The sequence below is a fragment of the Phragmites australis genome, chromosome 24 (genome assembly GCF_958298935.1).
Source record: "Phragmites australis chromosome 24, lpPhrAust1.1, whole genome shotgun sequence".
Lineage (NCBI taxonomy): Eukaryota > Viridiplantae > Streptophyta > Magnoliopsida > Poales > Poaceae > Phragmites > Phragmites australis.
This window is the reverse complement of record NC_084944.1, coordinates 4,351,958-4,494,570: the sequence shown is the minus strand read 5'-3', so window position 1 is coordinate 4,494,570 and position 142,613 is coordinate 4,351,958. Positions and strand designations below refer to the sequence as shown.

At 42.7% G+C, this 142,613-nt stretch overlaps 9 protein-coding genes and 1 pseudogene across 12 annotated transcripts; 3 read left to right on the top strand and 7 right to left on the bottom strand.

The window, feature by feature from the left end:
* Positions 1-28,443: 28,443 nt before the first annotated feature.
* LOC133908101 (ABC transporter G family member 11-like) lies at positions 28,444-33,594 on the top strand. The gene is made up of 10 exons (XM_062350228.1): positions 28,444-29,196; positions 30,637-30,926; positions 31,081-31,252; positions 31,344-31,466; positions 31,560-31,688; positions 31,786-31,980; positions 32,110-32,196; positions 32,280-32,552; positions 32,751-32,858; positions 32,988-33,594. Exons 1-10 carry the CDS (start codon positions 28,768-28,770, stop codon positions 33,330-33,332), a joined length of 2,151 nt encoding a protein of 716 aa, XP_062206212.1. The 5' UTR covers positions 28,444-28,767; the 3' UTR covers positions 33,333-33,594.
* A 7,683-nt stretch (positions 33,595-41,277) lies between these two features.
* LOC133907798 (E3 ubiquitin-protein ligase HAKAI homolog) lies at positions 41,278-44,373 on the top strand. Its single transcript, XM_062349889.1, has 3 exons — positions 41,278-41,619; positions 42,475-42,533; positions 43,093-44,373. Exons 1-3 carry the CDS (start codon positions 41,317-41,319, stop codon positions 44,213-44,215), a joined length of 1,485 nt encoding a protein of 494 aa, XP_062205873.1. The 5' UTR covers positions 41,278-41,316; the 3' UTR covers positions 44,216-44,373.
* A 24,998-nt stretch (positions 44,374-69,371) lies between these two features.
* LOC133907128 (katanin p80 WD40 repeat-containing subunit B1 homolog KTN80.4-like) lies at positions 69,372-80,002 on the bottom strand. Of its 3 annotated transcripts, none has more exons than XM_062349165.1 (18): positions 79,777-80,002; positions 75,439-75,569; positions 75,222-75,339; positions 74,890-75,116; positions 74,593-74,695; positions 74,313-74,383; positions 73,214-73,237; positions 73,001-73,075; positions 72,763-72,906; positions 72,559-72,682; positions 71,526-72,443; positions 71,391-71,446; positions 71,180-71,305; positions 71,001-71,075; positions 70,793-70,905; positions 70,037-70,153; positions 69,877-69,945; positions 69,372-69,771 (listed from the first exon to the last, which is right to left on the bottom strand). In XM_062349165.1, exons 1-18 carry the CDS (start codon positions 79,802-79,804, stop codon positions 69,693-69,695), a joined length of 2,598 nt encoding a protein of 865 aa, XP_062205149.1. In that variant the 5' UTR covers positions 79,805-80,002; the 3' UTR covers positions 69,372-69,692. The 3 variants fall into 3 exon arrangements, with proteins under 3 accessions (XP_062205149.1, XP_062205148.1, XP_062205150.1); XM_062349164.1 differs by lacking the exon at positions 79,777-80,002 and adding an exon at positions 76,764-76,976; XM_062349166.1 differs by lacking the exons at positions 69,372-69,771; positions 69,877-69,945; positions 70,037-70,153; positions 79,777-80,002 and adding an exon at positions 76,764-76,977 and having other exon boundaries at positions 70,990-71,075.
* An 866-nt stretch (positions 80,003-80,868) lies between these two features.
* On the top strand, positions 80,869-88,212 carry LOC133907105 (KH domain-containing protein HEN4-like). Of its 2 annotated transcripts, XM_062349130.1 has the most exons (8): positions 80,869-80,997; positions 83,266-83,890; positions 85,461-85,883; positions 85,982-86,227; positions 86,337-86,972; positions 87,366-87,427; positions 87,513-87,606; positions 87,711-88,212. In XM_062349130.1, exons 2-8 carry the CDS (start codon positions 83,282-83,284, stop codon positions 87,900-87,902), a joined length of 2,262 nt encoding a protein of 753 aa, XP_062205114.1. In that variant the 5' UTR covers positions 80,869-80,997; positions 83,266-83,281; the 3' UTR covers positions 87,903-88,212. The 2 variants fall into 2 exon arrangements, with proteins under 2 accessions (XP_062205114.1, XP_062205115.1); XM_062349131.1 differs by lacking the exon at positions 86,337-86,972.
* Positions 88,213-91,040: 2,828 nt separating this feature from the next.
* On the bottom strand, positions 91,041-92,860 carry LOC133908031 (protein Rf1, mitochondrial-like). The gene is made up of 3 exons (XM_062350165.1): positions 92,759-92,860; positions 92,432-92,463; positions 91,041-91,753 (listed from the first exon to the last, which is right to left on the bottom strand). Exons 1-3 carry the CDS (start codon positions 92,858-92,860, stop codon positions 91,108-91,110), a joined length of 780 nt encoding a protein of 259 aa, XP_062206149.1. The 3' UTR covers positions 91,041-91,107.
* Positions 92,861-93,404: 544 nt separating this feature from the next.
* LOC133907316 (vacuolar-sorting protein BRO1-like) lies at positions 93,405-100,504 on the bottom strand. The gene is made up of 8 exons (XM_062349333.1): positions 99,743-100,504; positions 98,178-99,128; positions 97,938-98,027; positions 97,778-97,846; positions 97,208-97,348; positions 96,865-96,913; positions 94,304-94,407; positions 93,405-94,196 (listed from the first exon to the last, which is right to left on the bottom strand). The coding sequence occupies exons 1-8, from the start codon at positions 100,421-100,423 to the stop codon at positions 93,675-93,677; spliced, it is 2,607 nt and encodes an 868-aa protein (XP_062205317.1). The 5' UTR covers positions 100,424-100,504; the 3' UTR covers positions 93,405-93,674.
* Positions 100,505-106,241: 5,737 nt separating this feature from the next.
* Positions 106,242-109,128, bottom strand: LOC133908029 (F-box protein At5g39450-like; annotated as a pseudogene).
* Positions 109,129-111,954: 2,826 nt separating this feature from the next.
* Positions 111,955-115,943, bottom strand: LOC133907748 (uncharacterized). Its single transcript, XM_062349831.1, has 2 exons — positions 115,297-115,943; positions 111,955-112,943 (listed from the first exon to the last, which is right to left on the bottom strand). Exons 1-2 carry the CDS (start codon positions 115,780-115,782, stop codon positions 112,077-112,079), a joined length of 1,353 nt encoding a protein of 450 aa, XP_062205815.1. The 5' UTR covers positions 115,783-115,943; the 3' UTR covers positions 111,955-112,076.
* A 5,920-nt stretch (positions 115,944-121,863) lies between these two features.
* On the bottom strand, positions 121,864-126,391 carry LOC133907433 (nucleolar complex protein 2 homolog). Its single transcript, XM_062349478.1, has 12 exons — positions 126,281-126,391; positions 126,003-126,154; positions 125,220-125,291; positions 124,606-125,127; positions 124,183-124,497; positions 124,031-124,087; positions 123,445-123,774; positions 123,160-123,366; positions 122,986-123,072; positions 122,795-122,889; positions 122,444-122,578; positions 121,864-122,363 (listed from the first exon to the last, which is right to left on the bottom strand). Exons 1-12 carry the CDS (start codon positions 126,300-126,302, stop codon positions 122,057-122,059), a joined length of 2,301 nt encoding a protein of 766 aa, XP_062205462.1. The 5' UTR covers positions 126,303-126,391; the 3' UTR covers positions 121,864-122,056.
* Positions 126,392-127,786: 1,395 nt separating this feature from the next.
* Positions 127,787-142,200, bottom strand: LOC133907049 (DNA-directed RNA polymerase I subunit 2). Its single transcript, XM_062349044.1, has 27 exons — positions 141,884-142,200; positions 141,294-141,367; positions 140,988-141,107; positions 139,788-139,864; positions 138,921-138,984; positions 138,777-138,847; positions 137,834-137,911; positions 137,701-137,746; positions 136,964-137,144; positions 136,824-136,876; positions 136,663-136,736; positions 136,456-136,573; positions 135,646-135,730; positions 134,111-134,223; positions 133,721-133,848; positions 133,565-133,644; positions 133,080-133,321; positions 132,812-132,976; positions 132,568-132,732; positions 132,388-132,462; positions 131,421-131,524; positions 131,274-131,349; positions 130,369-130,491; positions 130,113-130,256; positions 129,660-129,872; positions 128,791-129,042; positions 127,787-128,460 (listed from the first exon to the last, which is right to left on the bottom strand). Exons 1-27 carry the CDS (start codon positions 142,068-142,070, stop codon positions 128,023-128,025), a joined length of 3,546 nt encoding a protein of 1,181 aa, XP_062205028.1. The 5' UTR covers positions 142,071-142,200; the 3' UTR covers positions 127,787-128,022.
* Between the last annotated feature and the right edge of the window lie 413 nt (positions 142,201-142,613).

The following is a 142,613-nucleotide window of genomic DNA, read 5'->3' as shown; positions in this document are numbered from 1 at the left end:
TATTAAATATCACAAAGTCACACATGTCATACAAAGTCATACACATAAACAGAAGTAAAATATCAATATTACAAAGCTTCACAACATTTGCAAAGCATTCTTCATTTTTGAAAACCCTATCTAACAATATATAAACCAACAAATTAGCTTTAGCGCACTGAATTAGAGGGAAGTAATGAGTTCATTTGCTTCATTTTCTATATCATTAGTCATAAAGTTAGAATACATCAATAGACTGCAAGATACAAATATTTTCAATATATTGAACTAAATAACTTCTGTTACGATTACAAACCTTGGCTCCTAAAGTTGTCGCGATCATGAAATTCGCCGCTCTCCTTTATGATCTCCGCATATATGAAATAGATGAGCCATTTTTTAATATACATGAGATTTTCCTTCTCGAGAGTATTTATAGGAAATTTATATGTCTGTAGAAGAAAATTAATAGTTATGCACAACGATGAAAACTGTATTTTAATATACTATAATTACACTAACCGATATATATACTGGTGGACTAGAGCCAACGATTTGCATCATATACTGGGTAACATAGCAGCCACAGAGGTTGGTGCCCTGCGGCTGACTGTGACACTGCAGATATTTGTGTACGGTAAATTTAGTTCTATGGAATGTATATTATATCGGTAAATTGATGTGCAACGGAGGAATTATTACCGGGGACTTATGTTGGTAGCTCGCCGAGGGTTTATCTCTCCGTACAAGCCGGCCCATCGAAACATACTTCGCTAACGCCCTTGTCGGCAAGTCTGTCAGATCTGGATACCTCTTTGTATCGTAGTTCCTGGGGTCTACGTATATTCAGTGTTGATTATGTGTATAGATACAAACTAGCATCCAATTATCTTTGTAGTTATACGGTAGAAGAATAAGGCCCTTCATTCCACAGAGAGCGAGCATGGCCTCCGCGACATATGTCTCGACCTCCCCCAGAGACCAAGTGATTGTTAACCCACATATGACATGTAGGTCGAGGAATCCAATTCTCATATTCTCTCTCGTGTCTTCTTGAATCATATATCTACACATAATAGTAATATAGATGAATGAGCATATCAATAAGTTAGGTGGTTCATTAAGCATAGATCCTAATTAATAACACTTACATTATCCAACATCTTATTAGGCCGACGTCTAGCATGTCATGACGGTAGAGGAGGAATAAATCCTCGAAGATCATAAGAAAGGTTCTAGTTGATTTCAGGAATTATTGTCGCTGGTACTTGGTGCTGAAACCATGAGGAGAAAGATATTTCTCCTCTTGGATCCTCTTCATGTATAGCTCGTGCAGAATCATACTTGCCCAGCCATAAATCTCTCTCCCTCGTTCTATCAAATTATTCATTCATGTTGCAGTATGGGTGATACCTGTTAAGGAATCTACGGTGGCACATGAACACCATTTTGCACGAGTGGGGTAGCGACATACTCATGGTACCATCTAAGAAATGAGGGTACACCGTGTCTACTTATTTACTCTGGCCCGAAAGGTTACGTAGTGCAAGCAAATCATAGATCATGCAGAACAACAAGACGTGTAGTGTAAAATTCTCTCTTTTGTATACTTATGCCTCTTCGCTCCATAATATTTTTAGATCTTACACCAATGGTCTTAGGTATACATCAATATTTTTCCCAGGTTATTTCGGGTCTTGGATAAGCAGCGACATCATTAAGTACTTTCGCTTCATACACAGCCAAGGAGGCAGGTTGTAAATATTGAGAACTGCTAGCCAAGTATTGTGCCTGCTGCTCATGTTCCCAAAAGGATTCATCCTATCTATGGCAAACCTTATATTCCTTGATTCTGCACCAAAGTCATCGAAGATCATATCGATATTTCTCCACTGGGGAGAATCGGTAGGATGTCTTAGCTTTCCATCTTGCTTGCGGCCCTCTGAATGCCAGCGCAATAAGTTGGTATCTTTTCAATTCGCAAACAAACGCTTAAGACGCAGAATTATAGGCAGATACCACACCACCTTAGCGGGAATTCCTTTCTTCACCTCGTTATTGTCTAATTGATACTTACGCTTGTATCGAGATGCTTTGCACACTAGGCATGAATGCAAGTTTGATAGATCTTTATGATACAATATACAATCGTTCGAACATGCATGTATCCTTTCTGCATCCATCCCCAATGGATAAAGAACTTGCTTTGCTTTGTATGTACTTTTGGCAGCTCGTTTCCATCTAGAAGCATGTACAATAAGAGTTCTAATAATACCATGAAACTCTTGTCCGACCAACCATCGCTTGATTTTAATTTAAGCAGTTCAAACACGGATGACAGCTTTGTGTATTTCAGTTTGCATCTAGGGAATAATGGTTTCTCCGAGTCCTCAATCAAGCACATGAATTTGTTAAAGTCTCTCTGAGTACTCAAGTTCACGTCTGCATCGTACAACATCTGATCTAACCTATCATCGTCATCTGCACCACCACAATCATCATCATCTACAACAAATTTCTTGTCATCTTCTCTTCTTATGTTAACTTTGGGTTCTTCGACGATACCAACATATTCATGTAACACATTCTGCTCTTCACCATGTTTGGTCTAACACGTGTAGTTCGGTTTGAAGCCCATGATAATCAAGTACGGTTGGATCTATAGGGCTATATTCTGTCTAAGAAAGAATCTTTTGTTTCTGCAATCACAACAAGTATAATATATAAATTCAACACCCTTCTCCAAACAATCCTCCTAGGCAGCTGACAGAAAAGCCGTCACACTATCAAAGTACCCTTGGTTCTTACGAAAATCGTATATCCAGCCATGATCTATCTACAATATATAAAGTAAATTAATATCAAATCAACCTAATAAAAGAGACCAACCAAGCTTTTTTTTTGAAAAAATGGAGCTACCATGCATGCATGCATGAATGAACCATACAAATGACAATTAATTCAAAAATAATTATGATTACCATTATATTATATACATGAATACTAAAAATAAGGACAAACATTAATTCAAAACTTATCATTAAATGTTATATAGTTATTGAAGGTAGGAGATGGTGTAATGTTCCAATGTTTTAGATGGCTTCGTATTTAGAGCCATCTGTACTAAAGTATCCCACCTCCCCCAGCCATTTTCTCAGATAGCTCGTGTTTAGAGCCATCTGCACTAATTTACGGACGGGTCCTGTTCTGCATCATCTATGAAATTTGTTTTATTACAGACAGTTCCAAATATGAGCTGTCTGTACTAATGTTATGGACGGTTCCTATTTTGAGCCGTCTGTGATATTCATTTTATTACAGATGATTTCAAATACGAGCCGTCTGTACTAAAAGTGTCCTACCATTTCTGGTCACATCTCATTATTATCACAGATTATTCTTATTTAGAGCCGTCTGTGTTAATCTCTGCACAGACAGCTCACAGTAACCATTTGTACAGGGACGTCCTGCTAAATCATTTCTGTAGTAGTGGCATGTGATGACTTAGTCAATCTCTGAGCTCTGCATCCCTGGTCTTTAGTAGTCGTTGCGTGAGTGCGTATGTGGTGGTGTGCGTGTGTTTACGTGTTGTATTAGGATTTCTAAAAACACATCTAAAAATTGCACGTGCATACTTTAGACTTATAGCATATACGCCTATTTTTAGTAAAAATATGTAAGCATGAGATTTTTATTCTATTTTTTGACTTTTTTTTTACATATTGACTTGCAACACTATCTGTTACTAACTTCAATGTGTGTCAAAAAACACAGAAAATATTTGATAAAAATTTATTTGTTTACCTGCCTCTTAAATGTAGTTATATATATAATTTTATAAAAAATTGTAAGTAAATTAGAATAGATCCATAAGCAATTTAAGAAACAAGTTAACATATTTAGATCAAGTGTTCAATAAATTTTACAAACAAATTAGAACCATTAAAAGGTAATATTAGATCTAGCTACTACATATTTTCAATAAAAAATAGAATAACTTGTGAACTGCTACAAGCAAATTTTAGAAAAACAAATTGGTTCAAACTCGCAAGCAATTTTATATATTTTTAGAGGCAAAATAGATGTGCATATCATAAGACTAAAGCATGCGTGAGTAGTTTTTATATTTTACCAAGGAGGAATTAGGGTGCGCCTAAACAAGCCATAAATAACCTATAGCGATGTTGTTCAATTTCTTTTTTTTCTTTTCTTTATAAAAAGAACCGCCACATGAATTATACAATTCGTGAAAGAAGGAAAAATGAACGTCCGAGCCAGTTATGGAACTCACCGAGCTTACACACAGCTATGTTATGCGAGTTGGTCCATGTAGATGTTTCTATCCCACCAAAGGTCCGGACAAAACTAGTAGCTGTCCTCACCACAAGTTTGATGGAATTTTTCGGCTGGATGGTTAGTTTTGGCCTGAGACCTTAGTTGGCAAACTGGCCCATCTAGGTGCCGCTTCTTAGCTGTAACTTGAATCTAGTCCCAAATAAAGCCAAAAAAGAAGAAAGGAGTATCGTCTTTGACTCTTGAGTGAAGCTGTGAAGGGAGAGAGGCTTAGGTAGAGGTGGTTGTATTCTCTACTCATGAGGTTGTATGTCTTATTAAGATTAATATTTTTTAAGTGGTAGATAATGTATATATCGACAGCGAGATGTTAATTATGTTTTTGTCAATTTTCAAACTTCGTATCTTCGATCTTCAATAGATATATGTGAGTGCGTGTATATAATAATAGAGTGTGTGCATGCTTATGTTATATTGGGTTTTTATGGGAAGGGAGTGGAAGTCTTTTTTGCGTGGAAGTCTTGTTTGCGTGGAAGTCAAGAGGAACCTGGCCCACCATTTGATCCTTCGAAGTGTGGTATCTTCACTGTGGTTCACTGGTTTCATTTCAGCTCTCGAAGGGAGCAGCATTTGATCATGAAAACAATTCTTCCCCCTCCTCCTCCTAGCCTCTACTACATTGGGAATGATGCTGTCCACAATAATCTTAGTGTGGTGGTAGCAGCCAGCAGCATCTTTATTCGCATGCCGTCCCTGTTTGTGCTCTCCATGGCTCCATGTCTGGCATTGGCAAGTCCTTTTTCTGTGAAAACTTGCTTGGAGGAATTCATGGGTTAATCGTGTCGGCCATTAGTCCAAAATCAACTGTGTAAGACCTAATACAGGTTAGATGAGCTACCGATGCGCCATCTTGAAAATACACGCATGCAGGCTAAGCAGGCAGTGTATATAGTGCAGGCTAAGATCGGAGCGTACAAATTTCACATGAAACAGTCTAGTTCTTTAGCAACAAAAAAATGAAAAAATAATCAACCTTCCAAACGTGGTGTCAACATAGATGAATCTTAAATTTCGAAGATACATATGCATGAGAACAAAATTCCGAACGTGTTTTGACCGTTTTTTCTTTTTTTTCTTTTTTGAGTCGAGTGCATCCGAGATATGCCGAATCTGATAGTAAACTCTTATACATTTGCATTATCTTGATATAACATCAAAAGTTAATAAAAAAATTTATGGAAAAATGAGTACAAAATTCCATGTGTCATTATTCACCTTAGGCTTTCTGCCTAACTTATGTGTCTATCTAGATCGTTATCCAGTGCCACCCCCAAAATATTGACTTCTTGTTTTGGTCACCCTGGAATTCCGTGCACATTGACAGCAAGCATTCGATGCCCTCTTATCAAGGATATGAATTCTGCTCGCCTTTGACAAATTGACCTACACGGCTGCGTGGTTAGGCAGCTCAGCAGGAGCAGTCTCAAGCCCAATCGATGCCAAATAAGATGAAAGTGACACGTTGGAGTGACGTGGCACGGATAATCCAAGTCCTAATCAGGAGGTTTATATGTGAAAAATGGACTGCCAATTCTGTCCCTGTCAGCACAGCTGTGTCCTTGACAGGTCACTAATCACATGTTTTGTGGGCTTGATTTTTGTCAATTATGCTACAGGGGTTTAATTGTGGGACATCTTAAGGTTCTCCCTTTGTGAGCAATCTGACACGCCAACTTTAATTTCGGAGAATTTTGGGCGCTTTTTGTCGTAAAGTTATGTAGCAGGATATTAGTGGGCAGCAGTGATGGTATCCATCCGGTGCGAGAGTGGATCTAATGATTGTGTTTTATGAATCGAAGATCTTGGGACGAATTTTTGTAGTCGGCAATGGATCAAGATGACCAAGTGGGGATTACGAGAGGAATTCCACTCGATTTTGTGGCTTCATGAAAAATGGACCGTCAAGAACTTCACCTTCGCTCTGGCTCATATATATCGACTGATGTTGTACTGAAATCTTGTAATAATATAAATATTCTACACGAGTAACACGGACCACAGCTTGCAAATATTGTTGATATACATTAATTTTTCAACGATAGATCTCCCTCCACGAATCATATACAATTTCGCGCCTATCTACATCTTGTGTCGAATTATCCAACGCGAACCATGGATGGACCCACCATGATGCATGGGTATTTAGTTGAATACCCAATTTTTTTTAAAAAAATTGATCATATAGTAGCTATACTACGTATATATACCTCTAGTTAGGCCAACTTATTTGTTTGCTGCTTCAATCTATCAGATCACTCAGCAAATCGTGAACCCAAGCTACTATCCATCCTCCACTCGGTCTATTAACTAGAAAGAGCCCACCTTCTCATACCACAGCAACAAGCATCAGGAGTTCATGATCTTCATGTTGTGACTGCCCAGTTCGGCAGTCAGCAGTTGAGCGTGAATTTTTTGTGCAAGTTAAGGATAGTGACATCATTTAACGCTTCCAAGCCATGAAGGAACACAAAGTTAAATTATAATTTTCTTTTAAGTATTTTATAATTTCTCTTAATTAGTTGAAACTTCTCCACTATGAACAATTTATACTTTAAAATTTACGCTACTATAAATTTCTCGTATTTTGAATTAAATATTTTTTTAATATTAAATACCCAATCGCTAAATCCTGAGTCCGTCACTGACGCGAACCTAGCCAAATTGGTGACCCAAGTCGACACGGTTCGAACCCGTTTAGCCACAACCCATTTAGGCATGTTAGTCAAATAGGTTATGTTGTATCGGCCCACGTGTTGAGTCTTCGGCCAGGCAAGACCCACTTGGTTAGGTCATGCCGTGTCGACCCGTGGCACAGTAGGCACAACGGCAACTGGGTGGTGTGGCAAGGTAGGGGCGAAGTGGCACAGGGTGACAATGAGGTGGGGTGAGATGGCATGGGGCGACTGGCGATGGGGAGGGGTGGCATAGCCAGGTCGGGTCGGGCCGGCACGGCATACTGTGGTCACGGTCTCAGCCCAGACATGATACGATACGCGCGAGGTATGGCATGTTATGTCTAAATCGTGCCTACAATAACGGGTCTTATGCCGGCTCAATTGACTTGTTTTAATCTAATTATATCATGAAATCAGATGACATATAGTGTACATTTCCGCAAGCAACGCGAAGGGTAGCTTACGCAACGTTGCTCATGTCAGCCTAGGAAATGTTACTCATGTTAGCTACTTAGTGATTGTTGTGGAGATAGATATTTTTTTGTTGGATTCAAAGCAAAGGAAGAAAGGGACAGTTGGGTGTTGAAGTGGTTTTCGCTATCTGATTCGGAAGCACAAAAAGATGAAGCAGGGCAAACAAGGCTGGTGGGTTCAGAAGTGCCCACTCCACAACATGCCCATTCAGTTCCTAATAATGAGGTTTGTAATGCTGTGAAAGCACTCGGATACGGCATGTAGATTGATATAGGTGGGTTTTATAGGGTTAGTTACAATCATTTACACAGTCCAACGAAGTATCTCAACTGTTCTTACATTCTTTTGTTTAGTGTCGTATGCGTCCGAGAGAAGAATAGATTGAGCGAAGTCGTATTTATTAAAAAGAAAAAGTGTTTGATTGATTATATCTGTTTAAATAAATTAAGTAAAGTTTCTGTATGGTTGGTTGAATCTAAAACTACACGAGTAGTTAGATGTGCTAAGATTATGATAGATTGTCTGAATAAAACTGTATGATTAGTAATCAAATCTGTCTAACTTGTAAGTTTACCTACACACGGATGCGATGCAATTGCATACGTTAGCTCTAGCTTAGGAGTACAGCTTAATCTCTCTATCACTCCAAATCCAAAATAAAAATATATATTTGTACCTATCAAAACAGAGCGATATTATTAAAAAAAAACAACCAAGCTAACATCTCAACATGAATATATGCTTGCATCCGGCCAAGAGCCCAAGCTAGTATTCATCGAGACAAGCAATCCACTCCCTTTACTACTCCACACAAGCATTATGTCTCCTAATTCTAAATCCGTGGCCTCCGCCGCCGCTGCACGACCAATGGTGCTAGCACTACCTAGCTGTACAGCACCACATGCGTAACAAGCCTCGTAAACATTTGATAGGACAACGACGCGAGAGTAAACAAAATCGCTCCGAATTTGACTGGCTTGACACCCAATTTCAAAATGGCATCCACTCCAGTCCAATGCCGTGTGCATATGTAGTCCATGCATGCATGCATGTACAGTGTACGTCCGGCCGGTGGCATTACGTGGTGGTCAGAACTACTCTGACAACGCAAACCCGTACAGCACGTACAGCAACATGCATGATACTGCCAGGACGAGGACTTTATTTTTTTTTTCCCGACGAGTTGGCCCTGCCTTCTGAATGCACGCTGACTGGCTAGATCGATCGGCATGCGGATGGTTGTCAAACGGCGCGTACGTGCGAGCCCATGTGATCCTTAACTCTCTGCACTGACATTTGTTAATCGATCGGTTTGACTTTGTTCGTGCCATGTGATTGTCTCTCTGCCGTTCCTTTCCCCTGCCGCCGCGGGGAGGAGTGGGTCTCGCTCCGGTGGAATCGGATCGCCGCCGGCGGGGGGAGCGGTCGGATGGGCGGAATCAGATATGGCGAGAATTACGGGATGGGATAAGGCAGGAGGATAAAACCCGAGCTGAGCAACCGGACGATTTGGGTGGAGGGCCTGAGCCTAGCCGGGTGGGTAGGACGCTTGTGGTTGGGATTGCCTATAGAATAGGCTAGCCTCTCTATAGAAAATCTAGACTGTTATATAAATATAACAGACTAGGTTAATCTAACTAACTTGAGCCTCTCTAGTCTACACGCACCACACCCCTGTCAGCTTAACACAGTCTAACCAATCCATGCACGCCACGCTGTCCCTGCACCACCTGTGCCCGTCACGTCTCGCCCCGCCCCGACGCCCACCATGTGTTGCCCCACGCCCGCACGCCTCCACCATGTCCCGTCTCGGCTGCCTTGGCTCGGGCCGTCGTGCTGCCCCCAGTCGTAGCACCCTCAGCCCCGGCCGCTTTGGCCCCGACAGTCGCACCCTCAGCCCTCCTCTGTCCGAATTAGCTACTGAAAAACTACTTAAATTACTAAATAACTTGTAACTACTAACAACTACTAACAAAAACTACTTATATTATTGATAAAACTACTTATATTACTGGCACAACTGACAACTACTGACACTACTAACATATATTGCTGAATAATTTTAACAACTACTAACACTACTAATCAAAAACTATTGACACTACTGAAAAAATATTGATAACTACTAATACTACTGAACAACTACTATGAATTGGAACTACTGACACAACTGAATAGCGACGACGATCGACACTACTGAATAATTTTTCAATGACTTAAAACGACTGTCATATTGAAAAACTTCTGAACACTACTTAGCGAGTACTTTAAAAAAACTTCTCACATACTAAATCATCTGAATCATAGAAATTACTGAAGATTTTCTAAACGACAACTACTACTAAAAAACTAATGAACACTACTGAGTAGGACTATTGAACAAAACTACTGACATACTGAAGCATCCAAATCATAAAAATTGCTAAAAAGATTTACTGAACGATAGCTGCTGGAAAACTATTGAACACTACTAAGCATTGTAGCACAGGACGAGCGACACGTGCCGAGCACACTGGTGCATGTGATTGGGCAGCCACGTGGTTCTCGGGCGAGCAAGCGGGGCGAGACATGTGACGGTGATTCGGTGTAGGTATGGGTGTTGGAGGGGATTGAGCTAGGCTGTATTGGGCCAGGATGTAGAATAGTATTCTACACCCTATATGTAAAATAATATATATACATGGTGAGTTTATTCTGCGTCTAGATGCAATTGTAGTGTATATATACACTCAACTATACAACGAGTCTATTATGCGTCTAGACGCAATTGCAATCACCTTTACGGCACCTAAATTACGACTAAAAAAATAGTCAGTTACGACAGAACAAATAGTTGAGTTACGATCACATGATAAAAAAAATATAATGATAACTAGATTAGGTACCGAGTTACAACTATATATATTTGTAATAACTGATATATCTTGTGGATCATAAATATACTGCTTTTAATATCATAATTGATGGTGTGCGCAAAAATAAACAAGTTCCGATCACATAACAAAAAATATGTAATTACGACCAGAGAAAGTATCAAATTACGACTATATATATTTATAATAATTGACCTATCTTACCGATCATAACTATACTGTTTTTATGATCGTAACTTATGATGTGCGCAGAGATAAATTATGTAACACTTACATACATAATACATATATAGTATATCGAAGAAAGGTTTACCGGTAGTACTGAGCTTAACGGTTGAAATTCAGAACTGTTCAAAAGATCGATCGGTGTAGCCGTTACGCGTAGAGCGTGTCAAATGTGAAATGTTTTCGTGTATAATTTGTAGTAAACAAGGTTTATATTGGTTGCTGCGTGTTAATCCCAATAACTCAAGCTGGCAATCGTTGAAGGGATCAATTGCGAGGGGTGAAGTAAACGGTACTTTCCCCTTTTTGATATTCATGTTAGGAAATCTAGGGTTCCACAATTAAATATGGGTCTGTCTCGATTTCTTTAAAGATTCGATTATATCTTTTAGAATATTTTGATACTATATATACGAAGCAGAAGTTCTCATTGTAAATACAGATGAATGCAAAATAAGTATTTTTCCCTTATATTATGTCTACTTTTCAATTATTCTCTCGAGGGATCGCTGGACTACACCCGGTAGCAGCGGTTTTTCAACACGTTATCAGCATGAAGCTCTATCGGGGAACGGATATGCACTGCATCGAGTGGGCAGGTTATGGCCTAGACTATATGCCATACGCGGCATGAATCGCTCGCAAGGATTAAAAGGTACGATCGATTCGGTACGTATGCTCGCTGCTACTGTTTATTTTGTGTCATAATAGACCGGAATCGCATGAACAATAGCATTCTTGTATGAACATTAGCGAGTATTGTATGAACTCCATCTCTGTATCGCATCTTGTATGAACAGTATCACATTTACTTGAATAAAAGTGCAATGAACAATAGCATGACGAGAGAATCTATACGGAAATAGTAACGTCGGCGTGAACACAGCATGTGGGGCCCACAACCACCACCGTGCACCGCTGACCGGCAAACCGGTGACCACCCCTGCACAGATCAGAGAAAAAGAATGAAAAAGGGGGTGCACGACACCTCACTGGCATGAAGCCAATAGCCTCCTCATTAGTACTCACCGCACCTCCACCTTGCCTCCAACCGGAAGCTGGCGGCCGTCCCTTTACACGGTGGCTCGATAGCCACTGCCACCAATTGAAAGAAGGAACGAAAAAAGGGAGAAAGGGATGGAAGGAGGAGGATGCCCGAAGCGACTACCACCATGCTGTCGTGCCCTGCCGCCCGCTCCGGTCAGCACTCCACCTTGTCGTCCCGTCGCACCTCCGTGAATCGCCGCCTGAAGCGGCCCCACCGTCCACACGTGTGGCCACCCAAGGCACACGCCGCACCTCTGGCCGCCACATTGTGCCACTCCCTTGAAGCTGTCGCGCCGCCGCTTGCCTGCCGAACCGCCGACACCACCCTAAAGCAACCACCACCGACGCCACCCTACGCCTGCAACCACCCGGCTAGAAGCCACTGCCATGCGCTCGCCTCCCATGCCCCACCACCCTATGCCGCCTGCATGCGGTCGGACCGCGCGCCACGCCCCGCGCCAGGATGCCGAGCGCTGGCCGTCGACGTTTCGAGTGGCGGCTAGGGTCTGGAAACCCTAGCCACCCCATTCTAGAAGAGGCAGGCAGGCCATTTTGGGCTGAGCCAGTCCAGATGTAAGCAAGTCGACCCGATAGAGGGTAAAAACTAGAAAAAATAATAAAAAGAAAAGAAAATCTGATTTTTGCATTTAGCCCCTGAGTTTTCAAGTATTTGAGCGCAATCCTTGAAATTTTGTGTTTAGGCCCCTGGTTGTTCTGAAAATTATCCAGATACCCTATTTTTTTGCAAATTAGACCTTATGGTTTATGGAAATTATGCAAATCCTAGAATTTTACGTATAAAACCATGGACTTTGCAGAAAACCCTGAGAATACATTTTCTTAAAAAAAATACCTCTAGAATTTGAATTTTACATCTTTTTTTTAGTAATTATGCAATATTTATTCCTATGTTAATTTTACTGTTTAAATTGCATGTTTTGCATTTAAATTCAATAAAATTCGAATAATAGCATATAAAATATCAGAATTTTTTTATTAATCCAATTTTTGCAACATGATGTAACTTTATTAGTAGTAATATTTGCGTCATTTAGATATGAAGATGGCTGGCATCATGAACAAGGAGTTCACTGAGCTGAGTGCTGATGGTCACAACTATCTCACTTGGGCGTCGGAAGTCCAGATTGTAATTAGAGCGAAAAGCTCCACGCTGCCATTGGTCTTGGAACAAGTAGTGCAATGCTTCCCATGAAAGATGAGAATGATCAAGCACTTTATTTTCTCCGCCACCATCTCTCTCCTAATTTGAAAGATGGGTATATGGCAAAGACCAACACTAAGGCACTATACGCATTGCAGGATGAGTCCGACTCCATTTTCTGTGACTACAAGCATATCAGAGAAAATTGCACAATTCTGTGTCTATGTGGGAAAGAGATCACAGGATAGGAGAAAATTAAGAAGACTCTCTCCATTTTCCACAGGAATGTGGCAGAATCCGCACGCAATCACCATCAATCAAAATACAAGAAGTATTCTGAACTGATTGACGTGTTGCAGCTTCATGAAGTTTATGACGAAGTCATAAATAAGAACTTGTTATCCTAGCCGCAAGGGAAGGGCAGTGGCCTAGAAGTCAATCACAGCTTTTTCAAAGCACGCAAGAATCGCAATAAAAAGCGGGGGAAGGGAGGAAGGAAAGTGGTTGCAGACAAGGTCAAACCTGGTGATGATAATGGCAAGACAATGAAAGAAGTCAAGCCATATGGTGAGCAGAACCAAAATCTACAAAGCACAAAAGCATGTTGTTGAAGCATACCAGAAGAAAAAGAAGGAGCAGCCAGAAACACACCTCATCATTGTAGTGGGGATGGAAGTGGAAATGGTAGCTGCAATAGAAAAGGAAGCATCTCACATGGAAGTTGATAATGCTCTCACACTGACAATAAAAGACATCCAAATGAATGATGCAGAGACCCCTACTTTGCTCTCCTCCACTGCCATAGAAGATGCCATGAAGGATGAAGCAGAAAAGAAAGCCATGAAAGAAGAAGTGGCAAAATATTTCGCAGACTCTATCTAGAATTAGAGTAATTAGCCATTTATCTAGTTGTTGAATTTAGAAGGATTGAATAAATGAATGAAAGCTCAAGAAGAGCAAGCTTAGCTGTAAACAATATTTTTTGGAATAGAATATATGTGGGGCCCGCATGGAGGAAGTGTGTTTTGTGGGAACCACAAACACCATCTTAAGAGAAAAGGTGTATTTTCAGTTTATCAGAAATAGCTCTGGAAAGGTGATGACTGTCGCTAATAGAGATAAATGCATAATAGGTTCTAGAAGAACCGTGGTCATGCTACCTATTAGAACTACTTTACACATCGAAGAAGCATTATTGTACCATGATACTACAAGAAATCTCTTAAGTTTTATATATATTCGCGCTAACGTTTTCCAGTAGAAACTGGTGAAGAAGATGGCAGGTAGCACCTACTCATCACTAAGCATAATAGTGAAGTGAGAATATTAGAAAAACTTTTCTTCATGAGCAGTGACTTGTACTACACTCACATTAAAGCACCTGAAGTTTTCACTCGTAGTGCAAAATCATTCTCATTATGGCATGATAGATTAGGTCACCCTAGTATTAGGATGATGAGAAACAAGATCATGACATGAATATGAAGAATTTTCCGAATCATAAAGATTTTGTATGTCTTACATGTGCTACTGAGAAATTAATTATAAGACCATCTACCTTGAAGGTATAAGATGAAATCACTGCATTCCTGTATAGAATCCAAGGGGATATTTGTGGTCCTATTTAGCCACTTTCTTGCTCATTTTGGTACTTTATAGTATTAATAGACGCATCCTCGAAGTGGTCGCATGTATGTCTATTATCTACCTGCAACCACGCCTTTGCAAAGTTGATCTTGCAGATCATACAAAGCAGGAATAATTTTTGGATCATCATGTGAAATCCATTAGAATAGGCAACGCTCGAGAATTTATTTCTAAGGCGTTCAATGAATATTGCACTGGTATGGGAAATTAAAGTTGAACATTCTGTACCGCATGTCCACACTTGGAATGGACTAGCCGAAACGCTGATTAAAAGAATAAAATTTATTGCTAGACCTTTGTTGCAGCCCTGTAATTTTCCTGCTACATGTTGGGAACATATAGTCTAACATGCGGCAACTCTCATTTATTATAAATTATCCTCCTATAACATCCATTTAACTATGCAACTAGTGCAAGGGGTAATTCCGAAAATTTTCCATTTACTCAAACCTAGATGTATGGTTTATGTGCCAATATCATCGCCACAACGAACCGCTATAGGACCTTGCATACGGCCTGCTTCGCTGACTGCATATTTGATGAAAATTACCCTTCGATGAAGAATTTTGGGAAATTATTTGGCAAGTTGAAAGAATTACGGCACATAATACTCGCACTAGTGAAGCAAATGATGAAGTATAGAAAATTATCATTTTGTATAAATTAGCAAACGATATATATGATCATTTTGTGATTTTAAGAGCGTGACTAAGTCGCATGTGACTATACGCAATGCACCGGAGAGGGTGAAAGTACCAAAGGAATGTACCAAATAAAGGACAAAAAATTCAGTTCCTTAAGTCCCAAATAGCCGGAGACGTCTAGCGAAAATGGGAAATGAGAGCTTACTACAGCCGATCATAGAAATGCCCCAAAGAAAAAAAGAAGGGGAGCCAATTGAGACCTGGTGATGGTATGGAACCTCAGGAAGTAGGCATACTGGATTTGAATCTTTCCACACAGGAAAAACCAGCGAAAATAATACAGGAAGTAGGTCACCTATCAGTGTTAATTTCTATTTCAACGCTGGTACCAAATAAAGGAAGGTACCATACATAATTTCTTTCAGGTGCACTTCCAAATGTTTCTTCATTATTTCTTACTATTGGATGTTGTGACCGCATGAGAGTCTTGATTCGAACATTTATATGAAGGTACGTGAAGGAGTACCATTGCCGAATCAAGATAGAAGAAATAGACACATTTATAGCGTATAATTAAAGGAGTCGCTATATGGTTGAAACAATCAGATCTCATGATAGACTTTTACATATGTAGATGATCTGAATATCATCAGTATATAAGAAGAAATAGAAGAAGCATGCTTGTACTTCAAGTATGAATTTGAAATGAAAGATTTAGGCATGCAGCTAGAGCATGTGACAGATGGAATTTTAGTACATCAGTTAAACTACACTCAGAAGGTGTTAGAGCGGTTTGATTTTGAAAATAAAATTATTTCCCGCTAAAACCCCTATGGTTGGAAGGTCATTGCAAGCAGATCAAGATCCCTATAGACCTAGACAAGAGGGGAAGAAAGTATTAGAACCCGAATTCTCTTACTTAAGTGCAATAGGTGCGCTGATGTATCTGGCTAATTGTAATAGGTCAGACATAACGTTTGCAGTAAACCTACTTATACGATATAGTGTATAGCCCACTAAAAGGCATTAGAAAGGCTTGAAGGATGTTCTGTGCTACTTGCAAGGTAGCAAAGATCTGAGTCTGTTCTACAAAATCAGGACCTAAATCTGGTTGAATTCGTAGATATTGGGTATCTGTCAGACCAACATATAGCGAAATCACATACCGATTACGTTTTTCTATGTGGTGGAATTGCAATTTCCTGAAAATCATCAACGCAAAGTCTTATATCTACTTCGACGAACCACTTGAAAATAATAGCTTTATATGAAGCCATATGAGAATACGCATGGATTAGAAGAGTGATCAATCATATCCAGCAGTCATGTGGTTTGAACACCACTAACACCTCCACCATTATCCATGAAGATAATGTTACATGTGTTACATAAGTGCAATCGGGATATATGAAAAATAACTTACCGAAGCATATCAACTTCAAGTTCTTTTATGCTCATGAATTATATAAAATGAATGAAATACAAGTAATGCATACCAAGTCATGTGAAAATCTTACATAATTATTCACTAAGTCTCTCCCTGCATCTAGTATTGAAAGGTGTATTCGTGGTATTGGGATGATAAGGCTTAGAGAGTTGCACATTTCAAGAGGGGATTTTTTACATAATACCGATACGATGAATTAAATCTTAGTCAAGAAGATTAAATGCCCAAAGATAATCATGAAGATTATATGAAGTATTTTGGGTGTGATCATATCGCGAGCTATGTACTCTTTTTTCCTTAAATAAGTTTTCCTGAAATTTCTCATATTAAGGTTTTTAACGAGGCAATTGGGTGTGATCATGTCGTGAGCTATGTACTCTTTCTCTCAATTTTCCCCCCTGAGTTTTTGGGGAGTTTTGATAAGACATATGTATTTCGCGAGAAGTTTTCAAAGGAGAGTGTTAGGAAACCTAGAGTTTTACAACTGAATGTGGGCCCGTCTCGATCTCCTGAAAGATTTGATTATATCTCTTATGGATTTTGGCACTATATATACGGGACCGAAGCTCTTATTATAAATACAGATAAATAAAGAATAAACAGTTTTTCTCATACATTATATCTCATTTGCAATTACTCTCTCAAAAAATCGCTAAACTACATCCGATAGCAGCGGTTTCCCAACATCCAGTCCAGACAATTGCCACTACATACTTTTCTTTTCTTTTCTTACAAGGACTAAGTTTGGTTGGAAAATGCAACAGGATGTCCACGGGACTGGGACCCACTTGTCACCCTTACATTGGACCACATTTTGAAACTACAAATTTTCCTCCTATTTTGAATCAGATAATATGGGTATTGTCGAAGGTGACAATGGACCCCCAAAAGGTTCAAAATGTCCATTGGGCTGTTGTTGTTGTTTATAAACTCTAACCTTTTAAACCAAACGGGCTTCAGCTTCTTCGGCCCTATTTGTGTTCAGCTCCGGGCTCCCGCTCAGTCCCACACTTCCGATTGCGCTGCACAGCAACTGCGACTAACCATCCCACTTCGGCGTTGATGGCGTACGAGGCTCAACAGTGCACGCTCTACAGTTCAGAACTTTTTATTTTTTATTTTTTAAATAAAAAATTGAAGACATATGGATTTGTATTGAAAACTTTCAAATCTAGACTCGTGTCACCCATTGGAAGGGTGACAAGTTTAAAAATCAAAATAATACTGTGTAAAATACTCTCGAAATTCAAAATACTATCGAAAAAGTCATAAAAAGTTATGTAGTGTAGAGGATTACTATCTAGCTCTCAAAACATTTTAACTCAAATAATTACTTATGCAATGAGAAATAAAAAAGACAAATTTTAGGATAAGAAATAAAAAGACAAATTTTAGAATCTCTAAATTTTGTTTGTTTGTTTCTTATTATACAAATTATATTTTTATCTAAATTTTTTGAAAGCTAGATGGTAGCAACCTCTACACCATATTTTTTAGAATTATTTATAATTATTTCGATAGTGTTTTGAATCTTAATAGCGTTACAACAAAATATATTTTTTATTTTTAAGTATGTCATCTTTTCAACGGGCAACCTGAGTATATATTTATAATTTTTCAAAACGGGCTGATATATTTGCAATTTTTATTTAAAAAATAAAAAATTCCTTCGGTTCAACGTGGCAGCGTGGCCACAGTAACAAAGAAATAGGTAATTTCAGTTCATTCTAAGAGCAACAAGAACGCTAGTATCTTCTTGTCCTTCAGAACCAATCGATCTTGCAAGATGAAGGGTCGGTTTCTCGTGTAAATGGCAGATAATCCACACATATCTAAACGGATCTAGTATGAGCTGAAACCGAAGCAGCGGACACGGTTCTCCTTAGCGGAATACTGTGCATTGAAAGTTCTCAAAAAGTCGGTGGACACAGTTGATAGGGAGGGATCATGGCGCCTCTCTGTGCACGAATTTAAACTCAAATAGTCTCACATTAAGTTTTGAAGTGGATTAGAGTTTGTTCGGTAGAATTTTCTCTGATTCAATTTTTTTGAAATGATTTAATTTTTTTAAGAAAAATGACTCTCTAAAAAATGATTATATTATTAAAAGTGATTATCTAAGGTAATCTGTATAAAGCAAGTGATTCCATCGGAAAAATGAATCAAGTAAAATTAGTTGTTTTTCATCTTTCAGCATCTAAAAGTATATAGGAGAGTTTTCACTGATTTTACTCTCGATGATCTGTAAGCTATGACAAAAAGACCCTTGGTGCGGGCAGGTACAAACATTAACGTTGGTTCTGCCAAAGCCTCCACTGTTTGGGATCCTGACAGGGAACAAATTGAAGCGTCCAGAATAATTCCGATAAGAACGAACGGCACGAGAGAAGAGATGACGGGACATGCATGATACCGGTAATGTGTCGTTCCTGCTCGGCAGGCCTCTTTTGCAAGACGGGCGGGCATCTGGATTTGAAAGCAACGCTCTGATGGCCTGCTCTTTCGGCTTCAATCCTTCCTTTTCCCCTCTCGCTGAGCCTATCCGTTACAGACATGGGGAGATCCAGGGGGAGTTGAGTGGCTCAAGCCCTTCTACTAGCTGGAACATCATTAAAAAGAAGGCTCTTTTACGGTACATCTCTTACCCCTGGAGAGGTAAGAGGAGTAATGAATTCTAGCCATTGATTAATCAAGATCATTTTAGAGAAAATAAAGGTTAGTTTGCTATATGTGGTCAAAGAAAAAAATGGAATATCCTAAATCAGTGCAACAGTATTAATCAATAATCAATTATATATGAAGATTCCTATTTAAGGTACCATAAGTATGTACAGATATATCACTGTATTCAATATATGGAGTTTTATAAGACAAAGTCTAGATGGGCATACGTGTAGGTATAAATTCAAAATAACTTGGTGTTTAAATAAGACATGTAAGGTTTCACTATAGATTAAATAAAAAAATCAGATGTATTTCCTTTGTAGTATCAGTATTGCGATTTCAAATTTGAATTCGAAATTTTATTAGAAGAATGTAATAGTTTATTGTACTATTAAATTTGAAATACTCATTATTGAGCACGAAGATATGTATGACAGTAAAATGTAGAAATTATTTAAAAAATAGATGAGTACGGTGTATAATACTGTAGCAAGTGGTCTTATTGTTGTCACTGACTACCATATTAAGAGCCATGCTATTAATAACATATGCAGAATTTTTTTTTTCCTTATTTACTGTATGGTAATTGACATTAATAGTCTTTGCATGATACCACATGGCTTATTATCTTATATGGATAAGAGAAATATCAACCATTAGATCAACTAAAATGGACTGTTTATATCAATTTAGGTGTATCTTAAAAGAAAGAGCAGGAGGAGAAATGAGAAAGAAGAATAAAAATAGAAGGTAGAGAAGAAGGAAGAAGAGGAGGAGAGTCTCTACACTTTGCACATTCGTCCGTCACTGAGGAGATCGATCAGATCACTTCCAAAAAGTGGTACGTACAAGCATTGAAGCTTGAAACTTATCCATGCATGCATGCGTACTCTGGAAAACCCAAAATAAAAACTAGGTCTTATTTGTAATTTGAGGAAATTAAATTCACTCCAACGAGCGATCATAAGAACAGGTTCAAGGTAGATCTGAATCCTGGTACGCCGGGGGAAAAATAAGAAGAATTTGGGGCGTGTTTGGTTTGATGCTGGCCAATAAAAACCTTATCAAATCTTGGCGTGCCCACGGGATTTTTGTGCGTCCAGGAAAATTTGACGTTGCCATTGCACATATAAGGGCCCGTGTGTCCCTTGATTTTCCGATAATTTTCTGATGGTTCGTCAGCCAGCCCACCGAGAGCGCCCCACCCAGCGCTTGCCTGCTCGCTGCTGCCGGCGGCCGTCGAGGCTTGCGCTTGCCGTTGGCTCGTCGATCTCCTAGAGATCCCCTGGTCTAGTAGCCTCCTGTGATCCATGCGGACATGCTCGCGACCTTGCCGTTGATCTATCGACGCGTCACCGGTTAACCTACGTACTGATCCCTCTACGCCTAGCTAACACACACAACGGATCCATGAGCTGAGATTGATGAAATTAGGTGATACTATTTTCCATATATATTTGAAAATAGCATCCATTTTAGGTAACACTTATCGGATTTTCCCATTTCGGTATCAACCCATCCAACAGTTCTCTGCCGCCTACGTTCGATGACACCCCTACGGCTCCACCCTCACGCCTACCTCCTTCTCCGAGCCAACCTCCCTGCCTAGAAGCTCTTCTAAATCCAGCGACCAAGTAGCCCCCGCCCAAATCAACCCCTCCCCGTAACCTCTGCCAGCAACAAACATCGATCATTAGAAGGCATGAGAAATTAACAACAGGTAGGACCAACAGGCTTACAACAACAGCGAGCGTAACTGCAATGGCATACGCATGCATGCGGCCTGCGGGTTGCCGAAATAACTCCCGCGTCTGTGCTTGGCCTGCAACTGCAAGCAAGCGCTGTTACCCTCTCTTCAGTCATAGCGACTCGCGTCTGCAGGAGCAACAATGCCGCGACTTCACTCCGCCACGTAGAGCTATCTCGTGCAAATGTCGGAGAAGCACGACGCGACGGTGAGACACCCACATGATAACAGCAGTGGTAGATTCGGAGCCATCAGACTTTCATTTTTTTTCCCTTCTTCTTCCTCTCCATACTCAAAACTTCATACCCAAAAATTGAAGGAGACTTTCTCTCTTCTTGGTAGATTCGAAGCCACCAGACTTTCTCTCATCTTTTTATCTTTTTCTCCCTCTTCATACCCAAAAATTAAAGGAGATTCCGGCCTAGGTAGAAGGGCTTGAGCCCCTACGCCCTACGGTGGATCCACCCTTGGATACCCGTTACGGTATCTAACGTTACACGTTTTTATTCAGGCTGGCATAAATATCCCTTGTTCATCTCTGGAGCATCATATCGATCGATCCATCCATGGATGATGGATATGCCGGAAAAGGGCCGGGGTACATGGCTACATGGGTTCGTTCGATGCGTACGTACGGCCGGGTCATGGTAAATGCGGTTCGCGACCATGCACACTATTGTTTTTTTTTTCCACCAACATGCGTGCCCCTCGCTGTAATTTGCATGGATTATTTTGTCGGATTGTACAAGGTTGAATCGATACAGAACCGGCATGTTCAGTAGTCAACCAACAGGACTGCAAGTGGTGATAAACAGTGGTGTGACAAAAGAGAAACACGGAGGAGACATAGTGGTAAAGCTATCCAAATAAATCGTGACTAATCTAGACACATCAGTCTAGTTAGATCGGGCTAGGTCCAACGCCTCAGCACGGCATGCTGGCACAGCCAGATCTGGCCACCCCACTCCCACCCTGCCCCCGTGCCGCCTCCATGCCTCACCACCCGATCGACCCATCCCTACCGCCTCGCTATCACTCCGCCACACCCATCGCGCCTTGCAGTCCGACACAGCACGGCATGCCATGCCCAAGCCAACCTAGCACAACACGGTCTCTCGTGGATCATGCCATGAATCGAGCCTCTAACATACGAACCGGCACGACACAACCCGATTAGTTAGATCGTGTCCTAATCGGATCATGCCTAGTCATGCCCATATTAGGCCCGTCACGCCCAATTAACTAGGTCTGCACAGCGGTATAATTTGAAGCCTACGACCACAGCCATCACAGCATGACACTTGATCAGCTGTCCCATGTCACCGCACATTCCTCGCTAGGTTCTCCGATCGTGCCAGGCATGAGGCATGATCCCATGCATGAGCGGCCCCATCGACGAGATGCAGTAGTATTTCATGCTTCTCTCCGATCCTGCAGCCAGCACCAATATTGGGCTGAAAGAACCGGCAGCAGAACAGCAGGGCAGCAGCAGTCCTGATTCAGTGATCGGCTGATCTTCTGCAGCAGTGTATGAGTGTATCGATCGAGTCCATATCATTTCCGAGGATTCCTAAATCGCTCAAATACAGAATAATATAATCCCCAAATCTTCTATTATATATCTTAATATTTGAGAGAAAATGAACACTCTCTCAAAATTACAACGTTAATAAAAAAGAAAATAATCTAAATTATTTATTGTTATGAACATCTAAAGCTCTAGATTAAACAAATAGTTCATATCAAATATAATTAATAAATAGCTAAACACGGAATTAAAAATTAAGAAAAATTAGCACTTACATTTTAATACGGTTTGAAAAACAAAAAATCTAACAAATAAAATAAAATAAATAATAATAAAAATTGAGGTTAGAATAGAAAAAAAGAGTACTTCAGTACTCAAGTCAGTCACTCGTTCACCCGGCAAAAGTACTTCAGCAGGAGGACTTCAGTATTCACGCAGCGCCGCACTGAATGCGTGCCTGCCCACCAACACCACCGCCCCCCCCCCCCCCCCTGCTGCATCAATGCGGTTGAGGGCCTGCATCTCATCTGCATCGCGCGTTCGTTTCATGTTCGTCTGCATCGCGTGGGAGGCCGATACGATCCCGAATCCGTGCACCGGATGCGCCTCCTACTGGTGGAGGAACCAACTCGGTCGCCAATGGCGACGCGCCTCTCCCACCGGTGGAGGAGTGGTAGCGCAGGGGTAGATGGCAATCCCTACCTGCTCGATTTTATTCGGCTCACGTTGAAAACCACGGCCCCCACGGGAAGGGAGCTGGACTGGTTCGTGCCCATGGAGATGGAGGATGGAGCTATGGAGGCATGGCCATCGCGGAGCGGTGCCCCCGTCAAACCGACAGATGGACCTTTAAGGGCCCGCTAGGGACGTTATATGAATTAGCAAGAACTATGTCTGGATTATTTTAACAATAATTTTAGTATACTGAATGATGGATGTGTTAATCTATATTTTATATATGTGTACCAGTTTAGACTAAAAAAATACTAAGATTTATTCAGGTTTAGACCTCAAGTTAGATAATAGTTATATATCCGAAACTTGTCCGGCCAACGTACCTCTCGTAGTCGAGCAGAGGAAGCATTGCACGCCGTCCCGTAATGGGGAGCCGCTCATCGCTGAGCAGCACATGGTCGGGAAGAGAGTCGATGGTCTCACAGCCCTAGTTAGGAGACGGAGGAGTTTGACACCTCCCGTCGAAGGGAAGGTGAGTTGCAGGGTTACTTGCCTATTTCTTCTTCTCACCATGCACGCTCTTCCTGTTTCCTGGTGACCCTTTGGCCTCGGATTACATGACGGAGGACGCCGTGGCGGAGCGAGTCGCGTAGGTCAGTAGGCGGACTGCCCTAGTGTGGTAGGGTCACCTCTTACTCCCCGCCACCGAGGCACCGCGGGTTTCCTCCTGCCGCGGAGCCCACCGTGACCCCAACCGACCACCATCCCGATCGTTACTTACGGAGGACTATGCGGACTGTGATAGCCCAAAATTCTTAAACATGTCATTAAGTATTTATAAGAATCACTAGTATCGTCATTAAGGTTTTGAGCAAGAAATTGAGTGCATGTAAATTTAAACAAGAATTGTTAAATTTAATTTTAAGCAATGTATTGTGAAGGAACTTACAAATATGCTATCAACATAGGGTTTAAAATAATTTTAGAGATTAGTCCATAGCAAGTAAAGAATATTAGTGAATTTTTTCAAACTTTTAGGATTTAAATTGAGACTTAAAAATTGAAACTAGTTTAAAAAGTTGCAAAATTGATGAATTTTTATTTAATTTTGGCTCGGGCTTTTTGGCCCAAACCACTTAAATTGGGTTGCTTATGATTTATAGCATCATACAAAAGTTGTCCTAGAATGTTTTGAGCTTTGGAAGATCTCCCAATGGCTCAGAACAGAGGAGATCTTACCATGTTGGTTACTGTTTATACAGGACCCACTCATCATCCCCTTCGCCCCTCGCCCTCTCTTCCTTGGACAGCCGTCTCTGCACTCAGCCGCCATCCTTGTTGACCGGTGAAGTCAGCCAACGCACCACGCCACTGAGCCATCCACCAAGCTGCTTCTAGGAGCTTCGACTGACACCCTTATCTCTCCCCCTCTGTAGCTCTCACACTCTCTCCCTCTACTCATTCTTTCTCTCTGCCGCCCACAAGCACAGAGTAGCCGAGCACAGCACACCGCCACCGCCACCGGCAAAATATTGTGCCTCTGAGCCAAATCCGCGCAAGCCGAGTTGCGAGAAGAGAGTAGAGAGGTCCTCGAGTCCATCTCCTCCGTTTCCCGCGCAAACCCTATCCCCTCCTGGCTGAATTTGGGCACGCCGACCTTCTTCCCCAATTTTGACCACCTCGGTCTTGTCGTTGATTCCACTACTGTGAAGCTCTCCCCTGCCAATCCAGTGCTCGATGAGCTCCCTCGTACCCTCATAAAGCTTTTACGTGTGCTCTTTTTGTTTTCCCCATCACCGGCGCGCTTGTCTAAGTGAGCCACCCGTTGCCGTTGCTCTTGCACTCGTCGCCGACCGTGCTCCGGCCTGGGGCTTGCCACCGGTTCCCGCGACAATAGCATCGTTGTTGCCCCCTGCTCCATAGGCCGCCATGCGAACCTCCCGCTCGGGCTCGAAGTCCTCAGACTCCGATTCGGTATCCCATGTTTGGAGCATACCGAGCTCATTTGGGTCGTATCCCATGATAAAGACCTCACGATGGTCGGGATCCTCGAAATGGGACTCCGCAGCAGTCGAGGATCCAGTCATGGGTAGCCCAACCATAGTATCAACACATGCAAAAACACAAAAAAACACACTCCTACATGGCATGCCAACTGTCGAGGGATGATCCCTGATAATAATCCTGGGTATACCAGACGACGGGCACGTTGATCAGCGTTTCCTATATGCGTGTATTAACCTAGACTCAAAAACATAAAGGTTTATCCAGATTCAGGTCTTCTATGAAATAATAGCTCTACATCCTATGTATTATCTTATGAATTAGGTGAACTTGTTATAGAATATCCTCTCTACCTCTACAAATAAGGTCTCGACCCTTTTATATACCAGGAGTAAAGATGCACAAATAAATGAACCATGCCAAAACCCTATGGCAGACCTACCCATGACAGAGTCAACTACCCCTAACCCATCATGACATCGGATAGACATGTCTGCCCTGCTCTGGTTGTCTTGCGCATCATGTATCATCACCGAACGTCGTCACGCTCACATGTCGGACCATCCCGCGACATTAAATGCTATGCGACGGGTCACTGCAACTCCACATAGCCCCATGACCATGCCACGCCGAAAGCAAGTGACTAGGGAAGGAAAAAACACTCGAGTAGGCAGCATTAAATGAGATTTGACCGAGTAGATGAGTACCTGCTCTGCGACCAGCGAGAGCTGGTCACAGGACCTTGCTGCGCGATCAGGGGGCTGGTCGTGCGAGCTTTGCCTTGGTCACGCTGTGTAGCTGTGGTCTTGACAATACCTGGTGCATGCTGATACTTGGCGGTGCGGGACCCGCCATGTGGGGCACCCCTATATCAACTCGTGCGCCTACACTGGCTAAAAATATTTTTAGAGAATACATGGGTAATATAACTTCATGAAATGATTATAATTTAGGATTTAGAAGTGACTGGTGTACGTATAGTGACCATATTTCTTTACTATATTTGTTTAGTATATCAGAGTCTTGCGTAAAGTTTTTTTTCTTAATCATGTTAATGATATTCGTTAATATGTATGGTCATTTATGGTAAAATATTTTATTTCTTTTTTAATTTATCTTCGGACTCCACGAAATATTTGAGAGAGACACCTAAATTAATGTTTAGACGAAAAACGTATGGAACGTTGTAAGGCAGCAACACTTTGGATTAATTTCGTTATGATGGTAGATGTTGATAATTTAGAAGCAGATATTTAGTTTTTTTGGTTAGTTTTCTCATAATTGCAAAGGTGGGTTATTTAGAAGCAGGTATTAGGGATATTTTGGGTTATTTTTTCATAATGGTGGACTTAGGTTATTTAGAAGCATATATTGAGGTACTTCGAGTTAATTTTTCATAATAACAGAGATGAATTATTTAGAAGTATATATTAGGGTATTTTGTGTTAATTTTTTCATAATGGCAAAGGTAAGTTATTTAGAAGTATATATTGGAGGTACTTTGGTTAATTTTTTTTATAATGACTAAGGTTGGTAGCTTAAAAAATGTTAGATTCAATGTCTATTGTTGTCAATGATGATTAGAATCCACAAAATTTATGGTCAGATGGTTTGCTTTCTTGTGAGAATTATTAGAATTTTATCTATTTCTAACTTATTTCATCTGAGGATTAACCTGAAGTTTCTAAAAGAACCTCCAATTAGTAATAGTGAGATAAGATTTCACATAAATCAGTTCTATAGAACTCCTTCCCGACATAAAAACATGCTACATGCTTAACTTACCACGTATAACCCCGATAAAAAAACAGTGATAGGTCGTGAGTAGTTGTGATTTATTGAGTGAATTAATTTCAAGAAGAATGCCGTCCCGCTTTTGATCCCTTTCGATGAAAGGTGCCCAATTCGCACTGCCTCCTGATCGACGCGTAAGAAATGACAATCGGTTAAAATATCCTGGTACTTTGTACAGTACAATAATAAGTCTAGTAACCAACGAATCGAGATCCTCTGACGTTGTGCAGTGGTTACTGATGCGTGGGACCCATACGCCTGGGCCTACACGCAGTGAGAGGAATTGCTTCCGTAACCAACCCTTGGGTTCTTCACTTGTTTGGGCACGATTCATCTCCTCGCGAAGCTCTGGAGATGGCATGGCAGCTCCCAGATTACGTCGTGAACCATGCGAAGAGAGAGCTTAACTACATTTGCTCACAAACTCGATCGCACAGCTTGCAAAGTGGTTGAAACACACGATAGTGTAGAGTTTTGTTTCCAATTTTCTGCCTCGGAAAGCTAGCTCCGTAGAAGCCGAATGTCTTGATTTTCAATATAACACTTTGATTAATAAAGTAATAATATCAATAATAAGTATATTATTTTAAATAGAAAGAATTCTATATTATGAAAGTATTTTTCATGATGAATATAGTTACATCAATCATATGTTATCTGTCTATAGATCTTTTTAATTATTGATAGTCAAGCCTAAAAGGATTTGACTTAGGATAAACCTAAATAGATTTATATTTAGAATCACCCTTTGATTTAGCCATTTGGAGCCACCGTCCAAGTGATTTTAGCAATTTGATCTCCTGATTGTAAAAGGGATACAAATGAGTTATACATATAGTGGTGCTCAAAACTAACTAGTGCTACAAATAAGTGTTGTTTATAGAAGACGGAAGGCTTTTTGTGATGGTGTCTGTCCGTGCATTGTGTTGTGAAGGCCATGTCATCAGTACTGATACAACAATGTATTCTAGGAAGAAATTCTCATAACTTTATACTACTATGTTTAGAAATAGTATTCATATTTTTTTAGACTTGGTATTCGAAGTTGGATTTTAACTAAGATTTTCTCACAAAATATATCATTTATAGTTATAAAAACTATATAGTGTGAAATCATTTTGAATTGTGAATCTAATTATATAATTTTTATATATCAAATATTCTTATAATTTGATTAAATATTAGTTAAAATACATAATTAACTTTTTAAAAAAATACACTTACTATTTTTAAACTAGCAATACTATGTTTAATATATATATAGAGAGAGTCTGGTAGCTTACTCATATGGTCCATGCACGCGTGCCTGCAGCAGGAATGCACCGAGACGTGTATGCCATGCACGCACGCATGCGGTTTGCACCGCGGCTGCATGCGTTGCATGGCCTCGCACACACCAAACGGAATGCCTTCACCTGGATCGCATTCTACCACCCTGCTTGACCCGAGGTCAAACCCTGCGCTCTTCTTAACTTCCTCTCCCCTCCCTCTCTCTCTCTCTCTCTCTAACCACCCGCTGCCCCATTTACTCCGTCGTATCCACCCCTGGTTCCCGCTCATAAAACTAGCCACCCCGGAGCAAAGCAAGCACGGACAGACGCCACACCTCGGCACCTACTAGTTGCAGGGCGGGCACGCCAGGCAACCCAGCCAAGAACCGCCACTCCTCTCGCGTGAAGCTGCGTGCGAGGAGGAGAGGAGAGGAGAGGAGAGGAGAGGAGAGGAGAGCCGTTCTTGTGGACAAGAAACACGAAGTCTCCGGCTGCCTGCCTTGCTTGCTTGCTCAGAGTTCGCTGCTCTGCTCGACTGCTCGGAGAGGAGCGGGGGTGATGATGAGGAAGGGGGGACCGGGTGTGGGGATGGGGAGGGAGGCGGCGGTGGCGGCGGAGCTGGAGGACGAGGGCGGGAAGGCGGCGGGGGCCGGGGTCGCGCCGACCGCGCCGACGCTGAGCCCGCTGAGCGAGACGCTGTGGCGGGAGAAGGCGGCGGCGGGCGGGTTCCTCGGGGACGTGTCGGCGTGGCTGGCGTGGCAGGACCTCACGGTCACCGTCGCGCTGGGGAGCGGCGACACGCAGGGCGTGCTGCAGGGGCTCACGGGCCACGCCGAGCCGGGAACCATCACGGCGCTCATGGGGCCCTCTGGCTCTGGCAAGTCCACGCTACTCGACGCGCTCGCCGGCCGCCTCGCCGCCAACGCCTTCCTCTCCGGGACCATCCTCCTCAACGGCCGCAAGGCCAACCTCTCCTTCGGCGCCGCGGTACGTGACTGACACGCCTTCCTATGCGCTCCTGCGCCGCGTCGCCGTCGTTGCCACCGTCAGGCTCGTCACTACTGGCCTTTTTCTCGACCTTGGCGCCTTTATTATTTTCGAACTGGAGCACATCCATTCCATCAACTCTGCCTTTTATTAGATCAAGAGTTATCACCGTCATATTTCTCGCTCGATTTCCTTTTTTGCTTATTTCAGGTTTGCGTCCATCGGATTTGCTTTGAAATTTGTTAGTTTCCCCTCAATCTTTAGCTCACAAAACGACCCTGGATGCCACACCTTTAAATCGTATAAAATGGCATTCCCTTTTTTAAGCATCTTGGCAAGAGAGAACTAGCTCTAGTTAATCATGCCGATGAAAATTGTAAAATAAATTGTGAAACAAGTAATATTCTCCCTTTTAGAAGGAACGTTTTCTAGCTGTGTGGAAAATGTAACTGACCATGTGTCACCCATGAATTTTGTAGAGGATTTGGACAGGTAGGAAAAAGTACAACGAGCTAACTAACTGATGTACACTTCTCACTTTTCCTGATTTTGTCTTTCTCCACAATTATCGTGAATTCTCTTTGGATCTTGCCACATCACCTCACCTGAACACCAACACTCATAAGGAGAAACAAATTGAAGGAGTCCTTCACATGACAGGTTTTGTAACCTTGCCGCCTTTCGGCATCTTCTCGCCTAGTCAGTCAGACCTGCCCATTTAGGCAGATGCCATGCCGAATCGGAGCCTCTCGGCTCAACTCTATTAAACCCTTCCCGTTGCAGCTAGATCAGTAACCATCTCCGGTCAAGATTGGGCGATCTGCCTTCACTGGCGCCTGTATGTTTTCGGATGGGATCAACCTGTTTCTGGGTGTGTGTTGGTGATGGAGTTAAACACTTACTAGTTTTTTCAGCACTGTGGTCACCCTGAACTTATGATCTGTTAAGAAAAAACCATTGTTTTTATCGAGTATTGTTATATTTAATCGAAAAGTTACCGTGCACTCTCTTAAAAAAAGACTTGGGTGTTATTAAATATGTTTAGCTTGTTTCCATGTTATCCCAAGGCAACTACTCCTATTTACTTGCACCTCTTTTATTTGGGGTACTGGCATGGAAGTATATTTATATGTTTTCAGTTCAGAAAAAAGAGCTTCTAATGTTTTCATTGTTTTAATGAACTGTTGTTAATGTTTTCATGACCTTTGTTTCGTTGGTTTCTGTCTTATGTGTAGATTAGCTTCTGTACTAACCACTAGCTAGTTAGTAATAAGAAATTGTGTAAATAATTCACAGTTATAAAAAATAAAAGATGATCCCGGATTTGAAAATGTGGCGTTTATTTGACTATTCGACCAATATCATATAAGCTCCTGATCACAATTCACACACTGAGTTCTCATCTTGATACTGAAAGTTACAGTCGATTTGCAATTTCAGGCCTATGTGACGCAAGATGACAACTTGATCGGCACACTGACGGTGAGGGAGACGATCTCATACTCAGCACGCCTTCGCCTCCCTGACAAGATGCCCAGGGAGGAGAAGCAGGCCCTGGTCGAGGGCACCATCGTCGAGATGGGGCTGCAGGACTGCGCCGACACGGTCGTCGGAAATTGGCACCTGAGAGGGATCAGTGGCGGTGAGAAGAGGAGAGTTAGCATTGCCCTGGAGATACTGATGAGGCCCAGGCTGCTATTCCTGGATGAGCCCACCAGTGGTCTTGATAGGTATGTACTACTATTTTTCATTTATCATGTCTCTTCTCAACATTTCAGGATTATCGTCTGGTTGTGTTCAATTCATTTCTTGCATCACTATGTACCAATGTGTAGTGAAAAGTTCAGTATCTGTCATAAACTGAATTACCACAAAATTGTGCAGTGCTTCAGCATTCTTCGTGACACAGACGCTGCGCGGGCTGTCGAGGGATGGTCGGACCGTCATCGCTTCGGTCCATCAGCCGAGCAGTGAGGTTTTCGAGCTTTTCGATAGTCTGTATCTTCTTTCAGGGGGGAAAACAGTCTACTTTGGGAAGGCTTCTGAGGCTTGTGAGGTAGTGTATCTGAGATTGCTCATATCCTAGTCTATGTTTCTGCAATGCCAAGGGGATCCCTGATACATGTGGTCTGTTGTGCATTCTACAGTTTTTCGCGCAAGCCGGCTTCCCTTGCCCACCAATGCGAAATCCATCAGATCATTTCCTTAGGTGCGTCAACTCCGATTTCGACAAGGTGAAGGCCACTCTGAAAGGATCGATGAAAAACAGAGTAAGTTTCAGAATTCAGTCAGCTCCCTAGTATTTGATGTACCATGTTGGTGTATGCCTTGACTGAATTTTTGCTCTCCTTTTACATACATAGTTCGAAAGATCTGATGATCCACTTGAGCGAATCATGACTTCGGAGGCGATGAGAAGGCTGATCAGCTACTACCAGCACTCGCAGTACTACATCAATGCACAACAGAAAGTAGATGAGATGGCCCGGGTTGTAAGTACTTGATTTCCTTCAGCAATTTCTGACAATTTGAATTCGGCTAGACCATTGCCATAGAAGCTAAGAGGATTCATGTGGTTTGCCACTGCAGAAAGGCACGGTGCTGGATTTAGGAGGGAGCCGAGCTAGCTTTGGAATGCAGGCGTACACGCTCACAAAACGATCGTTCATTAACATGTCAAGGGACTTTGGATATTACTGGTTGAGGCTTATTATCTACATTGTGGTGACAGTCTGCATTGGGACTATCTACCTCAATGTTGGCACTGGATACAACTCCATTCTGGTAAAAGTTCTTTTTTATGTTGATACTTACATTTTTCTTCAGTTACATCTTAGGCACCGAAAGTATCTTCCTGAACTGAATATCTGATGCTAATTTTGGTGATCTGATCAAACTAATGAAAACAATTAGGCTCGGGGCGCGTGTGCTTCCTTCATCTTTGGCTTCGTCACATTCATGTCGATCGGAGGGTTTCCATCGTTTGTCGAGGATATGAAGGTTTGTGGAACCACTGAAGCATCAACGACAATTAGACAAGTTTCTCATATTCTAACCTTGCTTACTGAGTTTTCATTTTTCAGGTCTTTCAAAGGGAGCGGCTCAACGGTCACTACGGTGTGCTGGCATTCGTCATCAGCAACACGCTCTCGGCGATGCCATTCTTGATCCTGATCACCTTCGTGTCGGGCACGCTGTGCTACTTCATGGTGCGCCTCCACCCGGGCGTCATGCACTACCTCTTCTTCGTCCTGTGCCTGTACGCCAGTGTCACAGTCGTCGAGAGCCTGATGATGGCCATTGCCAGCGTGATCCCCAACTTCCTCATGGGCATCATTATCGGTGCAGGGATTCAGGTAAAACTGAACATCCCAACAGCTTGATACCAACCATAATCTGTCAGAATCTGTTTGGAAAAAGCAATGCATCCAAACCGAAACTGGAATTAATCCTGACACTATACATGGAATCACACATCATAATGCTGATGCTTATACTCTCTTCTGATGATAACAAGGCACATTTAATGGTAAACAATCGTTTGAAATGGACAGGGGATATTCATGCTGGTATCAGGGTACTTCAGGCTTCCACATGACATCCCAAAGCCTTTCTGGAGGTACCCTATGTCATACATCAGCTTCCACTACTGGGCTTTGCAGGTAAAAAAAAAACTCTTTTTTTAACAGAATTAAGGAGAAGCTATCAATTACCTCAATTCAAATAAAATACTGATCTACAAGAAACAACCAAATGTCGCGACGCATCGACCGTGTTCTTGATCTCTGCAGGGGCAGTACCAGAACGACCTGAAGGGGCTGGTGTTCGACAACCAGGACGACGAGCTGCCCAAGATCCCCGGGGAGTACATCCTGGAGAACGTGTTCCAGATCGACGTGACCCGGTCCAAGTGGTTGGACCTGGCCGTGCTCTTCAGCATGATCATCATCTACCGCCTGCTCTTCTTCATCATGATCAAGGTCAGCGAGGACGTGACGCCGTGGGTGCGCGGCTACGTCGCACGGCGGCGAGTGCAGAACAGGCGGCAGAACAAGGCGGAGCTCGCGGCGGTCCGGTCGCCGTCGCTCCGCGGGTACGTGGTGGACGCGGCCAGCCTGCCGGCCGACCACCCGTGAAGCAAATGCAATGCGTGCAGGAGACCTGAAGAATGTTGGTGGACGGGACACAGCGGCTAAAGCTAAAACTAAACTAAATAGTACTCTGATACACTCGTAAGGTGTATATCAGCAGCTGAATGCAAGGGTTGATCTCTTCTGTTTCAACCACCAAATGATGTGTGCCTCTCGGGAAAATGCAGCTTCGAGCACGTATGATGCATCTCGACCGTTCATCCTTCTCATATGATACTCATCCATCAATTCATTCTCTCATCTGTCTTATGATTGTTTCACCTATCCCTCCAATACAAATTTTAACGCAAGCAAATAAACAGATCTGATAAGTCATGCGTCCGCATGTCCATTTTCATGTTGTGCATCTCGTGACGCAGATGCCAGAATGTTATTCCGTTACTCGAAAACTACTGTTCTTTACGAGCGACAAGTTTTACCATCCTTGCCGTGTAGTTGCTCGCCTTCTGGGTGAAAAATCTCATGGCGCCAAGAGAGGTAGGCATTGGGCTATTACTAGCATCTTGTACCAGTGGGGGTGCGAAACATTGCTATAAATGGCGGCAATGCATCGACAGCTAGTGTACTGGAGATTTCGCCGATGGATCTCGTCAGGGCAGCAAGAACACCGTGAAATTTACGATAAGAACAGCAGAGGAAAGGACACAGGATGTTTATGGCCATTAAAGATCGAACTGTTTGCCACCATGGCTCATTAGTAATCTGAACCTGACACTTGGCCTGTCACTGAGCACTCGAGCAGTGGTCATCTGTTCTTTCAGGTCTGTGAAACTAGAGCAAGTGAGTTAAAGGGAGAGCTTTATGGGCTCATCGGTCATCCTTATCTCTCAACATGCAGGGACGGATCGATACTTGCTGTAGACCACATGAAGAAGTTAATGCAGTGGGCAGTGCATGAAGTAACTTGATGCGATCATCCTTCTGATCTTATCCAGCTGCTGCAGCCATGTTGCAGTACAGCGAAAACTGCAGGTGACGCGTGAATTCAGTCAGTTTTCGGTGAAGAAATGCAGAATCATAGATATATTTGCAAGCAGATGCAGGAAATATCTTGCCATGGCTAAAGTGCAGGGCCAAAGATTAGGTGCTAGAGCTTGGCTGCGTTAACAAGCAAGGGAGACAGGTGATGAGCTCCCTGCTCCCCTCCTCAGCACGGCATTCCGGAATTCAATCTGCAGCCCGTGCCTTTTGCCCCTGCGCGCGGCATAGCATGTGGAATCGTGGATCTGTCGACACAAGGCAGCTAAAGTTGGTGTGCAATTACTGGTAGAGTAATTACAGTAAATCATGTCGCCTTAGTCAACTAAAGTACGAATGGTAATACCTAGTATAGTTTTAGGCTGTCTGCAATTTCCTTGATTTTGCACTATCTATTTGTTCATGAAGGTCTGCTAACCAATTTTCCTGTACAACATCTAAAAAAAAAGGCTTACTATTGTACAGAACTTACTTGCATGAGTTTTGCCAAAAATCAGATCAGAAACCGGTGTCCAGACAGTAGATGACGACGCTATCATCCTTCGATGAAAGTTCAGGTCGACAATGCGCCTACCGTAATGTTCCTCGAGAAAGGATGGAAGCCATGTTCTTCTACAGTGAGAGGACGATTGGAAGCTGAAGGATGAACAGGCATCAACTAATTCCGACTGCACAAGAAAAGACGTACGCAGACGTAAGCCGGCCAGCTTGCATGATTAAGTGAGCACAGCAAAAGGTTTCAGAGAAACGGAATTCCGTTTTGATCGAGACAAGAAACATTCTCAGAATGGACAGGGAGTCAGGTCGCGTACGTTCAGCGCGAGCTGAAGCTGATTGATTTGAGGCGCAACGAAACGATCGACAAGGATGATGAGGATATGGACGACAGCCGGTTTCAACATGGGCGGATCCCGAGAGGACTGCTTCGGAGTCAATAGAAGCCTTGAACCTCCCTTACATTTTGACAGCCGGTTTCAACATGGGTGGATCCCGAGGGGACTACTTCGCAGTCCATAGAAACCTTGAACCCTCTTATATTTTTTTTAGGAAGAAAATAAGAGAGTAAAAGAAGAAGAGAAGTTAGAAAAAGAGGAGAGAGAGAGAGAGTTGGATAAGCCACATACCTGACTTCTTTTTGCATCCGTATTTCAATGGAGTCGGTTGCAGTGGTTGAGGATTAGAGAGATGGGTCACTGAGCTCCGTTGCTATGCAGCAGACGAGCAAACAACAGTGTTCAGTCGGGCAAATGACTCTTGTTAGTACTTCGACAGGAGTACGTGACAGGAGATAATTCAAATTGGGAATTTGGTGGTGGTTTCACACGATACCATCTATTTTTTTATGTATTTTTTATTTGACTATTTTTTAAACACTAGCATAACTATTAGACACACGCACACATTGATACCACCATACGTACATACTCATACAATGTCTATTGAAAACCAGAGATATAGAGCTTAGAGATTGACGAAGTCACAACAGACGTCTCGCTGTCGAGAGGTACGTCGTTTATCACTGAAAGAAAATTCCACTATACGATGACATTCTGTCACAAATACGCATAATATGCGCTTATATATATATATATATATAAAGATATATATATATATATATAAAGATAAAAGAAAGAAAGGGAAAGGAAAAGGAAAAGGAAAAAGAAGAAGAATAAAGGAGGAATTCTCTCTTGGGCCCCGCAGGCGGAATCCATCTTCCCTCCCCTCTCTTTCTTCTAACTGAGCTGGGCTGTCAGCCCGTGTTCTTTTCTTGCTGGGCTGCTGTGGCCTGAGGCCTGCGCCGCTCCCCTTCTCTTTGCACCTCGCGAGCCCAGCCTCAGCCCGAGCCGCTCTCCTTGTTCTTCTTCTCCCCGAGCTCATCTGCCGCCTCCTTCTCTTCTCTGGGCCCGCGTCGAACCCCTCGGATCAGACTGTCGTCTCCCTCTTCCGTCTCTATCCCCAACCGAATCCTCTCGTATCTCAACCGGATATGTCTCCCTTCGTTTCCAATCGGGAGAAGATTGTCCGGGTTTCGCGGGATCCGAGCGAACTCAGGCCCTATCTCCAACCCTAGTCACCGCCTGTATAAAGGGGGGAGGTGCTAGCGAGAAAGGGGAGGAGGAAGATTTTTGGAGGAGCGACGAAGCCCTGATGCGCCCGAGCTCGGAGTTCTTGCCGCTGACAAAAGCTCCGCCGCCGCCGCCGCCCGAAGCCCGTCGCCGTCGTCGAGTTATCCCTCTGTTGTGCCTCGTCACCGTTGTGCCCTCCCTGCTGTTAGTTGGATGTGGCCGCGTTTTCCCTGGCAGGTGTGTAAGTCTCTCTGGTGTGCTGCCATGGATGTTGATCATCACCTGGTGCTGTGGATTGCTGCTATGTCGCCCGAGTGCTTATGGTGATGTGTTGGTATGAAGAGCTGATGTGCTGTTGCCGGCCCTTGTCGTCGTTTTAACAGTTGGTGGCTATTGCGGTTTGCCGACATGGTGATGCTTGCCGGCTATGTGGTGATCATGGCTGCCCCTCTTCTGTCGTTGGTCTGGTCCTATTGCTGCTGGGTGAGGTGGTGCCCTACTGATGCTGATGATGGCTAGTTGCCTTTGTGGCTCTCTGTTGATTGCCCTATCTCCTCTGTTCCCGGCTGCTACTGTTGCTCGTAGCCTTTGTGGCTCTCTGATGTCGGTTGCTGCTGTTGTTCATAGCATGTGTGGCTCTCTGTTGACCAGCTGTTACTGCTGCTCATTGCCTGTCTCCTTCGGAGATGACCGATGAGGTTTATACCGAGGTCCGAGGGGTTAGCTAAGCACAACGTTGGGCTCTCGATCATAGCCCAGCTGCTACACCGGTTGAAGCTACGTGTGGCACCGTGCTCTTAGCCCACCTCTGCTGCTTATACTATGCTGAGCGATCGATGATGCAATGTTGAGACCGTCCTTTACTTTATTCTTAATGCTCTCACTTTGTTTGTCTGTGTGTCTTTGTTTACAGCATAATTAAGCGGAGAGCTTCGTGAAGCCTTGGAAACCAAGAAGATGCAGTCTCCGAAAGATCATAGTCAGATTGCGTGTGTACATGTGTAATGAATAAAGATCGATGTTTTTATTACAACATTCTCCTTTACTTTGCATACCTCATGTATATTGGTCCGCCGCAAATTGTTCTTTTTGAGTTATACACTTCGATGTAGTTTCTCGTTTGCGAAACATCTGCCTTGGTTTGACATATATAGAACAAATCTGGGGTTTCATGTCTAGTGGAGTACCTTTTTGGTTATCTTCAAATGGGAAAACAAAAGGAAGGCACGCAAAAAAAAAAAAAACAGCTACTATTAGCCTAGCGGGCTAAAGCTGCAAGTCTATTTCCAGGGCCAATACGCCACACCTAAAGTCTATAGGAAAAATTGCCTCTATAGCACTCCCCACATAAGGTTTTGCAAACATACAACTCTTTGAGCCCGGATTACTAATTTAGCACTAGTTAGTTCCCTATTTTTTCTCCGTCTACCACTGTCAAAACCTCACCTCCGTTAACACATCATCATCTCCCGTACCATCTTTCACCTCTCTGATGCCCTCTTAGCTTCTCTCCCTTCCTCTTCGGTGAATCGAATCGGCCCTTTCTCTGGTGAGCAAGCAAGCTCTGAGATCAAGAGCCTCCTCCATGGCCGGTAGCAAGCAGGTAGGATCGTCAAGCAGCCCAAAACCCATACAGATCGAGTTGCCAGTGGATTCACACTGCAACCGCTCATTCACGCTACCACCGCATCTCGATTTGTGCCGTTGCCGCCGCTCGATTTGTGTCGCCATGGCAGCTCGATGCTCGCCACTGCCATCGCAGCTCGATTCACGCCGCAAATGGAGCACACCTTCTTTGTTGGGATCTGGCATGGCGAGTCCAAGATCGAAGCAGCCATCTTCCACTGGATCCTCTTGGTACTCCTCGCCTTGGCCCTCTAATTCTTTTACTAATGAGAAGAGGATGGCATCCCTTGCATGGATGGATTACTCATTTCCTTTTTGCTGAAATTTCTCCTTTCTTTGTCTAGATCCAATTGTTCTTCCTTGGTGCGCTAGATGGTATGGAAGGTGGCAAGTGGCCACAAATGGCATGCTCAGAAAGTGAGCTCGATGCTGCACATGGGTTCTCAGGTTTGGTGTGGACGGCGGCGAGCTTGACTAGCTGCGATGGAAAATGGCAGCAGCCTGCTCGCGGGCGCATCGGGGGAGTGTCGAGGATGGCGCAAAAGAAAGACAATGAGGAGGGAAATTTGTGGATGAAGGGCGGCGCTAGCATACGGGCAGGAGCTCGAGATCAGGAGTCGTGGCGCAGAAGGATTCCAGGCGGCCGGTGATGGTGGGTAGGAGCGCCAGAGTTTAGGAGGATGGAGCGCTTAGTGCACACCGGACGAGAGACTTGCCAACTAACTGGGAGAGAAGTCCATATCTGATCTGGGCTGATCAAAGTGGTGCGGAGCTAGACGGAGTAAAGCAAGGTAACTAAGTAGTGCTAAAATAGAAATCCAAACTAAAGGAGTTGTATGTTTGCAAAGCTCTTTAGAAATAGTGGTATATGGGCAATTTTCTTAAGTCTATATTGGCTCCTTTAACTATTGCTCGAGGCTGTTTATCCCCCAATTACAAAACTAGATATCCACCTCCTCTAACTATTCAAATCAATGCAATTTAACTCCTTAACTAATTTTAATGGTAGTTTTGTCCTATATGGCGACAACTCAGCATGCCCTGTTGGCAACGTTTCGCTGACATGGCATCAAAAAGTTCAATTTTTTTTATAAAAATCACAAAAAATTCTAAAAATACTAGAGACAATTCTAAGACCTTCTGTGATTTTGTTTTTTTAAAATACCATTTGCATCATATTTCATGGAGATGAAGCTTGGAAGAAAAAAAAGCATACAACTCATTTATTAACTCACGTCAAGAAAAATATTAACATGCAAACACATATTGGTGTACCTTAAGAGAATATATAAAATTAGTTTCACTTCATTTAGATTTTTATTAATTTATCCATAATTTTTACAAAGTTAACAAGCATAAAATAAACATGTTAAGAAAAGTCACTGCAATTAATTTTGTCATGTCTACCATTATTTAACTACACAAAGCATTGTTTAATTAAACTAGTAAAAGTGATTTCACTAATTTTGGGCTGTGATGGATTAGTTATAAATTAATCTAGTTGCAACATATTTACTTAATCTTGCATGTTACAATAACTATTTCATGATTTCATGTATTTTTAGAAGACAGAGGATCATGTATTAAGACTAAAAAATTAGTTTCATAATTTTTGGATTAGCAAACGATTAACAATGTATTTAACTAGGTTTAGTAAATAAATTTTCTCACAGAAAATATACAACTTTTTCATGAGTATAAATATTTTTATCATGTACATCATGTTAAAAGAAAACCAATAAAATTTATTTCACTTGATTTGAGGCTCAGATGAATTAACTATTTATTTCACAAGGAAACCAACAAAAACCAACATATTCACTTTATGCTGGTGAAGTTCATAAAAATTATGAGAAAATTAATAAAATTTAAAATAAAGTGAAACTAATTTTGTAGATCCTCTTAAGGTACATGCTACACTAAAAAAATATGTGTTTGTATGTTAATATTTTCTTTAACGTGAGTTAATAAATGAGTTGCATGCTTTTTAAAGCATGTTTTTTCAATTTTTATAATTTTTTATATTTTTTGATATTTTGAATTTTTTATACCACGTTGGCGAAATACGATTAATAGGACAGACTGAGTTATCACCACGTAGGATGTAACCATCATTAAAACTAGTTAAGAAGGTAAATTGCACTAATTTAAATAGTTAGAAGAGGTAGAATATCTAGGTCTGGCAATGGGGTAGGTTGGGGCTGGGTGCAACAAGAACGCAGCTGACCCAAAACATGAATCGGGAAACCCGCCCCGCCCCGAAACCTTTAACGGGTGGAAAATCGCCTTAACCCGGTGGGGGACCCGAAACCCGACGAGGACCCCGTGGGTGGGATTTGAGGGTCGACGTTGGTGGCCTAAGGCGGGCGTGGGTAACGGCTCAGCGGCGCTATGGACAGGCTTGGGCAACAGCTCGATAGCGTGACTGGAGCGAAGGTGAGCGTGAGCAGCGGTGGGAGGGCAAGAGCAGAGAGCGGCAGCGCGACAACGTTACGGGAGCCACATGTAGTGGCGTTATGGGCATGCGCGGGAGGCGGCTCGATGACGTTGTGGGCTGGCTTGGGTGACGAGTGATCGCGTGGTGAGAGCGGAGGTGGGCGCAAGTGGCGACGAGCGGGTGGGCGCAAGCGGAGGGCGGCAGCGTGACGGGAGCGAGGACGATGGCGGTAGTGAGGAGGGGAGGGCGGTGGTGGGCGGGCGACGACGCGGCGGGAGCGGTGGCACAGACAACGAGGTGGGAGTAGGTGAGCGGCTAGGTTAGGAGGCGGGTGGGCTAACTGGGCCGGCCTAGACGGTTGGGATGGAGGCTGAGCCATTGTTATCGAGCGCCCATCTACGTCCATAAGCGAAAAGCTACACCTACTTTCGACCCGAACAATAATTAGATCCCCGATCCGTAACCCTGGTGTGACTAATTTTGAACCCACTCTCACTGGGTCTAAAAACCGTGGGGATGCCAACCCTAAGGGTCTATTTGTTCTAGGCCGCTTCTGGCTTCTGTTTATATCAGAAGATCAAAAGACAGAAGCACAAATAAACGAGTTTGCTGAAAAGTAAGTTCTGGAGAAGTCAGAAGCCTGTTTTTAAGGAAATAAACTTAAACTGATAAGTTAGTTGAGAGTAATTTTTTTTAAAGTAGTGTACTGAGAAGTAAAAAATTATTATAAAATTTAATAGCTAAAATTCAAAGCACAATGTTTAAAAAAAATCTAAAAACACAGCTTTTTAAGAAGACAAAAGAATACCAAACAAATAAGCTTCTAAAACCCGAGCTGGTGGGGGAAAAAATAAACCTAGCGATGCTGCAGATCCGCCTGAACAAGATCGGCTCGTCGGACTCCGGCGCGGCGGCCGCGGGCGGCGGCCCCGCGAAGTCCGCAGCGGCGGCGGCGGCTCTGGGCGGCGTCCCGGAGTCGGTGACCGTGGCGTGCCCCGACCACCTGGTGATCGCGGACCTCCCCGTCGCGAAGAGCCTCGGCGCCGTCACGACCTCCGCCGCCGCCATCACGCGCACCATCGGCCGCCGCTCACGCCGGCCCCTCGGCGAGCGTGTCCACATCTGCTCCCGCTGCGAGTTCCCCATCGCCATCTACGGCCGCCTCGTATGGGTTCCTAAACCCTAGCTTCTTCTCGTGTTCATGCGCGCTCTCAATCCGACCGCTCCTGAGTAAAATTAGAGGTTTAGTTAACTGCGTGGTGATGCTATTGTCATTCACCCTTTAGTGACACTGAGATCGCCAATTTGTCTGTTTAAGCCATTGACACTGAGACGCCAATAGTTCTAATCATCCTCTGTCGCTAATAGAATTGGAAAATGAAGCGGAATACGTATGGCGTCTTTGTGCTATGCTTTTTAGTTACTCGGGTTTTAGGTTTGGACCAAAAATATCATATACTTGTAGCTTGTGGTAGCTCTCTGGGAATGGATATCTGCTTGCTATGCTAGTGATGCGTTTGCAATGAGAACCAATATTATCTCCTGTTTGTGGCAAACAAAGGAGTCTTACATTCTACTGGCCTCGTTTAAAGCCGTGTAGATGAAGGCAATATTGTTGCTCTGTTAATATGTTAGTGTGTTTAGTCGCTTAAGGGATTGCACACAGCTTACTTGTAGGATGGATATTAACCTGATCTTTTTAGTGCTAAATGGACTATTCAGACATTTTCATCATGAGATAAGCTTTTGGTATCAGTTGGCAGTGTGTTTTTTATTCTTGAAGTATATCGAGTTTGTTTTTATTTGTAGTACCGCCTAAGTGAACAGACTTGCTGTGTTTAAAATAGGTCACAATTATCTGGCTTGCTGTGATTTCATGTTTTATGTTCCTGTGAAACCTGTTGCCTTAATAAGCTGCCTATATGCGGCCATTCACTTCGTAGTTCCTTTTCTAATGTATGCAGTTGGGCCCTACTATAGTGTTATGACTTCTTCCTTTTTATTATTATTTTGGCTTCAGGTTCCTTGTGAACATGCTTTCTGTTTAACCTGTGCGAGAAGTGATTCCAGCTGCTATCTGTAAGCATTCTAAAACTTTCCTAACTTGCTTTTGTCTCATTTTCTTCTTCGTGGTATATTGTCTTGCTTAGTAGTTCATGCTAGGGTAACATTCAGCAACTCAGTGGGTTATCAGAACATGATAGAGCTTGCTCAAGTGAATTGATTTACTATCTGAACTCTGAGCCTCAACTGATTGCTATGTGTTGCTTTTCTTAAGATATTCTAATCAATGTTCATATGTTTACATTGGTGTGGTACTGTTAGTAACCTTTGCAGTTTGCATATTTGAAACGTTCTCTATCCAGGTGTATTGTCATTTTTCATGTACATTTATGAGGTGTTCTGTCATTTCAGCTGGTAGTTATGAATATTGGTTAAAATCGACATGTTCTGTACCTGTACTTTGCATGATGCTGATGTACCCCTTGAACACATAGTCAAATGTTGTACAAGAAATTTTATGCGTTTTTCCCTTGGGAATATTTTAGTTATTCATATTGATAGCTGTTATGTTTCTCTTATAGAGTTTAGCTTGGTCTAAGACTTTGTCATTTTGAAACTTCTGTTACTTCTGCAGTTGTGATGAGCGCATTCAGAAGATACAGAGTGTGAAAATGATGGAAGGGATTTTCATCTGTGCTGCACCGATGTGTCTCAAGTCTTTCCTTAAGAAAGCAGATTTTGAGTCACATGTGCCTGAAGTCCATGTCAGCCTCCTCCAAGCTAATGTAGAGAAGGAAGAACGTAACGAGTCAGATGCTCCTAACATCTCCCGTGCTTCTGCAGGGGATACTCAAAGACAGTCTCAAATGCCTGAAATGTCTACTGGACGTGCTCCTCCAAGGTCAGGTGTTTCACCTACTTCAACTTCTCACATGCAAGATCATGAAGAACGCTCCCGCTACCACCAGTCCAGGGAGCAAACCCCACTGAGGCCTCCAATGCTTGCAAAACCGCCATCATTCCATGGTCACCACTCATACCCACCAGGGGATACTCAGGCCGAGAACAACCCACCTCAAGGATTTGACTGGCCCTACAACTGGGCTTCTCAGTCACACAAGGAGAGCCCAGGTGCAGCTACTCCTCTTCGCCAGGAATCTGACCACAGTACTCAGGACAAGCAACAACTGATGGCTAATGCACCGTTTATGTTCCCGCCAATTCCTTCTCATCAGCCAAACTTTATGATGCCCATGAATATGAATCAGCCTATGAATATGAATCAGCCTTTGATACCTGGTGCGTCATTCAATTACCCTCCTCTCCAGCAAGATGGAAACCCTCAGTATTTTGGTGCACCTTTCCAGATGCAACTACCAGATACTGGATCGGATCAAGGTTCCTTGTCAGGGGTCCAGCCTCCACCTGGTCATTTGAGCTTCCCTGAGGGGCTTCAGCGCCCATGTGCCATGGGATTGACGGGAAATCCATTTCAGTCTATGCCCTTTGGGCAGGGCATGGCTGATGGTGCAGGTGATCCTCAGGGTGTTGGTGGTATGGCCTTCATGCAGGCTGGTTTTGGAGGCATTCCTGATGGTTCTATGAATCCAGGCATGTCAGGTCAAGCTGATCGAGGTGATGGAAGGGGTATTCTAGCACAGATGCCTATGCCGATGCAAATGCAGATGTCACTCCCCCCACCCCCACCGCCTACACAACCTCCATCAGGCGCACAGCAATCCTTTAACAGGACTTGATTATTTTTGTGTACCAATTGATGGTTCCTGCCAAAATTGCATTTTAGTTCATAGAGAAAATTGTAATTTTGTCGTTGTGGCATGTAACTTGCGAGAAGTCGTTGTCTCAGTTCTATCCCCTGGGTTTTCCCTGCTATTGGCGGATAGGGCAATGTATTATGATTGGTTCTGTTTGAATGAAATGTTTTCAATTTCTGAAATGTTTGTTATGTGTTGGCTTCGCCCAGGAACTCACTCACACTCACGAACACAGAGCGCCGGCGAGGGAGACGATGAACAGAAGATTTTTTCGGCGACGAACGCCGTGGAGCCAATCGCTCCTGTATCTTGGCACTGTTATTCACTGCACTTCGCAAAGAACACCGAGGAGCACAGGGCTACATATAGGCCGGGGACACCACGAAGCTAACCTCCACGCCCGGCCTTCGCGCCATGATCCGCAGGACCCGCTCGACGTCGCCATGAGCCACACGCTCGCCCGGACGACGCGGCTTCCTCCAAAAAATCATGCGCCACGCACACCACTCCTCTAACAGACTCCGACCGCGCGCTCTGCAGCACCCCTGCGCTCGCGATCATCAACTCGAACGACCTGAACGACCTGACAGGACGCACACAACGCACTGACTCTACACACCATGAACACACCATGGCGAGTTTATTTCCAACAATCTCCCCCTAAACACGACATGGCGCACTTCGTCATCACAGCAGCGTCGGCTCCTCGTCGACGTCGCAGAGCAGCGCCTGTTCCTTCTTCTTCCGCGGATAGTTCCTCGCCATGTGTCCGCGCTCCCCGCAGTCGAAACACTTTCCTCGGTAGCGGCTCTTACCGCACCCCGAGCTTGTGCTGCTGCCGCCGTCGTCGTCGTCGTCGCCACGGTCTCCACCATGGCCGCCGCCCTTCTCACCACCGCCGCGGCGCGCACCACCGCTGCACGCCTGCTCCTTGCCGCCTCGCTGATGCCGCCGCGCCTCCCACTGCTCCTCAGTGAGGTACAGTTGCTCGGCGTGGTCCGTCGCGGGTTCTTCAGCGTCAGCCTCCTCCGCCACTTGCAGCCGCCCGACGAGCTCCTCAACGGACATGGCGTTGATGTCCGCGAGCATCTCGATCGCCACCGCGACTTGCTTCATCTTCTTCGGGACCACGCGCAAGATCTTCTTCACCACGCGGCTGTCCTCCATCGCCTCGCCAAGCTCGCGCAGGCTGGCGACAAGCCCGTTGATGCGCATCGCGAAGTCGCCGACAGTCTCCCCGTCGCGGAACGCCACGTTCTCGAACTCCTTCATGAGACGTTGCACGCTTGCGGACTTCATGCGGTCATCACCGACCCGCATCGCCTTCACCGCCTCCCACGCTTCTTTCGCCGACTTCTTCACGGCGAGCCCGGCCTTCATCTCCGGCGGCACCGCGCGCAAGATGGCGGCCAGCGCCCGCCGATCCTTGGCGCGCTCCTTGGTGACTGCCTCCACCGCGTCCCACAACTCCATCGCCTCCAAGCTCACCTGCATAACCAAGGACCACTCATGGTAGTTGGTCCGAGTTAGCAGCGGGAGCTCCATGGCGCCGGAGTTGGCGACGACGCGCTCCACGGCGGCACCAGCCCTCGAGCTCTCCGAGCTTTCCCTGATCTGCGGTGGTCACGCTCTGCAGCACCCCTGCGCTCGCGATCATCAACTCGAACGACCTGAACGACCTGACAGGACGCACACAACGCACTGACTCTACACACCATGAACACACCATGGCGAGTTTATTTCCAACAATATGGACGGTTGATTGTGCCACTGTCCAATTGGCAAAATACTTGTGCTAAAAATATTGATGCAGTGATATATCATATATGGGTTCCCCACATGTGTATTTGAAGTTGGACTGCTCATTATTTGAGGTATTTTTTTTTGGTTTAGCTGCATATGTAAGCTATGATTATTATTGTAGTGTAGATGGTAATGGAGAGATCATAGAGTAGCAAATAAACTCTTGTATTGATTTAGAGTGTTTACATATTTATACAAGTTGAATGAACATAATAAAAGAACATGTGTATTGAGAAGACAACTTTTCTCAATAGATATGAATATTGGTAATTGATCACATGGTGTTTACTCTCAACACTCTCACTTGATCTATTATTTCAGTTGTAAATTTCTTGTTAAAAACTCCTCTAAAATCCTGTGGGAAAATATGAGGAGAATATAATTATATTGATATGCCATTAAAACTTCTTTAAAAACCAATAGAAAAATGTAAGGAGGAAATGATATGTCACATATTGGTTATTGGCTCGTTGTAAGCTCATATGAGAAATCTAAATAGTAAAAACTCATTGGTGAGTTTAGAGAACAACAATTATGATATATGGATCATATTAAAACCTCCGAAAACTTCTTGAAAAAAATAGGAGGAATACTAGTGATATACTGTTAAAACTCTTTTAAAATCTAGTGAGAAAATAATGGGAAAATCTTTAACAACATATATTAATTATTGCCTCTGTGTAAACTCATATGAGAAAATCTTTAAATGGAAAAACCCATAAACGAGTTTAGAGAACAATAGATATGTCTTTGATATCTCTTTTAAAAACCCCGTATTGTCTCATTAAAAACCTTATATGAGAAACCGTATAGGAAAAACTCATAAAGAAAAGAGTGCAATATAATTATGAATAGATTATTATTTAGGGATAAACTCCTCCTGAACCTTACAAATCTCGTAGTCATCGCATACCAATTACGTGAATGCATTTTGGAATGCAGAAGTTGGTAAGGACTTAGTGAATAGATATACGAGATTATCACATAATTTAGTTTGCAAGATTTCTATCCCCCTATTATGAGGATAGAATATTTTATGAGCAATATATTTGGTTATGCTGCTCTCTATATAACCTGTTTGCATTTGAGCAAATGCGTGCAGAATTATCTTCATAGATAATTATTGATGATTTAATAGAATCAATACCGCATGATAGTTGTATGTGGTTTATCATTCTGCAAGGTTATACACATGTATGTAATATTTTAGAATGATAGGTGGAAGTAGCCCCTGGAATCTATTTCGATGACTCCAATGAGAAGGCTATATCACCATAAAATCAGTCTATGATCTGGCGTTATGGGGATCTGTTATATAGCTAGTGTTTGGATATCCACTATAGTCATATCTTGATTTTCTGATAGAAAAATCTAGATCTTTGGTTTCATAAAGATATCTTTGGATATCATCTTTGACTCCCACCTAATGGTGTTGTTGGAGTTGTGCTATTTAAGCTAGCAAGTTATCTGCAAAATCAATATCAGGCCTATTGCAATTTGCAAGATACATGAGCACGTTGATGTCACTAAGATATAGAACTTTAGATTCAATATCTTTTCATCGTCAACCTAATGTATGAACGGATCTTAATTCATATTTAGGGATTGAATGATCCTAAGTATTTTGATGGATATGATTGTCCAATATCATTTGGATATTGGTGGACTGATGGATAAATATTCCTGAAGTAGTATGCTCAAGTTGTATACTTAAGCAAAATTTGGTTTTAATCAAATCATTCATCTCAATTTCCGTCATAAGATGATTACATACTTTGTCGTGTGTGGTTTGAAGATGACACAAAATCTAATTGAGGTTTCATTATGAACACACATATGCAATCGTTAGAGTAAACCTTATGTGGAAGGAACTCATTTAGTCAGTTGTACCATAATCAACTTAAATGCTTGAAGTCATAGAGTGACTTAAGCTATACACAATATATATTGCGATTTGTATTTAGATTCAGAATACGAAGTCCATTAGGGACTTATATGTCCGAATCTATTCAATTCATTTGATCTGCCAATAATATTAAATATGAGAACATAATTTCCACACATACCATGGGGTATGTAGCATCATAATTGATTTGATCGGTCAGGTAAATGATTTCATTCTCTTGATAAGAAATTCAGTTAGACCATTTTAAATATGCACATATGGTACTTAATGCAGTAGTGCCCAAAACCAAACAATAATTGAATGCACGTTAAGAAACGGCATTATCTATGTGAATGGATTTGATCCTGCGTTCAGGATTATGTGCTCTAGTTTTGATAATTTGAGCAATGAGTTTGGCGTAAGTGTGGTGCCTTATGTATAAGGGACACATTCGGGACTATTTTGTAGATGTATCAATCAGTATTATAGACTACCTAGATGGTCCATAAAATTGCTAAATAGAGCCATATGTATGTTCTTGAATGCGTTCAAGAAAATTGGGTGGCGCATTATGAATTTTAAGGTAAGAGAGCCTTAAAATTAAATTTTCTGTGACACATGCGGTGCATACAAATATGAAAATATTAGGAATTGTTATTGTGACCAATATAATTGTTAATAATTTTTCTCATCATCTCTAAGGTAGAGTGACCAAGGCAATAATGCCAAGTCTTGATTTGATCAAGATAGAAAAATTATTTTGTACGCAATATATGGTACGTGTTTGATATATGTATAGTACAATTCAGATATTATATAGTGAAGCTTGCCATATCCGTTGATTTAGAGGAGAAATTCCTCATAGGTTTCTATCTGGAAACCATTTTGACTGATATTTCTATAACTTAGTAAGGTACGGGTTGAATCGAGATACTTTAGAGCATCATCGATTACATCGCGTACAGGGAGAGTAATTATGGCACGACTAGAGCTAACAATCAAAATATTTCCTTGTCTCTTAGTAAGAGTTTGAAAATATTTTGGTTTCTCTAAGTATAGAATTTGTGGTGTAACTATCCACAAGGCATATTTCCTACATCGGATTGACTCCCGTAGAATTCTCTATATATAGAATTGAAGAATTTAATATAAAATTTCATATGAAATTCTTATCATATATATAGAATATATACATATTTTATTGTAGTATCATAGTGCTGATGCAATATTGTATTACAACATTTAGTAGGACGTAGATAACATGGTATCTAAGGAATTAGGAGACTAGATAGGGTCTCCAAACATGTTGTGCGAAATAAATTTGACAAACATGTGTTCCGTGCTCATGGGATCTTCTGGTTGCAGAAGAGTTTAGTTGTTACTTGTTATGAACAACTAGCATCCTTAGTGGAGTAATTTTGAAGATTGAAGTGTGTTTCAAATCTTTTCCCTTGAGCAGGTCGGGTCGGTTATGTCCCACGAATTGTAAATACAGATCAACTAAATGTCTTGAGGTGTGACATTTCTTAGTGGAATGCTTATAGCATCCATATTTGCGACAAACATTAGATTTGTCAAGTTGGGAAATGCGTTGACCTTGATCCGGTGCACAGGGCTTCTGCTTGTTGTTGCTTTTGCGTTTACCATTGAAGTTCTTTGGATGGCATCTAAAAGAGCCATCGAACTTGTTGTTATTCTGAACATTAGCATATACTTCAGGTAAATGAGTAGAGCAAATTGGACGCTAATGATGATTCCTTAGAAGGAGTTCATCATACTTTTCAGTCTGAAGTAATACATGGATTAAGTCAGAATAAATTTGGTATTCTCGCATAGTATTATTGCTGTAAGATCCTATCAGCGAGAAGCATAGTAGATAAAGTTTTATCTAGCTTTTCCTTATTTGTAGGTTCTTTTTCGCAAAATGCAATTTTGAGCAGATTTTATGAACAACATGATTGTAATTTCCGACAGACATAAAATCTTGATATCGGAGATGTGTCTATTCATGACTTGCATCATGCTGAATGACTGTCTTTTGTTGTTTATATCTACTTTGAGAGCTAGCCACAAAGTGCTCAGATTTTCTTCCATCAGATACTTAGATTTGAGATCCGGATAGATATGGTGCCTTATTATGTATAAAGCTCCATAATTAGCTTGATCTGTGTAACACCCTGAGTTGAGCATGTTAATTAGTTACAACTGTGTAACACCCTGAGTTGAGCATGTTAATTAGTTACAAGATTCACTCCAAATTAAAACTTTTTTAAGATTAATTGGGCTAACTGTGGGTTAAGAGAATAGGTAAGTGGATGTATATATACCAGTATATATGTACATTCATGTCTATAACTTGCTTAGGTAATTCGAAGTGCACTAGAATCAAATTTAAAATAGTCTCTGCATTAAGTTGGTTCATATGCATTAGTTTGAGATTTCTTGATTCTTATGTGGAGGTTTGAAATTAAATGTCTCTCAATTTCAAACCTACTCTTAGATTCTTTTCGGCTCCAATCCAAATTGAATTCAAATCCTTCCCCCAAAGATCTTATTCCAAATTCAAATCAAAGTTCAAATATTCCAAATTGAGTTGATCTTAATACCAAGTCAACTTCAACTTCAAAATATTCCATTTTGAATTATTTCCCAAAATCCCTTCCTCTCTCTTTTCTTTTTTCTCTTTTCCTTTTCTCCTTCTCTTTTTCACCCCGGGCCGAATTTCCTCCCCCTCCTTCTTTTCCAGCCCACGGATTCGGCCCACTTCTCCCCCCTCTTCTCTCGTGCCTTCAGCCCATTCACGCGCGCGCCAGCAAAATCAGCCCACGCCATCGCGCTGCCAGCCCAGCCGCGCCTTCACGCGCGCGCTGGCGCCCCGCCATCGCTGGCCGTCCACGCGTCGCCAATCCAGCGGCTCATTTCTCCCCCCTCCTTCCTTCTCCCTTCCAACGCGACGACGACTTCGCCGCCGTCGTTCCTCCGGGAAATATCCCGCGCGCGCGCCGACCAGCCTCCGCTTCCTCGCTCTCTCTCCTTCGCGCCCTCTCTCCTCTCATGCCTTGCACGCACGACTTTTGCAATCCGCCCATGCTTGGCCGGCGCAGTCAGCCCACGCCCCGGAGAAAAAGGTGGGCGCCGGCTGCCACCTTGCCGCCGACATCCTCGTGACGCCAGCCCGCATGCACCGCCTCCGTGCTCTCCCTCCCTCTCTATAAATAGCGGCCCCGCATATATATATATATATATATATATATATATATATATATATATATATATATATATCTCTTCTTCTTCTCTTTCCGCCCCGCCACAGCACAGCCGCTGTCGGAGGGTCAACTCCTGTCGCAGGGATCCTGAGGGACCCTTTTTTAGAGATTCGGCAGGGGGATGATCCTGAATATGTTCGCCGGAGGAATAAATGGGTATGAATGCGATGGCCGGTGGGGTGGAATGATCTAATGCGGAACGGAGTAAATGCGCTGGTGTTTAGACAGGTTTAGGCCGCACGGAGGCGTAACACCCTACTCCTGTATGGATACTATAAATGCCTTGAGAATGTCCCTCAAGGATGTTGCTGGTTACAAGAATGTCTATCTATCTTAGAGCCTGGGGCTCCTTGTTCTTCGGTCTGCGTGTCTCTGCTGGCTTTGGGTGCTCTCGATCTTCTCTTCGCTACCTCGAGGACTTCTTCAGAAAAAAGACCTCTCCTTCCTCTTGTTCGTGCTGCCGGCGGCTTTAAATACCCACCGGCAGTAGCGTGCTCCGAGCGGGAGGAGGGCACGAGTTTCAAGATACCATAAATGAAAAGGGCGTCATCATAGCCTCTGTGCGAAATGACCGGGGGTGGAAAATGCGTCCCACACCCGGTCATCCGTCACCATAAATGCACTGGCAACGGGCGCCGTGGAGAGGGCCCACCGGGCAGCCGCGGAGCGGCCCGGCGTGCCCACCCTGTCTTGTTCTTCTGCCACAGCAGCGCGGTAGACGGAACGCCTCGGCCCTTACGACGTTATCCCGAGACGGGCCGGATGGCACGGGATGGGACCCGTGCATTCAATGATCCCACACCCTTCTGCCAGAATATGGCAGGAACTGACACTGAGCGTGGCGGGAGCAGTTGGAGGTGACAGGCCACGCGCGCTCTTTAAATGCGGCCTCGGGCCTTTGACTGGCTGACACCTCATCAGTGGGCCCCTCGGGTGCCACTGTCAGGGGGCTCTCTGAGTCGTCGGGGAACCGAGTGCTCGGGGGTCACTGTTCACCTCCCCGAGCACTCCATCCCGAGAGTGCCCTTTCTTGGTCCTCGGGGAACCGAGTGCTCGGGGGTACTGTTCACCTCCCTGAGCACTCCCTCCCGGGCACGCTTGTACGGATCCTCGGGGGATCGAGTGCTCGGGGGCTGCTGCACGCAGCCCCGAGCACTCTCTCCCGGAACTTCCTTCAGTGGGTCCTCAGGATACTTGGGTGCCCAGGGGGCCACCGCTCGCGGCCCCGGGCACGTTTCTCCCGGTAATTAGCTTTCCTGACCGTCGGGGGACTCGGGTGCTCGGGGGCCACCGTATGCTTCCCCGAGCACTTTTTTCCCGGTACTTAGGCTTCGCAGATCATCGGGGAACTTGGGTACTCAAGGACCACCAACTGTGGCCCCGAGCGCCCTCTCCCGGGACTTAATCTTTTTTACCTCGCGGAGGAGACTCCGCGGGATGGCGCCATGTGGCGGATTGCTGGCCTGGCCTCGGGATTCGAGGACCTCCGGTTCCTGATTCACCGACAGCCGCCATCGCCATTGTGACTGCCGCACCCCTTTCGTCGCCCGTTTGTCGACGATGTGCTGCCAGAGAATACCAGTGAGCCACCACCGACCTCGTGCTGCCGTCCAATTGCCGGGAGCCTGACGGGAAACCGTTCGCGCCGATCCGCCACCTCACCGCTGCCGCCTCTTCGATGCGTCACCGACCGCCGACCCGCTTCTCCACGTTCTTGAGCTCGGTGAGCTTCCTGGTTCCCCTAACAACCCCCCTAGATAGCATGTAGGTGACTCACGAGCTCCTTTCTTGCTTATCGTCGTGCGCCACTGCCCGATTGCCGCGTGTCGCTGTGCAAACATCACCGTCGACGTGCTTGTGCACTCTGTGTGGTCACCGACCGTCGTGCCATGTGCTCTAGAGGTGTTAGGCCTCTTTCTTGTGCCGGATTGGCCCCTCCCCGTGTGGGGGAGGTGCTGTCCAGTCGCGTTGCGCCGTTGTATCCTCTTCAGCGATGAGCTGGCATCATCTTCACCGCCGGCTGACGACGAGATGCCCCTATTGAGTCCACTGTATCACGCAGAAGGCCGGCGTCTGCTCATCATCATGAAAGTCCGACGAAAATCCAACCCTGACGACCTTTCCAACAATGCCCGCCAAGATTTCTCGCCGCCGGCCGAATCTTTCCCCTCTTCTCCGCCACTCGCTCGCGTGCACGCAAAACCAGGCTGGCTCAGCCCAGCCACCGGTCTCGCCGACCCAGTTGCCAGACGGGCCACTTGGTAGGCCGACCTGCCTCCGCGGCCCGTTAACCACGCAGCCCAAAACCCAAACGGCCTGCACAGTGCGGGCCCAGCATTGTGCAGCCCAGCCCGTCCAAACCCGAACCCAGCCATCTAGGCCCAAACTCGGCCCATTCTGGCCCGATAGACTACTGTTCACATGGGCTCGAGTTACTGTTCGCGTGGGCCCCACCTATGAACAGTACCATTTCTTAATTTCTCGATTTAAATTCTGATTAAATTTTCCGGGAGCCATAACTCCTCCGTTCTGACTCCGATTTTGGTGATTCTTTCACCGAAATTCATCTAAAATCGATATCTAATCATCTGTCACGTTTTGGTGTCCATTAGGACTCATTTGGCTTTCCATTTGGATTTTAATTGATTCTTCTTTAATACCGCCGTTATTGATCGTAGTCGCGATTTCAGGGCAACCCGAGTTCTGCGAGTGCTGCGCCGGAAGTATCCGGAGTGAGGAGGATCCCGATTACAATCAAGATTTCGAAGAAAATTCCGGAGAAGGCAAGTCCTATTTCCTTGATCATATTGAACCTATATTTTCAAATAATATACATGATCAACTAAAACCGGACTTATTATCGCATGTGCTATATATTGCGTTTTCTTTCAAACTACTTGTAGTAGTTAATCCTATCAACACTGTCATGCCTTACATGTCATTATCCAGAATACATATCACCCTAGGAATACCTATTGTAAAATATATTAACAATAGACGACGCCTTGATGTCTAGCATGCTTAGGATGGAATACGTCTCCTCGGAGACGTCGTTTTTGAAAACACTCCTCTTCGGAGGCAAGAGTTACAGTTATCAATGACAACTCATATACCATGCCTCCTTGATGGTTGTGAATTCTATAATAGTCATGAAATCCTTGATGCCGTGTGGGACATAGAAGGTGATGTGTAAAAATGGGTGAAAACTGTTTTGGCGTGGGCATGTAGAGTGGTCCTCCAGGGAGGATACTCTTGGGGGCTTGAGTTACATGATGGTATTCATTGCCCATGAAGATGTCTGGCCCGACCGCTTAAGGACCGAGTTATTTTGCCGCCATGCCCTTAGCGCCCCGTGCAACCATGCGTCCTGTATGGGCAGGACTTGACTTTTCCTTCACCGGACTGAGTTGGGTATTGTACCAGGAGGCTGAGAGCAACGAGCAGCCAAGGGTCTATCTGTCCTGTTGTTTGGAGATTTTAGGGACCGGCTTAGGCTTAAAAGGGATGCTGGCCTTCAGAACATGCAACTCTGGGACTTGACGTGTCTCGTGGAAAAGCCCGGCAAGAAAGGTGTTTGGAGAGTTTCGGTATGATTCGCTCCTCCGCTAGCTACGGTTGGAGGCTGAGCATATCGTGTGGGTAAAGCTGTACAACCTCTGCAGAGAGTAAATCTATTCGGATAGCCGTGTCCATGGTCATGGACATGCGAAGGCATAATCTTTTTGACTAGACTCCAGGTGCGTGAGTTTTTGATGAGTGAGTGTGTGGACTAGATGTACGTATGATGTAGTTCCTGGCTCACACCGCCAGAAGCTATGTGGTACTAGAGGTACACCACAGAGCGAGGTGTAGCCCCTCCGAGGACCGAGAAACCCCAGATATAGCCCATCACTGGTTTTTGAATTATTTAAAATATCTAGAAGTCGATCATAGTTGATACAAAATATAATATGCATAAACTTCTTTACGCTTAAATCTAAACCATAAAGTCTATTCTTGAATAAACCCCTTTTTACATCTATCAACACTTGAAGTAGTATAGGGCTTGCTAAGTATCTTTCGTACCCACTCTTGCTATCATCCAGATGAAGAACCCAATGTTGACTCTGCCGGAGGTGAAGCCAGAGATGAGGATTAGTCTCTAAGGCCGCGTTCGCCCCCTCGCTGCTTGTGGCTTGGTTTTTTGCTTCCGTTGTGTGTTTTGTTGGCCGCTAGACTAGATTTGTAATATTCAATATAGTTTGTAAACCTTTTGTGTCCCGAACCTTACTATTTACATACGAAGTTGACTGCAATATTACAACTGTTATACTGTGCGTATCAGCTACGTAATCCAAGGACTGATACAGGAGGCACATGAGATCCTGGTAATTAGGGGTCTAACAAGAGTGGTATCAGAGCCATGCTTGGCTGTAGGGTGTGACCTTAGAATAGACTAACTCATGTCTGTCTATTTTATTAATATATATATAATAAAATAAAATAATAATTCTGTACTTACCTCCCGTCTTGTTACCCTTGAAAGCTGGATATACTAGGTACTAAGCTATTCCCTTTTCCCGGCAGATGGAAGATGGGGATTGGAACACAATACGATGTCTATAGGTGAAGGGTTTTCTCAAGCTGTTGTGGGAAGCTTGTTGTCGTCTGGGGTACACTGAAAGTGCATCTAGGCCCCCTAAGTGGGTTTGGCTTATTGATGACAAAACGATTAAAGAACTAACATGCTTTGTGAGTATTGAACAGGTATGAGCATTAGTTGTGAAGGTAAATGACGTTTGACGCCCGTCGAAACAATTGAAGAATCAACGAAGGATATAAGATAGGTGTTAAATTCTTTTTACTTTTGAAATTGAGTCTAGGATAGATTTTTTCTTAGATGGATGAATTCATTTGCTTGATTAGTGTCTCAATGCTCAAGAGATCCTTTAGAATCACCCAATTGAGAGACACATTCACTCACGGACACGAAACTCTTTCTGAAAATCTTCTGAGTCCGGAGTCTCCGGTGTTCACCGGATACTCCGGTACTCAGCGTTCAGCCGGAGTCTCCGAGCTAGCCTTCGGCAGAGAGTCTCGGTTACGGGTTAATCTTTTCAAGAAAAAGACCGGAGTCTCCGGTGTTCACCGGATACTCCGGTAAAATGTTTTGTGTGCAGTCGGAGTCTCCGAGGTAGACTCCGGCAGAGGCTCTCGGTTAGCTTTTAATCTTTTTGATAAAAAATAGTAAAGACCGGAGTCTCCGGTGTTCACCGGATACTCCGGTACCTGGAGATGCCGGAGGATCCGGCTAGTCTCCGGACTTAGTCTGTTTTGGAAAATCTGTCAGGACCGGAGACTCCGGTGTTCACCGGAGACTCCGGTAATGAAACAGAACTGTAACGGCTAGTTCTGACACGTTCGTGACCGTTCTGACGCCGTTTTTGGAATTAGGACCGGAGACTCCGGTGTTCACCGGATACTCCGGTAAGCTCTGACAAAAACAGTAACGGCTAGTCTGTGAGAGAGGGCTATAAATGCCTCCTCTCTCCATATCATTTAGAGCTTGCTGTGGTTGGTTTCCTTGAGAACTCTTGAGCACTTAAAGAGCATTCAAAGCCCCTCCAATCATCTCTAGAGCAAAACTTGCACAAATTTGAGAGTGTGTGTTTGGAGAGGGTTCAAGCCACTTGAGCATTGATTTCTTCATCGAGCATTTACTGCGATCATCTCCTTTGAAGCTTTGGGTTTCTAGAAGGAAAGGAGTCGCCCGAAGAGCACCCAAAACTTGTGGTGTGCCTCGGGAAGTTTGTAAGCATCTTCATATTGAGTAAGAATTTCTAGCTTGATCTTTGTGGTTGCTAGAAGAGGATAGGGTTGGAGAAGACCCGGCTCTTTGTGAGCTCCTCAACGGAGACGTAGGCACTTCTTTGTGAGGTGGCCGAACTCCGGGATATATTCTCATGTTCTTACTTGTTAAACTTACTTGATCGTGTGCATTTGGTAATTTATCATTTAATTTGCTATAGTATCAATCTTGCTAGTTTTAACTGTTATTCTAGCTTAGTAATATCTACTTGACCTAGTGCACTTCTTAGAATCTAGCTGTAGCCTTTAGTTCAAATTTATTCTGAAATTTCCTGTCAGGCCGGATACTCCGGACTAGACCGGATACTCCGGACCATACCGGAGTATCCGGACTTCACCGGAATATCCGGCAGTTTAATCCGTTGTTTTTAGTTTTAAATTTCAGAAAAGCCTATTCACCCCCCCTCTAGGCACTTTCAATTGGTATCAGAGTCTAACCTCCTACAAGGCTTCACCGCTTGGAGGGAATCATTATGTCGACATCCGGAAGTCCGAGGGGTCCGAAAGATGATCCATCAAGAAGTGATGATGGTAATGGTAAAGGAAAGGGAAGTGAGATTCCTTTCAATTATGATCGTTTGAATTCTTCTAGCAATTACATTTCCGTGCCTTCCGGACGTGCACCATTCTTCGATGGTACACATTATGCCGCTTGGAGGCACAAAATGAAAATGCACTTAATTTCTCTTCATCCAAGTATTTGGAAGATTGTTTGCACAGGTTTTGAGCTGCCGGAGGAAGACCAAGAGCTCACCTCAAGTGAAGAACAAAATATGCATCGCAATGCTCAAGCTACAAGTGTGTTGCTTAGTGCCTTGAGTCCGGAGGAATTCAACAAAGTAGATGGACTTAAGGAAGCTAAGTAAATTTGGGACACACTTCAAGTTGCTCATGAAGGGACTACAAGTGTGAGAGAATCCAAAATAGAATTACTTGAGGGAAAGCTAGGAAGATTTGTGATGGAGGATCATGAAACTCCTCAAGCAATGTATGATCGGATGATGGTGCTTGTGAACAAGCTAAGAGGACTTGGAAGCGAGGACATTGATGATCACAAAGTGGTCAAGAGACTACTTAGGGCATTTGCTCCTAGAAATCCCACTTTGGTGACGCTCCTCCGTGAGAGAAGAGATTACAAGAGGCTCACACCAAGTGATGTGCTTGGAAGGATTCTTGCTCATGAGCTCATGGAAGAAGAAGCTAATGAAGTGAAGATTCATGCTAAACAAAGCTCAACCTCAAGGCATAAAGAAATTGCACTCAAGGCAAGCAAAAGCAAGCAAGTTCAAGAATCAAGCACAAGTGATGATGAAAGCTCCGAAGATGAAGAAATGGCGTTCTTTGTGAAAAGGTTCAAGAAATTCATGAGAAAAGGAGGCTATTCAAAGTACAAGAGAGATATGCCCAAGAAGAGAACATCAAGAAGGGCATGCTATGAATGTGGCGAAATTGGTCACTTTATAGCCGATTGTCCAAACAAGAAGAAGGGAAAGGACAAAGAAGACAATAAAGTCAAGTCATACAAGAAAGATAAGAACAAGATGTACAAGAAGAAATATTCGGGTCAAGTACATATTGGAGAAGAGTGGGATTCCAACTCCGACTCGGACTCCGATGATGAAGGAGTCGCCACCATTGCTATTCATGAGCTTACACCAAGAAAATCACTCTTAATGAGTGATGATGATGATGATGATGATGGAGACTCCCCAAAATGCTTCATGGCCAAGAACCGCAAGGTAAAATCTCAATCCAAGCTCTTAGATAGTGATAGTGAGTATGATAGTGATTGTGATAATTTGTTCAGAGGTTTGAATAAAAATGTTATGGCTAAAATAAAGGAGCTAATGGATACAATAGATAGTCATGAAGAGACCCTTGAGAGACAAGAAGACTTGCTCATCCTTGAAAAGGAGAGAAACCTTGAACTCGAGGAGCTCTTTGCTAAAGAGAAAGAAAAAGTTGAGAAATTGTCTAAAGATTGTGATTTAGCCAATTCTTCAATTGCCGATCTTAAGAGTAACAATTTCGTGCTTCAAGAGAAATTATCTTGTTTAGATGAAAATTATAGAACTCTTGAAACACAAATTGATATTCTTAAGAAAGGCTCTTCTAACTCTAGTGAAGCAAATTCACTATCTAATGCATCTACTAGCAATGGATGTTCTCGTTGTTCTAACCTTGAAATAAATGCTTGTACAACTAATATTGAATCTTTGCAAGCATTACAAAAGGAAAATGAGAGGCTAAATGCTTTGGTCAAATATGGGTGCATCAAAACTTATAAGTCAAAGGATGCACTTTACAAGACTATTCAAGCCAAAGACAATAAGCTAAAGAGAGGTCTTGGTTTTGACCAATATACAAGCAAACTAAATGATCGTGTGGTATTGAATGGAGTGGAATGCCTCAAGTTTGTCAAAGGAGGCAAACAAGTTGATCACCCTACTCAAACAAGGCAACCGAAGGCTCATGCCCCCCAATGTTCTTTTTATGCTTCATACATGCTAAAGAGAGACCACCGTGGTAAAGTGATTGCTCTCTATGTTGGTCCCCGCACAAGAGATAGAATTGTAAAAAGGAATGTGTGGGTGCCAAAAGTGCTTGTGACTAACGCTAAAGGACCCAAACAAATTTGGGTACCTAAAATAAAGGCATAACTTTGTTTTGTAGGCATACTCCTCCGGTGGATCAAGTTGGTTCATTGATAGCGGATGTACCAATCATATGACCGGAGAAAAGAGTATGGTCTCCTCCTTTGAAGAAAATGGAGGACCTCATGAAAACATCATCTTTGGCGATAATGGAAAAGGAGAGGTAATGGGACTAGGTAAAATTGCCATCTCAAATGATACTTCCATTTCAAATGTCTTGTTAGTAAAATCACTCAATTACAACTTATTATCCGTATCTCAATTATGTGAAATTGGTTATAATTGTCTTTTTACAAATGAGGGTGTGGTCGTCTCTAGAAGGGAGGACGCCTCTATGGTCTTCACGGGCAAGTTGAAGGGTAAACTCTATCTTGTTGATTTTTCAACGGATGGAGTGATGCCTAAAACTTGCTTGATGGCTAAGTCTAGCATGGGTTGGCTTTGACATCGCCGACTTGCTCATGTTGGCATGAGGAATTTGTCCAAACTTCAAAAGGGCGAACACATTCTAGGACTAACGAATGTGACTTTTGAGAAAAATAGAGTTTGTAGTGCATGCCAAGCGGGAAAGCAAGTTGGAGCATCTCATCCCTTGAAGAATGTGATGACCACTTCAAGACCATTGGAACTCCTTCACATGGACTTATTTGGGCCAATCACTTATATAAGTATCAGAGGTAACAAATATGGTTTAGTTATTGTTGATGATTTTTCACGTTTCACTTGGGTATTCTTCTTGCATGATAAAAGCGAAACTCAAGCCATTCTCAAGAAGTTTGTGAGAAGAGCACAAAATGAATTCGACGTAAAGATCAAGAGAGTTAGAAGCGACAATGGAAGCGAATTCAAGAACATACAAGTTGAAGAGTTTCTTGATGAAGAAGGAATCAAGCATGAGTTCTCGGCTCCATACTCCCCTCAACAAAATGGAGTGGTCGAAAGAAAGAATAGGACTCTAATTGAATCCGCAAGAATAATGCTTGATGAATACAAAGTATCGGATCAATTATGGGCGGAAGCAATCAACACCGCATGCCATGCCATCAACCGGTTATATTTACACAAGTTGTTGAACAAAACTTCATACGAGCTTCTAACCGGTAACAAGCCAAATATTTCCTATTTTAAAGTCTTTGGTAGCAAATGCTTTATTTTAAACAAGAAATCTAGAAGTTCTAAATTTGCTCCAAAGGTAGATGAAGGGTTTATGCTTGGTTATGGTTCAAATGCCTACGCCTACCGTATTTTCAACAAAACCACCGGATGTGTTGAAATTGCGAGAGACGTAACATTTGATGAATCTAATGGCTCCCAAGTGGAGCAAGTGGATACAAATGTTTTAGGTGATGAAGAAATACCAAGCGAAGCAATCAAGAAGATGGCAATTGGCGAAATCAAGCCCCTAGAACAAGAAAAGACTCAAGAAGCTCAAATCGATAGGGATCAACCATCTTCATCAATGCAAGTTGAACCATCAATATCAACCCAAGATCAAGACGACAAGAGATCACAAGATCAACATCAAGACCATGAAGATCCGAACAATTTCTTGAATAATGAAGTGGAAGACATCCAACATCAATCTCAAGTGCCACATCCACGTGTTCATCAAAGTATCCAAAGAGATCACCCCGTGGACAACATCCTTGGTGATATACAAAAGGGGGTAACTACTCGTTCAAGAATTGCAAATTTTTATGAATTTTACTCTTTTGTTTCCTCTTTGGAACCTTTGAAGGTAGAAGAAGCGCTTGATGATCCGGATTGGATAATGGCTATGCAAGAAGAATTGAACAACTTTAAAAGAAATGAAGTTTGGTCTTTAGTGGAAAGGCCAAAACAAAATGTGATTGGGACAAAATGGGTCTTCCGCAACAAACAAGATGAAAATGGGATAGTAACAAGGAACAAAGCTCGTTTGGTTGCTCAAGGATTCACTCAAATCGAAGGTTTGGATTTTGGTGAGACATACGCTCCCGTAGCTAGGCTAGAGTCAATTCGTATTCTATTAGCCTATGCTACTCACCATGATTTCAAGTTATATCAAATGGATGTGAAGAGCGTATTTCTAAATGGATCAATCTCCGAATTGGTGTATGTGGAGCAACCGCCCGGCTTTGAAGATCCCAAACATCCCGAGCATGTTTTTAAACTCCATAAGGCGCTCTATGGGCTAAAACAAGCTCCTAGAACATGGTATGAATGCCTTAGGGATTTTCTTGTCAAAAAGGGCTTTGAAATAGGCAAAGCTGACTCTACTCTCTTTACTAAGAATGTTGATAATGATTTATTTGTTTGCCAAATATATGTCGATGACATTATATTTGGTTCTACTAATCAACAATTTTGTGAAGATTTTAGTAGGATCATGACAAGAAGGTTTGAGATGTCCATGATGGGAGAATTGAAGTTCTTTCTCGGATTTCAAATCAAGCAACTCAAGGAAGGAACCTTCATTTGTCAAACTAAGTACATCAAAGATATGCTCAAGAAATTTGACATGGAGTATGCCAAACCAATCAAAACGCCCATGCAAGCTAATGGACATCTTGATCTCAATGGAGAAGGCAAAAGCGTGGATCAAAAGGTATATCGTTCCATGATAGGATCTTTGCTTTACTTATGTGCATCTAGGCCCGATATCATGCTTAGTGTGTGCATGTGTGCAAGATTTCAAGCCGCTCCCAAAGAGTGCCATTTAATGGCCGTTAAGAGGATTCTTCGATATTTAGTCCATACTCCATACCTTGGGCTTTGGTATCCAAAATGGTCATCTTTCGACCTTATCAGCTATTCGGACTCCGATTATGCCGGTTGTAAGGTGGATAGGAAAAGCACTTCGGGTATTTGCCAATTCTTGGGTAGGTCCTTAGTGTCATGGTCATCCAAGAAATAAAACTCCGTAGCTCTATCCACTGCCGAAGCTGAATATGTTGCCGCGGGAGCGTGTTGTGCTCAACTCCTATGGATGAAGCAAACTCTAAGAGACTATGGCCACAAAACTCCCAAAATTCCACTTTTATGTGATAATGAGAGTGCCATCAAAATAGCCAACAATCCCGTACAACACTCAAGAACCAAGCACATCGATATTAGACACCATTTCTTGAGAGATCATGCAACAAAAGGGGATATTGACATTCGCCATGTGAGAACCGAAAAACAATTAGCCGATATCCTCACTAAACCACTAGATGAGCAAAGGTTTTGTGAGTTGAGAAGTGAATTAAATGTCCTAGATTCTCGGAACGTGGCTTGAACTGTTGCATACACTTGCTTGTTGTAGATTTATAGCTTTTCTAGTTAAGAGTTTGCGAAAACTGCATTTTGAGTGTTTTTCTCAAAATTATTTGGATTTTTGATCTCCCGATCATAATTTGTAACTTGTGATCATAGTTATGTAATGATGCTTGATTGGCTGATCACATTTGACAAATTAATCCTCTTGTCCAACATCTTCCTTCCAGAAAATCTTTTTCCAAATTCCTCAGCTCTAAATCCTGCTGTGACAGTTCCAGGTCCTGGAATGTCCGGTGTTCACCGGAGTATCCGGACCTGACACTGTTCACAGCCTCAGCGTTATTCCGTTCTGTTTCCAGTTACCGGATAGTCCGGTATTCACCGGAGTCTCCGGTACAAGTGTCAGGACCGGAGTCTCCGGTAAAAGTATCAGGACCGGACTCTCCGGTCTGCACCGGAGTTTCCGGTGTCTCCAGAATTCTATATATTTCCCCAGCCCGAACAGTTACCTCTTCCCATCTATTCTCTTGTCTTCTCTCCAAACAACCTTCTCTCCGGCGATTTTGAGAGGAACCCAAGGATCTTCAAGTCTTTCTACGTTTCTCTCTTGGATTAAAGGCCGGAATCTCCGGAGATCCCTATTTCTCAAAAATCCCCGGAGGATTTGAGCTCAAAGGTACCGTTTTCAACAATCTTTCCGATCTCTCAATGCTCTTGTCTAGAGTTGTTTTCCTTTGGTAGAATAGTTCCTAGTACCCTCTAGAACCCATTCCCAAACTTGTTTCATCTCTAGTTGGCCATATCTTCAAAACCCTAGCTTGTTAGGTTTCCTGTCGGGGCCGACCGGAGTATCCGGTGTTCACCGGATACTCCGGTATCAGCCTGAAATTTTAGCTTTTCCTGTCCAATCTTTTATTCCTCAAATTCTTTGATCATTCCATTTCTTCTAGGTATTCTTGCAATGGCTGGAGACCGTTTTGAGAAGGGTCGCACTTTCGAGAGGAAGAAGAAACAAAGAAGTGACCCCCGTGCTCAAGAATCAAGTGCTCCTGCCCAATCAGAAGATAGTGGAAGCGGCCATGCTAGTGGTGAAAGAGTCCGCAAAATAGCCGCAAGTGGTGGTATTCACATCGAGGAAGGCAGAGTTGCTGGAAGTGATGACAGGGACCTTGTGACCATCTGCCGAACCAAATCTCAAGCTATGCGAGGCCGAGAGTCTGCAAGGGGAAAGGGGCCAGCCAAAGTAACTGCAGGAAGAGGTCGAGGAAGAATGCCCTCTACTGAAGAAAGAGGCAAAGGTGTTGCACAAGATAACTCATCTGAATCCGAGGATAATGAAGAAGAACAAGCTGATGAAGTCATTGGACCCTTAAAGCTTCACAGACCCCGGAGAACTGCTTCTGTTTTTGATGCTCCAAAAAGGACAGTAAACTACATGAAGAATGTATCAAGGGTTGTTAGTGAAAGGTTGAACAACCCATATGATTTTGAGAAGAATGTTGCCGATTATCGATTCTGGAATGACTTTCAGGCAGACTTCTATGAGACAGTAATTTTGGCCAAGAAGAAGCCTATTACTCCCATGCAATGGATTGATTGGGATTATATGGCCAGGAAGAATGACCCGGTGTTCACTGAAGTGATTGCAGCCTGTGAGAGCAAAAGGGTAAAAAATATTATGGCTTTCAGGTATGATTGGTGCGAGGAGGTTATCGCACAATTCTATGCCACAGTGTGGTTTGAGGGATGTGAAAATCCCATTATGCACTGGATGACAGAGGGAGTCAAATACAGGATCAGTTTCAGAGGCTTCGCTCACTACTTCCATCTAGATGCCAGAGATACTTCCAAGGATCAAATTCACAATGAGAATCAACTGACATTGGAAGAAATTGGGTTCATGTATCTAAATCATGAACGAGTTGAGTTCGGGAAACTCACAGGGATGAGGCCTTTCTATCGATGTTTGAACTCCCTATTCCGGCTCACCTTGGCGCCCAAGAGTGGAGATGCAACAACAGTTCAAAGTATCTCCAGAAATCTCCTTGCAGCCATGTCAAACGATCATGCTCCTTTCAGCGTGGCTCACTTTCTTTGGGAGGAAATTGTTTTTACATCCAAGTCGCCCATAAAAAGTTGTGGATATGCCCCTTATATCATGTTTATCATTGAAAGGATATCCAAGAAGACTTTTGTAAAGGAGATTAAGCATGAACCATACAGAATGAGGCCTTTGAACATTCGAGCTCCCTCTCCATCTCCATCACCTCCTCGTGCTCCTCCTAGCTCAAGACCGTTTGCCTCGAGACGTGCTCCACCTCGAGGGTCTTCTTTCATCAAGAGTGCTCTCAAAGCAATTTTCAAGATTTGCACTCACAATACCACTCAAATCAAGGATCAAGGTGCTCGCTTAAAGAAAATGGAGAATCGTCAGAAACAAATGTACACATCCATGAATCTCCAACCTCCTTGCTCTCCTATTGAGTCAGATGAAGCGGAGAGTGCACCTTTTGAGGTTGAGAACCCTTGGGCATGGTATGATGAAGCTCAAGCAGCAGCCGAAAGTTCTCAACAACAAGCTCAAGACGATTCCTCTGACGGCAACGAAGGAAGTGAAGACGAGGAAGAAGAAGATGAGGAAGATGGTAGCAGCGAGTAGGCTCTCTCTTTTTGGTGCTTGATGCCAAAGGGGGAGAGTTAGTTATCCTTTATCTTAGTTTCCTTAGTTTTGATCTCCTTTAAATCTCTTTCGCCGTTGGACAATTGGATTCTTCTTTGTGATGAACCTTGTGTTATTTAAATTCATAAGACCTTTATGTTAGTATGATGTTTGTTGTACTTTCATTAGTTTTGTATGCTCTATGTCTTTTCATAAACTTTTGCATCCCACGGATTCTAGGATATAGGGGGAGCTCTTGTGTCCAAATTCCTAAATAAATGCATTGTTGTTTAACTTTGCTTAAAACAATGCACACATTTAGGGGGAGCTTACCATATCTTCTATAATTCAAAACCTTTTTCATATATCCTTGTGTATCCTTTAATCGGGTTGTCATCAATCACCAAAAAGGGGGAGATTGAAAGTGCATCTAGGCCCCCTAAGTGGGTTTTGGCTTATTGATGACAAAACGATTAAAGAACTAACATGCTTTGTGAGTATTGAACAGGTATGAGCATTAGTTGTGAAGGTAAATGACGTTTGACGCCCGTCGAAACAATTGAAGAATCAACGAAGGATATAAGATAGGGCTTAAATTCTTTTTACTTTTGAAATTGAGTCTAGGATAGATTTTTTCTTAGATGGATGAATTCATTTGCTTGATTAGTGTCTCAATGCTCAAGAGATCCTTTAGAATCACCCAATTGAGAGACACATTCACTCACGGACACGAAACTCTTTCTGAAAATCTTCTGAGTCCGGAGTCTCTGGTGTTCACCGGATACTCCGGTACTCAGCGTTCAGCCGGAGTCTCCGAGCTAGCCTCCGGCAGAGAGTCTCGGTTACTGGTTAATCTTTTCAAGAAAAAGACCGGAGTCTCCGGTGTTCACCGGATACTCCGGTAAAATGTTTTGTGTGCAGTCGGAGTCTCCGAGGTAGACTCCGGCAGAGGCTCTCGGTTAGCTTTTAATCTTTTTGATAAAAAATAGTAAAGATCGGAGTCTCCGGTGTTCACCGGATACTCCGGTACCTGGAGATGCCGGAGGATCCGGCTAGTCTCCGGACTTAGTCTGTTTTGGAAAATCTGTCAGGACCGGAGACTCCGGTGTTCACCGGAGACTCCGGTAATGAAACAGAACTGTAACGGCTAGTTCTGACACGTTCGTGACCGTTCTGACGCCGTTTTTGGAATTAGGACCGGAGACTCCGGTGTTCACCGGATACTCCGGTAAGCTCTGACAAAAACAGTAACGGCTAGTCTGTGAGAGAGGGCTATAAATGCCTCCTCTCTCCATATCATTTAGAGCTTGCTGTGGCTGGTTTCCTTGAGAACTCTTGAGCACTTAAAGAGCATTCAAAGCCCCTCCAATCATCTCTAGAGCAAAACTTGCACAAATTTGAGAGTGTGTATTTGGAGAGGGTTCAAGCCACTTGAGCATTGATTTCTTCATCGAGCATTTACTGCGATCATCTCCTTTGAAGCTTTGAGTTTCTAGAAGGAAAGGAGTCGCCCAAAGAGCACCCAAAACTTGTGGTGTGCCTCGGGAAGTTTGTAAGCATCTTCATATTGAGTAAGAATTTCTAGCTTGATCTTTGTGGTCGCTAGAAGAGGATAGGGTTGGAGAAGACCCGGCTCTTTGTGAGCTCCTCAACGGAGACGTAGGCACTTCTTTGTGAGGTGGCCGAACTCCGGGATATATTCTCGTGTTCTTACTTGTTAAACTTACTTGATCGTGTGCATTTGGTAATTTGTCATTTAATTTGCTATAGTATCAATCTTGCTAGTTTTAACTGTTATTCTAGCTTAGTAATATCTACTTGACCTAGTGCACTTCTTAGAATCTAGCTGTAGCCTTTAGTTCAAATTTATTCTGAAATTTTCTGTCAGGCCGGATACTCCGGACTAGACTGGATACTCCGGACCATACCGGAGTATCCGGACTTCACCGGAATATCCGGCAGTTTAATCCGTTGTTTTTAGTTTTAAATTTCAGAAAAGCCTATTCACCCCCCTCTAGGCACTTTCATACACTCGACGCCCATAGTACACTGGGCGCGAGTACGATGACAATGGATCCCAGAAGTGCCAGGTTTATCTACAGGTCGCCGATTGTCCGTGGCACCCCAGCTGGCGACCGTGGCACGTCAGCACCACTGGTGACCTTTATTTAATTCATATTCAAATTGGGTACGCACATTAAGGATAATCACTATGTGCTAAATATAGTGTAGATCCTATAGTAATACTTAGCTACTACCTTGTGTATGGCCAATATGATATATGAATTAATGTAATCACCTGAAAAGGTATAGACCTTTGTTCCAAATTTAATATTGGGTACGCACTTTAAGGATAATCACTATGTGTTAGACATAGTATAGATCTCGCAGTAGTATTAGAGTACTACCTAGTGTATAGTCAATATGCAAAGGTTTGAAACATTGTGTTATATTAAGTGGAAGAAGTAATCACCTAAAATTTTACATATTAATTCTGCTTGAATTAAGCACTATCGTGCATAAAAGCACTTTGGGCTTAATTAAGGTGAATTAATGTATAATCTTGCAAGAAAGTGAATCTTAATTGCAAAAATTATAAACTTAATTGCATGTTATAGGGATTGCATGAAGTAAACACATTGAACATGCACAATATTCCAGAAAAATAGGGTCTGAAATGTAATTTTACATCAATAAATAACACAATAAGCAATTACTGAAAACACCGAGGGTCTTAACATGAAAAGTACTAGGCACATAGTACTATTCGATTGGACCATCTTGCAATATGCCAAAAACCCGAGGGGTTTTATGCAAAATAGCCTAAGGATCTGGCTGTTGGCCGACTGGGCCAAGCCAACTTGGGCTGAGAACCAGTCAGCCTTTTGGGCCCATTTGGCCTGGTGGAGGGAGGGGGCCAGATAAAATGATGGTGAAGGGGCGGTTAGGGTTAGGAACCTGCCGTTCGCTAATGCCCCGCCGCCGCCTCACTTGGAGGCTGATGTGCCCGTTGGCCAGCCACCGTGTCGGGCAGACCGAGGTGTGGCCGCCAGTGGGCAAGCCGAGGCCGCCGGCGATGCAGAAAACAACGATAAGGAGAATCGAGGCCCGGATCATTGTGCGAAATTTTTAACTCCGATTTGATCTCTAGAGCGATATACGAAAAAGAGAAACTTCATGGCGGGGATGACCACAACGGAAAATCTCCAATTGTAAAAGGAGATTGAAGAATCATCCCGCGAACTATGCATATACATTACCCTTGCTGTTTGCTCTTCCTTGCTGATAATTTGGGCCTTTATTCTTGAACTGTGCATATACATTTCCCCTCTTTTATATTCAGTATTACTAGGGGAAGATGATCCTTATTATTTATGCAGGCTTTCATGAAGATACCACTATACATGATTTCTTTGAAATTATTGGTGTTTCAAGCTAACTCTGCCCACGGGTTCGCTGCGCTGTGTCTCTTATGATTTCTGTGCGAGTACGTGTATAGAGAGAGTATGACGTCTACACCCGCTTTGTATAATACGTGTTTCTCTCAATATAATTCTTTTTTGGATTATATGTATTTCCATATAAGCTGGTTTTGTACGTGATACTGATCACTGACACGCAGAGACAACAGTAAAAAATTATGGAGCCTCTGCACGGCAAAACAATCACTGGAACGAAATTTACACGCAGCTATGCATAACTGCACATGTGAACCACACAGTTTGTATAGTAGAGCACATGAATGCTCAGCAAATCAACAGAAAGAAATTGGGGAAATGGACACTTTGCACAGCAAATTGCCAATATGAAAGCTGAAAAATGCCATATACATGATTTGCTAGGCACACGCGTGCAACACGAGGGCGTGCATACATGACGTTATAGATATGATATCTCTGAATCTTCTATCTATCATAGAGAGAGGGGAAAAAAAGTTAAGACATTGAAGCTTCACTGCGCTATAACACTGACACCTTTGAAGTTCTATGCCTGTATGTAATTTCTATATATCTCTTTCACTACAGCTGGTGATCCTATGTTGCTGTATCTGTTATGACCAAAGGAATAGCAGGGGTGAAAATTTTGCGAGTAGCGGTATGGCCATTTATACGCTTGACAGTTGAAAGATATCCTGAAGAAAGAGACTCAGCTCCTGAGCTGTTCTCCCAACCTCTCCTTGCCGCCTGCAAAGGGATGCACAGAGGCATCAGTCATGTTCAGTTCATTGAACTGAATGACGTTTTGAGGTTTCAGGAGTTACTGCCATTGAAGTAGAAATGGGAATTTACCTTGTCAGTGACTTGAGGCTGCCACTCACCTTCTTCAGTTCTTGGAAGCATAAATTGCACCGCTCCAACCTAGCAAGATACACGCTTATGAAACAAGTCCATTGGACGCATATGAGGCAGGAAGCAGGATCATTGCATGGAGATGAGAGGAGCAAAATACCTCTGCTCTGCCTCAAGGTCTACACCAACTGGTGGCGTAGCTGACAAAGTTGAAGAAATAGTAGCACCAAAGCTTTTAACAAGACTGAGAACCATCTCCAAGGCAATGCTAAGATGCCTGCATTGCGAAATGTATCAAACATCCATTAAGCACCACCTTAGCAGCACATTTTGCCTTATGCTTGTTAACGGAATAGTTACTGATGCAATTTACATTGTTACTCATTTCCCACACTAGGCACTAGCACCCTGTATAGACTGAAAAAAAACTAAAACAGTGCAAGGGCAGATAAAAATTGCACGAGGCAAAAAGCTTCCAATAATGACATTATCGGTGCGATTATCAGTGAAGGAAGCCAAGTCAGATATAGCATTCAACGTTGATGCATGACTGCTAAACCAATTGGTGGTCGTGACTACATACATAGAACACACAACTGAAGTGAATCGACAAAATACAATCGATCATAGCCTTGAATACACGGGTCAACTAGTGCTACAATTTGACTAAACTCTCAACCAAGGGCAGCATGTCCTATCTGCATATTAAGAGTTCCACCCATTTTCAGAAAGGGGAATGGAATAGTCAAATTCTCCCATCCCACGCAAAGTCCAGGTCTCCAAGGAATATTTATTGCGTTTGAAACGTAATGTTAGGTATTCTCATCCAACGTACAATAGGTCAATAGCAAGGTAAAAAAATTATTATCTGCAGTTTTAATGTTGCATCAATTAAGAGGAAATATGTGGCAAATACCTGTCATATGTGCTTTCAAGAAGACAGGACGCAAGACGTAAGAGAAAAGTACAAGTATCTAGTGTGATACAGTTACTATTCTCCATCAGAATGCTAATTATATCAGCAGTTACCTATAAGAATGGTAGAACAACACATCAGACATTGTAATGGATGGAACTACAATAAAGGGGGGGGGGGGGGGGAGGGGGTACTACGGAGTACACACAGCATAATCCAATATTCTCCACGTAGCATCAAGAACTCCCTTTAAATCATTTCTTTGCCAACAACGGTAAACCACCTGAAAATATCACATGATGACTACCATTACCCGATATATGTAACATAATAGTGTCTCACAGCAGTAAATAATACAGACGAACGGATTTCAATCCTCTTTATAACCTCTAGTTTTGTTAGCCGAGACTTCATTGCATGAATGAATTCTTGATGGTTTTCCATTAGATCAGCCATAACATCTTCATCACTAGTTGACACACACTCTTTTCGAGCAAGCAAAGGGCACCGTCTCTGCAGAAAACAGTCAAAATGGGTTCAATATCAACAGAAAGAACAAAAGCATCCCAAATGGCACAATCTTGTAAGTGATGCATACCGAGCTGTCTACTGTTCGTTCAGACTGGATGATATCATAATTCGAAGAGGAAGGTCCTGTTCCAACCAAAAAAGAGCTTGGTGATAAGTCTGAAGGAAACTGGAAGAAAAAAAGTCAAATTGCTAGATCGCTTACGACGTTCAATAGCATGCCTTCCACTTGACTCCAGTTGGCTCAATCCAAGCACTGCAGTTCTGTTGATGTTGGCAAACTCTGGGTTCCTTGTAGACGCAGATTTCCGTTTTTCAAAACGAGGCACATCGTACCAGCTACCAACTTCATTAGACTTGACACTTTCAGTGCATACCGACCCAGAACAGTTATTTTCCCCAGAACCTGAAGTTTCTCTTGTAAATTTCCTCTGTGAACTAATAGGCTTTGACTGAAATATATGCTCATGCACCTTTTGGCTTTCTGGAGCCCTCCTTCTATAGTCAAAATCCAGATTAACTCCCAAACTAGTTTTTACATCATCAGTGATTCTTCTACAGCCACCTTCTACATCCATTTTTGAGCTCTTTGAATCAATCATGGGTACCAACTTGCCATCTTCTTTTCCATGATTGGCAGCTAAACCTCCTTTTTCTACATTTCGAGGCTCAATAGTTGGTATCTCACCTGTGGCAGCTTCACTGAGAATGGGACCAGCATCCACTTTAGAGCTATGCCTCGCGACAAGAATAGGCATGAAAGATGATTCCTTACTACCACATGCAGAAATATTGGACCTTGATCTATACGTGGTAACTGCCGATGCATGTGAGTTGTGAGACAGCATTCCAGCATCTGAAGAGAGAACCTCTTTAGAGCGGACTCTTGGTGCTGGCAAAGGCACAACAGCAGCTGGCTGTCTCTTCTGGTCAACAACGGAATTTGGGTTCAATCTAACTCTAGGAGAAAGGAGGGGTACAGAATCAGATCTTGTGAGCCGGAGATCCCTTGTTCCAGGTGGTTTGGACAATCTCTTTATTAATGCAGAAGAAGCTGAGATAGGAATCTCTTTTGAAGCAGACATTGAGCGTTCAAGCATTGTATCAGAAGCAATTTCACTGGCTGTTTCAAAAAGTAACAAAGATATCTAGTTTTAGAATACAGAATCATAACTATAGGAGATAGCTATAGGCGGAGATAAAGAAGAGATAAGTAAAGTGTTTGTTGTTTACAGTACCTGGGCTTCTGGAAACTGATAGCCTACCAAACACCGATGATATGCTATTATCTGATTGTATCGGACTATCTACACTTCCATTTAATTGTGATCCAGCACTACTACCAGCACGCGGCTCAATTCTCTGAAAATTAGTGCAAGTACCCTATCAGAAAGAAACAACCCAACTGCTAACATAGTAAATTTATGCCTAACAAATCATACCATCAAATCCACAACCCATACACCAACACAACTTTGGTTATAAGAGCAACCAAGAAGTTTTCCCTCATCAACAGTTATATCTGCTAATGTGGACCAGCCTACATCAACCATATCATGACATATGATGGGTTCCCAGGAAAGAACCTACAAGCAAAAAGATAGTATGTTATGACCTTTCTTGTGCTGTTATTTCCTGAAGAATGAAATGAGGATGTTGATAGATCACTAGGGCATATACCTTTAAGCTTTCATGTAATCCACAAAAAAGTGTTTTACCATCACTGTTGAATTTCATAGAACGAACTACACTAGCCTGAAAAATGAGAGCAGCTGCCATTAAGTAATTGATTATTTCATTACCGATCAAGTACTTTGTCACCGACAAGCACACTCATCCATTTCCACACAGAAATTCCAGACATATGAAGAAATTGATGATCAGAAACCGTACCGGCACCAAGTATTCTCGACTGTTCTGCATTAAGCTGGAACAAATTAATTATATCCAATAAAAGAAACAAGATAGAGAATGGACATTAAAATTAGCTTATTCTGCATTAAACTAAAATAAAGCAGGTGTGGCTATGTACCACTATCTGGTTTACCAACTGATATCTACAGAAGAGTCAAAAGTACATACCAATATACCTATTTTAGGAAACCTTGAACTTAACAGGTTGTTTCACACAAATAAATTATAAGATATTACGTTACATAAGCTCAATAATAGCTATTTCACCAAGGCAATTTGTCATATGGTGTAACTTTTGGTCTGACATGCTGCATCATTGGTCATTTTTGTTTGTTGGTTGGTACCATTTCATGACCCCAGAGATACATGAAAACTGGTGCTTAATGTTGACTTTATGTGTTTCCTTGAATCCTTGTAAAGGATTCTATTTGGGCAGACAAACCAAGGCCTAAAACAAATCATAATGGTTTAAAGAAAATTCATAATGATGAATCTTACTTTGAATTTAATTTCATTTAATCCAAGCAGATGATCAGATGCACCAAAGGGCTTAAACACTACTTTTTTAAATTGTAGCCAACTAGGAGATAGCTTTTCCAGATGACTATATAGCCTTGGTGTTATGGGCATGGATCCATTGGAGGGATTAAGGGAGGATTAGAGACGAGAGAGGGGAGGTGCGGTGGCACGAAGCTGGTGCACGGCGGCTGGGAGGCGAGGAGGCGTGAGAGCTTTCGGGTTTTACCCCTTTAATCTTGCTTGCCTTTTATTGATAAATTGCCTCTCTTTATAGAGAGAGAGGACAACTTGACCCCTAAGTAATCTATTACAAATATGGAATATTCTGGTAGATCCTAATCTACTTAGCGGGCAAGTAATCCCGTGGGCCCAGCCGGTGCTACAGTACCAGGCCATCGGGTTGGGCCTGTTAGGCGCTTATTGGGCCATAGGCCATATCTGGGCCATGACACTTGGGTTCATAGACCCAGTTAATTCATACTTTGAACATGGGTAGCTTGAATTGGGGACATGATTGAACAAATTCACTTTTGGAGTGATTAATATGTAAGTATGGTACCTCAGGTCCAGAAGAACCAATCAACTCAAAAGTCTCAAGGTCCCAAAATTTAACAGTCTTATCAGCTGAACCTGCAAAAGTTTTGAAAAGAATATCATGGAATATGTTACTTAGAACTCCAGATGATGTACAAATAAGAAGCATGTGGGAGTAATAAGTTCACAATAAAAATAAAAACGCTTAAACTAGCATAATTTTGAAGGAGAAATTGTCATCCCAGGAACAATTCACTACGGCGAACGTATACACAATCTTCATAAAATAGGACCCACCACCTAACCTGTAGCCAACAAGAACTCATGGGGGTGAAAATCCAAGCAGTTGACTGGACCTTCATGAAGACTAAAGTCATGCAAGAGTTTTCCAGCCGTCAAATCCCAGATCTGGCAAGATATTTTAAACACAATTTCAGTCATCAGGAAGTACAAGATATTTTTCTGTTAATAATACAAGGAGCATATAGTATGATGGCAGGTTAATAGCTGAACAAGTCAGAAGATAAACTCCAAATTTCTTTTCGGTGCTATGATTTTTGAATATTGATTTGCATGACAATGGGGCATGCTCAAAAGTTTACCTTCACAGAGTTATCAGCCCCACCAGAAACAATCCATCGACCATCAGGAGTAAATTTAAGCACGTCAATTCGCCGGGTATGGCCCTTGTATGTGTGAATGCACCTCTTCTTTCGAATATCCCATATTTTCATGTTTGTGTCTGAAGACCCAGAGGCCAAGAATTCTCCAAAAGGATGGAACTCAAGAGACGCGCAATTCGATCTGTGCCCAGTGAAAGTTCGAACAACTGTGCATTGTGCACGGTAGTCAGTAGAAACAGATAATTGCATGATACAGTTGCACTTTATCTTTTCAATTCAAAATGCACCAAAGCGTCAATACTGGTTCATACCTTTCGCCTCCTCAACATCCCATATTTTTATTGTTCCACTTGCTGCTCCAGCACCTATCGTAACTTCAGAAGAGTCAAAGCTTACTGACTCAACTGGACTTGTAAGGCCTGATAGGCTCTGCAATGTACATGACAATCACTTGGAGTAGATAAGTGAGTGTCAATCAAAGCTAAAACGCCATCACACATGATAGCAGAATATCCCATAGGAAATTACCAGGAGGGCACTGGGTTTCCCTACAGCCCAAAGATTAACCTTCAGATCCTCCCCACCAGTGATGAGGATCCTTGATGTCCGCCTCCCAAACTTGACACAATTGACATTGGAAGCATGCGCAACAAACTCCTCTGATCAGTGTCAAGGAAACATGATAGACTGTTGCATACTACCACATATAGTTAAAAGTGTGATTTCAGAATTCACTTTCTTTGGATGATATTTCAAAAGACATAATAGACTGTTTTAGATTACCAAGGACCCGACACAACATGTTTGAATTTTATTTCGTAATTCACTTTTTTCCTGGAAGGATCTGAATACACATTTCTGCAAGGCAATACAATTGACTGAAAATCCAGAGTAGAATACTCATATCATTAGCATGGTTGGTCTCCATTGCATTATCGACATCAAATAACACCAGTTTTTGGGTAACACTAAAGTTCATACCAGTACATGCACTATCCATGCTATGCTAGCACCTACATTCCCGATGAAAAGAACAAATTAGTATGAAGTTGAACACTCCTTGAAGAAGGGAAAAAAAAAAACAGCAACAAGAGTCATTTTAGTGGTATTACTAATTTCATTTCAGTAGCCGAATCATTCATTCTGTGCAAGCACCTAAGACCTAAGTTCTCGATGGAAAGAACTAACAAGTATGACATTTCAACATTCTGTATTGATCTTCCCAACTTTCACATGATAGGTGTGAGGATTTCAGAACCTACAGCATGATCCCATTTACTGCAATCGGTACAACCTATCGAACAAATGGCAAACTACATAGTACGTAAGTCCAGATCCCTGACAAGATACTTCTCTTTCACAGCTCTACTTCGCAAAATTTCACTGGGCGACAAATAATAGAACCAATTTCCCCTCTCGAGTTAAACCAGAGCACCAATGTTCAGTTTGAGCTTAGGTAGAAAACTATGTTATTCCAGGTGTGAAATTTAGTAATACAACATCCTATTTCGCACTAAATTTCATTATATCCCCAACTTCAAACACATACATGCTCACACAGAAGGGGAGGAGAAAAAAACTAGTACTACAGCTCCAATCGTCTTGAATTGGTTCCTAGGAGCCAACTCAACTCCTGCACTTGCATAACTCATCAGAGACGCACAAGAACAAAACAGACATGAACAGTGAGCACTAGACCATCCCCAGACTGAAAAGCAGGCAATCAAATTCGATCGTGCGTGCGAATCCAGCCCAACCAAAACCTAACTTCACCGATTGAAACGAGCAGGCAAGAGGAATTCGACTTCAAAGACCCCGACTGTAAATTCCCAAACCGGCAATTCACGGGATACGGAGCTTGTACGCGCGCTTGGTGGCCATCTGCGGCGACCGCAGTCATCAAAAGCTTGGATTTTTTTTCTCCCCCACCGCGGCGGAGAGAAGGATTCGGAGTCCCTCTCTCTCTCCCTCAGGATCTCCCCATATGCGGCGGCCTCTTTGCTGGTGCAAGTTGGTTGTTGGAGTGAGAAAAGGAGAAGGATGTTCAGCGAGATCGCTTGCTTTTTTCTTTCACGGTCCTTTGTTTGTGGCTTCCCATATTTTCAGTTATTTTGATTTGGACCGTAGCAAAATAGGGACTTCTGAAGTTGTATAAACATCTAGATACAGTAAATTACAATTTGCACGGTTACTTCGATAAAAATCAGTACTCCTTCCGTACACAAATGCAGAACATATTTTATTTTGCATATATCACAACGAGACAAGTAAAAGTTAACGATTTATTAAGCGTGCATTTGGAATAATACACGTTTATGTTTCATGGAATATGAAATGCGCTCTTATCCGTGTACAAGGCTAATCAAAACATAAAACCTATATTTATGGACAAGGAACTACTTTATTGAATTTTGTAAATATATCTCAATAAAAAATAGTGGTCAAAACTACACTTGGTGACCGTATCTTATCGAAGTTATAACCGGAGTCCAAATTGTTCGCGAAGCAATTCTTTTCAAGATGACATGGAGGATGCGGATCGCTTGCTTTCACATCTTCGACGAACTATATGACAATCCATGTTAACTGTCACTTGGAGAATTTGGTTTAGGAAGAATACTACTAACTTCCAGCTCTTTGAGAAGCTGCATGCTGAAATCTAGATATTTTGGTTGCTACTTGGGCAACTTCGTTCAAAAAGACTCATGCAAATTTAAAAATATGATGCTAACATTGGTTGAATAACCAACCGATAAAAACATGCATGAACTCCTTATGCTGGATCTTGTCTCTTACAACTTTTCTTTCATGTGATCTGAAACCAAACTTATCTATTTTTGTATGTATATATATATGAACAGCCCGTTTGTGCTACTTATGCAATTGAACACAACAATTCTTATGCCAAATCTGAATTATCGAGCGAAATGTTGTTTTGTGAATTTGCTGACAACGCCTCCCCCTTCTGTGAGGATAAGAGGTTCCAAACCAAATGTGCACTACAGCAACATAAACATCGTATTTACATCATCGCATATGATACATGCAACCAATTCAGTTCAAATGTCGTGGTAGCAAAGCCCAAGGGAAAAAAACAAGAAAATGAGAAGGAAGACAACGAATCCACAAACAGAAAAGAGGCACACGAGTCTCTAAATCGTGGTCATGAAGGTTGCCCATGGACAGCAATCAGATGATCCACATCATGAGTCAAGGACCATATTTGGCATAGAGTAGTCATCACAATGATCTTCGTCACCTATCTCTAGTTTTTCCTATAGCAATACTATATCAATATTGCAGCTTTGGAAAACAGAACTCCAGTCCAAGTTCAGTTAGGATCCTTCAAGAATTACGACTGCATATAAACGTGTGTAAATTTAAATACCAAACAAGATGGATAGTTCAGTTATTTTATTTTTCTCCAGTTGTAATGTGTCATGCTTCTAAAGAGAACTCCAGTTCTAATGTGTCATTTTTCTCCAGCTCGGGCCCTGCGGGAGCTCAGCGATGGAGAATTCCATCGTGGCGGTGCCGAGTGAAATTATATACCTCTGATCCTCGTGCACACGAACCCATTCGCTTGCATGCTACACTCAATAATCGACAGCGAACATTGTCTGGCCTCGCCGAGACGTCCACCCACGGGATAACTGACCAAAGCCTGATGATGTCTGAGGAAGAAGGGAGGCTGGAAGAAGAGGCAGAGTAGGGGCGCCGGGAGGAGGCCACAGCACGGCGCCAGGCCTGGCAGGTGCAGGAGGCGCGGACGAGCGTGGCGAGGGATGGGAGGCGGAGGTCGTCCCCGAGGGAGGAGATGGGTCTCTCTGCCGGCGCGCAAGATGCGACAGCGCAAGAACATCCCGTGACTAGAAAGCATGTTCTTGGAATCAATTCGACCGCTGCGAGCGAATCCAACGCAACTAAAACCTAACGATACGGATTGGAATGGAACAAGAAGGTAAGAACAATTCTACTTAAACGATTCCAACTAGGTAGGTTGGCGCACTTTGCTGCGCCCGTCTCAAATAAATATTACGTTGAGCTACAGTAGCAGATGGTTTAGGAGCGTGCTAATTTTTCCATCGTTTAAATATGTTATACCTGAGGCGGACGTTGATTTCCTCTGGACTCATATATGTAATATATATATATAAATATATAAATATAAATATATATTTGTATGTATATATATTTATATATAGACACATAGTATATTGATGGATAGTAGCTATAACAGTAATACGAACCTTTTAAAAAATTGTGTTTTTTTTAGTTTTAGTTTTTTCCTTTGCATTTTTATATTGTTATGTTGAGTTACCGCAGCAAGTGCCCTAGGAGCGTATCGATTTTTCTACCGTTAGTATATGTTATCTGAGGGGTACGTTGGTTTTCTCTAGACTTATGTATGTAATATATATATATATATATATATATATATAAATATATAAATTTAAATATATATTTGTGTATATTTGTATGTATATACATTTATATAGAGATACATAATATATTGATGGATAATAGTTACAACAGTAATATGAACATAAAAAAGAATTGTGCTCTTTTTTTTAGTTTTAGTTTTTTTTTGGAATTTTAGATCGTTTCAGTCGATTTATCAATATATATTTTTTAGAAGTTTCTAAAAATAAAAATTATATAATATATATGCATACACATACGTATATATACATATATGTATATGTATACATATATGTGTGTATATATACGTATAAATGATGGGACCCACCTGCTACTGTACCTACAGTAGCCATGAGGCCCTGGGCGCTCGCGAATCCCGCCGCCGTTAGTATATAGTATTGATTCAAAAACCCCCAAACAGGCAAAGGCAAATTCACAGGATACGGAGCTTGCACACGCGCTTGGTGGCCATCTGCGACGGCTCCAGTCATCAAAAGCTTGGATCTTTTTCCCTTCCCCACTGCGGCGGAGAGAACGATTCGATTCGGAGTTCCTCGCGCTCTCAGGATCCTCCCATATGCGGCCTTGCTAAAATTTCGCTCAGTTGTTAGTTGGAGTGAGTAAAGGGCGAAGGAATGTTCTTGGAGGAAACCAAACTCTACTTCCGTTCTTTCGCGGCTTTCTTGTTTGCACCTCCCTTGGTTTTCAGTTATTTCCTATTCTTTTGTTTTGTCGATAGCTTTTCTGTTGGAGACATGGAACATTGAAAAAGTTATGAAGCTGTATGGAATTTAGACAGTTTTGTTGCATATTGCACTAGTGAACTTTGAGATAACCTTTGTGGTTGCACATGGTTGATTGTGGTTGTATTTTTTCTCGAGAGAAATTGTCTTCCTATTTACAGTAAATCTAAAATAGTGGAAACATCCTAATCCCCACGTGGCAAAGAAAATCACAAAGTTGTCAACGTGTTTTATATAACTCCTACATGGGCAAGAAAAAAACTAGCCTAATTTGAACATATAAACCACTCTAATTTTAACATCTTCTTGATATGTTGGTATTACCAGAGTGCCAAGAGCCTTTTTTTTTTTCAGATCAGGTGCCTAATTACTTAGGCTTATCTCCACCTTGAAAAAGTTCTATTATTTATCTTTTCCGCTAATCTTTATAAATCTAAAACCACAAAAGTATACATATAACATCTATTAAATCATACCAGACATATATTTTACGAGCTGATTGTACGTTTCGTTTCCAAACTCTAGGCAACATTTGCAATGCATAAGCAAGCCGACAATAATTTGAACCGTTGCGGTTGACAATATATATCCTCTATCCTAAGCACTACGAATTTCGCATACCAAACCATTGTGATTTTTGAAGAACGCCATCTTGGCCACATCTGAACCGTCCGATTACAGTAATTCATCCATTCATCAACATGGGCTCATCTCCACCGTCCAATCGGACACGTGGGAATGAACAAGGTGGACCCGAACCCGTCCTGGGTCGGGCCAGGGCCGTGCCGCACCTGCGCGCATCTTTAAATGCGCTCCCCGGTGGGGCCCTGTCTCCAGAGCTCTGACCTAATCCCCAGAAGCCTTTGCGCCGACGAGTCGACGGCGACGACGACGAGGCCTTCTTGCGCGGCGAGCCCATCAGGTAACCTTCCTTCCGGAACCTTCTAGAAACCCCAGCGCGCGGCTTGGCCGTGCTAGTTGCTTGCTCCCCGCCCGCGCTCGCGAATCTCCGCTTGGTCTTCCGGCGTTCTTCCTCTGCAGATTAGCGGTCTCCTTTGGTGGTGTGGGATCGCTGGGGGTTCGTAGAACTGGGCATCCGTGGCGTCAGGGTGTTAGCTTCCGCCGGGCTCCTTCCCCTCGCGGCGTCGGGGGCGAGGCGTGACTCTCGCACCGTCGTTGCGCCTAACACACAGGCGTCATTCCTCCGAAGCGAAGCACCGAGCACGCCATCTCGAAGGAGTTTTCTGGCCGCCCTTCTCCTCTGCTGCACTGGTGTGGGGGTGAAGATCCATCCAGTGGAGTTGAAGTCTTTTTTTTGGGGGGGGGGGGGGGGGTGAGGAGGACCTAGATTGCTTGGCGGGAACTGTTACAAGAGTGACTTATGTACTTTAGGATCTTTTCTGTGTTGTGACTGTGAGCAATGAATTCCAAATCTTTTGCTGGGATAGGAAATTCAGCCCATCTAGTTTGACCCTTGCGGATTCTTTTTACTGTAGCGAATTCGTTTTCGAAAAATTGGGTTCAGTTTAATTCCATGCCCCTAATTAATTCTGCCCCAGGCCGCAGCTCGAATCACCTGTGCAAGTGCCCTTGTAAGTTTGCTCATGTGCAGTGTGCTCAATTTTAGTTTGAATGCTATAATGAGCTGAATGTAAGGTCAAACTGCAGCTTTCGTGTGTTAGCATGAGCTACTTATGCAGAGTTACGGCGACTTTTTGCGCATGTGCTGAAGTGCTCTAAATGACTGGCCTTATGGGGAATTTTTTGAGCGTTGGATTCCTTTTTTGGATACATGCTACTAGATCTGCAGCAGGACATGCAGTTGGCAATTTGACATTTTACCTTAGGTGGTGGCCTGATGAGGTGTGATTGTCTCATCATTCCTCGCTATTTATGGATGCAAAGCCAAGCATTGTAGAGGTCACTCTACAGAATTGCTGCAACTCACATATTTAGGTTCCCTTTTACTTATAATGCAATGTTACTGATAATTTGCCTTTACTGAGCTCAGGATTGCAGCTTCCACCTGTTACTAATGACTTTATGCTAATTACGTTTGTATAAATTCAAACTGTAGCTGTCCAGTTGCCTAGCAGCCTTTCCACCCTGACACAACTGTAATTCCATATATGCTTTGATCATTTAGAACTTTATGAAAGGGTAATTGGCTATTTTTCATGCCATAAATCCTTTTATTCTATTTTGGTGAAACGTTGATGAAGCGATCTCGTGCCGGATCATTTATTTCTGCTATGGCTATTTTTTGTGCCATAAATCCTTTTATTCTATTTTGGTGAAACATCGATGAAGCGATCTCGTGCCGGATCATTTATTTCTGCTTACTCTCTGTCCCTTTTCAATGTTTCATCTATTTATTAAATGATGTGTGGTACATTAACATGATGTTCCTTTTTTGCCCATGCTGGCATTATATCTGCATTTCTGGAAAATTGGACTTCAATGCCAAAACACTTCTTTAGTTTTATATACTCTGGCCACACATTGTTATTCACTATCTCTTTTGGCCAATCAAATTGATGTTACTCCCGCCAGTCACAAATAAGTGCCATTTTGGGATGTGTGTTGTCAACATTTTCAAACTTTGGCTACAAATTACTCTTTATGTAGATTTGTCTCAAGAAGTAGTTTCATAATAGTATAACTTTACTATATTCTATAAACGTATTACACAAAAAAGTAATAGTCAAAGATTTGTTTTGGGGACCATGTCGATGTCCAAAATGACACTTCTGTGAATGGAGGAGGGAGTATAATGGAACCAAAAATACATAATGGCAGTTTTTTTATTTAAAGGAAATAAATTAACGTAGAGCGCTGGTTGAATATATGTTGAAAGGAAATAGCGGGTAAGCGTATCGTTTAATCAATGTGACTTGTGGTCTCCAGGGTGTCTTGATCTGTGCACGGTCAATACTTCTTGTTGTACTTGTAAATTACCTATACTAGTATTCCGTAGTCAAAAATACGAAAATAGCAACATCGACATGAACATTTAACAGCAGTTTCTGACTTTGGAGGTATGCATAAACTACAAGGGTATGTATGTGTCATGATTGGAGATGCCCTAGGTTCCTGTGCATGCTACATCCTTTCATTTCTGTATTGCCTTCTTATCAGTATACCTATTCAGTTTGTTTATGCTGATGGATCATTCTTTATGTTGGCAAAGGTGGACTATAAAGTTGATGGATTATGATAATTCTAGAAGAAGTAATTCCAAAAAGAGGACGCGTTTCAATTCTGATGATGGAAAGAGGAAACGATTAAATTCCAGGCATGATGACACATCTATGTCCTCTGAGCCAATTGAAACCATTTACAGGATATTGTGCCCGGTAAAAAAGATAGGTAGTGTCTTAGGGAGAGGTGGTGACATTGTTAAGGCCCTTAGAGAGGAAACTAAAGCAAAGATAAGGGTTGCTGATTCCATTCCTGGTGCAGACGAGAGAGTGATTATCATCTTCAACTACCAAAATCAATCTGAACGAGCTGACGAAGCAGCTGAAAATATTTCTAATGATGGCTTAGAGAACATGAAGCCCCATTGTTCTGCCCAAGATGCCTTGTTGAAGATACATGATAAGATTGTGGCGGATGAAGTTGCCCACGAAAAGTCTGAAACTGTTGATGATGTGATTGCTCGAATTTTGGTTCCAGGCAATCAAGTTGGCTGCCTGTTAGGAAAAGGTGGCTCTATTATACAACAATTGCGAGCTGATACTGGTGCAGGGATCCGTGTCTTGCCATCTGAAAACCTTCCCCAGTGTGCACTTAAAAGTGATGAACTGGTGCAGGTAAGTTTGTTTTAGTAGTAAGAAATCCTTTATTACCTTATTCAGCTTGGTAATGACTTTAGCTTCAATTGATCCTTGGCATCATATAACGTTTCTTAACTTGGATTAGTATTCAACTATTCATGCATTACTTTTATGGAAACAAATAATTCACTGTGGGCATATATCAATTGCTGTCGTACCCAGGGTTCAAAAAACCGTCGGTAACCGCTCAAAAATCGCGGTTACAGACCTTCCCGGTCCGGTCCGATTTCAAAAACCGCTCGGTAACCGAAATTTGAATTCAAAAAATTCGAAAAAATAAAAAAATTTAAAAAAAATTCAAAAAAAATCTTAAAAAAAACTAGACACAATTCTAAGAACTTCTGTGAAAAAAAAATTCAAAAATAATGTCGCTTGCATCATATTCTATAGGGAGAAAGTTTGAAAAAAATGAAAAAAATTGAAGCGTGCGGCTCAATTATTAACTCACGTTAAGGAAAAGTGTAACATGCAAACACATATTTTTCTTGTATAAAACGTATTTTAAGAGAACCTTTAAAATTGATTTCACTTTATTTAGAGTTTTATTAAATTCTCTATGATTTTTACAAAGTTCACAAGCATAAAGTGAATATGTTAAGAAAAATCACTGTAATTAATTTTTTCATGTCTACTATTATTTTTTCTACGTAAATCATAATATAAATAAGCTAATGAAAGTGGTTTCACTAATTTTTAAGGTGTGATGGGTCAGTTATGAATTAATCTAGTCGCAACACATTTACACAATCATGCATGTTACAATAACTAATTCATGAGTTCATATATTTTTAAAAGATATAGGATCATGTAAGAAGACTAACAAAATTAGTTTCATGATTTTTGGATTAGCAAAGAGTAAACTATGCATTTACCTTGGTTTAACAAATAAAATTTCTCACAGAAAATTTTGAACTTTTTTATGAGTATAAATACTTTTATCATGTAGATCATGTTTCAAGGAATCCAACAAAATTTGTTTCACTTGATTTGAAGCTCGGATGAATTAGTTATTGATTTTACAAGATTGAACCCTTTTTTAGATTTTTTGTTGAACTGCGCTGAAATTCGATAAAACCGCTCGATAAATCGAGAAAACCGAGCGGTTACCGAGCCAAACCGCTCGGTAACCGACCGAATCAAAAATGCGAGAAAATCGCTCGGTAACCGACCCAAACCGCTCGGTAACCGACCCAAACCGCTCGGTTACCGAGAGGGCAAAAACATGATTTTTTCGCAAAAATTTAAAATTTGCCGAATGAATTTTCTCCGAATTTTTTTGAATTTTTGACCGGTAATCGCGGTTACCGCGGTTTTTCGGTTACCGCCGGAGGTCGGTAACCGACCTCCGGTCGGTAACGCGAACCTTGGTCGTACCCGGCAAGTTTCTCATGCTATTGATAGTTTGATATGCCCTGTCAAGTAATTAAATGAACTAAATAGTGGAGTTTTGGATCTGGCATGTTGTTCTCGCCACTTGGAATTTTTTGCCTTTATCATGTCTTTCCCTCTTGGACATGAATATTATATTGTGCTTATATTATTTCAGATATCTGGAGTACCTTCTCTTGTAAGAAAAGCTCTCTATGAAATATCTACTCGTCTGCATCAACATCCTCGTAAAGAAAATGCACCTCTTGAAGAAATAATAGATGCAAGCACACAAAGGAAACGCGAATCTCCACCACCATTACCACATGGGAATCCAATGTTGCCACACCTGCATGTTGATCATCCACCACCTATACCCTTGCTTGATCCATATAGAAATGGACCATTGCGATATCCTGTTGCTGAAGCTGAAGAGTTTTCTGTCAGAATTTTGTGTGCTTCTGAGCTCATCGGTTCAGTTATTGGGAAAAACGGGGCCAATGTTCGGCAGGTAGAGCAGCAGACTGGTGCTCGAATTAAGGTTCAAGAAGTTGGCAAAGATGCTTCTGGAGAAAGGCTGATTATTGTTTCATCTAAGGAGGTAACAATGCATATGGTTGTTTCAATTGCCAACCCCTTCTTCCCGTAACATTTTTCAGCATGAGTACTCACAATTTTGTCTCTGTTTTATTTATCCAGATACCAGCTGATCCAATATCCCCAACAATTGAGGCACTTATTATGCTCCATGATAAAGTAAGTGCACCTTCTGAGAAACGCCATTTGAGTACGAGGCTTGTTGTACCATCAAGCAAAGTTGGCTGTATTCTTGGGGAAGGTGGGAAGGTAATTACTGAAATGAGAAGGCGAACTGGGGCTGAAATTCGAGTTTACTCGAAGGCAGATAAACCGAAGTACTTGTCTTTTGATGACGAGCTTGTGCAGGTGATTTAATATTTGATGATAACTACATCAAGATATGTATTTTGTTTCTGTATCTGGACACTTTTTTGTTAACTTTTGTTGTGCCTTTAAATTTGTTCCAAGCTTTCAGGTTGCTGGGCCTCCAGATATTGCAAGAGGAGCCCTCACAGAGATTGCTTCGAGACTTAGAACTAGGACTTTGAGGGATGCAAGTTCCACCAATAATCCCCCACCTGTTGCCCCTTTTGATGGTCCCCCTGTTGATATCTTCCCTAGCAGGGAATTCACGTTATATGGAAGGCCTGCCAATGATCCACCATATGGAAGGCCTGCCAATGATCCACCATATGGAAGGCCTGCCAATGATCCACCATATGGTAGGCCTGCCAACGAGCCACCATATGGAAGGCCTGCCAACGAGCCACCATATGGAAGACCTTCCAGTAATATACCTTATGGAAGACTGAACGAAAGTGCACCTCGTGATCATTCCTCTGCATATCCTGTAGATTACTTTTCTAAAAGAGAGTATCCTAGTGGAAGCCCTCCGTTTGTTAGTAATGTCCCATCATATGCTTATCAGAGATATGCAGTGCCTGCTCGCTTGCCTACTAGAGAACTTCCCTTGTCATTTAGTACCGGTGTGGATTATATGTCCCATCATTCTTACCGTGACCATGTGCCTACTGATTGCTACTCTAGTAGGGGTACACAGCAATTAGGCGTCACAAGAGATGGAAATTCAAATGCTTATGACTATACCGAGGTACATCTTTGATGCGTTAGCTTCCCTCTTTTGCAAATGGCCATCGCCTAAATTTTTCATTGGGAACTTGAGACTGAATACAGGACTGTTCCATTGTGCCTATTTTGTTCCATATTGGGTGATATTCCTGAATAAAGAAAAAAATCATATGTTAGTGTCTTATGGTGATCCACATCCATCCTTACAGCTGTCACTTCTGTGGCAGCTATGTTTACTTTATAATGTGGACAAGATGGTGCAACACTATTCATTTGTTTTCACTTGCTTCCAAATCCTAGATTTGGCTGCTGAGATGTTCTCTGCTGCTGTTGATTTCGAACAGTTTTCTTGATTTTGTTTATGCCTATCAGAAAATCTTAAGTTCTGAATAGATTTAAATTTCGTTCTTGTCAGGCTGCTGGACGGATGCATGGGTGTGAGGATTATCGAGGACTGACAGGTGTTACCGCCACTGGGTATGACTTTGGAGGCCCTCTTCCTTCCAAAACACAAATCCAATTTTACCCGGACAATTTTCATTGAATGATGATTCTTTGGCAGCCGGTTCTCAAGCACTATTGAACTGAGGATTCCAAGTAGTTCTTTGGATTCTATTGTTGGAGTTGGTGGGGTCAATCTAGCAGAGATTCGTCAGGTACAGAAGCTATGCTTTTTATTCCATTGGGACTGCAATTTGGAGTGCATCCTCTGTGATGGTCCAGTAATTTTACTCATGAATGCTCTCCTACTTGATCCCAGATTTCTGGTGCAAGATTGAGGTTACTTGAAGCTCATGCTGGTTCTTCTGAGTCTGTTGTGGAGATCCAGGGCACGCTAGACCAAACGAAAGCTGCGCAGAGCCTTCTGCAAGGCTTCATTAGCGCGAACAGCCGAGGCGCGCAGCAGCCATCCCATTCTTCTCGCATGCCGCATTACCCAAGCTGGGGCTAGATTCTGGTCGCGTGGCAGAGGAAAACAGAAACAGATCGAGCAGGGTTGCTGTGTGGCTGGAGCTATCTTTGACTGCAGATTAATTGCCGCGTTGATATTCTTGGTGGAATGGTAGATAGCTGTTGCATTAACAGTGCAGTAACATAGATTGTCTTATTGCAAAATAATATCGTTTCTCTCCTGAATGAAATACCTAGTGACAAGAGCTTATGTACTCTAGCCGTATATGGATTCTGAATGTTTGAACCTGTTGTTATAACGGCTGTTATTTGAGGTCAGAGGCCAAATGAAACCACATCTGATTCTCTGAGACTTGCTTCGCTCATGCTATTTCACTGGTAGGAGCCTAGGATATTTCAAAAATACCATAATTTCTGATTCTTTTATCCGAGGAAGGAGAAAAGAATATCCATATTTTTCATTCCTATCAGGGGTTGATCGATGATAAACCTGCCCCAAGCATACCCTGAGGCACACCTTTGATTCAGGCTGTGAAGAATCAAAATTTTGAAATACTCGATTACATTGGAGAGCGTGCAAATTTCACTCGTACGCATCATGTAGCAGACTAGAAACATGCACATACAGTACCTAACTAGACCCATCTATAACGTTTGTCTGCACTCTGCAGTACATTGCAAGGTCAGGAAACCGATATGCCTCACCATTCTGCATTTTGCTGTACCAAAAAATGTCCGAGACTAAGCTACTGTTCAACAATGCATCGAGCATGTAGATCGAAAAATCACACAAAATAAATGCAGGTTCAATCAGTATTGTTGGGTTTCTACTTGTTCTCAGTGCACACAATAGCTGCAGGCTCTTACCGCAGTTTGCCTGGAGGCCAACTGAATATGAGAGAGAGAGAGAGAGAGAGAGAGCTCAACATACTAAGAACCAGAAAAAAAAAAAGGTGAACTCTGCACAATATGGCATTTGAAACAACCAGAAGTCTAAGGTAGTTCCGAGGTGCAGAAGTATAGCCTTGTACTGCTGATATAACCGGGATTATACATTTACAAACAAAATACAACGTTGGTTCAAGCATAAATAGTATACTGACAGCAACATCAGCCGTCACAATTCACAACGTATTTATCGATGAATTCATATAAAAACATGGCACAGTGCTCTCATAGCTTATGAAATCGAGCCACAGGATGGTCCTTCAAGAAGCCAATGAGTAAACATCCGGTCCAGCAATAACGTGTATTGCATCGAACGGCATCATAGATAAACGCTTCTCATAGAACAGCTTCATGAGTAAATCCGTTCACTGCTTTGCTGTTAATAACTTAATATATGTTTCAAGAGTTATATACAGGTCCTTATGCACTTAATATCCCCACAGATGAACACCTAAGTTGTCACCAAAAGAAATAAACATTTGGTGCAGGCCGCAAGATTATTCTAAGAAGTGCCATATTGCAGGTCCAGAGATCAACATAGATTTCGTATCCAAGATTCCACAAACGAAGGCATCATCTTCGAATGGACATCGTTTGGTGAAATGCTCCTTGAATTGGGTCAGGTAACCTGTTCAACCATAGGAATATACTTACTTTTTTACTGTTATACAACATTAAAAAAAAAGCTGTAAGATAACAACTACCTTGTCTATTTTTTTCTCGAACACGTAGGAGAATTGCGCGTCATTATATTAAGAAGAAAAATAATCTAATTTATGAGAAAAACTGGGCTCAAAAATCTTAACAAGCACAACGTTATAACCCGCGAAGCTCACGCGTAAGACAACGTCGAAGCAGCGTAACCACCTTGAGCCTCCCCGGCCACAGAGCTCACCAGCTCCCCACCGAGGCAGTCGGAGGCAGCAGAGGACCAGTGGGCAGCAGAGAAACGGCATGTCAACTCCACTCTACAACTGCAGCCGACGAGGGCACCAACCAAACGACGATGAACACTGGCGACGAGCAAACAAGAAGCCGCAAGAACCGCGCCCAGATGGGACGCCGCCGCTGCAGTGGATGCTCGCAGGAAGCACACTCAAGCAGTGCCGCCTAGACACCGCTAGACCCAAATAGTGGATCCGTCGCCGTCGGTGGCAAATCCGTCCTTAGGAAAATCGGATCCAACCGGCTGGAAACGAGGGCACAAGGATCTGCCACCGCTTCAAAGAACAACCAGGGGGAGAATAGGAGAGGAGAGAGTGACGGGGGAGAGAAGGGACCGTGATCGCGACTCCCTAGCTTCGGGGCTGTCGCTGGTCGCCACTATCAACGTCCGCTCGTCGCCGACGGCAACCGGATCTAGCTTGTTGTGGGGGCTGTTAGGGCTAAGGGTGGAGTCGCCCCCATGTCGCCAAAGCAGGCGACGCGAGGGGATAATTACCTTGTCCATTTACACCACAGGGATTGCGTGTTCAATGGTGCGACGTAGAGCATCCCAATAGTAGCCATTAATTATCGTACCATAGGTAATATCATCAGGCTCCAATTCCATGGTGGCCATACCAGCAAGCTTCGTTTGTTCATCCATCTTTCCATATATGCAATACCCATCAAATTTTTTATCGAAAACGAGGAGAGTTGCATTTCATTTCATCAAAAGAGAAGAGAAACAAAGTACAACACCGGTGCAAGGCATCGGCCAACAGGAACACACACGCACTACATGCAAGAAAACAACACGAGTAGAAGAAGGAACCTAAAAAGGAATACTACCCTGGCCACAGCCTCTAAAGCTCCTTAGCCCCGGCTGCACACCACATGGTTTCTTCCTCACCCACTTTCCTTAACACGACGTCCATGCTAGGTGCAGCACCGTTAAAGACACACGTGTAGCGATGCTTCCAAATCTTCCAAGAAACAAGAATTATGAGTGAGTTAAGACCCTTCTTAAGTTGCTTGTCTACCTTTTTAATCACCTTGCACCAGCTGGAGAAAGAGATTGTATGAAGCTATGGGGTTAAAGCCTGCAACCAAGCTTCTGAAAAAAAGGAAACCATACTTGTCTTGCGAACACGCAAGAGATCAATAAATGTTGCATGTTCTCATCCGCTTGATCATAAAGCGGGTAGGATGCTGGGTGCGCAAGCCCTCGTTTGGCGAGTCTGTTGGCAGTCCAACATCTACTCAGGATAGCTAGCCAAACGAAGATCTGGCATTTAGGAGGCGCCCAACTCTTCCATATACGACTCCATGGTGCAAATTTGATGGACCCTTCAAAGAAAGCTCCATAAGCTGACCTACAGGTATATACTCCGGAGGCAGAAAGTTTCCAAGCAATACCCATCAATTAGTGTGGTATATGAAACATCAGACTTCCCACCAGCACGTACCATCAGGTCAAAGAAATTTTGGGCTTCCATAACCCTTCCTTTGCATAAGTTGCTCATTATTGAGTTGAAGAACACAGAGTTGGGATGGATGCCTCCATTAATCATTTCAAAAGCTAATTCCTCAGCCTTTTCCCATGTGCCACAGGCACACAGACCATGAATTAGGGTGTTAAACACAATGATGTCAGGAATCAATCCTTGTTGGATCATCTGATTGAATTGGGACATAACATCATCCACTCTGCCTATCTTGCAAAGTCCATCTATTGCAGTTCCGTAGTTGACTACAACAGGGTTCAATCCTTGCTGCCGCATTTTTGTAAATATAAGCATTGCCTCATCAACCATTTGTCGTTTAGCATATCCCCATATCAGTATATTGAATACATGATGATAAAAGGAAACACCGTCTCGAACCATCAAATCTAGGAAATCATGCATATCAGCAAGAGCACCATTGGCAGCGTACCCATGAAGCGGAGTTTTGTTGGTAGACACAATTGGGTTTTTACCCCTCTGGACCATAGAATTAAAAATCTTCCTAGCTTCGCGTCTGGATTAGTCGGGAAGAGGGTGCCCGGCGGCGGCGTTGGCGCGTGTCCCGTGGGGGCTAGTGTTGGCTTCGCATGAGGAAGCCAAGGCGAAAGATTTTTTAAAATAATACTAATTTAATAGAAAATTGCAAAAGTTGTATACATTTTTAAAAAATATATAAATAGTACCCGTCAACACGCCAAATGCCGACAGGATCTTATCGGCATTTCACATGCCGATAGTCCCCTATTAGCAATTCGGGTGCCGACAGGACCCATTATTTTCGCACACCGCCCGCTTAGTTTCCTCTCACACCGATTCAAATGGTAGCCGATAGGTCCTGTCCGCTTGACCAAGTGCTGATAAGTTACGTGTCCAGTTGTTACTTTAATTTATTGGCAAACCAAATGCTAACAGGTCTTCAATCGGTATTTGGCATGCTGACAGGATTTTTTTACATATTTTTTTGAAAACAGATGCTATTTTATAATTTTTTGTTAAATTAATATTATTTTTTTTAAAAATCAACCCGAAACTAAGGAGAAGAGGAAGGATTGAACGGCTTCAGCTCGGTGGCTTTCGTTTTAGCCAGCACAAGGATCCATGTGCTTTGGCCGAATGATGACGATTACGTTGGAAGGTTAATTATGTCAAATGACGGGGTAGATACTAATCGGAGCTAAAATGCTCTCATTACGGAGATAAATGAAATTGAATAGCAGAAGAATCCTGCGAGAATTCAAAAAATACAATAATATAAGCAAAATGTGTTTGGAGGGCGACAAAAGATAGAATTTATGCCCCGCTGGGAATATTTGTCAATTCCTATGTTTCAAAAAGAACTAGACAAACTTATGAGGAATTAGATGGCTTTGCACTAAGAAGAAATATGCACCAAAATTCCTATGTTTCAATCATGCTCTTAAAGGAGATGGAAAGAAAAAAGAATGATAAATCATAAATGTACCAATTAGGGAATATTTCGTTCATGGTTTTGTTCTAAGTTTATGTCAAACAAAAGTACCAATTTGGGTGAACTATTAATTCCAGCTGGTGTCAGCCTTGTGCAATTCAGTTGTTTCTGGTTTTCTGAATTGTTTTGTTCATTTCCTTTCAGGTGGTACATTCAACCGTACGTGAAATTTACGGGTGGTTGCAGCCGTAGTATGTACGGTGACATCTCAAGAAAATTTCAACACTACCTCTCTCTCTCTCTCTTTATTCTTTAATTACGACATTTGATCATCTTATGATGTAAATGATATTTGAGAGAAGGAAGTGGCATGTATCCTAAAGAAATAAAAGAACGGGGTGTCAATGTAAACTCAGAGAAAGTACAGGTGTAGGAACAAAGAAGATACATGTTTTGCTACCGTTTTATTGTACAATGAGATTTATAATCGTTTCAAGTACTCCCCATACCACTTCTTATTCAGCACTTCAAGAACTAAATTGTGAAAACATCCATAAATTGAAATGATATTTCCTCCAAAACCGCTAACATGTGCTATTTTAGGTGCTCATTGTTTCTGCTCAGTGGTCACGTTGCCTGGGCTGCATTGTCTCACCTATGGGGAACAATGTCCAAAAATAAACCCTTTTTATGACTATTGGCGTCGTTGCTAAATAGCAAAACATATGATCATAGGGAAAAACTAGCATGGCACCAATTGTCAGAAATTATTTCTCACAAGTCTATTTGTAAAATATGTTCTTAAAATCGGTCGAAATATAAAAATTCCACTGAGAATGTATCCGTGTATGCCACATCCAATACATTATTATATGCACAAATCATACAAGTTACCGTCTAACCAATCTGATATTAGACCACCCAAACTCGTATGCAGTACACCAGGGAATGCTTCCACAATGACATGACCCAATGAAAAAGAAGCGAACAAATAGTTGCAGCTATGGGAACATGATAGATCGATCAGTCATTGAGGCCTGTAGTAGTTGCCCTGGTGAGGAGGGTAAGACCCCGGTGCATTGTACGGTGGCTGAGGATATGGCCCGGGTTGCTGCGGCTGATGGGCATTGTAGTATGGCCCGCGCCATCCAGGATATGCTGGTTGGCCATAGTCATGGCCCGAAGGTGGTTGGTGCGGCGGCTGCTGGTACTGACCGGGGTGCGGTGCACCATATTGAGGCTGTTGCGGTGGCGCGCCGTAGGATGGGGGGTATGGTTGTGAGTATGCAGGTCTTGGCTCTGGTTGAGAGTACCCAGACCTTGAGTCTCCCCTAGGTGGAGCGGCATAGGAAGGCTGAGCATGCGGCGGTGGTGATAGACTGCTCTGATCAAGCGGTACAGAAACGTTCCTCTGCATAGAAGTGTGGCTGGAGGATGAGAAGCTGAAACCCGCTATCTTCCTCTGCACATCTTCGATCATTTCGCGGCATTGAATGTTTCGGGTCATTATAAAGTCACTGCACTGCTGTTTTATTCTGCCTATTGCTTCCTGTGCACATGGTGTATTCAAGAATCAGTAGCCTTTCCGAGAGGAGATATCAGCATTCATATGTTCAATAAAACTGGAACAAAATGCTAATGGAAATGCAAACACACCTGTAAAGTCACATAAAAATTTAGGCCCTCGTTGATGTTCTTCTTAATCTCCCTGTACTTAGCAACAGCAGCAGCAATTTGCTTATAACATCTCTCGCGAGCAGCTGAAAAATAAGTTTCACAAATCAGAATCACACATCATGTTGAATGAAAAGATCTGACTCCTACAGGTCGAAACAAAAGAAAGGCATACTATATAATAGCACCCGGCTGTGATATCATTTCCATATAATGATGATTAGAAGTTAGAAATTAAGCAACTTTGCAGCACTCACTACAAAGCAGCGCCAGCAAAAGAACTAATGATTCTTCATATCTCATATTAAACTTCTGAATCGGAGTGATTATTACACAGAACCAGTACCAACTGGAGCAAGTCCAGAAAATGATGCACAGAAAGGATAATGCATGCATACAAGCAACACCTAGCCTGTTATCTGAAGTATACAAGTAGCAAATGGAAGCAGAAGATCATATGGATAACTGAAGCAGATAAATTGCTGCAATTGGCACAGAAATGTTCACGATGTTAGGAATAGTAACTTAGTATTCAATAATAGCCCTTAAGGGCAATATATAGAGAGTATATGAGGGAGTACAGGATAATGACTCTAGTAACCTCTATGTAAGGGATAAGGACTCTGTATTCCTAACACCAGTGTTACAGGGACACGGGTGCGGGTGTCGAAGTCCGACTCGGGTGTGGATGTCCGATTCGGCAAACTCTAGAAAATAGGATTCGGGTTCGTCTAATTTATATTAATATTATATTAAAAATGCATTATTTATATTTTTATTAGTAAATAATATCAGTATTTCTGAAATAACACATTAATTTGTGATTAACACACATCAAAATATTTGGTTGTAGCATTGTAGGTATAAAGGATGTGTAAATAAACTACACAAAAGCTACAGAAAAATAGAAAAGAAAAAGAAAAAAGGGAAAAGGGAAAGGAATTGGGTTGGCCTAGCCCAACATCCCTTCCCTGCAACCCACCAACCCACTAGGGTTTCAATCCTTCAATTACTCAGCCTCCTCCTGCTCAACCACGCCCCCTGAGTCATATCCGCCTGCTCAACCCCGTCGCCTCCGCCTGCTCCCCTGCCTCTGTGCCGCCTCCTCTCCTCACCGCCGCCGCCTCCTCATCTCCTTCCCCACCGCCGTCTCCGCCTCTCCCCTGCCGCCGCATCCTCCTCTGCTCCCTCGCCGCCGCCGCCTCCTCTCCTCCCCCGATGTCGCCTCCTCCGCTCCCCCGCCGCCGCCTCCTCTCCTCTGATGTGGCCGAAGATGTCGGATCTGTGTCGCACCGTGTCGGGTGCAAGTTGACGCACGGATATGTGTTGACACGCCGAAATTTCTTCGGATACGCGAGTCCCGGTAACACTGCCTAACACCCCCCCCCCCCCAAATGCAAGGCTATGCAATAGCATTGTATTTAAAAGAGGTGACACTAAGTAATAAACTTAGACTAATACATCCAAAAACTATCTCTTAAAAGCCGTCGTAGAGGGGAGTCTTGTAATCCTGTCGAATCAAGCAAAAGAAGTGCATAACGAAGCACAGGAGTAGTGTCATGATGATGACAACAGAAGAATGTCCTTGATCAAGAATCACAACAAAGCGATGTTGAGTAGCAAGACAACAAACGTATGACAAACGAAGTCGCCACAAAAAACTACAAAGAGACCTAGATGGCATGGCGGATCCAGGCAAGCAGGCGACGCCGTCGAGGCAGTAGTCGGGGAGGCGAAGCACAGGGAATCGCCGCATCAGCAGACGGCAGGAGGCGTGTCGAGTGGACGTGCAGGCAAGCGTGTGCTTGCGGGTGGGCAGGCAGGCGGCCAAGCGCTCGAATCGGCGTTGTGCGGGCTCAAAACGTCATTGAGTCATTGGCGGCGCGGGGAGTACCCATGAGAGAGAGAGAGAGAGAGAGAGAGAGAGAGCGAACCGACGAGTTGCATTGGATCTAGACAAGTTGCAACGTCAAAAAAAAGAAACCCTAGCTCTAATATCATGTTAGGAATAGCAACTTGTATTCAATAGTAGCCCTTGGGGGCAATATATAGTGAGTACATGAGGGAGTACAAGATAAGGATTCTAGTAACCTATATGTAATGGAAAATGACTCTATATTCCTAATACACGAATCAATAATTGTCCAACCTTGTCGATACAAGATCTATCAGCGCAAGTCTAGGGAGTCACTGTAATTGTTGGACTCAAGAATGGAAAGCCCACTAACAACGCAAGTGCATGATATCTATCACCCATAGGACCAACAAATCCAAAAAATGCTACCAAAGTATACAAGTGGAAAGTGGTGAAAGGCAGCAGTACATCACATGGACAACTAAAGCAAATAATTTGCTGAAATTGGCACAGATATGCCTGAAGCAATAACTGTACAACCTCACCAGCATGAGGTTAATTAGGATAAGATGATAAGTAATCTAAAGAGCCTGTTGTAACTCTTAGACTCGAGGTATAAAGCTACAAAAGTCACTATGGGCTGACATCTATCATAATTGTCATGGAAAAAAAAATCCAGAGATGTTACCTTTGTAATCCTCTAGATTGAAAACAGCAGCGAATTGCTCGTTTTGTGCCTGTGCAAGGATCCAAAATGTAAGTGTTAGACACAAGAAGAAAGTACATGGCAAAATATAGCATATTGGGCTCTTACAAATACTTCTCAAATGTCTTTCTTTCTTTGCTCGTATCTACTGAAGTCAACTCAGTTGCAAAACAATGATGCTAACTATTCACTCAGTTTCAATATATATTCATTGTTGATGGTATATATCATATATGCTTTTATCAGCAAGGATGTTTACCCAAACTCAGCACAAAGAAAGTCCCAAAGCGGACTGCACCAATATTTATCAGGAATGTTTGCTTACCTGTATTTGCAGCAATAACTGTTCCTGTGCCACAATGTTATCCGCAATTTCAGCACAGATAGGATCATACTTTGCAATCTCCTTCTTATAAAGATCATCATGTGATCCAGCACCGGCCATCAACTTAGGCAGTATATCATCCTGGCAGAAATGAATCTTCTCAGTCCACAAAATAGTATATAACCACATAAAGATTGAATTTCGGCTATTGCAAGGACTAACAAACTTGAAATGCAAAGCATAAGGACCTCCACAAAATCTAGTCAAGTCGAAGTTGAGAAGGGGCAATGCAAAGCAGAAAATTATTAACTACAGCAACAGTAGCACATAAAAAAGAACACTCATAGAAACTCATGACGAATTAGTAGTAGCACAAAATTCTAAAAACACTACACATTTTACAAAGAATGATTTGTCCACTGAGAAGATAAACTGGCCCCCATTGCTTTTTTTTTTTTTTGGAACGATGGCCCCATTACTTTGTAAGCTAATGTTATTACCACTACCAGAATTAAAAGTATTATACAGACACAATTATCAAGAAAATTTCAAGAGAAGCAATAACTGTACCTTTCTCTTCATTTCCTTGAGCATGTCTTCAAGACCTGCCCTTTGTGCTCCTAGAGATTCCAGTTGCCTCTGTGTCGACATATCAAAATAAGATTTGCCAAGTTTAAAATAAATGCTCCTACAGCATGTTTTATTAGCTAAGAAAACTAATATACATTACCAAGCTTTGTTTCAGGGATCCAACAATAGCATCTTCATTCCCATCCAAGGACATGATAGGCCTTGAAATGCTTGGAAGTGCAGACTCTATCTACAACATATAACAGGAACGTGTAACTATCTAGAGATGAAATGGTGATAACAAAAAGGAGGGTCGTGGTTCATTGTGAAGCAAATAAAGAAAAGTAATCCTCTTAAATTTTAATAATATTTTTAGTTTCATGTAATGTTAAAATCTCACCGGTCTTTTGTCAAGAATAGACATCAAAGGATAGTTCTCCTTCACACCCCGTTCAATCAGAGAATCACTATCAGAAGCTTTCTTAAGATTAGCAGCAAATAGATTCAATCGATCCTGAATATTTTTTGTTAGGGTGCTTGATTGAGGTCTAGTCCAACGACTCCCAAATTGCGTACGAAATTGAGCGTCTTCGTTCGCCTCCTTCTGTAGAAGCTCTTCAGTCTGAACAAGTAGTTCTTGATTGACCCTCCTCAAATCCCTAAGCTGCTGCAACTCAGCTTCCAAGCCAGCAGGGCCACCACTTATCTGCACAGCCTCTACATCTTCCTTCAGATCGAAGGGTAATGCGATATTACCTTCCAGTGAAAGAATAGAATCTGGTAAGTCCATTTCCTTCAGCCTGACTCTAGTGATCTCACTAGATTGCTGCAATTTCTCCGCCTGGGTCCGGATAATATCGTCTACCATTTCTGTGTACTTGGAGAGTGCTTTCATGCTGCCATCGGGCACAAGTGATGAAAAAAGCCTTTCCTTGCTAGCATCTAAAGCTTCAGCCAGAGAAGTAGACTTTACAAGGGGTGCTGCAGGGAGGGCTCCCAAGGAACCAGCAGCTGGAACCCGCATCAGGTAAACACGGTCATTCTCCTTCATAGCCCTCTCCAAGTTGGTTTTCATGTTACTCTCCAGCTTGTTGACAGAATCCAGAAGCTGAGCAGCAACTCCCCTTGCAGCCTTCTTGGCATCTGCCAAGGCGCCCATTCCAATCTTTAAGCGTGCAATTTCCTCAGCGATCTCTTCTTTCTCATGGAGATCCAACGAATACCTATAGCAAGCATCAGCGTAGAATTGAGCTGCCTTCAGCTGGATATGAGACACCCATGTCTTATCAAAGTGCTGACTAAGAGAAGGTGCACTAAGAGCTGCATAAGCTTCTTCGTAGAATATGCCCACCTGAAAAGATACGTGAACATGTAATGACCAAGAATTAGGCACATAGCACATTGACATCAAAGTTCCACAGAAGTGAAGAAATGTGATGGTATCATGAATAAGAACGTGCTGAATTAACAGTAGCAAAGCATCAACCATGCAAGTCATATATAACTAAATCAAAGCAATAGCAGGATCTAACCTCACTGCCACCAGGATACACATATGAACTCCAGCAAATCAGTCATACTAAAATCTTTATTTGATGAATTACCATAATATTCCTATCGATTGTCTGTTAAGTCCTAAATTTGTTTCAATCAAACAATTTTAACACCCCATGGGATGATTCCAGAATTAGGTTTAATATGATGTTACAATAAATGGACTTCCCCAGCTTAGGCTTCAGCTTATCATAATTTAGGTATAATCATCTCTTAACTAGATAAGTTCCCAATACTACAATATCTCAAATTGACTTATGGCTGGTAAACATTTTGTCACAGTTCAAAAAACTTCAGAAACATCCCAAGCTCCATTCCAAATCAATCCAAAATAATCTCCATTAACGCGTTGCCAGCGTCACTAAGTTCATAGCAACAAAACAACCTGAGCAACGGGTAGTAACCACGCACCTGCCGCGCCACCTTCGAGCACAGCGCGGGCGGCTTCCCTCCAGCTACGACCTTCTCGAAGAAGCACTCCTGCGCCTGCGCGAGCATGAGCTTCTCCAGCATGCCTGCGCACTCGGGCGTGACGTCCACGGTGGTTGCCCCCGCTACGATGGCCTTGGCCGCGACTCCGCTCTCCCTGAGCCACGCGAACGCGCCCGCCGCGCTCTGGAAGGCCCCGCACGCGGTCCTGATCCCGACGTCGGTGGAGCGGTCCGCGGCGAGCGCGATCTGGGAGTAGACAGCGCCGAGGTTGAAGAGCACGGCTGCCTTCTCGAGGTGGACCGACGCGAGGCCGCACTTCTTGTTCCCCTTGAAGGCGTCGTGCCAGGTGAAGGTGAGGGAGTGGACGTGCGCGCGGTCGGAGGAAATGGGGAAGCGGGGCTCCACGAGCGCCAGCGCGCGCGCGTAGGCCAGGAGCGCGTCGCGGCGCTGCTCGAGGGAGGAGGCGTCCGGGAGGGAGGGCTGCTCGATCGCGGCGCGGAGGTCGCGCACCGCGCAGAGGTCGTCGTCTGCCGCCGCGGCCTCGCGCTCCGAGTACGCGGAGGCGATATAGAGGCGCAGCGGGCGGTAGAGGTCGGTGGGGGTCGTCTTCTTCTCGTGGATCGCGAGCATCACGTTCGACGCCGCCGCCACTGACGCCATGAGGACGCGCGGTGGCCGGAGGCGGGGAGGGGATCGGGATGGGGGTTGGGTGCTTCGAAGGGTAGGAAAATTTGGGAGTTGGGAGTTGTCGCGCTCGAGGGTAGTAGAGGAAGGAATCTATGGGAGAGGAGAATGCTTCGCCGCGTCGGGGTGCTTTGAGATTCGTGCGGACAGCTGACCGGCCTTGCTGGGTCGCCAGTCGCGGCCTGGGTCGGATTGGAAGCCGGGACGGGGTCGTTGTTGGGTTTTGACTTGACATCGGTTAATAAAGCGTGGGACTATACAGGAATAGATGTTTCAATAAGTTTTTAATAAAATTAATATTTTTTTCTATTTAAGATTATCTAACGTATCTTAAAATTCAAGTAAAAGTAAAAATAGAGAAAAAATTTAATAAAAAAATCAAGTCAACACGACTACACAGATAGTATATGAACCATATATTCTATTTAAGATCAATTCATAGGTCTTAACACTCGAAAGATCGTAAGTTACAAATAAATAAGAAAAGATGAATACCGAGTAACAAAACTCTCTAAATTGATTGTCTAGAGGTAAAGAAATTCAAGACTCTATTACATAAGCGTGTGTGTGAATTTTATACCTCTAATAACCAGAAGAATGAACTCATAATATGCTGAAATTTCAGCTCAAAAATTAAAACGAAAATCAAATCCGGAAACCGAAAACTTGCAAGGAACCAATAGAGAGAAACTAGAAGGAGGTGAGCACAATAATATTAAGAAAAATAAACTTCATTACAGCAAAAATCAATTTTATTTTAAGAAGATTAAAAAAAATTCTCTCAAAACTCTCATCAAATACATAAACTAAGCAATTATCTTCCTCTTCCCTAAAAATCTAACACAAGGTTCTTATATGAATAGTATAGGGGTTCAAAATGGCTATTTCATCTTCTTTTATAGTCTTACACCTCTATTATAGGTCTAGGAAATTTGATCCCTAAATTTTCTAACTTTTTTCAAAATAATTTTCTTGTAATATACTCCTACCTACCACCGAGGGTATTTTGATCCATTTTTTCTACATTCATCGGATGGCCGTGGTGCTTTCACGACTTAGCTTCATCTCGGCTCAAGCTTCACGATGATGTCACATACTCCTCCAGTCCTCCCACAGTTTTGAGGCAAACCGTGAAACCCTAGCACGCTTCTCAAAGCATGACTCCTCACTTTCTTACACCTTAAGCAAGCGTTCTGATATCGACACGTATACTCCGTCTTGTGATCCTGATCGCCGGTAAGTCTCTCCCACTCCCGATCCCTCGAACCGCCTTGTCAGTTGCACCGGCATACCTTTCGCTTGACTTTGTCAACACGTTTTCTCCATCCGCCTTCCATACTTTGCTTGACCTCCACGTGTTCAGTAAGGATCACCCTTAACTCCGTCTGGCTTACTTGATCGTTCGGCACTAAGCACCCGCTTAACCCCGATCACTTGTCGTCGACAGTCAAGTTGCATCCGATACATGTACACTATGAGACAAGCAAACATATTTCTCCAACTCCAACTCCAGTTAGTTCATAATCAAAATGCTCAAACCAAGCTCAAGCAATCCAAAACTTGACAAACCAAATTGACAACCTTGTTAATCACTCATCACATATAAATCAAAGCACATTTCAACTTGATTTCTCAATTTTCCCCTTGATAAGTGCATTGACAAAACCTCAAATCACAAAGATTTTGGTTTGAAGAAGATAGCTCATCTAAGTGACCAAAAATAAAAAAAAAACAAAAACTTGTTATTTGGCATAAGAAAAGTTACATAAGCCATAAGAGAGTCAAAGACAAACCAAAAACCTAAAAAAAGCAAGTAAACTCAAAAACCTAAAAACACATGCTCCTTCTTGATGATTGCACATTTTCTATTTTTTTCCTTTTATTTCTAGATAAATGCAATTTTCCCCTTTGTTGAATATTTATATATAATATCTTGGGCATATTTTCTTTCCATTTGGCAATGTAAACATCAAAGATACAAGACAATACAAAAGATATGCAAATGAAATGCAAGCCTATAAAGTTTCACATATAGATCACAAAGCACTTGTAAGGACTAGAGATGTCAAAACACTATGAGGAGTAAACAATATAACTCAAAGGCGCACAAAATCTCAAAGTGAGTTCATATCATAAGCACCGGGAGTGAAATAAGTTTTGATCATGTTGTTCAATTATTCAAAAGATGTCACCACAAAAGCATCTACAGTTTTATAATTAGTTCAAAGATTAGAGAAACTGGTGCTATGTCAAGTTCAAACTAGGCAACCAAATTCAACCTAACGGGCTATGCAAACACCGAGATATCAATCCAAACTTTAGTTTGATAACATGAAAAAAAAACATTCTTAGCACATTAAAAAACACAAGTTAACTTTCTCATTTAATCATTTAACTATCCTCAAGTGAGCTTTAAGTAGCCATGAATTCACTTCTCTTGGAAAACCATATGAAGGCTTAAGCTACCATATTGGATTCAATTTTAGTTCAAAACTTGATCATTTATTTTATTAACTCAACATAGGATTCAAGATATGCAATTTTTCACAAAGCTAAAATAACTTATTTCTTTGCAACACAAAAGAGCACATGCTCTCCCAAAGGTTAATCATGGGCTAAACATTTATATAGACAAAGGTCAAAGACCCCCAATCTGCTGAACTAAACAAAGCAGTCTAGCACAAGCTTTTCATAGAACTAGCCCTAATTTAAACATTGATCAAGCTAAATCAAATACTCAAGGATGACAAGAGATTATGTTCACATTTCAAATTCATTATTAGAAAAGATAAGCTTGCTCAACAGATTTTTATACCATGTTTCAATAAAGAGCATAAGCTTGCACAGATTATTATACATCCACTACACTTAGCACAAATTCACAACTAGTATATGGAAAATTCAAAGAACATATAAGTGAAGCTTGCTAACATGATTATCTTACAAAAATTCTATGCAATGTAAATACAATAAAAGTAAGATAGAGTATGTACAAAGGTAACTCCCCCTCACACATTGGCATAGGGATGGTACACAACAAGCTCTCCCCTCAAAAAGGCAAATCTTGTTGCATCTAGAGGCTTGGTAAGATATCGGCTAGCTGGTGTTGGGTATCTATGTATCTCAACTCAATGTCTTCCTTCTCATTATGGTCTTTCAGAAAGTAGAATCTCATATCCATGTGTTTGGTTTTGGAGTATTAAACTAGGTTATTGGCTAAGCTTATGGTATTGATGTTGTCACACAAAAGTGACACACTCCTGAAATCTAACTCAAAGTCCCTCAAGGTAGCAACCATTCACAAAATTTAGGATTTATGAGCAACAACTAGCAGCAGCTACATATTCAGTTTTAGCAGTAGACTACACAACGCTAGACTGCTTGCGAGAACATCAACACATAAGAAAAGTACCCAAGAAATGATAAGTACCAGATATACTCTTGCTGTCAATTCTACAACCAACAAAATCTGCATCCGAAAAGCCACGAAGAGGATGCAGAAAACCAAAGGTAATACTCGAGAGTGTAATTGAGATACCTCAGAATATGTTTCATCACTTGGCGATGAGACATCCTCGGTGAATCCTGAAAGCGAGCACACAAGCAAACGACGAAGTGAATGTTAGGTCTTGTCATCGTCATGTACATGAGGGAGTCGATCATGCTCATGTACTCCCGATGGTCCACCTCCTCACTATCTTCATCTGAATCAAGCATGGTCGATGTTGGAGTAAGAGTTCGTCTTGCCCCAGCAAGTACGGTGAGAGTTTCTTCTAAGGAGGATACTCAATCTTGGAGACGAAGTTTGAGAGGAAGAAACACCACAAATGTATTGATAGTAAAAAAATGGATCGGTATGGGGGGAGTATCACAATGTGATTTAGCACTTGGGCACCTTTGTGTACTGCGTGTTGCCTTGAGCGTTCTCCTTGTGACCTTCTTTTCCCAGATGACCACTACCCCTATTTATAGGGTGGTACATAGCTTAGTATACAAGTTATCACGATATACAAATATCTAGGACCTAACCGAATTACTGGGTCTTATCCCTGATAACTACTTTTTACCCTACATAGAGGATAAATATCTACCATAATAACTATTGTGGTTCCTCCACCCTAAGGGGTGAGCCGGTCGCCAATTGCGGCCCGTCGCTGCACTATCAGGGGTGTCAGGATAACCTCCATTGTACCGGGGTGTCAGGACGGGGTCCACTAACCTAGGTATTTAATATTGGTCACTTCCTTGCATGCAAAGGATGACCGGCGTTCCCCTTCTGGCCGATCTTTCTCGAGACTTGATGACTCATCTTGTAACCTTTAGGAAGCCTGCTCGAGCCCCGGAGATGGGAGCTCCGGGGGAGGCATGTCTCCGGGAGATGGAGGCTCCAGGGGAGGCATGGCTTTAGGAGATTGAGGCTTCGGGAGCCATGACTCCCTGGGCATAGGCTAGCTGAGCTATGGGGCCATCGAGGGTCCTTAACAATGACCCCCAACAGTCGAGGTAACCATCGGTATCGCTAATGGCTTTGCATCGCTTATGTTGAACTTCTTCAGCAAATTCTTGGTGTACTTCGTCTGATGGATGAATATACCTTGCTTGCATTGCTTGATTTGAAATCCAAGGAAGAAGATGAGCTAGCCCATTATCGACATCTCAAACTCCCTGCTCATAGTTCCTGCAAACTTGACCACAAATATATGAGAAGAGCCAAAAATAATAATATCATCCACGTAAATCTGAACAAGTAAGAAATCTTTGCTATGCGTGAGAGTGAATAAAGTTTTATCAACCGACTCATGACATACCCATGCTCGAACAAGAAAAACCTAATCCTATCATACCAAGTCATAGTGCTTGCTTAAGCTCATACAAAGCTTTCTGAAGCTTGTATACTCTGTGAGGGTACTTGAGATGCTCAAAACCTAGGAGTTGCTTGACATAGACCTAAGGCAATCCCATCAAAATGAACAAGCATGGCATCCAACGACTCTCAGGGTCCTTGCATTAATATTTCATATTCTTGATTGTACGTGTTTTAGCGTCGAGCCTTGATTTGGTTGGTGCCGTTATGAAAAACACTCAAGGTAGACTAAATCTCACGGGTAATACGGAGGTGCTAGACCCTATCAAACACATTCTGGCTCAGACTTATGAACAACATATTTCTGACCTTGTTGTTGGCCTCATACTGTTTGATTTGAATCTGAGTCGTATGAGCAGCACAAATCACATAGTTGGAATCAACTATTTTCCAAATTGCACTTCTTTAGCTTAAAAGATAAGCCTCCATGCTCAACTTTCAGTACGAAAAGTCTCGACCATCAAACAGAGGAATCTTCTCACTTCTCTCCATTGTCGCATACGGATCATAAAGCTGGTAAAGGTCAACAAGTGATTAAATCAGCTCTGATATCAATTGTAGGAACGAGATTGGCAACTAGAGGGAGGCGAATAGGCGTCTAAACCAATTTCTTGCTAAATTGATGGCCTTCTCCTATATGTATCACGCAACGCACCTCAAAACTCAAACAGAAGCAAAAATAGAGAGAAGTTTTAAGAAGAGAAATTGAGGCAACATGACTCAACGGATGGTATATAAACCATAGGTTCTATTTAAGATCAATCCATGTGTCTTAGCACTCAAAAGATCACAACTTACAAAAAAACAAGAAAAGATGAATACCGAGCAACAAAACTCTCCAAATTGATAGTCTAGAAGTAAGGGAATTCAATACCCCAACATAAGTGTGTGTATGCGAATTTTATATCGCTAGCAACAAGAAGAATAACCTCAAAAGCTGCAAAAATTTCAGCCCAAAAACCAAAATGAAAATCAAATTCGAAAAAAAAACTTACAAACTTGCAAGAGAACCAATAGAACGGAACTAGAAGCAGGTGAGCACAATAACATGAAGAAAAATAAACTTCATTGCAACAGAGATCAGCCCTATTTTAAGCAGATTACAAAGATTTTTTCTCACAAAGCTTTCACCTAATACATAGGCTAAACACTCATCTTTCTCTACTCTAAAACTCTAGTATAAGGATCTTGTATAGATAGCACAAGGGACTCAAAATGGCTGATTTATCTCCTCCTATAGCCCTACCCCTCTATTTATAGGCCTAGAAAACTTGACTCCTAAGTTTTCTAGCTTTCTCTCAAAATACCCCTCTCTTGTAGTACACTCCTACCTACCATCGAGAATATTTTAGTCTATTTTCTTCTCCATTCATCGGACGGTTGTGGCGCCTTCACGAGTTAGCTTCGCCTTAACGCAAGCTTCGCGATGATGCCACATACTCCTCCAGTCCTCCCACGGTTTCGAGGCCAAACCACGAAACCCTATCACACTTCTCAAAGCGTGACTCCTCACTTGCTTACACCTTAAGCAAGTGTTCTGATGTCGACACGTGTACTCTGTCTTGCGATCCTAACCGTCGGTAAGTCTCTCTTACTTCTGATCCTTTGGGTCGCCTTGTCACTTGTACTGACATCCTTTCGCTTAACTATGTCAACACGTCATTTCCATCCGCCTTCCATGCTTTGCTTGACCTTCACGTGTTCAGTTAGGATCACCCTTGACTCTGTCCGGCCTCCTTGATCGTCCGGCATCAAGCACCCGCTTAGCCCCAATCACCCGCCGTCGACCACAAAGTTGCATCCGCCACCTGCACACCATGAGACAAGCAAACACATTTCTCCAACTCTAACTGCAGTTAGTCCATAATCAATATGCTCAAACCAAGCTCAAGCAATCCAAAACTCGACAAACCAAATCTACAACCTTGTCGATCACTCATCACATATAAATCAAATCACATTTCAACTTGGTTTCTCAGTTACAAATTTGGTATATCTTGTAAAATTTGATTTTTTTTTTCTAGAACAGAATTTTCTAAGAGGATTAAACCTGAACTGAATTTTCTATGAGAAACTAGGGCAACATAAAATGCATGACAGGTATCATAACATATTGCATTTGGCAGTGTGACAATGGAAATATACCTAGGAGAAGATGAGCAGCTTGAGCTGCCAGGGAACCCAGTGAACACGTTGGAGTAAGACTTTGTGAGGTATGTGAAGTTCAATATTGGCTGCAATGCAGGCACACACTCCCCCTTCTTCAGCAGCTTCGCTAAGTCCAGTCTTCGCAAGGTGAGCATAGCCCTGGTCTCTCTCCAAACAAATGCAAGCTGGCCATCCTGTAAGACAAACAGGGATCTAGGATTTTGAGCCATGGTACCTAAAGCCGTAACCATTGACAATGCCCTCCCCGGCAAAGCTTCTCTCGACATCCACATTGTCGAACTCCTTGTCAGTCATCCATGGAAAAGCCTCCGTTGACGGCTCCCATCCTCGCAATAAACATTGATGACCCATTCGGATGCACAGCATAGTGTGTTCCCTCCAGCACCTTGGTTGCGATCAGCAGAAGCTTCCCCTTGTTGTCCTCCTCATATGAGAGAAGAAAAAAGAACATAGGCTTCCCATGCTTGCACTCATCCTCCGGTTGCGCTGGTGGCCACCTGAATGTGCCTCCCCATAGCCCAGCATACTCCCAGATAGGCATAGTTGCCTGCACCGTGAGCTTGTAGAGCGTAACCGGTTGCCATGCATGCTTGGCCACGCACAATAAGTGGATAGCCGCATTCTTGCACCACAGATGCTCAAGCTGACACTCTCACCAGTGCGCAAGAACTCGTCTAATGCCAGATGTTTGATGTCAGCGTACTCAGCCCTCAAATTCACTAATTGACCGCATCACCATTTGTCGTAGCCCATTCTTGACGTACCCCGCTACTGCTGAGAGACTCCTCCGCAGTCAAATTCTCTCACCACCGTCGCACGGAGACGACATAGTCTTCTTGGTGGCTTCCAGAAGAAGCCCCTGGACCTCTGGTGTGCGCACCATGCCCCCTCCAGCCTCCCTGTGAAGCCGCAGCATCACCTCTCGGCGAGAGGCGAGCACCGGGAGGTCCTCATCATAGCGCATAAAGAGCGGGGCCGCGGTGAGGAACGGCGGGAGCATGATGTAGAAGGCAACCACAAGGAAGTCAAGCAGGTGGCGGCGGTCCCCGAACACAAGGCGAACAAACTAGGAGGATGAGGCGACTGGATCCTGACCAGTTTGGGCGTCGAGGAAGATGACGTTGGGGTGTGGGTGGAGGGAGGAGAGGAGGCCCGGGAAAAGCGTGCTTGGATGGTGGCCGTGGAGGAATAGGATGGTTGGGCAACCGTTGGCGTCGATGGGGAGCTTGAATACGGGGGCCCAACGGAGGCCTGGGGAGAGCTCCTGTGGGGAGCGGACGATGACGAGTGAGAGGAAGCTCGGGAGCCCGACGATGAGGTTGCCAAGCTTGGGGTTCTGGTGGACCCAGAATTTGAGCAGTGGGGTGGCAGAGTGGAGGAAGCAGCAGACGAGGAGGGAGGATCGCCCCGTGGTGGCTCGCCAAGCGAGGAGGTGGAGTGGCGAGGGTATGAGGCGGCGGCACTGAGCGAGCCACGCATTGTCAGCACCGCTGGTGGAGAGGGTATCATGGAGGTAGCACGAGGCGGTGGAGAGCGCGAGGAGGTCATGGGTGCGGAGGTGCACGAAGATCAGGGCAGATATGCGGCTAATCTCCATGAGGGAGATGCGGGGATCGGGGGAAGCAGCGGTAGCAATGGCGGCGACCATATGGCTCAGGTGTGGAACGGGACAAGGGAGCAGGATGGGCGTGCGAGCCCCACCTGTCGAGCGCGTGGGAGAGGAGCGGGACATGGGGAAGGCAATGCCCTGCCTGTCTTGGAACGACCACTACATATTTTTTAAATAGTAGAGATTACACAGACAACTTTCATTAGTGACTACTTAGAGCATCATTTAAAGACTTCAGATCTTTTAGCTTAGTTCGGATGTACTTTTGAACACTTGACTTCCTTACATATATTTTTCGATGAAGTATACGCCATGTCAAACATAATTAAAAGATAATTAACTTTGAAATCCTTCTCATCTAATAGAATTTCCTCTGTCACCAACTCCATCAAAGTTTTTGAATTTGCCTCTTAGGAAGCACGAGGAGTAGGCGGTGTCATTATTTCGGGAGGGGAACGACCGAACGAGATGACAATCAGATGGATGGCGTCAGCACTTGAAAGGAACGAAAGCAAGTCACATAACTTTTTTACTACACTAACTTAGTCGGATGTGATAGTTAATGGCTTAATGTTGTATACTTGTGACTATGGTTTGGGCTCAATCCTTCTTAGTTGGCAGTAGGCTTACATATATATATATGAGATGCACATGTTTTGGCTGGATTAGGGGCCAATGATAGCGCATGGCTAACCAATTCTGTTGAGGCTAACCGTGTCGCATGCCACAATGTCCACAATGCTTGCACGGCGATCACTTCGCTAGCCACGTCCACGACGCCTGCATCACGCGCACGCTCCCGCAGCTCATCTCGCGTAGGACTAGGGTTCTGTTTAGAGCTTACTCTCTCTGTACATGTATAAATACAAAAGAAGATCAATACAATTGTGTGTGTTGGACCCCAATCTCATTCATGGTGTGAGAGCAGGTACAATCAACCATTGATAGCATATTCGCTATTCAATCTTTCACTGTCATGGCCTCCAGTATGTCTTCTTCTTCCTCTAACTCCCTAACCTCCTCTCCTGACCATCCTAACGATGGTGCAACCCATCCCCTGTTCCAACAGTCCGAGTCTACAATATAGATGTTCAACATCCATTCACACATCCCTATCACTCTCGATCTCTGGGAATCCAACTACTACCAATGGAGTTGTTTCTTTGATTCGATCTTCGAAAAGTTCGCGCTACGCAATCACATCGTGTTCGAGCACGTCAAATGACATGATGATCCCGAGTGCCTGATGATTGATCAATCGATTGTAAATTGGCTTTACACAATGGTGTCCAAGGAAATCCTGGATATCATTCTTCAGCCCAACGTCACGACACGCAAGGTATGAGCCACCAACGAGGGTCTTTTGTGAGACAATAAACTTACTCGCGCAATATACATCAAAGATGAGTTCAGAAACCTCTACTAAGGGGACGTGTCCATCACCCAGTACTACTTGAAGCCGAAGACCTTGGCCAATGCATTCCGCGATGTTGGCCAGCACGTCACCAAGCAAAACCAGGTATTGAACATGCTACATGGCCTTAACCCTAAATTCCACGCTGCCACCTCCATCATCACCGCCAAGGATCCACCACACACGTTCCTGAGTGCACACCCCTACATGTTGGTCGAGGAGCACCGCAACAAGCAACAGACTAAAAATGAGCCACCGCCCACATGTCCTCTACACCTGGTAATCTTCACTTTCTACAATCCCTTTCTCATCCCTCCCACATCACTGTTGGAAATGGTGTAATCTACCGGTCACCTTGGTCGGTAATTCAACAGTGCCTCTTCACTTGCGTAATATTATTCTTTCACGTAATATTATCAAGAACCTGATCTCTATGTGTGCCCTCACTCTTGACAATTATGTTTCGATTGAATTTAACCTACACAGCTTTTCCATCAAGGATCTGCAGACGCACAAGTTTATCCTCAGATGTAACAGAACCAGGGATCTATATCTACTCCAAGATGCGACACATCAAGCTCTTCATGCACCGGGGAACAATCTGGAGAGGGGATAAAAAGGCTATATCAGATGATGAAAAAGATCGATAGCATGCTGCAACTAGTCTATGACGAGGTAGAAAAGAGGGTGCCGACCAACCTCAAAGCGTAGGTACTCGAAGACCTCGATCTCCGGCGTGCAACCAGTTCTCGCAACTTGCTCTCGTGGGAAGATGCACTTCCGTTCTCTCAGGGACTGCTGGTGTTTCGCGAAGTTCCACACTGTGGATCTGAACAAATATCCCCAGCCTCCACACCGTTCAGCTGATCGATCGGGATGCTTCCAGTCGCTACACATCAAGCACAGCTCATCTCGCCGTTCCTTTCCAATCGGATGGTGGGAAAGAACCAGCCAATGGGAGCCCGAGAAACTCGACGGGCTTTAGATAGTAAGAGATTAATTTTTTAGTTGTTTTGCTTCAGTATCTTATGTTGCAATGTAAAACATCATATGTTGTAAAATGATTTATATTTGAATTATCCTTGAATGGAACAAAAATGATGCAGTAGCGAACCCTCACCATGGGCGGCCGACTCATGAACATGACGTGATCAGTTTTTTTATTCAAACAAACGCATATACACACATATCACTTACATCACATATATAAGTGTAGCTCCTATCATACACCTACAAACATATGTACCACCACACGAACATGCACTTGAAGCATTAAGAGATACGTGTAGATTCTACCTCGCATACCGCTGAAGTATATGTTAGTGGTAACCGAAAAACTCAATAATGATTTATACCATTGGATTTCTTTTTTTGAGGAATATTGGATTCGTTGTCTAGTGTATTCAATGCTATTTCAAACACTAAAACCACATACATTTTTGTACAGAAGATTCCAAGTATACTAAAGGTTTGTTAGGAGGGAAGTGGAAAAAAAAACATATAATCCGTGGACTCATCCATCCGTAGAATCATCATCGAATGGCTAAAAACTAAACCACACGCTACAGAGCCTCTAACTTTCATCTTCATCCTCTTCTGTTGTTGTAACAGTAGTGTTACCGTCCGACGATGAAGAGCCGGGGCGACTCGCCGTCGGCGATCGGACACCGAGCCGTCCGAGGCGGCATATCTCGGGGGGGCTCGGCGCGTCCCACCGCTCCGCTTGCGCCTTGAGTGCCTCCATCTCCGCCACGCACTCCTCCGCGCCCATCCGTGCCACCCTCCGCCGGACCGCCGCGGCCTCCGCGCCGGCGACCTCGTCGAACAGCGCCTCCCACCCTTGCTCCCACGGCCCGCTCGCGTCGCAAAGCTCCAGCGTCCCGTTCCGCCACTCCGTCCAGCTCCACCAGCGGAGCAGCCGCGCCGCGTACCGCGCCACGCACCCGCCGCGGCAGGCGGGGCGGCATGGCCGGCACTTGGCCCCGCTGAGCGGTCCCGGGCTCCCCAGCGACGCCACCGGCACGGCGGACCTGTACCACGGCGGGAACGAATAGGTCCGGTCGCTGAGCACGCAGAACGGGAACCGGTGCTCCCGGGCCGGCACGCGGGCCACCCGGAGCTGCGCCCGGAAGGCGGACTCTGAGTTGAGGTTGCGGTAGCCCGCGGCGGCGAGGCGCGGGAGCGCAGAGAGGCGGGGGAGCGCGACGTCCGAGTCGGCGCGGCAGCCGGCGCCGAGGCGGTCGTTGAGGCCGCCGAAGCGGGAGCCCTCGGGCACGACGTAGGCGGCGGGGTGGAAGGCGTCGGTGGGGTCGAGCGGGGCGGACCAGAAGCCGTCGACGCGCGTGCGGAGGATCCAGGAGTAGGTGAAGTTGCCTCGAGATTCGCGCTGGCGGATCATGTCCAGGCAACCCTCCACCAGATGGAAATACCGCAGCAGGCCCTGCGTATTAAAAATGTATAGTATTAGCTTAAGTAGTGCGCATTAAAAATGTATAGTATTAGTATTAATTTGCTGCGAGCTGTAGTATTTAAAAGAGTAATTTTTGCATAGCTGCACAGAACTATAGATTTAAGAAATTATATCACAAAACTACAGATTTCATAAGCATATCGCAAAACTACAAATTTAGTACCTAAATTTGTCTTAAAATTACATGTTTAATGTATCAATATATCGTAAAGCTACATATTTTAGGCATGTAAAATCTATAGTTTTGTGATTTTTCGTACACTAAATCTGTAGTTTTACGTTGCAACTCATTAAATCTGTAGTTTTGTTATGCAATGATACACTAAAAGTTGTAGTTTTATGATGTAATTTCTTATATTAACAGTTTCGTGGTAATTTTGCCAACTTATTTATAGTTTTGTAAAATATACTCTATTAAAAATGTTAGATAACTTATCCACTATTTTTTTTCGAAGGAAAAAGGTTTATATTAATTTGAAGTAACAGTGCATCCTCAAATCCTAGGAAACACTTCTTTGGCTCCAAACATCTCCGCCGCTATAAATGAGCCTAGACCATGAAGCGAACCCTTTGGATTGAGACCGTCGACCAACTCCAAACATTGGAAAATACCACAACATCCAGTACTCTGTAACCAGTGCCGAAGTACATCTAAGCTACTAAACACGAATCGACCGTTGCATCGTCGGCTTAAACACAAGGAAATCAGAACTTCCGTAACCACCTACAAAGAAGCGTGCGGCCCGACTCCAACTTCCATACACGTACCCATACACAAACGCATACACATCACAGACCCAAACACAAACGTATCTTCCACAACTGCTCTAGGGAACATCATCGACGAAGGTGACATCACTGGAGACAGCATTCAATAGCAAAAATTGGACTTCCAGCCGCAGGCCTGAGGAGAGATCCCGCATCGGGGTGACGCAAAGAGACGGCACCGGAATGGCGGAGACCAAAACCATACCAGAGATGGCACCAACGATGCAACCGATGCCGAGACCAACACCGGAGACCACAAAAACCAAGGCGATGCCTCATGCCACTCAGACGACAGCTTCGCGCCTACGCAAACTTCCCGCGGTGCCGCGACGCAATGGCCTGCGCCACTCGTCCTGGCCGCAGCCTCGACGAGGATGAAGAAAGAGAGTACGCGATCAGAGCCGTACCTGACGCTGACAGGGAAGCTAACGAGGAGGCGAAGCACCTCCGCTTCCCGCACATACAGCAGTCTGCCGCCCACAAGTACTTCCATTACCGCTCCCTCTCACGACGGAGCTCAAAAACTCCTAGAACCTACGGGACTAACTAAAGAGTAGATCTATAAAGGGAGGATCCCTCGTACAAAACACGTCATCGACAAGCCAGAGACAACCGGGAAGGGATCAGATCTGGTTGGAATCGACGACCTCGTCTTTTTCGCCTGTGTCTGCTGTAGCATGGGGAAAGGAGGAGTCCCTCTCCGATAATGTACGTATCCCTTATATGCTATTTGTAGATCATAAAATGTGCCTTCGAAGGGACGTTTTTTATTTTTATTTTTTTGAAAATATATAAACAATTTTTTAACCTACAAGGCTCCATTTCACTTAAAAGGTGTGTAATCAAAGTTCTTGTTAGTTGATATTCTAACTTCATTTGATCTGACGGGTGATACGGCATGACGTGGATGTTACATTACGAGTCGATGTTAGAATAAAGTAGGATTGGTTACTACGCAGCACGATCAGCAGAGTGATGGATGCATGCATGGTTTAGCCAGACAAACGTGCAACTACTGCAAAATTTTAGTCCCCGGCAGGAAACCTTAGTCAAACAAATGACCAACTACCAGAAACGTATAATAAATAAAGTTATTAAAGGGTACTTCCTCTTATGGTAAATACATGTAATTTTAGATAAGACGATCTTCTATGTATGATTTTGATCACTATTTTTTATTAAAATATATTTATAAAATCTATTAAATTTATGATATTATAAAAATATTTTTAAGATAAATCTATATGTATAATTTTAAAGTTCCTAAACTAAACATTTTGAAAATTATTGTTAATTAAAATTTTAATAACTTATCGAATTTTTTTCAAAGACGATACGCTATTTAGGATCGGAAGGAGTACTTTATATGACATGTGCCACGTTCTTTAGCCTGCAAGTTGTGTCTTTGCACAGTGTGTTTGGGGTTGGAAAACGAAATCATCAAGAATACAAGTATTATACTGCTAGCAACATTGTTAGAAAATGCACCGTCGAGCTGTCCGGAGCAAGGCCATGCGGCCATGGCAAGGCAAGGCAAGGAATTGAGCGAGCTGACCTGGATGCCTCTGGGCGAGTTGAGCGCGGTGAGCGTGCGCACCCGCGCCACTGTCTCGCGGATGGCCTGCGGCCGGAACACGCGCACGGCGGCCAGCGAGACTCCGGGCGGCGCGGCGCGCGCGAGGGCGGAGAGCTTGTATGCGTCGGCGTCGAGCGGGCTGTGCAGGAACACGTCGGTGGCGCCTGCGGGGAGCTGCGCCAGGACGTGGCGCGCGATGGACGGGCCCGTGAGCTCGAACCGCCGGGCGCCGCCCACCAGGCACACCGCCACCCTCTGCGGCTGCTCCTCCCGACGCGGCGGCGGAGGCGGGGAAGAAGAAGCGTCGTCAAGAGGCGCGAGCAACGAGAGCGGGGGGATGAGGCGGGGCGAGGCGAGCTCGGCGGCGAGGAAGAGTAGCAGCGGTACGAGCACCGCGGCCAGGCGGCGGCGCCGGGAGCCGGCGGGGAGGAGGCCCGGCTCGCCGGGCGAGGTCACGGGCTTCATGCCTGGCACGCGCCCGATCGACGTGCCTTGCTACGCTTATAACGGGAGTCGGCGTTCGTTGGGAGGGTGGACGAAGCTCCATGCTGCTGCGTGGAGGTCGCAGAATGTCAACGCCTCTACATGAGGCGGCTGCCATTGCAGGAAGGCTCCTGCTGCTTGCACAGGTTTCATCTGAGACAGATGGAATTTGGGCAAAGTTTTTTGCTGATTAATCAGTTACTTGTATGGAAAGTTCGAAACTGGCCACTTAATTATTAGGCAACAACTAGTTTTAGGCACTAAAAAAATGTTAGCTAATGCTAGGATATTATATTGCATGATATGTATTTGACAACAAGTCAATACGACACTTTTGACACTTAGATGTGTTTGGTTGCCTGTATAGTATCTCATATAGTTGTATTGTATATTCTGGATGAGATGAAACAGGTTAGGAGAGCTGTATTTAAAAAAAAGAGTGTTTTGTTAGTTAGATCTACGGATGCAGGTTAAATTTAAGTTTGTGTTTGATAGATTGAATCTAAGATTGTATGAGGGGTTTACTACCGCTGACAAGTGGATGCAGTTGATCCTCCACTACTGCATCCCGCGAGCTTGCATCCGAGCTACGGCCGAATCCTGCGTATCTTCTATCCTGCATGAGCAGATGCAAGGGCCATCCACCCATCATGACAACCAAACGTTCGACTCCCAGAGTTTATACGCGCGAGTGGATACAAGCACGAGGGGAGCAGACCATCCAAACACACCCTAACAAATGGTTGATCGTGGATCTCTGAGTGTGAATGCATGTGCGCAAGAAAGAAGAACACATACAAATGGCCCACCTTTCGAATCACACCTAACTTCTCTTATTGAGCACACACTCATCGTCACCTAAAATGCACAACTTTGAAATTCGACGCCTCCTATTCTCCAGTGCCGGATTTCTCGCTTTTATTAGGCGATGTTCCTTCACGTCGCTGGTGAGGTTTAGGATTTTGGGGGTTTTGGGGTCGGGGAGTTCTATGGTTGCCAGATTTTGAAGAGCTATGAGGAACATAGACCGGCCTAGCAGAGGAGGCAGAGTGGTGAGGCAGTAGGGCCGCTACCAACCATGGGCCAGGTGACATACAGCTGGTGATGAGGTAGGGGAGTTCAAAAATGGAGAGGTTAGAGCGACAAGGGCAGGAGCAGATCCTCACTACCGGTGACAGATGTAGGAGGGCATGAGGCTAGGGCTAGAGCACAAAAAAATGAGCGATCTGCTGCAGCGGTCAGGAGGTTCAAGAAACAACGCCAGCCGTCTGATTAAGATCGAATGGATGAGGATGTTGCCTGATCGAAATGTTATTGTCATATGACTAAAAATTAGAATGATCCTTAAAATTCCCGCAAAACCTTAGACAAACTCAATGGTGGCAGCACCGACAGTGAGTTTCGGGTTCAAAGTTCATGGTGAGCTATCGAAGGTGGTAGGAAGGCCAACTCAAGAGTGGGCTATGGGAGCACCACCAACTATGGGTTAGGCGGCGGGAGGTGCGCTAAGTTGACTCAGGAGTTGTAAGACCCTAAACTCAGGATCTCCTGTATCAATCCCTAGATCAAGTAGCTGATACGTATAGTATAACAGTAGTAGTATTATAGTCAAACTGTGTATATAATTACTAAAGTTCGGAGCACAAAAGGTTATAACTCATACTATATATTACAATCCTGAACAAGAGGCCAATAAAACTCAACGGAAAGCAAAAATCCAAGCCACAAGCAGCTTAGAGTGCGGAAGCGACTTCTAAGACTATTCTTCATTCTCGCCTTCACCTCTGGCGAAGTCAGCATCGACTTCCTCATCTGAATGACAGCAAGAATGAGTACGGAAGATACTCAGCAAGCCCTAGTCTACTTCAATGTGTTGATAGATGCATAAAGGGGGTAATTCAAGGATAAAGCTTTACGGTTTAGTTTTTAGCATAAAACAGTTTATGCAGGTATCCAATTGTATCATCTAGGATTGATTTAAAAACAGTTTAAACAGTTAAAAATCAGGTAACAAGCTATATTTGGGGGTTTTCGGTTCTGGGAGGGGCTACACCATACTCCGCAGTTCTTTCATCACATCCGGTGTACCTCTGGTATAAAGATAGCAACGGGTAAAATACCCGCAGAAAGAGGCTACCTAAACACGTACGCGCGAGCTTATACCCGTGCCTGTGCCCTCACCCGTTACCCGCAACGGGTAAGAAATGCTACCCGCGCCCGCTACCCGTGGGTATTTTATACCTGCGGGAGCGTTCGTATGCCCACCTAAAGCTCATGTTTATGGGTAATTAGGATAGATTTATATACCTAAGCTCCTAGATTATATACCTAGTGGTGATTTGGACCAACATGTAACGTGATTGGAGCGGGTTTATGGGTTCACGGGCACGGGTATGCCTTTTTCTTTCCCGCGACCTTTTGTCCATCGGGTTTAAAATCAAACCCGCACCCATACCCGCGGGCAAGTATTGAAACCCAAACCCACACCCTTCGGGTTTCTTATCCGTGGGCACACGGGTAATCTCAACCCGTTGCCATCTTTACTCTGGTACCACACAACTTCTGGCAGATTAAGCCCTCATCATACGGACATCTAGTTCACAAACTCACTCATCAATACACATGAACTCAGAGTTTAGTCAACGTGATTGCTGCTTTCGCATGTCCATGACCGTAGACACGACTATTCGAATAGGTTTACACTCTATAGAGTTTGTATAGCTTTACCCACACGAGATGCTTAGCCTTCAATCGTTGCAAGCGGAGGAACAAATCATATCGAAACACTCCAATCACCTTTCCTATTAGGCTTTTCTACGAGATTTACCCCCAGGAGTAGTGGTTTTGTACTGAATGTCAGGTTCCCTTTTAAAACATTTGACGGTCTCTGCACGCTCAAACAGAGGACCACATAGTCATTTGATTGCTCGCTACTCTCAGTCTTCTAGTATGATGCCCAACACGGTCCGATAAAGGAGAAGTCAAGTTCTGCCCATTCAGGATGCATGGTTGCACATGGTGGCTAGGCTAGACGACGCAATGACTCAGTCCTTAAGTGGTCACAGCAGGTATCTTCTGGCAATGAAAACCACAGAGGTGACTCAAGCCCCTAGGAGCATCCTCATCCAGAGTACTACTCCACCTGCCTCGCCAAAACAGTTTTCACCCGTTTTTACACATCACCCACCATATCCCATACGGCATCAAGGATTTTACAGCCATCACGAAATTCATAACCATCAAGGATTCATGGTATATCATCATTGATAACTGTAAATCTTATTCCCGAGGAGAGGTGCTTTAAAAGCGACGTTTCCGAGAAGACATATTCAATCCTAAGTATGGTAGATATCGAGACGTCGTCTGTCATTAATATAGATAACAACAGGTGATCGTAGGGTGATATATATTTTGTATGGAGTAATATTTATGGTATGGCAAGTGTTGATAGAATTAACTATTACAAGCAGTTTATAAAAGTGCAGTACATAGCACATGTGATATAAGTCCAGTTTTAAGTTAATTATGTAGATTATTTGAAAATATAGGTTTAATATGATTAAGAAAATAGAACTTACCTTCACCGAGGGTTTTTTCAAAGTCTTGGTCGTAGTCAGGATCTTTCTCGCTCCTGACGCTTTCTGCACAACACTCGTAGAATTATGACAGTTCTGAAATTACGACTACGATCAGTAACGAGTTATGCTAGAAAAGAACCAAACTATTCCTTAGTATTGACACGCTCCTTGATCTCATATCATTGATGCCCTGCTCCCAATCATCAGACAAACCCGTCGAGACTCTTCCAACATTCACTATTGTTCTTGTTGGAGAATACCTACGAATGTAGTGCTATGTTCATAAGCATAGCATAATTCCAATTTTTCTTCAAGAAACATCTCATAAGCATCAATTTAATTGATAGTGGCAACAAGAGCATCAAATTGTATAGAAGGCCATAATTCTTCCTATGTCAGAGAAGAAACAAAAAAGTTGAAAGCGATCGCTACAAGCGCGTCTCAACTACGCCTTTAGGATGGATAAAACACGTACGCACACGGAAAAAAAAAAGATCGGTCTTTTCTTTATACAAACAGGAGCATTATGATACTCTAAAATTTTATTTCTTATAATATTATTATAATATCCATTAACACTATTACAGCATCTCATATTTTTTTTATCTCCAACAGCTACTTTATTTTCTACATTCTATTACTTTTCATCTCTTTTCAGACCAATAGTCATCCACTAGCTACAGTAACAAAGGCTCCCTTTTCGTGAGCGATGCGGCCAGCTGTAATCCGCAAAAGGATTGAAAAAGTGATGGTACAGTGATATGGGAAGTTTTTTTCGATCCGGCTGGAGATGGCCTAACAGCCTAAATTTCATCGATCGACGGGAGGGCGGAGGCACTGCTCCCTGCAGGTGACCGAATGGAGCCGCCGTCCGCGCCGCGCTGAAGGCTGCCGCCGCGTGCCGCCTACCAAAACATCCGCCACAGATCGCGCGAATCCTGCCCGGAGGCCGCCGCCGATCGCGCGAGTCTCTACTATCCCACCCGAAGCCGCGTGGTTTTTTTTGGGTTTTTGTTTCCGCTGGTTCGCAGATCGCACGAGTCGACAAGGCTTCGTGGTCGTCGAGGCTGACCTGCGCAACGCGGAGAGCAGAAAAAATTAGCAAAATTATGGACCGTTTGATCCGATCGGATGATTTTTTTCTGCAGAGGGTAGTTAGACATGAAACTGCATATCCCAAAAATCTTTTGGTCAAGGCTTGACCAGGCTGATAGTGATTCTGTAGAAGGGATTAAAGCATTTAGTTGAGAGTTTTACCATCCTTAGTTGAGGGTTTTACACATCGCAAATTAAAGCAATTCCAAATATAAGAACATAGCAAGCGCAAATTAAAGCTAGGTTTAACGAGCTCCATCTTCGAAAATGGGCTGGTTACTTGTATGTATAGCAGTGCATTATTTGGCTCAGAAATATTTATTGTTATGATTTTTAGTGATTTGAGTTGAGGTAATTTGCTCCTTGCATTAGCTAGCTAGGCACGAGTTGGCACCTGCCGCGCGATCTTGGAGCACAGCGCCGCCTGTTTGCCTCCGGCGACGGCGAGCTCGAAGTAGCACTCCAGCGCCTGCGCGAGGAGATGATGGCCGTCATGTGGCACAGGCCGCTCGCCGCGCCGCGCCGCGCTCAGCGAGCCGGCCCCGTCGCTGGTTGTGAGGAAGAATTAATAAAGGAAAGGAGTTGGGTTAAACTTGCGATTTGGATTCCGATAAAGGCTGCGCTAGCTGGTTGTGAGGAAGAATTAATAAAGGAAAGGAGTTGGGTTAAACTTGCGATTTGGATTCCGATTAAGGCCTTATTTGTTTTTTTATTCTAATTATAAATTCTAATTAAAAAACAAAAGAAGAAATAAACTATCATAATCTAAAAACTAATTCTCACAATTTACAAGACAAGTTATACTTATAAAAAACTACGATTCATAATCTGATCAGAAAAAAATCTTCACAGCATCTGGATTATAACAATTTACAGTAAAAACAAACATAATCTAACATGTTAAGCAGGAGACGGAGGCGGATTAAGAAGAGCAAGCGAGGTGGTACGAAGGATGAAGCTGTGGGGGTCACGGCAGGGGCGGGAAGCGAAACGGGCCCACACGGTTCGGTTTGGCACGTACGGCCGCTTCGCAATGTCAACTGCCCTGCTGGAGTTTTCCATCAAATTTGTTTAAACACAAATACCAGAGTACTGGGCGTAAAAAAGGAAATGATTAGCATGTTGACAAATTCGCAATAGCGATGCAGCGTTGAACTAGACTAACCTATCTCTGATCAACATTATAAAGCAAATTTTTTACCAAGAAAATAAAGATAAGTTCTTCAAATTTTGCAATAGCAAGAAAGAAGAAATCTTAATTTTCATATATAGGTTTCTTGTTCAGTATCGCCAGTTATCATATTTAGCCCAGAAAGATTCTGGGTAAATTCCCGTGGAAAGTACTATGCAGTCAACTCAGCACGCTATCCGCCAGCAAGAACCATACATGTAACAAAACAAACAATATCGCCAATGTTGAACGACCTGACATACATAAATAATAGCTATAAGAATATTCAGGGAAATGACAGACAGAAGAACAACCGAACATTTCTTAAAATAACAAAAAAAATCGTGCAGAGGCAAAATGTTTTTCATGATTCGCCTGCCAACCTATTTTGCTGAGTCCCACCTAGCAATAACTAATGTTTCGCCTTCTTTTTGGGACGCGGCTTCGTTTTAGTGTTTGAGGGTGCTTTGTTCGATGATTGACGCTTGTTCCGTTTCTTAGATTTCGCCTTCTTTTGTTTCTTATACTCACTGTCCGGGTCTATGAAGTCTTCATCACTGTCATCTTCAACCGGAACTGAGCCATCCTCATCCGATTCCTGATTATTGCCTCCCTCTTCCACTTCCTCGTCTGAGCTCAGGACCAAATCCTCAACCAGATCCTCCTCTGTAGCAACATCATCATGCTCCCGGGCTCGCTTCTTGTTCTCCTTGACGGTTCTGCACACCAAATGAAGTTATATTGTGCTTTCCACAAAGGAAATAACAAATATATATATAAGGAAAAGGTTAGAACATACTTGGGTTTCCTCTTTTCAGCCAACCAGTTCTTACTGAAAGCAATGGTGCCTTCATTGTCATCCTGTTCATCCTGTTGCTTCTGCACTTCTGATAACCTCCGTGAAAAGGTTGAGGATTCCGCTCCCACAATGACACTGGTAAAGAAGAGGGAATTAGTGATGCCAATGCCATTAATCAGTATCCACTCATAAAGCAACCACAATTTTATTTTGCATATGTTCTTGTGATTCGTACAAACTACTAAATTGTGCTACATGCTACATGATATTATGATGGAAGTCACTCCATGTTAAAATGCAAAAGGGTATTTGTTTGTTATATGAACTGAGCTAAACATGGATGGAACCAACCTGGTCTCGTCCAGAGCATCCATCCTGTCCTGCTCTCTCTGGTGTAGAGTAGCAACATACTTCGAGAGAGGACTGGAACGTTCTTCCTTCTCAGTCTGTTGGGAAATGGATATTATAAGTTCACAGAATGACATAAGAACGATAGTAAAAATAAATTGTGTGCAAAACCAAAGCCAGCAGGTGACTCATGCCTGCATAAATGACTCTACAGCTGGATCATTGGGCGAAAATGCAATCCCCACACGTTTTGACTTAATGAATTCAACATTGGCCTCTATCTGAAACCAGAAATGATGATAAACATTAGCATGTAAGCAATGGATCAAATACAATAGTTAAAACTCTTCTACATGTGCTTAGCAAACCTGACGGATAAGATCCTTCATTTCTTTCCGAAATCTGTCAGCTTTAATGGTTTTGCAAAAGCTTCGGAGCCGAACAAGTGGAATAAAGGACATCTCAAAGAAGGCGATGGAGAAGCTCCACTGGGCCAAATGTTTAGCCAGCTCATCAACCACAGAATAAATGCATGCTTCCTGAAAAGCACGTGTCTTCACTGTTTTCTTGTCTACCTGCCGGAGAAGAGAACTGTTATAAGCTTCTTCAAAAGGCATATTCTGTATAAAATGTTATATTGCAAGAAATTACACCTGTTTAACACTGAACAAATTCACTGCTTTGCCTACACCTCCATCTGGACGTCCTCTAAGTTCTTTCATTTCAAGCATATCAAGCAGCAGGGAGGAGACCGGAATGAAGGTACCAGTGGCTTCAGCAATGCAATTAAGCATCTTTACACACCTAAGGCGTACAGGGAAGTAACGTGCACTAGGCACAAGACATGCCACACCATGTATTATCTGGGTCAATGGATAAGCCAGAGGTCGGAATTCCTCCTCAGAACTACATCCGCACACAACACTTGTCCAAAGCTCAAGGCAGAATATGTATTGCCAATCATAAACTCTTTGGTAAGATTTCTGCACATGATCAAGGTCAACTCATCAGCAGTTAGTAACATAATAACACTGCTGAAATGTTCGATAACAATTAGTATCCAATCAACATAGGGAACAAGAAATTGGCATTTGCAGAAGTGGGTTCTTCAGGTGCAAGAATGACATGACCAACACAAGAAGAGCATTACTCAAAGAATAGCAATACGAATGAAGCGTGTGTCAGAATTGCATGTACAATATCTGAAAAGTATAGGAGGAATAGCAATACGAATAGTACCTCCATTAGTTTTTTTGTTGATTTGCTACTTTCTTTCTGCCTTTTGTCTTTCGCTGACTTACAAACATAAAACAAGAAACATATAACTCACTGACAGAACATAGGTAATCAATGAAGTTCCAGGGCATGGCGATGAGTTCAACAGCATATACCTTCGGTCCTCTTTCAGTAAGAGCTCCTCTTAGGATAACTGCCAGTTGACGGATGAAAACAAAAGCATGTTGATATGCACTTTGTGGATCCAGACTATACAATTCTCTGACACAATTTCCAAGGAAATGAATGTGCTGCAGTTTCGATCCACTGATAGATTTGGACAATTTGCAGTTAACCAAATAAGCCTTGTAGATACCCTTGAGGCACGTGTCAAGGCAATCTGAACCTAATTGAATGCACAAGTCTCGAAGGAACATAAATGAAACAAGTGGCATTGCACCACGTCCTCTGGCCCAGGTGTGCAGCAGAGCCTATAATTGATGTATGCAAACGAAATTAAATGGTCAACTTAGTAGATGGACATCAGGGTAATGCAGAAGGCAACTGCAAAGGTGGAATAAAAAGAGTAAGCTACGCACCTTAACATACTTCCTCAGGAGCGAAGGGAAAGCTGCCAGAAAAACAGCTGATGCTCTGACACGGTGTATAGTAAATGCTATCATTTGCTCATCAGTCATCTCTGTTATCATATGTAGTGCATTGGCAAGATATATCCTCATTAGATCACCATGCCTCTTCCATGACTTAGTGATCATCAACTCACTGATTGTCTCTTTCTTCCCTCCAAAGCTTGGAGCACTAAGTAATTGACGAAGGACTCTATCCATGTGTTTCAAAACAAAGTGCATAACTTTATCAAGTACACTACCAGACATGACACTGAATTTTGGAGCTGAATTGTCCCCTTGATCCTCACCATAATGGCAGGCTTTCCGGAAAGCTTGAAGGATAGATCGGATAGAACCTATCTTTCCATTCTCTACTCCATTGCACCAGGAATCAACCATTTCCAGTGTAATAGGTTTCACAATCTGCTTCAGTTGCTCCTTAGGAACAGACCTAGGTTCCTCGTCATCAGCAACCCCAGTGTCTTGATCATCCTAAACACAATACTCAAAAATGACTCCACCCGCATAGTTCTATTGAGGGAAAAGAAATAATATACGAAGGTTATACTCTGGCTTATGCTTACCTCGATTTCATCATCAGTGAATTCCAGCAACTCTTTATCACACTTTTCTAAATATTTATAGAACTCAGGATCCTACAAAAAAGAAGTATATAAGTTTCATAAATAACCAACAGTGATACAGAGCACAGAGAAGACAAAACTAGTAAGGGAAGAAATGCTTAATCCAAAGAACAAAATTGAGCGCAGTACATCATTGCATGAATTTGAAATAAACATGGAAAAAACATTATCGCGCTACCAATTTCATTATGTCTCAATCTCTTTTTATACCACAGATCTTATGACCAGATGAGTTTGCTTTTAGCTTTTAGGTAACCACTCTATACCTAGCATGCTCAGCGGGGCAGAGAAATTTCTTTTATAACCTCTTACAGTCACACGATCAGAACGACTAAACAACAATCATTGTAAATTTTTTGTGCATTTATGGACTGACTTTGTGCCTGTTAACACTAGTTTGCAGCCACCAGGTCAGTCTTTAGCCTTCTTTGCAACACCTAGTTATCAGTCTTTTCCAATACTACATGATATTAGTTTATACAAGGAGCAGCTCTAAACCGGCGTGTGGAGTCAATTTTAAAACATTCGAATAACTAACGCCACCAAGGCACAATCCAAACCTACCACTCACACATGACCAGAGCACGAGCTTTAATTCGCAGCAACGATCAATTATCAACTTACAATGATAATTATCATCATTAACAAGTAGCAATGGTGGAGTACAAAGCCTTAGATTCCTCACGAAGCACGGAGAAGAAACCGGAGGGAACGGACACGAACCTTTTCCTGCAGCCGCTTGAGTTGCTCCACGTGCTGCTTGGACTTCTTCCGCGAGCTCCCACCACGACCCTCCTCATCCTCCTCCATTTCCTCCTCGTCATCCTCGTCCCACTCCTCCCCGTCGTCGTCGCCGTCCGAGACGGGCAAGTCCACTAAACCCCCACCAAAACCACAGCGAAACAAGGGGACAAGCGATTAAAAGCTCGGTCGATCAAAACGAACAGAAGAGCAAGGGGTGGCCGAGGAGAAACAGGGGAGCTGAGGGGCGGGGAACGCACCGTAGTCGTCGGAGTCCGACATGGCGGCGAGCAGCGGCGGCGGCGGGCAGTGGTGGTGCCCTAGTTGAGGCGGGCGGGCGGGCGGGCGGCTGCGGCTGCGGAGAGAAACGAGGAGAGGTGGCTAGTGGAGACGCTCCTCATGTAGCCCGTCGGCTTCTTGGGCTTGTGGGCCCGTCGGCGTCTTGGGCTTTTTGGGCCCGGTATCGAGCCCTGATGTAATTTTTCCCGAGCCTTTTACAAGACCGCAAACGGCAACGATGGGCTGCGGCCGTGTATCTAGTGGGCCGAAGAATGGACCTAATTACGGTCCCCTCGATCGCAGCCTAGTCTTTGTAGGAGATTGCGACAAATTGAACGGAGACCTTGAGAACTCAAGTGCCTTGGTGAATATATATGCAATCGGATCTTTTGATGGAATGAACCGAGCCTCATGGCCTTGCGAGCAACTTGTTCAAACAAAGCCGGAATCTATCTCAATGTGCTTAGTACGGGCATGAAATATTGGGTTTGCCGTGAGATAGGTTGCTTCAAGATTACCACACTAGAGTATAGGTGATTTATGTTGAAACACACCAAGCTCTTTCAACAATGACTGCAGCCAAATCAATTCAGCTATCACATTAGCAATGGCTTTGTATTCGGTTTCATTGCTCGATCTTGAAACTGTTGGTCTTTTATATATATTTAATATTTTTAAAAGCATGGTTCAACAATTTACAAAACTTAGTTCAACAATTTGGAAAAAAAAAACTAGTTTAATATTTTATGACTAAATGTTGAAACAGTGTATTCAAAATGTTGAATTTTTAAACAGACTCAAGAGTAATAAATATATATATATATATATATATATATATATATATATTAGATCTCATTTTATTGTATTAATTCTAAACACATCACGGTTCAAATGGATTCGAAAATAGACTTACAATTTAGGAGGAAACTGCATTTAAAGTTTACCAATCAACCTCTTTCTCCACCGCCCCATCCCACCACCAATCAGAGTCTGCCACGTGCCCCCTCCCTTCCCACATGATTGTTTGCTTGCTCCACTTGCCTCAACTTCCCTCATTTATCTTCTCTTGCACGAATCTCAAACACTAAGCTACGCGAAAGCTTAAAACAAAAAAGGCAAGCTAGATACGCCCCGACTGGGCCTGACTGTGCCTGACTGTGCTAGATACGCCCCGACTTATGCGTGCAACGCCGTTGCCGCACAGACGAACAATAGTGGCTCGCGCTCAACTTGCCTAGTCGCCTCACGCCGTCCGCGTCCTCGTCTTCCAGCTGGAGCCGAACATCCCAGCTGCGAGGGCCAGCCACTCGCTGACTCGCTGTCGCGAGCTACCCGGCCGGCACGAGCTCGTCGTCCGGCCGCCTCTGCAGCGACGCCCTCCGCCGAGCCAAGAGGTTTCGATGAAACGGCCGCGTTGCAGCCGAGACGATTTCGCCGAGATGAACACGGGGTCAGACGTGGAGCGAACACCATCCAGTGCGAAAGGATGACGAGACAACGTATAGCTCAGATTTACCATTGATGTTCTGTTACAAGTTACAACGATACATCACGCCCATGCACGAAACAATACAACTGTGACCAAACTGCTCAACTGGGCGAAGAAAAATTTCCCTCTCTGTGCCAATGGCGGCATGGCTAGCTTTCTCCTGCCAGGCGCCCCGGAAAAGAACTAGCGGTGCCTTCACTTCGTTGTGATCAGTGACCCGGTGAACGAGGAGCTTCAGGATTCTTGGCTGGGAGGCAATTCTGTCCTGTTGCTCAGCCGGAGGTCCAGCTTTATGTTCATGGCCGCTAGCTCGGCGGCCAGGTATCTGAACACGTACGGCATTGCCACGGTCTCCATCCCCTTGCTCGTTTTGCAGGCCTGGCAGGCAAAGTTCTTGGGAGGTCTCACGGAGGGGAGCCCAAGCATCTCGCGCTTGGCTTTCTTCTGAGTCTCCGATTTGATTATCGTCGCTGTCAGTAAGCTCCCGCAAAGGGAGCACACGTCGGCGATATGGTAGTCTGAGCAGGAGTGGAGCCTGTCATGCAGGAGATAGGCAGACCCATGGGCGAGGAGAGCGTCGCGCTCCATCTCACCAAACCGAATCCCGCCACCGTGCTTCCTTCCTCCAATCGGTTGTCTTGTTATCTGATCTATACGACCCGTGGTGCGGACCTGCATAGATAATTCGCATCAGTGAGAATCCCAAATTCCAAATAACGGTGCTGGTACAAAGAGAGCGAATTACACTTTCAGGTTCACTTGTCAGGTAAATATTTGGCTTTTTTCATGGTCAGTCTAATAAAGACACGGGGCAAACTACCCCGAGTTATCCAATCCAGTACAAAAGAAAAGAGAGAAAAAACCTAGCAAACAGCATTGCAGAACACTTGGAGCCTCGATTTTTTATTTTAAAAAAAGGCGGATTGAATGGAGCATATTGGGTGCACGAAAATATCGATACAAGACCCAAGTGTAAATGTACAACAAACAATAATTGCTCACCTGAAATTTATCTGAGACCATATGACGTAGACGCTGGTAATAAACAGGTCCAATGAAAATCTCACAGGTCATCTCAGTGCCAAATACTCCACTATAAAGGACCTCTGTTCCATGATAATTGAACCCATAAGATGCAAGCATGGGACCCAATTCATCTACAGTTGAATTAGATTTACAGGGATCTTTGTCCTCCTCTTTGACTGAGTTTGCAAAAGGTGTCGCGTTAATGAACTTTCCATGCAAACTTCCAGCCTGTGAGGACAAAATTCAAGCTATCTTTAGATAAAATGGCACCACTACAGTAGACATCTCTAGGAACAAATTTCTTCGTAGGCATAAAACTTTAAGAGGGACAAAACCTGTCTAGAAAGTATATCAATGTCCTCCAAAGGTGACAATGGTTAATTTTAAAAGTGAATAAAGTGCATGCATGATTAAAACCATCAACCACTCGAAATATAAAGAACAATGTTTCTAAATTTGTGCTGTTTAGCTTTTCAGGAGCATATAAGCATTACTAAAAAATAGTTTTTATTCAAGAAACTATAAGATGAAAGCAAAAGGTACAGTTCTCACACAAGAGGTAAAACAAAAGGTCCAGCTAGAGTAGAGCAGTGTTCAAATCAGCCAGTCAAAAGATGCCAACAGCTGTGTATGATCATTGTTGTAGAAATGTAAATATGCCAACAGGATCTTTTGGTTTTGCATACAAAAAAGGGAAACAGAAGGGTTAAGGTGTTAAATTTATGTGGTATCAAATTGACTTCATTTAAGCTATTGCTTCCGCGAAATAAATTCAGTTGCTATATCTTTCAACTTGCAACATGATACAGGTTTCCCCCAACCTACGAGAGAAGAAATATTGGTACCTTTGCTGCCACAGACTCTAAGAGCATTGCTATAGTCATTCTTGAAGGAAATGCATGAGGATTAATGATCAGATCTGGCCTCATGCCGGTATTTGCAGAGAATGGCATGTCAATGTCAGGCCATAACTGAGAACAAACGCCCTTTTGCCCGTGTCTGCTGCTGAACTTGTCACCAATTATGGGGTTTCTCACACGACGCAGACGAATATTCGCCTGCAGAAACATATGACAACATCACAAAACAAATTTGATAACGCTTTAAACTAGAAATACTAGCGTTTTATAAACTCATTGCACAAAATGCTATTTGAGTTCATTAACACAAAAAACGTGAAGATGTTATGTGATTTTAAGAAACTCAGAAGATCAACAAGGTATGCATGTCTGTGTGATTGTTCTGATAATTTTCAGCCAACTGAAATTCTACTGAAGGTTATTTGAATGTTCTCTTACCTTCTGCAGGTCACCTTTTGAACTTGCCCCGTTGACAGCAACATAGTCAATAAATGCTGACTCTGTGCCTTTTAGTTTGACAGGCCTTATCGCACCTGTGAGTCTGTTATAGACACTGTAGTACTGCTCATTTGGATGTACTGTCTGTTCATGAAAATGCATGTCAAAGTAAGGAAAAATCCACATGAGGGAAGAAATCCAATAGCTGTTCTTGCACAAGGAAATAACTTTTAATTTAGTATGAATACATAACTACCTCTCCAAGACGAGGAAGGCCATCTGAATCAATCACAGTGCTCGTGTCCCTTGATAATACACTCTTGGCAAAGATTTCTGGAACATTTTCTCTATCTTTCTTTGATAAGTCAATGCATTCAGTCTGTAGAAAGTGTTCACAAGAAAAGGGTTACTCTAAAAGTTTTCAAAACTGAAGGGCTGCTGAGAATAATTTTTAATAATTTCCAAACAAGTTGATCGAATCAAATTTTTCCAAGCTTCCTACTACAGGATTTTTTACTGTGCATCTTGAAACGGCATTCTATACCAAAGAATCCAAATCTACTGCTGGAGTAATTAAATGTAGACATCGTACATGTGATATACTATGTATACTGAAAAATTACAAACCCTTTTAAGTTATACACGTTTTCACACTGACATTTAGAACAAAGAATAAAAAGATGATACTATATGCTCTCGTTTTCTTGCAAATACACCAAATCTTGGATGTTCAAGCAACTACATAATACAATAGAAAATTACAACCGCAATCCCCCTAATCCAATAAAACACAGGTACTTGTACACCATACCCTGCAAATGGACCATCTGGTGCTCATATAAAATAGTCAGATTTATATTTACAATTATGAACTCATTTACAGAAATCATACTCAAGAGTAATAACTTTTAAGACTCAGATAAAATTCATCGGCTAGTCACATCAAAAGATAATTCAGTTAACATCCCCTACATCATGAAATAAAAGTTGGAAAAATGAAATAGCTGCCTACAAATATAACGGCAGTAAGGCACTAAAGCATGCCTTTGATTATGCCAAAGACACCACATAGATACTATGTGAAAGAAATAGTACTAAACCAAATTTCATGTAGATGGTAGATCAGATCACAATAGTTATAAATAAAGAAACATGACTTGCCTGGTAAATATGCCCACGGAACATTCCACGATCAACAGCTGATTTATTCAAAATCATGGCATCCTCCATGTCATAACTATATCACAGGAATAATTTCATCATGTCAAGCAAAGTCAAAAAAAGATCATGCTATATTGAAAGGCTTACCCTGTGTATGACAGCACTGCAACAATAGCATTCGTTCCTGATGGAAATTCATCCATACAATATTTGCTATATGTAGCTGTCCGAACAATTGGTGTCTGCGGGGTCTAGAAGGCATCAAAGACAGTATAGAAGGTGAGCAGTGTTCTCCAGCTATTGGTGTAAGTCGGAGAAAAAAATTACACCCATATGTCAGTTTGTCTATAATACAACTAAGCAGTAGATAATGTCTTTGGGTTTGGCTGCTACCAAATACATATGGTTATTCGAAATTAGGTCAGAAAGATGACCCATCATATTACAAGGAGTGGAGGGTATATGTCTAACTTAGCATTTCATGTTTAATTTCCCTTATTATACACTTTTCATGCCACGTCTTCCAAAAAAGATTTAAGTCCTCTAGTTGTCCATGTCCGGGTGCAACCAGGGTTTAATAATTCCAGTAAAAAAATAACCAATAAATAAAAATCCTGACCAGAACCTGTTTTTAGACAACCAGTTTGATGCCCCAAGTTAAGTGTTCTTAACCTGAACTGCTCAAGTCATAAACAAATCCTACCAACTTCAAGTGGGTTTTACATTACATTTCCTTAAATAATATTGACGATATCAATATGATAAAATAGATACTGTCCAAAAGGCACTGGATTATCAAGTTTGACAGGAGATTGATGAGATATAGCTGGCCTCAACACATGGCAAAGCATTCCGCCTGCACTGGAATTTAAGCAACCAGAGATGACCTGCACTAGTGATAACTGAGAACTATCTGATGACCCTGGCTACAATACCACAACCAAAAATAAAAATGTATGTTCAAGTGGTTCAAACTATCAGTTCCTTGTGAAAAATGTAGGTTGTATGCTATCAGGTAAATAATCCACATATCCACTGCAATGAAGCAACTTTGAACAACCACACGATATAGCTCTTCCATGATAATTGTTTAATCATTCTACAAAAAACAAACCTGTAGATGGAATGCTTTTACATCAGTACGGAATTTTAGGGCTTGCCCACAAAAACCCATGGTTTGCTTTGCCATCTGCGAACAAGAAGGAGGATTAGACAGTCCATAAAGGAAAGAACGTTATCCATCAACAGACACATGATCACCTGATCATTGTAAAGTCAAGATCTGACTACTGACCTGGCATTGGTACATGTTCCTAGGACTTTGGTTGTGATCAGACCAAGGTGTCAGATTGGCAACTACACTGAGAATGGCTGTAGGGTGGATTTCTTCATGAGTTGCAGGAAATAATTCTTTTCTCCCACCATCCCCACCATCAGGACACCGTATATCCATAAATGCCTAATTTAGAATACAAAATAAATCCGTGTGCTATTGGTAAGAAATTATATAAGGAACAAGGAGATTGATCAAAGGGAACCTGTTCAAATGGTCCAATAAGCTCAATACTTTGCTTTCTATCAGGTAAACTAAAAAGATTTCTGACAGGTCGAACAAATCTAGCTGGATTTGTAAAAAGGTAAAGGCCAGGATAAGCTCCACCGAGACTTAGGGGAACATAACCCACTTCCAGATCTTCAGGAATCTAATAAAATTGTAAGTATGTCCCTAAGTTAGAACATGATGACAAAAAATTTTAAAAATAAGGGCCAAATTAAACGAAAACATGATAACATAAGAGAACAGACCCCTGAGTGCGCCAGAAGTTTTAATGTTCGAAGATAGTTAACTGCTTCCTCAATCTTAGCAGCAGCAACAGTACCAACAATGCATCCATCCAAATGCACATGTAATACTTCTGGGGGACCAGTTCGCTCAATCTTTGGCGACACTGGGTTCATTCCAACACGAACCAACTCAGCAGAAAGCGACTTCTTTATTCCCTCAAAATTTTTAACCACCCCTTCTGAGTTGTAGAACGATGAAATACCTGGACACACCAAATATAAACTGGCGCTAAAAAAAGGATAACACGCGATAAATTTTAGCCATGCTGTCCCCAAAGAGACAAACCCACAAATATAAGAACATTAAGACAGAGGGAACGCTGATGCAAATGTAGTCAAAGACGAAAGAGAAACAAGAAATCCAGGATATGAAAGGGGGATGTGGTGTTTAGGGGGTGCTGTGCAAATTTAAATTCAAGAGAAATGACAACATGAGAATATCTTACGACATGTGGAAGTCATATGGTTCAGTAAACCACAAGGCTCTCCATCAGGCGTATGAACTGGACACAGGAAACCCCAGGACCTACATGGACATTTTCAGTACAGGTACAACAGATGCAAGGAAACAACAGCAGAATGGCATGAAGAGGATAACATACTCTGGAAGTAACTTTCTAACAGATGTCGTGCGCATTTTAGCAAAAGCAGAACCCCTATGAACAGAACGGAAGTGTGAGATATAACGATGAAAGTTGAGCCGTTCAGCGTGAATGGTCATCCCATCTCTCTGCAAATTTAGCAACAGAAGTCGTTATTAGTTCCAAATATTCTGCAAAAACAATATTAACAGTAGCAACATCAGATGTGCATTGGAAAATTCATTATTGTCAACATTCACTTTTACAGAAACAGGTAGGGTAACCCCATGTCGAGCTTCTCTTAACCACAAGAATAAGAAGCAATTTCTTCAATAAAATTCCAGGGAAATGATGCCTTGAAAGTAAGCAGTATTCCTTCTATGAATAAAGTAAGCACTGTAAGAGGTGCACCTGTGGAAGATCCAATCCTGATTGTGAATTTACTTTCCCAATCTTTATCATACTCTCGATAGCTCTACCAACAGATGTTGTATATTTAGTAAGAAATTTCCTAATCTCCTGTGCTGCACAGACGACCAACATATTATTATTGCGTAAATGTAAAATATGCCGATATACCACAAAAAGGTTAAGAACTAATGGAGTCCAACGGGCGCATCTCATCCAGGAGAAACGGTGCATAAGACCATAAACTGAAGAGGTGAGGAGATAAACTGGAAAAGTGAACAATCTAACTGAACCAAAGTACACCAAATTTAATTGGTCGGTAAACTTTTGATCGGCTCGAAAGCAATCGTGTTACTTCATTATTCAGTGTTCAATTAGTTTTCTTTATGGCATTATCCAACTGACCAGAATAACCAAAAGATACAGCAACATTCATGGCTATATCTCCTTTCAGGCCTCGGGTTCAAATACATGGTGTATCAGTATCACCATGTCAACCCACACAGTCGATAATAAATATTATACAGGAGGGCCTCAGGTGAGGACATTCTCCAGACTGTTGGGTCATCTAACTGTGATTTAAACCACAGTCCAAGGCCCATAAGAGGGGACTCAAGTTGAGACCTTCCAAAATAATAAATAAAAAAACTGTACCTACATGCTCATATAGCCACATCTCATATCCCCAGCCTTTTTTTTTAACGAATACAGTAGGGCAACACCCTACTGCTCAATTTTATTAAAAAAGGGTAAAATAGACAAACAAAAAGAACGCTGTACAAAACCTCAGGGAGACACTAAGAGAGTAAAAAGCCACAAAGGGAGAGAGAAAAAAGGAGGATCGAACTGGAGGAACGCTAAGCAAAGGAACTAATCAATAAAGACAGCAACTAGTGCAGGGAGCCACTCATTCTAAGCATCTGCAGATGCACCGAGTTGCAAAAGTTATTCTTCCATTTCTCATATCCCCAGCCTTCAGAAAACAATATTTTCGACCACCGAGATGTATATGGTGCAGTTGTTCATTTTCTATATATGGCAGCTGTCACTTGAGTAAAGAAAAAACTCTCTTATATGTGACAATCTCGCAATCATATTTCAACAGAAGGGATAAAGAATGAAGATAGGGTTCAAATTCTTGTAGTACCATATGGTCATGCTAACAAGGGCCACTTTTATATCCTTTCAAAATATTGTATTGCACTCTTCTTTTCCAAGAATCCAAAGCCAATTATAGGCACTTACTATTTATTGTCTTCATCCTCACATCACCATGCACAACAGATCTTATAACAAATATTATGGATCTGAACCCAGAACCACAAAATTAATGGAAGATACAGCTGAAAATGCAATTATCAGTAGCTGTATCTGCATTCCTGAATTATTATTATTATCTGCACTCCTGTTCTTGTTATTATGATAACCACTGTTCTATTTATTTGTCAATGAATTCAACTATTTTGCCTTGGGAGCACAATACCAGAGTACACATAAAATAAAGTTTTTGCCATAAAAACATTAATAGAATAATGTACCGTTACTGAGATCAAAACTTTTGTTCTTTGCAGCCTCTTCGATGATTAAACGTTTAGACTTTCTTAGCCAATCTTGAAGTCTATCCTGCAGATATCACCAGCAAAAAGAAATGATTAGGAAAGCAATACGAGAGGTTAAGAAATAGATTTTCACACTAAGAAAATCTTCGCTCAGATATAAAAAAACAAAGAAACAGCGCCAAGCATGAAAAAAAAATAGGGGGAAAACGTTTGATAGCACTGCAAAAGTGCCACTTTAGTAAAATAGCATTACAGTTTTTAACGTAGACAGTAACACATCCCTTCTCCAGTCTTCATTTTCAACCACCTTAACCACCCCTTTCTTACCTAAGTTACCTTTACCCCAAATCTTAGGAAATGTGATAAGAGGATAAAATATAAAGTAGACAACAAGATGTGCACTGACAGAACCATGATGAAATCACTTCAGTTGGTGAAGGTTCTACAAGCCTCACTGAGAGGCAGCGGGCTCAAGATGCAGGGTCTGTGGCAAAGCTGAGCACAAAGTGGTTGATTTCGAGCCATCCTTAGCACCTAAAACTCACAAGGGAGGGACAGCAACCACTCCAGGCAGTTTTAAAATGAACAAAGTGTAACCAATATCAACCATTCACTGGTTCATCAGAAACGTGAAAAGGAATATAGAGGGGACAAAGAAAGGTAAAATGGTCATTATAAAGGCTGTATTATTTTACAATGCAAGGAACTTTATGGGGGACATTTTTGCAGTGCTGTGAAATTATTTTTGCCAAAAAAAGTTATATGCAAGGCTCCAGAGAATTCAGTAACCTTCAGAAAAACTGTGATTAAGTGCCCAGGCAAGAGAGCCTCCTGGTATTGTAGTGCGTCAGCATTGTCAGGTGAAGCAGTTTGATCTACGAGAGCATAAAGTTTCTGCAGCATAAATCTAAAGCAGGAAATGTAATAAGAAACACATGATAAAAGAGGTCAAGAGGATAAAAACTTCACAAATTAAAAAATAAAATTTAAACTCACATCAATAGATTAAATTTTTCATGGTTGTATTGCAGGTGCACAAAAATATAGTCCCTCAGAACCGCTTCAGCAACCTAAACAATGTAGAATGGCCAAAGTGAAGCATGGTCCAAATTTCAGCAGCATGCCAATGTAAACACAAAGAAAACATTAAACACTACAGTTTCATAGTCATCTTTTTCAAAGCCTTCCATCACAGATCGGAAGTACTGTCCTGCATTTGGAAGATCATTATCAATGTCAGCACATACCAGGTCTTCAAGGGATTCTAGACACAGAAGAAATTAAACTCTCAAAGTACCAATATGCATCAAACATTGCGTGCGAGTGAAAAGGGACAGATCTCTGACTTCGTCAAGAATTATTTGTGCCCTTTCACCAATTAGTTGAGTACTGACAACTCCCTTTCCTCTTCCATATTTATCACTGTAGCAGCACGTCAAGCTTGTAAAGATCTCCCTGTCACTTGTATCAATAAGGGCCTGTCATTGGAAATTCACAATCAAGTCAATGCAATGTTGAAGCAACATTAACAACACTGTTACTCTAGACTAAAATATTATAAAGATAGAAGCATGATGATTTGCAAAAACATGTAACAAGTCAAACACTACTCCACAGAGTGCATGATACATATTTCAAAGGAAAGATCCTAAGCTTTCCAGAAGATGCGAATAGAGATAGAAATGCAGTAAACTACAGAAAGAAATTCTATTAAACAAGAAGATTGATAACCATAGAACACACAACAAAACAAGTTCATGGATTAAAAATTTATTACAACACAGTTCAAAAGCTAAAAAAGGAATGCGTCAACAGAGGACCCAAGGTCCTCTTTATAGGCAGTTGCTACATTATACAATGCAAACCAAGGGTAGGATTTTAGCAGGGTGCATCTGATGAAAAAGTAGACAATGCTACATAGCTTTTATCCATACAGAACATGTCATTGCACGCACAATGTTCAATAAATGTTTATGGATCGTATTGCTGGTTAGAAATGGCAAGCATGCTTAAGGAAATGGCGATGTATTATACCTTGAGAACAATCCCAATAGGAAGGAGAAACTCTCTGCCCCCCAACCTATATTCAACAAAAATTCGAAAAGTCAAATTGAGAAGAAAAAAAGTTACTCATTTTTCACTCACTATTTACCAGCACAGAACTTACCAAAACCCAAGCCTTGCGCTTCCATTTTGGAGGTAGTACAACTTTATTGTCACACTGGACTGGTCACTGTGGACACATCTGTTACAAAATAAATAGAAAGGCATAGTAAGACAACACACACAACAGCAACTCTGATGTTATGGTTATACCTACTAGGCAGAACACACAACAGGATCTTTGATGTTTTACCTAAGTTCCTACCATTCAACAAGGATGGGTATACAGTACATTTAACTTTCAAGAGATTCAACGGTTAAGTTTCAAGCCTAAGGTCCATTTTAAAAGAACAGGAAAAGCTAGGGAAAACAAGGTTCCTTGAAAAAGAAAATGTAGAGGAAAAGGGCAATGACTTTCAGTCATTAATAACAAGATAGTGTTCAATGCTCTGTCTCCTCCTGTGCATTAGTGTTAATAGCACTTGTGTACAAGAATCATGCTCGAAAAGCACTAGGTGACAAAAGGATCTGGCATTACAATTATTTGGATCTGGTCAATGTCAAGACATTTCTTTCATTTTATCAAGTTATGTGTACCGTATCTTGTAATATTGCAGCAATGGATCACTCATTGTCTTTTGCCAGTACTAATAGTTACTCCACTGGCTCTGTCTTTACTAAAGTATGTTACAAAATTACCAAGAAAAGTTGTTCTGGAAAATTATATTTGTTGGACACGCATTCAACATTCAGCAAACATAAAGGATTTGCAAAAGATAATCAAGTAGGACAGTAAGTAAAAGTACGAATTATGTGTAAAAAATAAAACTTGGTGGAGTCAAAATAGAGACAGGGTCACTGCAGATGAATATTGCTCAAATGAAAAAATCAGCTACGCCCAAGATTAAATCATAGGTTATTCTAGTATCATCCCTCATTTGTTAGTAATTAAAAAAAAAGACGGCTCAGAAACAACAAATCAGCAAGAGCAAAAAAAAGTATAGTACCTTATGATAACTGCTTTGTCAGTGTATCCAGCACCACGTTTAAGAAAAGAACCACGCACCAAGCCCATAGGCTGAAAAATTAATACAAAACTCCTCATCAGAATGATGTTATCTGGTTTAAAATACTAGCCTTGTCTGTCTTACATAGTTACGCTTTTGTAAAATAAGAATTCGTATAAGTCGCTCCATCCCGCCACAGATGAAGTACCTAAAAAGGATTTTTTTTGTGTGTGTGTCAGAATGATTCCAATCGCAAATATAGGGAACATAGTCAACAAATTTGTTCAGAAACTATAGTACAAGTATGACAAGTTCGTCGCAGCGCTAAGTTGCTAAGTATTGTAACAGCACTACAAAGCGAGAGCACACAGAACAGGAGAAAACATAAAGTTTGTACTTCAACTGAAATTTAAGAAGTGGCAGTACAGAAAGCTCAGTAAGAAAAGATGGATGCATAGAACCACATTTGCACTATAAACCCTCGGGGCACAAACAAATGCTTCAACAACTATATTTATCTGTTTCTCACTCAATGTGATAATCCATATCAAATACGGTATATCATTTCAGTTCAGTGTATTACCTTTGAAAGTACAGGAAAACAGACAAGAACATGATTGACTATATTTCATTACTTGAAACAGTCCAGATGCAATTGAGGATTTTTCCTAACTATACAAAGTAGATTTTTACCACAGAGGTAAATTCGGTGTAAACTTACTGGCAAAAAAGCATAGCTCAATGAAACCAACCTGACCCTAAACGCCCTCATCCACATGTGCACATACACAGCAGGAAAAAAAGGAAACATGATCCTAACGAAAACTACAAAAGTGTGATAATATCCAAATAGCAAGTTAAACATCAAAAGATAGTTGCAGAGTTACAGATACCGATTGATGCCCTATTTCCCATACAAAGTACGTAACCAATGTTGCGTTAAAGTATTGAGAAATGACAGCAAAAGGAAGCGCTGACATGGTCAAGTGAATGCAAATGAAACATACTCACCCGCCCATTTCTGTTGCCTCTTCACCATGGAAAACTAATTTATGTGGATCAGCATCTCTCAGATGGCACAGTTTTGACTGGAATTGCAAGAGCATAAAGTCAGGGAGAATAGTCAAATGTTACATGCAGAGGATGAACCAAAATAATTTGTAAACAATTACTAAATATAATGGCCTGGAGAGGACTGGGAATATAATTGCAAATTCCATGTAGCATCCTATGGAAGGAAGAAACCATCTTAAAGAAACAAGAACCAGCAACAGTTTTCTACCCCCGACCACCCACTCAAGAAAGAGCCTTTACTTATCATCACCCTTTTCCAAATAGTGACACTTTGGTTGTTCCTTACTTTCTTGAATTGGATATCATGTTACTGTTCAATATTTATCTGGAAAAACAGGTATATCATATATGCAGTCGCCTTTCATGAGAATTCCAACTGGATCTAAATATATCCAAACACTATTTATAATTGCCTTAATTGGTTCAGCATCACATAGAAACACCACACCAGAGACATTGTGTAATGTTACCTTATTTCAAAAGAGGAGACTAAAGAACCTTGTTGCGTTAATATGGCAAAAAATGTTCACAATTCACAGACAAGTGGCCAACTGAAAGAAAGTCATCATTGTTTTTTAGAGTCCTTGATGTGATATGTTACCAAGGACTATGCCCACCGGATGCTTTGCATTTTGAAATTATAGAAGCACGTGTATCTATTGTATTGAAGGTTCATGCCATGTTACCCCTAGGCTTTTGGAAAATCAAACCCATGTAAACTGTAGAAGCCAAGATCCTACAAGCAAACTTGAAGTTTGGGATGTGTCCAATCAAAATTTAGTTTTGATATCTCCATAAATATTGAGAATTAGAATGTGGAAACGATATGTGAAGATTTGTCTCAAAAAGTGCTTCCTTAATGCTCTAATTTGGCTATGTTCTATAAATATATTACAACAGAAATAAGTGGTCAAAGATTAATTTTGGAGACCGTGTCAATGTACAAAACGACACTCTTTTGTGGCCAGAGGGATTAATCACTAAGATGGCAGCAAAAGACAACCAGAGCGCTAAAATCAACTCACTTATTAGCCTCTGCACCTGCAAACTCTAAAATCCGATGAAGCATAGAAAGTTTATTCATCACATAAATATTTTAAGAAAAATGCCATTACAAGCATAGTAAAGGGTAACAACCATCAACATAATAGGCAAATGACCAAAATTGAAGCTCTGGCTGACTTGTGGCCCTTCATTACACTGGAGGCAGACGTCCACTTTAAATTCCCCATGATATGTAATTCTTGCTTGCCTGCACTGCTCCAACCGAAACAAAATGGGAAAGGGTCAGAAACTCAGAATAACCAACACCTGTCTAATTTTTTCAAGTGAAGGCCAATAAAAAGGTACCAAAAGAGTATGTAGTATAGTGGTAAAACAGAGAAAACTAGATTCCCAATGTCTAAGATAAGAACATGTTAATTCCGAAGAAATATGACAAACCTCCTGGGGGTAGAGGGGTACACCCAACCGACCATCCCTCATCGGCGGGAGCACATGACCCTTCTCCAATGATAGTACACACAGTAGTTAAGAGAAACAAAAGAAATAAAACAAAAGGGAAGAGGAATCATTGACCAGGCAGTTCTGATGCAAGATTCGCTGTGATATCTAAATACCCACAAGCTTAATATGCCTTAGAAACTTCACTTGGGTGATGATTGGTTTAGTGCAATTCAGTATCCTCATCCAGAAAAGCAGTAAAACAGAATTCCAATTTGTGCTTCAGTACCTCTAAGCTGAGTTGCTGAAACTAAGTTTAACTCCAGGAAAAATCCCAGTCTACCATAATTTAACTAAACATGAACCATTTCACGGTAAGCCGGCAATAGCTGCTAACTATGTAAAATGGTAATTGGCCGTCGTCCTGCAATAGCTAATGACTAGGTAACTGCAACGATAATTCAGACACTGTTAGCTCTCACTACTTGGTGAAACTGATAAACACCTCTGACTATAAAGTACAGCTGCACTGACGAGCGAAAAATATCCGCACACAGAAAAAAAAGACGAATTTGAAGCATGGAGGATATTTCTTAGGGTAGTGCTGGAGTTGGGGTCGGTGATCTCCATGGGGCGGATGGAGAGGAGCATCTCGTCGAGACCCTTGTCGAGGAAGTAGTCGAACGACTCGACGTGCGGCCGGAACAGCTCCCGCAGCGCCGCGTACTCGCCCTCCTTAGCGGCCGCCGGCGCGGCCAACTTAGTTTTCGTGGACATGACCGGAGGGAGGGTGGGTCTCCGGTGAGCGGCGGCGGCGGCGCTTGGTTTCGGCTGGAAGGCTAAAACCCTAGAGAGGAGAGGCGGCGGCGGCGGCGGGGGGGTTTAAGGCTTGCGTGATTGAGAGAACCACGGGTCCACGGCCCATGTTCGAGAGGAGACACTGTGGGTAACATCTAGGCCGGCTGTTTCAGATCCGACGTCCAGAAGTGGTTGAGCAATTTTGGAGCTTGGATGGAACCTGCAAAACATGTCATTTGTGGGACAGAAATCTGTTCATCAACAAAAGTGACTTATGCGGAAACTCAAACACAGATAGCCATACTGCTTGGAATTTTCTTTGATGAGGGGCAATAAGGAAAAGTAATTTTATCAGATTTGGTCTATGTATTTGATGTCTGTATTCAATTCATAGCACGACACGTAGCAATTTATTTTATTTTTTGTTTTGTCACACATGATTTTTTATAGATTCACTATAAGTTTTATAGTATTTTTTTACGGTATGTCACGCTATGAATTAAATTTAGATCGTAAATGTAT

What these genes read in the sequence shown, in the direction of transcription:
- LOC133908101 (XM_062350228.1), top strand. Translation starts at nt 28,768, where the DNA reads ATGATGAGGAAGGGGGGACCGGGTGTGGGGATGGGGAGGGAGGCGGCG. An exon ending in CGTTTGTCGAGGATATGAAG is followed by an intron (nt 32,197 to 32,279) that starts GTTTGTGGAACC and finishes TTCATTTTTCAG; the next exon opens with GTCTTTCAAAGGGAGCGGCT. An exon ending in TTATCGGTGCAGGGATTCAG is followed by an intron (nt 32,553 to 32,750) that starts GTAAAACTGAAC and finishes TGAAATGGACAG; the next exon opens with GGGATATTCATGCTGGTATC.
- LOC133907798 (XM_062349889.1), top strand. Translation starts at nt 41,317, where the DNA reads ATGCTGCAGATCCGCCTGAACAAGATCGGCTCGTCGGACTCCGGCGCG. An exon ending in TCGCCATCTACGGCCGCCTC is followed by an intron (nt 41,620 to 42,474) that starts GTATGGGTTCCT and finishes TTTTGGCTTCAG; the next exon opens with GTTCCTTGTGAACATGCTTT. An exon ending in AGTGATTCCAGCTGCTATCT is followed by an intron (nt 42,534 to 43,092) that starts GTAAGCATTCTA and finishes TTACTTCTGCAG; the next exon opens with TTGTGATGAGCGCATTCAGA.
- LOC133907128 (XM_062349165.1), bottom strand. Translation starts at nt 79,804, where the DNA reads ATGGCCACCAAGCGCGTGTGCAAGCTCC. An exon ending in GGAAACCCAGTGCCCTCCTG is followed by an intron (nt 75,340 to 75,438) that starts GTAATTTCCTAT and finishes TGTACATTGCAG; the next exon opens with AGCCTATCAGGCCTTACAAG. An exon ending in CTCGGCTAACAAAACTAGAG is followed by an intron (nt 71,076 to 71,179) that starts GTTATAAAGAGG and finishes TGATATTTTCAG; the next exon opens with GTGGTTTACCGTTGTTGGCA.
- LOC133907105 (XM_062349130.1), top strand. Translation starts at nt 83,282, where the DNA reads ATGGATTATGATAATTCTAGAAGAAGTAATTCCAAAAAGAGGACGCGT. An exon ending in TTATTGTTTCATCTAAGGAG is followed by an intron (nt 85,884 to 85,981) that starts GTAACAATGCAT and finishes TTATTTATCCAG; the next exon opens with ATACCAGCTGATCCAATATC. An exon ending in ACAGGTGTTACCGCCACTGG is followed by an intron (nt 87,428 to 87,512) that starts GTATGACTTTGG and finishes ATTCTTTGGCAG; the next exon opens with CCGGTTCTCAAGCACTATTG.
- LOC133908031 (XM_062350165.1), bottom strand. Translation starts at nt 92,860, where the DNA reads ATGTACCACCTGAAAGGAAATGAACAAAACAATTCAGAAAACCAGAAA. An exon ending in TTAATAGTTCACCCAAATTG is followed by an intron (nt 92,464 to 92,758) that starts GTACTTTTGTTT and finishes GAATTCTCGCAG; the next exon opens with GATTCTTCTGCTATTCAATT. An exon ending in ATTCAATTTCATTTATCTCC is followed by an intron (nt 91,754 to 92,431) that starts GTAATGAGAGCA and finishes CGACTAATCCAG; the next exon opens with ACGCGAAGCTAGGAAGATTT.
- LOC133907316 (XM_062349333.1), bottom strand. Translation starts at nt 100,423, where the DNA reads ATGGCGTCAGTGGCGGCGGCGTCGAACGTGATGCTCGCGATCCACGAG. An exon ending in GATCCCTGAAACAAAGCTTG is followed by an intron (nt 97,847 to 97,937) that starts GTAATGTATATT and finishes ATGTCGACACAG; the next exon opens with AGGCAACTGGAATCTCTAGG. An exon ending in CAATCTAGAGGATTACAAAG is followed by an intron (nt 94,408 to 96,864) that starts GTAACATCTCTG and finishes CTTATTTTTCAG; the next exon opens with CTGCTCGCGAGAGATGTTAT.
- LOC133907748 (XM_062349831.1), bottom strand. Translation starts at nt 115,782, where the DNA reads ATGAAGCCCGTGACCTCGCCCGGCGAGCCGGGCCTCCTCCCCGCCGGC. An exon ending in ACTCGCCCAGAGGCATCCAG is followed by an intron (nt 112,944 to 115,296) that starts GTCAGCTCGCTC and finishes TTTAATACGCAG; the next exon opens with GGCCTGCTGCGGTATTTCCA.
- LOC133907433 (XM_062349478.1), bottom strand. Translation starts at nt 126,302, where the DNA reads ATGTCGGACTCCGACGACTACG. An exon ending in GTCGGACTCCGACGACTACG is followed by an intron (nt 126,155 to 126,280) that starts GTGCGTTCCCCG and finishes GTGGGGGTTTAG; the next exon opens with TGGACTTGCCCGTCTCGGAC. An exon ending in TCACTGATGATGAAATCGAG is followed by an intron (nt 125,128 to 125,219) that starts GTAAGCATAAGC and finishes TATTGTGTTTAG; the next exon opens with GATGATCAAGACACTGGGGT.
- LOC133907049 (XM_062349044.1), bottom strand. Translation starts at nt 142,070, where the DNA reads ATGTCCACGAAAACTAAGTTGGCCGCGCCGGCGGCCGCTAAGGAGGGC. An exon ending in TACCCCTCTACCCCCAGGAG is followed by an intron (nt 141,108 to 141,293) that starts GTTTGTCATATT and finishes CGGTTGGAGCAG; the next exon opens with TGCAGGCAAGCAAGAATTAC. An exon ending in GAAAAATTTAATCTATTGAT is followed by an intron (nt 136,574 to 136,662) that starts GTGAGTTTAAAT and finishes TTCCTGCTTTAG; the next exon opens with ATTTATGCTGCAGAAACTTT.